General features: G+C 47.0%; 3 protein-coding genes across 7 annotated transcripts; 1 reads left to right on the top strand and 2 right to left on the bottom strand.

The window, feature by feature from the left end:
* Nucleotides 1-49,845: 49,845 nt before the first annotated feature.
* LOC122892052 (malignant T-cell-amplified sequence 1-like) lies at nt 49,846-50,615 on the bottom strand. Its single transcript, XM_044228183.1, has one exon. The coding sequence runs from the start codon at nt 50,499-50,501 to the stop codon at nt 49,956-49,958; it is 546 nt and encodes a 181-aa protein (XP_044084118.1). The 5' UTR covers nt 50,502-50,615; the 3' UTR covers nt 49,846-49,955.
* A 12,210-nt stretch (nt 50,616-62,825) lies between these two features.
* AKR1E2 (aldo-keto reductase family 1 member E2) lies at nt 62,826-76,167 on the top strand. 2 transcript variants are annotated; one of them, XM_044226735.1, is made up of 10 exons: nt 62,826-62,911; nt 65,485-65,652; nt 67,768-67,884; nt 68,021-68,098; nt 69,364-69,486; nt 71,039-71,136; nt 72,932-73,004; nt 73,467-73,550; nt 74,582-74,664; nt 74,929-76,167. In XM_044226735.1, the coding sequence occupies exons 1-10, from the start codon at nt 62,873-62,875 to the stop codon at nt 74,969-74,971; spliced, it is 906 nt and encodes a 301-aa protein (XP_044082670.1). In that variant the 5' UTR covers nt 62,826-62,872; the 3' UTR covers nt 74,972-76,167. The 2 variants fall into 2 exon arrangements, with proteins under 2 accessions (XP_044082670.1, XP_044082669.1); XM_044226734.1 differs by lacking the exon at nt 62,826-62,911 and adding an exon at nt 64,751-65,103.
* Nucleotides 76,168-80,817: 4,650 nt separating this feature from the next.
* AKR1C4 (aldo-keto reductase family 1 member C4) lies at nt 80,818-102,421 on the bottom strand. Of its 4 annotated transcripts, none has more exons than XM_044227690.1 (10): nt 102,248-102,334; nt 96,502-96,623; nt 94,104-94,271; nt 90,072-90,188; nt 89,296-89,373; nt 88,019-88,141; nt 85,086-85,195; nt 84,192-84,357; nt 83,347-83,426; nt 80,818-81,081 (listed from the first exon to the last, which is right to left on the bottom strand). In XM_044227690.1, the coding sequence occupies exons 2-10, from the start codon at nt 96,586-96,588 to the stop codon at nt 81,039-81,041; spliced, it is 972 nt and encodes a 323-aa protein (XP_044083625.1). In that variant the 5' UTR covers nt 96,589-96,623; nt 102,248-102,334; the 3' UTR covers nt 80,818-81,038. The 4 variants fall into 4 exon arrangements, with proteins under 4 accessions (XP_044083625.1, XP_044083624.1, XP_044083626.1 ...); XM_044227689.1 differs by lacking the exon at nt 102,248-102,334 and adding an exon at nt 100,143-100,210; XM_044227691.1 differs by lacking the exons at nt 90,072-90,188; nt 102,248-102,334 and adding an exon at nt 100,143-100,211.
* Nucleotides 102,422-143,290: the final 40,869 nt, after the last annotated feature.

Raw genomic sequence — 143,290 nt, 5'->3', positions numbered from 1 at the left:
AGCCTTCACCCAAAGATGCCCGGGGTAGTGGGGTTCTGACAGTCAGTGGGAGCACCCTCTGAAAATCAGCCATTGTCCTGCTGGGGTCTTTTTAGAGCCACGTGCTTGACCTGTGGAGGCCTTGGGAAGCTCTGACCTGCTACTCTCGTCCCAGAGTAGGTCACCTCCGACACAGGAACCCCTGCTTGTCCAGAGGAAATGGTCTCTTCAAGAACATTCACGCCCAGGTTCCCCCAGCATCGCCGCTTTCTACGAAAAAGCAGTCCCTGTGCTCTGGGCAGTGGGGAAAGCTTTTCTCATGGTAAAGCCAAGTTCCAGACTTACGGGGCCCTCGACCTGTACAGATTTCCCTGCAGGCCTTGTTTGCAGACCATGCACCCAACTTGAAACCGGAGGGCATGTCCTCTGAGCTGCGATGGCCGTTCCTGCTCAGCTCCCACTAAAGGGAAGGGACCGTGGGTGTGGTCACTGCACTCCATGGGCAGAACCCCAAGCCGTCCTCGTGGATCTGGCCAAAGCTCGTACTGACGCACTGTTTTCATCTCTCTGCAGGCTTTTGGGCTGTTGCCGGGGGCCCAGTCATTGGTCTCTGGGGGAGGGAGGCCGCTTGGCCTGGACTAATGCCCCCTGCTCCTGGCCGACGGAGCGCACCTCGTGTCCACTGGGCTGCTCCTCTAACCACACCCCTGGAGCCATGAACATAATCAGGGCCAGGTTCTCCGTTTGTGGTCCCACAATGGTGCGCCTTGTATAGCAGAAGCCACTCTACGGTGGCCTGACAGTTGAGATGGCCCTTCTCCACCGCCTACCAACCACCATCCTGATCCCCGGGTCCTGCTGGTAGAAGCCCAGGTTAAATGTCATAGGAGGCAAACTGGACGGGTTAGGCGCCTTCCTCTCTTGGTCAGGTTTCTCACAGTGGCCAATGGCGTGTATGCTCGTGGGAAAACTCACCGTATTTGGGGGGTCTCCTGACTTTTCTTACATCGCCCAAGTGGAGGGTTTCTCATCTTTTCAGGGTATCAATAGCAAACCACATAGAGGATACACTGTCTCTTTCTGGAGCAAAGAGAAGACCTGCTGTGTGCCCAGTACAACAGATGAGGCTTTCCAAATTCAGGGCTCCTCCGCTACAACCCCTCCATGGCTCATGCATACCTCTGTGTGGAGTGTGGACCTGATGGCCTCTTCCCTCGGGGGAGCAGTGATGCTGACTCAGCAAACACCACACTCAAGGTGCCTGCTGCACTGAGAGTCCTCAAGCCCTTTCCCTCTGACGTGAGGTCTCTGTCTGCTGGGCTCCGCCACAAAGCTGGGGCAGCCTCACTTGTTGGTTGCAAATTGGGCAAAATCTCTGACCCTTCAGGGGCCTAGATGTTTCTAGTCGGGAACGACACTGTCTGTGTCTTCCAGGCAATCCTTGGCTGGTTATAAAACAGACAGAAATCAATCACGGGCTTTGGATACCTCAGACGGGCGTCTCTATCCAAGTGTGAAATGACAATATGCACGGAGGTGCCACGTATGGGAGAAATTCTTCATTTTAAAAATCAGTATCTTCACGTTCGAAATGAAAAATCACTCTAATCAACCAAAAGGCACTTTGGGGAGTACTCAAAATATGGGAGTAATATTCACCTCATAATTTTGTTTTATTGTGATGTGTGAATTAATCCAATAGTCATTTGGGTATTAATAATCCGCGGACGGGAGAAGAGAGAAAATATATATATTCCGAGCGGAAGAGGTTGACAGAAGGGCAGGGGCAGGCCATTAACTCCAGTCGGAGCAGAGATTTTCCTTCCTTTCAATAACCCCGAATGCAGTTACTCTGCCATTTAATATCATTATTTTGGTTCTGAGAGGACCATTCATCTTATAAATCAATTAGTTTGAGGAATGGTTAATTTCCATAGTTAGTATTTGGTTTTGTTCAAGGGACTCAGAAGCCCGTCGGCCCCGCTCGCCCTGAAGGGGGTCCCTTCACCCGGCTTCCTAGCCATCACTTTTGCAGGCGCTTCCCTGGGGCCCGCGAAGCACAGTATTGGGTTAGTGGACCCCATGAGCGGAGTCTGGCACAGCACGGGAATGTTCGATTTAGGACCTGGAATTGGTGCCCATTCATTCTCAGAGCCTTTCTGCTGCTCAAATGTGTGAAGAAAGCAAACGTGAGCTGCTCAGTGAGAAGGGGGTAAACGCAGGGCAGGAGGACCCCCCCCCCCGCAGAGCTATTAGAAACGGGGAGAAGGGGCCCTCTAGAAGCGTCACCGTACCCAGCGCCACGGACGCCAGAGCCCCTCCAAATAAACAAATAACCCAGGTGAAGCTAGGGAGTTTCCTTTGCACACACAGCTCGCTAACAGGCCCCCTGACTCTCCAGCCACAAACCATTCCTTTAAGTCTCTCCTTCGTAGAGACGGTGGAACAACCACCGGCACATGATAACCTGGAGAGACCGTCTGGTCTGGAAAAGAACACAGCCAGACCATCTAAGACACAGAACTCTGGCCCCAACCTCCAAAGCAATTGTCCAGAAGGGTCAGGACCTGGGCACGAATGACCAGCTTCCCCCATTCTCGCCGCTCTCCCCACCCGCTAACTCAGAACCAACAGAGAAAGTCAGATGGGCTCCCCTAACCACCCATATCGGGTGCCCCACTTCCGCTCAGCCACCCCAGCTTCCATGCGCCAACGGCCTCTGTCGGGGTGCCCCCAGAGCCACGACAAAGCGTTTCGGTCCCTCCCAAAAGCACGTGGTGGTCGCCGAGTCCCGTGGCCAAGTCCTGTGGCCGAGTCCCGTGCTCCGGCAAGCTCCCCGTGAAGAGCCTTGCTTTTCTCATTCGGTTGGTCTTCATTTATTTCTACGCCAAGTAATAGGAGTCTGGGACTTGCTAGTGGTTCTGTAATAAAACCCTTCAATTCCTGAATTGCAAAACTAATAAAAGTTAGGGGGTTGGGGGCCAGTTAGTTTGTATGTTTGCATTGCCATAAAAGTGCACAAAGGGAAGATAGTGAAGATTAATGTGGGACCAACAAAGCCTCCTCCCTGTGCCCAACATCCACAGCCCATGTCCTCCCCGGGGCTTGCCCCTAGAATCCTCAGGGGGCTAGATTATGGGCAACTGTCCCAGCGCTCCACGGGATCCGATGGAACGCAGGCGTGGGCTTGTATTTCAATCCAAAAGGAAAACGTACACCTGAATTTTGAAACGTATTGGATCCAGTGTATTTTGGATACAGCCTTGGGGACCAAACCCACCGCTGATTTGTCCTGGGGTTATTGGCTGGACGCTGGGCTCAGGTGGGGTCACAGGGACAGACGTCACATTCATACACGGCAAAGAGCCAGGATCCCATTCAGCTGGACTCCTTCTGTTTTGAATGGGGAACCTGAGCCCCACAGGTTCCCAGGACAAAGCTTCACACATTCCAACAACACGATCCCTAGATTTGAAAATACGGCAACTGCTTAACAACAGTAGGTGCCACAAGAGAACGAAGGTCACTTTTAGCATCATGATTAGTAAACAACATTTTGTCATCGTTATCACCAGGTTCGGATTATTTTCCTGGTTCATATTATGAAAGTTATCAGATTTTCTACTTGTTTTGGCTTCTACTCGTTTCTTAAAATAAAAAAGCTAAGTTAAACAACCAAAGGAAAACCCGCGATATGCAAAACAGCTTACGCGTGGCTATAAAGATAAATGGTGAGACCTTTTAAATAATGTAGGATTGCTCCTCAGAGAATATTTTGCCAGGATATTTTCTAATGAAGTAACCATCAGGGAGGTCATGTTCCCTGGGAGATCATTTCCAATTCAAATTATTACAAGTAAGGTTTCTTTTACCAGATTCTCCCAGTTATGCAGGCAGAGGCCTCACAGTTAAATCAGAGCAGTTTCCTTGCTTCTTTATTTGGGATAAGGAGGAAAATCACCAAATGTTGACTCTCAGAAGGCTCCAAATGAACATCTGATTAGGCCATTTACTTTTATGAGTAAACCAAGACCCGGACGTTCAGTTCTTTGCTAAAGGTCTTTCTGTTCAAAGTAGCATATGTAGAAAATTGGATGGCCATTTTGCTGCTTGGTAATGGTAATAAAAACTAAGTTATTTGAACCTGGCAGTGGGCACCATGTTTTATCTGTGTTTATTCATTTAAATCTTGCTTCTAAGACACATAGCCCAATGGATAGTCTTTGTCAAACTAAAACTCAGTTAACTGTGTAATAATCTAGGCAGTTTGATTTCCAGACACTTTCAAAAGGAAACCACAGTTTAAAATAATATTTCGCAGCATTCTGAAAAGTAATCCACCTTTTTTTCTAACCAGACATTCGACAGTTCTGTTTACCTTGTATTCTCTAATTAAACCACACTGACAGTTATTTTGTTCTAATACTACTATCCCCATTTTTTGGTGGTTGAGTGAAAGCATTACCTGTTGATAAAAGGAAGCAAATAGAAACAATCTTGTAGGAAATCTTGGTTTTCCGGAAAAATTATCTTCCCTCAGTTTTGCAGCAAAAGCCTTTAATAGATTATGGCATAAATCATTTATGATTCCCTCAGACAGTTTCCAAGCCATTTGGCGACCATGAGTACAATGAAATAATGGAAGTTACAAAGTAAATTTTTTCTGTTTTTTCAAAGTCCCGTGATGGCCATATTAACTGCCTGTCCTTTTCATTTCCAGGTGAGATGCTTATTTTGGGCACACTGTGTTCTTTTTGACCATGAGCTTTCATCACCCTTTTTTTTTCCTGCGGTGTAATTACACAACGTCCTGTCACCTGCACTTTTGAAGGACAGCACTCAGTCTCATTTGCATTCTGGCCACACAACAGAAGGGAGGTCTCCTCCATCTTTCCTGTTAGTATGCTATTTGTTAACTCTATTGGAAACACCTTCCTAGAATAAGCCACATGTGTGGGCAATCCCTTTCCCTCTTTTGCAGAAAGAGCCAGGGGCTGGGAAGGCAGCATTTGGCAAAATGGTGTTGCCAGGTCACAGCTGAAAACAGATGCTTTCAGAAAATGGTAGAGAAGTGGCCGCGGGAGATCATGGTCTCCCGAAAAATGCCATTACTCTGCAAAGATGAATCCCCTTACAAGAGAACTGCAGAGTCCCTCTAGATAAGCATCAGCTGCAAAGTATCCACTGACTTTGATGATCCTATATAAACCCCAAATTGTGGTGATTGAGCAAAAATGATATTTGAATGAGAGAAGGCATTGCTGAGTCAAGGAATTCCAGAATCAGCAGTGTGAACAGGATTCTCATCACCTCCGCAGCCACTGTCATTAGTTCAAGGTCAAGGACCTCAGTCTCCTTGGTTATTAAATACAGGAATGGGACCAGAAAGCCAAGGTCCCTTTTGGTTCAGAGTCAGGCATTGTGTATAATGGTCTTATCATGACTCTAACACAATTAAAACATCTTTTTGTTATAGGTTTAGATGCAATTGCTAGTAAAGGCTTTATACATTTAGCGCGTGGAGAATTAATAAGCAAAAAGAAAGATTCCATGTTCGGTGATGTTCTGCTAATGAAAGGCTTCCTCCTCTCGGTAAAACGGGTTGTTTCGCCATCTGCTGGTCGCTCTGGGACTTGCAATAACTTTCAGGTTCCAAGGGCACAGTTCTTTTTCTTCTGTTGTCCCAAAAAGCTTTCTAAATGTTTTCTGAGCTTCACATAAGGTACACATAAATGCCAAGACAGTTGTCATAGTCTAAAAATAATTAAAATAATGGGCTTTTTACTATACATTTCCAAGTGTTTCTCCAAAGAGGGTCTGATACATAACATTTTTAAAATAAGATGTCTAGATTGAATTTGTTGACATAAATACGGGGATTCTGTGTACCTTAACTACATAGTATTTAAAATGGAGCCCCTTCTCACCTCTAGACTCCCTCCAGAACGCTAAAGGCTACAAAATAGCAGCTTTCATGGCTTCAGCCCCCTAACAGTTCCTTCCCAGATGCCCAGTAAGAGAACTTCCCCCAAAATATTGCCCCTGAGGTGTGAGGCATATGCTGGCATCACTGTTCAGGAGACAAAGGGCAGTGAGCAGCAGGGGGGCACGGACCACTGAACTCCAAGTTATGATAACTAAACATCTGCTAATGAACAAAGAACAAAGACAAATTCTTCTTAGCAGTGGGGGAATGAATTTTGGTGGAATTATCAAAGGAATAAGTAAAGGAATCCCCCATTATTCACTACATAAAGGTCCCTGAAATCATGTCTTGCAACATGAGATGCATTTGAAGATGTCCTAGTGACATTCCTCAAGACCATGGCACATCGGTCCCTTTTATAGTAAACAAAAAGGTAATATCGTTTCAGTGATTCCTTACAGTTCTAATATTGAAAACAATCGAACTCTTTTCCTTCGTAGCCCTTCACATAAGGCTGGCCTGCAGAGCTTCCTCCAGAAGAGTCAAGGGTCTGGGGATTCCAGACGCTGCCCAAATGTCCCCTGAGGCCACGTCAGGGGCACACACTGAGGGTGATAAGCAGGAGGCAGCCTTCATGCTGAGCTCTCTCTTTGAAGGAGGACAGTTTCTACAAAGGATACACAGTCCTGTCGTTATCTCTGGAAGCGACCAGGCAGCTACAGACCAGGATTGGTGACGAACGTCATTCACATCCATGGCTGAATCTGACAAGCCATTTGGGGGCCTCTCCTGGAGGCTCGCTCCGCTCTGGCTTGAGCCCCCTCCAATCTATGGCAGCCTGTGATTTAATCACAGGGCAGGGGAGGTAGCATAGACTCAGGAAATGCAGCCTGGTTTGTTCGACGCCTGGAAAACATCTCCAGCGTAGGTAAAGTTATGCAATTCAGATCGCCGCACCGTGATTCACCACAATTTGCTTTATCTCTTCCTGCATTCCCGTCCGCCTCACCCTCTACCGGGGGCCAGGAGGCAGCCTGCAGGAGGACTGGGCACTAATGGACAGGGCAGGAGGAGAGAGACATTCATTAAGGGGCTCCTTATGCTCAAGGCGGTGTCTTCCCAAGCCTCCCTCCCACGCTTCCTGAATTAATAAAAGACACTTCCAAGCCAGCACAGTCCAATGATATCTGCCCCTCCGTGTCTCAGTCTGTGATTGAATCCACAAGTCCGAATGTGTGCCTTCCTTGATTGTTTTTGGGGGGCCTTTCATAAGTCTTATGCGAAAATCTTTAATTGGCTTAGATATAGACAGGGGAGGGGCAGAGAAGGAAATATTTAAAGCCAATGAGCTCTGATACTTTCAAAGGAAAATTGTCCTGGCCCCAGACCTCATCTTGCTTAACATATTAGGGCTGGGCAATCAAATGAATGAAAATGTCAGGAAGGGACATAATCAAATCCAGAGAGCGACTGCACACGCCATGCCTTATTAAATAAGGCCACAGCCCAGAGGACCCTGGAAACCCATTGCCCTAACTCAGTTAGTTCCCTTTGCTTCCAGAGAGCCCCAAGCGAGGAGCGAATTGGAAATAGCAGATTTGAACATGGCCGACTTGAAAACACCAGGCCCATAAGACACTATATTCAAATTAAAGTTTTCCTTTCTTTTTTTTTTTTTTTTGTTTTAGAAATTCTCCCTTTTTTCCAGCTTTATTGAGATATAACTTAGGTGTGGCATTGTGGAATTTTAAGGTACAACTCAGCAATTTGATAAACTTGTATATTGCAAGATGATAACTACCTTAGTTAGCACTCACTATCACGATGTTACCACTTCTTTTTTTTTTTTTTTTTAAGATTTTATTTATTTATTTGACAGACAGAGATCACAAGCAGGCAGAGAGGCAGGCAGGCAGAGAGAGGAGGAAGCAGGCTCCCCGCTGAGCAGAGAGCCCGATGCGGGACTCGATCCCAGGACCCTGAGATCATGACCCGAGCCGAAGGCAGCGGCTCAACCCACTGAGCCACCCAGGCGTTACCACTTCTTTTTGTGGTGAGAACATTTAAGATTTTCTCTCTCAGCAACTTTCAAGAATATCAGGCAGTATTGCTAACCATAATCACCGTGATGTACATTCAGTCCCCCGAGGTATTTGTCTTACAACTGCCAGTCTACACCCTTTGGCCACCTTGACCCCATCTCCCCCACCCAAGAGCCCCCTCTCATTACCTGTGCAAAGAAAGCACTATCGATGATCTGAATAATCTTTGTCAGTTGGCATGCTTTAAGCATTCCGGGATCAGTCTAATGCTGACACGCTGAGAATCTTTCTCTAAACTTTGCAGTATATAAAATCAATTTAAATTTCCCCACCACAGAGAGTATTAGCTCTGATTTCTTAGTTCCAGCATTCTCATAGAAACACAGTGGCTAGTGGTTTGCTTTCTCCTTCTTCTTCTTTTGTAGAAAACAACACTACCACTCAAAGTTGTCATGATTTTTACTTCTTTTTTAATTAATAAATCATATATTTACTCCTGTAGAAGCCTAAGCAAACAGGCAAGTGTGTATCCACTACAATTCTCTTTCAACATTACGGAAATTGGCTTATTCCTGGATGTCTCAAAAGCTTCCTAAATACATAGAATTTAGATAATTACAAAAGGTTTTTGTAATGGAGTCCCTTTTGTAAATCAATATAAAATGACCTGAAATGGGGCACAAACCGGAAAGCCATTTGTCTTAATGGGGTCTTAAGAAAAAATGGGTAAAAAAGGATACAGCTTTACTGTCTTCTTAATAAATCAAAGCAAGGAACAGTTTGTATGATCGGAAATGTAACTCTGAGAAAAATTGAATTGCATTTTTAAAAATGGAATAATCCTGGATATTGTTTTGAGAGTCACAAATTTTGTGATGTATCGCTTTAGTATTAACACTTCTTTAATCCTTTGAACTCAAAAAGCAAATAGTAAATTACACATCTGAATGCAGACTCATATGTGAAATAGACTATTTCAGTATTTTGAGAAGCATTTGAAACATAAGTTTAAAACTCACATATTAATGAAATTACCCCAGTATGCAAATCCACATACTAATCCAAATATCCAACAATAGTTGATTATTGAAAACACCACAGTTTTAGAGAAGTAAAATGCATACAAGACGGCCCAAGTTTCTAATATGCAGCTTAGAAACATGGAGTATGAAATTTACTTTGCCGCCAGAATTTCTTCCTTCCTAAACCCCAAAATAATTCTGAAGTCTTTAGTTCAAGATAATATTTCAGGTTACACTTCAAATTGTTGGTTTGTTTGTATCCTGCCTGTGACCCGTACTAGCTACATAATTAATAGCTAATAGGAAAGAATAAAAAACACCTTCACTTTTGTAAGGGTTCTGTTTGTTTTCCTTCAAGAAGGAAAATGTACTCGCTACCCTGTTGGATAAATTAAAAAGCATGTAAGACACAGGAAATTTTACTTAATAATATTTCCTGTATTAATAGTGATCTCTAATGTCCTTGAAATATTATTTGGCTCTTTCTTTTCTTTTTCAAGTTTGAAATGTCTCTTTCCAGTTTTGGAATCAGTAAACGAATACAGTGCTACAGATACACAGGGAGGGATATGGGCACAATCGGATTCTTGAAAACATTTTCTTTTCTGTTTCTTTTTTTAGGTTTCCTGTTGGCCTGTCACACTGTGTCCTCCTGTGTCTTGGAAACCAGATGGGGAAGTAATAAAGTGCATCTCTCCGTCCACAGAGAAGCAGTGTTGATCAAACAACCCAGAGAAATGGTGAGAGCCAGTTACAACTGTCTCCATGTGCTTATTCGGTCATTCAGAGCAAAGGACAAGACCAGGACACAGGAAACACCCGTGACAACGAACAATGGATCATGGGCAGTGTAACGGCTTAATTTTTAACAAAACACGAAAGTCTGACCTGATCTTAGACAAAATAAAATGTAGCAACAGCATCCCTGTCAATTGCCGTCCGACTGGGAGGCGGCAGCAGGACTTTGCATCTCAAAAACGTGCCTTTCCTTAGCAGAATCCGGCCCGCTGCAGCGCTTCTCCCAGCAAGAAGGATCAAGAGCCTTCAGAAGTAGAAACTGATACTGTCTTCCAAGGAGGAGAAAGAAATCCAAGGATTTCCTCCCCGGGAACTTCGAAGAGGTGGAAACACATGCTTGAGGATGTAGCTCCATCTACAGGAAGCAGGAGAAACGACAAATTCGATGTAAACTAAGTCCACACCCTAACAGAAGAGAAGATGGTTTCTGCTTCTTGCAAATGATGCTTTGGGCTGAGAAAGTTCCAGACAAGAAAGGGAAGTGAAAGGTAGACAATATAGATGTGGTTCTTTCATTACTGAGGCTTTGGATCAACTTTAGAATTTTCTTCGTAAACTTAAAAAAAAAAAAAAAAAGAAAAAATTTCAATGTCGGGGCGCCTGGGTGGCTCAGCCGGTGAAGTGTCTGCCTTCAGCTCAGGTCGTGATCCCGGGGTCCTGGGATTGAGCCCCATGTCACGCTCCGGGCTCAGCAGGAAGCCTGCTTCTCCCTCTGCCCCTCCCCCTGCTTGTGTTCCCTCTCTCTGTGTGTCTCTGTCAAGTAAATAAATAAATAAAATCTTTAAAAAAAAAAAAAGTATCGATATAGATAGATTCATCCTTGGTTTAAAAAAATAAAATAAAAATGTTTCACTCTGGGGAAGGATGTCGGTAGCCGGGACCCGATGTAGGGGGCGGGAAACACGGCAGGGGGTATATGGGAAATCTCTGTACTTGCCTCTTAATTTTGTTGCAAACTTAAAACTGCTCAAAAAAAAAAAAAATAGTCTTTTTTTTTTAAACTCTCATATAGAGTCTTCCCAGAGCTCGAAGTATCTATATTCACCCCAGGCTCAGAAAAATATGGTTATTTCATTTTTTTAATTTTTTAAAGATTTTATTCATTTATTCAAGAAAGAGAGCACAAGCAGAGGAAGAGGGAGAAGCAGACGCCCTGCTGAGCAGGGAGCCCAACACAGGGCTCCATCCCAGGACCCCGCCTGAAGGCAGACACTTCATCGACTGAGCCACCCAGGCACCCTGAAATATTGTTACTTTAGATGTCCTCTCTCCTCTTTGCTCTGGGTCCTGCCCATCCCCTCCTGTGAGCAGAAGCAAGGGCTTCAGTTCTGCCTTCACTAAATCTGCTCCTTCTCAGACCACGTGCACTCCGAGGTCCCCAGGGCTACCTCCCTGCCCAAGACATACTTCTGTACAGGCAGGCTCAGGCTACCATGTCACCGGGTCTCCCACTCCTGGGACAGGAGGGATGGTCTGGAGGGGCTCAGCATTGCTATCCCTGGAGAACCTGTTCTCCAGGTCAATAACTAAGGTCCAGGAGCCAGGACCAAATCATTGGGCCAAACTTTCCCTTTTTATAACAAAATTTTCTTTTTCTTTCTTTCTTTCTTTCTTTCTTTCTTTCTTCCTTCCTTTCTTTCTAGATTTAGTTTTAAGTGATCTCTATGCCCAGCATGGGGCTCGAACTCACAGCCCCAAGATCGAGGGTCACATGCTTCACTGACTGAGCCAGGCAGGTGCCCCAAGATCTTCCTTCTTTCAAGGGCCGCCACTTGCCCGGTCTCATCTGCTCTCCTCAGTTACAGGAACCTGAGCTCTGCAGACTTGTATGATACGAAATTCAAAGACAGTATCTCTGGATGGGGAGGGGTCGGATCCGTGTTTTGTGGGGTCTGGTGCCGACATGATACCGGGAATACAAAAATATGTACGAGCGTTGAATATTTGTTTGAAATGAAAATAAACATCTCCATAAAGTACAACTTTTTAAAAAGCTGATAAATGCCACAAACATCACATCTAGAAAAAAAGGATTTTTTAAATTAATTAGTTGCCCACCATACCTGTATAATGCTTCTACCTGCATTTTTTTATCATATTCTCTTTGACCACCTCTTCATATGGAAAAGCTCTTGTAGGATAACTTTTATATTTTGAAAAACCGAAAAATAATAATTCAGGTTATTGTTTGTTTGTTTTCTATAGCTAGACTGCCTAAAATCTGAATGTTTGTTATTAACGGTTTTGAGAAGCTCATGTCACCTTCACAATTCATAGCTGATAACTTTGTGTGAATTTTTAGGATTCTAGTCAATTTTAAGAAAATCTTGGTCAAGGTTATTGCTCATCTGAGCTGCAGGATTTCAGAGCATTTCAAGAACCCTTGTGCAGTGACTAATCATAAACACTCAGCCTCAACAACCCTTTCCAACACATGTAACATTTGAGAACTCTGGGAAAAAAAGAAAAGAAAAGAAAAAAGATACAAAATGACGGCATCCATCAGAGGAAACCGATGTCCTCCCCAAGATTATATTGTGTAATCAGATTGCTCTTGGATTCACACAGTGTCATGGGGACACTTGTGACATTTTCTGCGAGTGGCCCTTGGTGTTACGGACAGAATGTGTCTCCTCAAAATTCATATGTTGAAGTCTGAATCCCAGTGATGGCCTTGGGAGCTGCAGGCCATATGATGGGGGCCAATTTTCCTTATGGGAAGAGACATGAGAGGATCAGCCACACACTGGAGGACACAAGGAGAAGGCGGCTCTCTGACACCCAGGGAGAGGACACATTGATCTCACACTCCCAGGGGGATTCCGTGATCATTGACATTTCAGGTAATTCTGTCTGTCGATGTGGGTTTCAATCCCCTTCTTCCCAGTAACATCAAACCCTCCGTGAAGATCTGCCCAGCCCACATAACGATGCTTCCTGAGCTGGATTCCAAATGTGAAGAGGGGAAGCTCGGTGAATGTCCTTTCTCAAAGCTCTGGCAAAGATCCCGGTCCTGCCTTCTGTCCTGCTGCAGGCTAATAGACAAAGACAGTAACTACACTCAAAGACTCTCAAAGATGTTCTGTCCACCAGAAACTGCAGATAACACATTCCACTTCCCCAAAGTCATATCTTATTCATTCTTAAATAACCCCTTGAAGAACTAATCATCAGAGATGTTCTCAGCCAAGCCAGGACCTTGCCACGGAATTCCCTCCAAAGAGCATGGAGCAGAGGTTACACAGACACATTCTTCTCCCAGTCGAACGACCTCCAAGTTTCTGAGAGCCCATGCCTAATTTTTCATCGTTAAGTAGTCTAACTCCAAAATTGGGTTTAAAATGCCTTTATTGGACAGGGATCCTGCCTTGTTTATGTATCCAGTCTCCATTTCCAAATGAAGGAACTGCATCCAGGATAATCCATTGGAAGAACAAAGGTGACGACCTACCAGCTTCGACTCCACATGAGTTTACATGGAAGTGACAACACGTCTGTGAAGTTCTACTCACACGTCATCTCCTCCAGGAGCCAGGTGAGGATCCGCCCAGAGAGGAATACCTGTCTCTACCCCAGGGATCCCAAGTTTCTCAAATTCGGTAAATGAGACACTTTCAGCCTCAGACCTTGAAGACTGAGTAGCCCCAGTTCTCCATTACTTATGCGTGATGATAAACTGGTAAAATTCTCAGTTCTGCTCTGTTCAGTAATGCATGGTGGTCACCATGCGATTTAGAAAAAAGTTTCCTAACATCCCTAACCAAATAAACTGCAGGAATTCTGGTTAAATGTCATGGATTAAGTACATGCGCATGTATGTCTGCTCCGTCCAGAAGTCCTACTAAAAGGACAGGCAAGTATTAAGCTCCCAGAAATAGTGAATGAAGAAAACACGGCGTTAACAAACCTTTGAAAGAAAGCAGGAGGATAGTGGGAATGGATTCAGAGAAGAAAAGAGAACCTGAATCCTGCGCAGATTTCTCATGAAGGACCTCGGAAAGATCGGGAATCAGAAGCACAAGGTACTGCATACAGGTGGAGGGGGTGGGGCGCTCAAAACCGGGGTGACTGGCAATGAGGTCTCCAGGATCCCTTCTGTCTCTGAGCCTAGTGGCTCTGCCCGTCTCCCCAGAGAGACTCAGCACCACACAGCAGGCCTCGTGCATGACGGCAGGCAGGACTTACCATAAAACTAAGGAATTAAATTGAAGTTTATGAACTTAACTGTGCAATCTTTCTCTTCTCCTCTGCCCAACTCCTCCAAATTGAAAACTGATCATATGGCCTTCAGGCAGAAGATAGGACAAAATTGGTCTCAGAGGAGAACGTTAATGGCCGACAATTTTTTGTATCCTAGGCTCTAGCAAGAAAATGAATAGGTCCACATCCAATCACCTGCCTAGCCCACTGTGAATACAGAGCTTTAAATTGGCTTTTTACGGATCCATTTTTTAACAGCAACAGACAGTTAAACATTACCAGTTACTTTAAAAAAAACTTCCTAGGGGAAAGAAAGAAGTAAAAAAGTTTTTTGAAGAAAAAACAATTCCGCAAAGTAGAAGAAAACATTCAAAAAGTACAATTAACATCATCAAGAGACTAAAAGAACACATTGAATCTTGATATTCAACAAGAATCTTGATATTGAATGCAAATAAATTAGGAATTTAAAACATCATGATTAATACAGAATAGTTTGTATGATATAATCAAAGCAGTGTTTCATAAATTGACATATACACTCAACCAAATGGAATTGCCACTTTGGTGATTAAAGAATGAATGAATACTTACAATGTCCTATGATTCATCTTAATAGGAGGGAAAATTAAGAATACAGAAGGTCAGTCATGGAGGTCCAATACTCAGCTAATAGTACCAGAAAGAGCAAAGACACACAAGCGTACACACACAGAGATACACACCCAGGAGAGGAAACATTATTAAAGAATTATCAAGATCTCAGAGAATTATATTGCAAGATTTTCTATCTTCAAAGGGACCAGCCAGCATCCAATGTATTGACTATGATATTAAGAAAAAACCCACACCAAGACAAATCAATACGAGTTTTAAAAACACCAAAATTATGAAGAAGATTCTAAAAGTTTCGAGAAAGAGAAAAACAGAGATGGGCAACTACAAAGAAGCAGGAATCAGGATGGCATCAGACATGTCAAAAGCAACCTACGGTGTAGAAGACAATGACATGATATCCTGAAAAAAATCACTTTCCCCTTCATGCTATGTTGGAGGAGATTAAAGACAAGTGAGACTGTATAAGTTCTCCAGTAATGTCCCTCCCTTATACATCCCTGCTCAGGTTGAGGACAGTGTCCATAAGATAACAAGGTAAGTGAAGAAGGAGGAAATTCTGAAACCCCTAAGACAGTCCGTCAAGGAGAAAGGGGCTGAAGATAACAGATGGGTATGAATCGGAGACACAGGGCGAGAGCGTCAGAGGAGTGGACGAGACACCAGCTGCAGACAGGGAGCCCCAGGGAACCGTGTGTGCAGAGCCATGGGGGGGTGGTTATAACAGGAAGATTTTGTTGAGGAGAAGAGAAATCAATGCATTTGGCCGTGGGAAGATAGTTCCCAGTAAGAAGCTGTTTTGCCATTTAATTGGAACATTTAAAGAAGTTATTTAAGGGTATATAAAAAATTAATCAAATGGTCAACAACGTCAAAATGAAAGAACAATCGAAAATTCCAAAACAGGGCGCCTGGGTGGCTCAGTGGGTTAAGCCTCTGCCTTCGGCTCAGGTCATGATCTCAGGGTCCTGGGATCGAGTCCCACATCGGGCTCTCTACTCTGCAGGGAGCCTGCTTCCTCCTCTCCCTCTCTCTGCCTGCCTCTCTGTCTGCTTGTGATATCTGTCTGTCAAATAAATAAATAAAATCTTTAAAAAAAAAAAAAAGAAAATTCCAAAACAAGTAAAAATCATAACAAGGAAGTAGGGGCTTTTTTTTTTTTTTTTTTTTTTTTTTTTTAGTAAAGCAGTGAACGGTAGTTACAGAGTCCTAATATTACAGACACTGACCCGTTATTAGTGCACAACGCTGATATAGCACATAGACTCCACGGAGGAGAGGAAGGAGGGGCTTTGAAAAATAACGTGAAAGCCATATTTTTTTTAATATATGGAAGTAGCTAACAAGAGTAAACACTTGAAAAATTACAAGCTGTCACCTCTTGGTGAATGTGACCAGGATGGTGAGATGTAGCTCAGACATTAGCTCCATTTGTCGTGAATCTTGTAATAAGATCTGATCTTTAAAAAAACATGTGCCCCGGGGTGCCTGGGTGACTCAGTGGGTTAAGCCTCTGCCTTCAGCTTGGGTCATGATCCCAGGGTCCTGGGGTCAAGCCCCACATCAGGCTCTCTGCTCGGCAGGGAGCCTGCTTCCTCCTCTCTCTCTGCCTGCCTTTCTGTCTACTTGTAATCTCTGTCTGTCAAATAAATAAATAATATCTAAAAATATAAAAATTAAAAAATTAAAAAACATGTGCTTCACCTTGATAAGGATCTCCTATAAATTTCCCCATTTGAATTCAAAACACATAGATGTAGTAAAGTCTAGTTCATAACATTTTTGGCATCTAAAATACTTTCCTTACAGCATATAAACTTTTCAATACAAAGATCACCAAATCCATGTTTGCTATTTAACCTTCTTTGAAAAAAGGCAATATGAGTACTGAGTACAGAGAATGATCTCCAAAGGATTTCTACATGGAGGAATATAGTCGGAGACTTTGGTCCGCTTAGCAAGTCCGTAAAGAGCTGGTTCCATGTTTCTATGGACCTCTTGAAATCTGATATGGAAAAAACATCCAGGAAATATGGGGATATGTTAATCAAGCTATCTGATGATAGAAAAATCATACTTAGAGGTTTCAATTAATCAATAATTAAACATAAGTGACTATCTTTGAGAAAGTCAAAGTAATGTTAATCTTCTTACTCAAGAATCTTGTGAATCCTTGGAAGACTGAGTATGGGTGAAGTCAGTTTAAGGGGTTAATATAATTATTGTTAGAAAAGAGGTCTGTGGTTAGAATTAATAGCAGTTTTTAAACATTAAGGAGAAGTCAGTTGAAGTAGTTGTGTCTGAAAGCCATTTCGTTTTCCAGTAGGAGGGCTTTGGTCTGTGCTTTTTGTTGTTGTCATACAAGTTTATGACCAAAATCAACAATATACAAAATCTTATACCAGCCTTTAACATTTTTGGCAAATAGGTCTTTTTCTCTAAAAAACTATTTATCCCACCATGGCCGCCATCTCCAAAAACTCAGGTGGGATGAGCAACAGCCCAATGACACAAACACAGGGCCACATGTCCCCTGGGCCATGGACTGCAGATCCTGGGAGACAAGCTCAAGGCTGGCAAATGGGGAACCTGTCAATCAGGAGAAAATGCTCTTAATCTCCCCAGTTTCCCCTGAAGCGTATTTAACACGACTTTCTGGTGTTCTGGACTGTCTACTAAATACATACTCGAGGTGCTCAGACCTTGAGCACCAGAAGGCCAGAACCTTCCCCATGGACAGTCCCAACCATCTATACATAATTGTGACTTTCCCTGTATCTGACAATCCCCCCCAAAGTGCTTGCATGGCTAATCTAGGGCCATAAAGCAAGAAGCCTTAATGCCCAAAAATGAAATATTGGCTTCAGAAGACAGGAAAAGCATCGAAGGAGAGATGAAAAGACGTAGAGGGCATTGGCAGTTCATGGGTGTAATCCTAACTGTGCGTGTTCCTAGCAGTGAGCAGCCCTAAGTTTGTCAACAAAGAGACTCAAACACTGGTAGGTAAGTCACAGGCTCACACCTGTGTGACATGATACACTCACCAGAGCAGGAAAACTAGGTGTGTACACTTAATCTTTGACATTCTAAATAAACGTGTGAAAGAAATACATCATTTTTTTTAAGATTTTATCTGTTTTATTTGACAGAGAGAGAAATCACAAGTAGGCAGAGAGGCAGGCAGAGAGAGAGAGGGAAGCAGGCTCCCCGCTGAGCAGAGAGCCCGATGCGGGGCTTGATCCCAGGACACTGAGATCATGACCTGAGCCAAAGGCAGCGGCTTAATCCACTGAGCCACCCAGGGGCTCCAAATACATCATTTTTTAAGAATCTGCTTGACACATCATTTTAATCTATTTATCACACCCAGCTGATTGCACCTTCACAAGGCAGCCCTTCAAATATTTGAGAACTTGTGGCATGTTTCAACACGTGAGTTTTCTGTTTAACTGGATAAACATCAGAAGGTCTTCTAACCATGAGTCACGTAAAATATGGTTGAGTATCTCCACTGGCCTGAAAATGTTCCTGGAGGCATTTACTGCATGGCCATGATCCCGTGTAAAGTTGTATTGTTTTCAAGGGAAATGAGACATTTTGGAGAAAACTTACCAAGAAACAAGTGCCTGGTTTCCAGTTTCCGCTTTGACGTGTGACAGGCATAGAAGCTACCACTCCCATTTTACACCAAGGAAAAGGCTAGACAAACTGAGCACAAATGACTTCTCTTGGACCCATCAGAGAAACAAGGCTGCAGGGACACCTGCCATCTTGCAATCTGGACACTGGGGAATCCAGAGGGCCACAGCCTCTGTTTACCCAGACCAGAAGCTTCTGGAGCCACAGACATGGGGTACCACTTAAATTGCAAGGTTCATGAATTTCTGAGATGGGTATTGAACAGTATGAGGTCACAGTCCTGTGGGTGGGAGCTCACCATTTCCTGACCACACTTCAATGTAACCCAGAAGATTCTCAAAGTAAAGACCCCAGAAAGATAGCCTTGTGGCTCTGGCAGGGAGAGAGGAAGAGTAATCCAAGTGAATCAGAACATTCTCTTTACCAAAGGCTCACCCTTCAGGAGAGAAGACTTAGCTAGCTTACCTCAGCTGGGGGAAGGTCTTTCTTCCACTCCAGCCCACCTAACATTTATGTCTTACCCAAGGGGGTAACACAAAAACAGCGTCAGAAGGTGAGGGCCTCAAGGAAACAGATGGGGAGCTCTACAGTCAAGAAAGGGAGAAAGGTGTCAGGGGAAGAAAAGCTATTCCATGGGGGGAGAAACACTCATGCAAGTCACAGCCCAGAGAGAAAGCACAAGGGATCTTCAGGGCAGTGAAACTCTTCTGGACAAGATGATAATGGTGAATCCATACCATTATGCTTTTGTCCAAACCCTCAGAACTTTAGAGCACAAAGAATAAACTTCAACATATGCAAATTTAAAATAACTCAGGCACCCAAGATGGTATGCAGACTTACACATGCATGAAGACAGCTCATGGGACAAAGAGGAAAGAGAGACTGGTCTATGTAATTTTGCAGTAAGCATGTCTGTAAGATTGGAGTCCCAAGAAAGTGCACATCAGTCCTGAAGTTTGGCCGGTAAAGGTACGCGTGCATGCTTTCCCACCAGGAAAACCACCACGCAGGTATACTTGAGTTGAGCAGTTAAGTAGACGGGTGGTACATGGTTTGAGCCAGGTTCTTGTTTTGGGGGCGAGAGGTTACAGAGAAGCACGGGAGAAGTCTCAAAGTGATGCCTGTGATACCATGAGTAGCAGACAGAAATATAAACTCATATTCAACTTGATCTAGATGTATAGGTTTACACATAAAAATATTAGAGATAGATGCACACACATGGGATAGTACACGCTCTGGCAACTAAGAACCAAGAAGCAGTGATTCCCACCAATGGCCACGGGTGCACCTAGCCCCCCATCCCAATGCCTGACACCATTCTCCAGCAAAAGGAATGAGGCTCCTCAAAGCAATGGCCCATCCCAGGACCGGTCAGTGGAGGTAAAGCACAAGTTGAGTCTGGGACATCTTTGTCGCGCCGAAGACCAGAGATATCAAGCAAACAACACTGGTGACTGAACACCCCGCAAGGAGTGGGTAAGCCGAAAGCACATGGGGGACACCTACAAGATAGCCAGTGGCCACAGCTGGAACAATGTGAGCAACAAAGTGAATTCCTCTCTGATCGTAATCCAAAATTTAAAAAAAATAAATCCATGAGTCCCTGCTAACAGGAATAATCAAGTAAACAAAGAGTAGGCGAATCTCCCATGCCTGAGTATTTCTCATCACTTGTGCTGATCCTCTGCCCTCAGAGCCAGAGCCTAACTCCCACTCTTTAGGTGCAGGCTAAGCTTGCTGAGTTCCCGCCCAAAAAGGTCATATGCAAATGTGGGCAGAGAGTAACTGTTTCGGATGATCCTGGAAAACTCCGCGTCAGCCCGGTGACCAAGGCTAACATCATTAGTGAGAGGTCATCATCAACCGTTAATAGTACCGAACTCAGTATGTGATGTGACGGAAAAGGCATGCTGCCCCTGTGATTGGACTCTGTAGAACTCTAACCCGAGTGTCATCGCAAGAGAAAAACATCAGACAAATCCCATCGGAGGTGGATTCTACAAGCTTCCTAACTAGTCCTCCTGGAAACTGTCAACGTCATCGAAATCAGTTAAGGTTGGGGAAGCCGTCCTGGCACAAAGGAACATAAAGAGTCATGACGGGGGGCACCTGGGTGGCTCAGTGGGTTAAGCCGCTGCCTTCGGCTCAGGTCATGATCCCGGGGTCCTGGGATCGAGTCCCACATGGGGCTCTCTGCTCAGCGGGGGCCCTGCTTCCCTCTCTCTCTCTCTGCCTGCCTCTCTGTCTACTTGTGATCTCTGTCTGTCAAATAAACAAAATCTTAAAAAAAAAAAAAAAAGAGTCATGACGACTGAAAGGAAGGTAACGCTCTGGCTGGGCTGGTGGAACAGGAAAAGAGGGCGGCAAGAACCCTGGGAATCTGAATAGAGCACGGGCTGTGTCAACCACGTATCAAAGTCATTTTGTTAATTGTGACGAATATTCCACAGTGAGGTGAGAGGCTGCCCGTAGGGGAAACGGGGCTTGGGGTATACGGAGTCCCTTCCATCTCCATGATGCTTGTATCAGTCTAAATCTACTCCGAAATTAAAAGTTTATTTTAAAAAAAACTAATGCTTATTTTTTAAATATGTACAAGTTTATTTGGTTTTGTGTGTTAGTCATTTGACATGGAATATGTGAAAATATTTTGCAATACGCATACAACAAAATATTTGCAACGAAAATATTTTCAATAGTCATGTAACATTAAAAGTCACTGATTTAGGGGCGCCTGGGTGGCTCAGTGGGTTAAAGCCCCTACCGTCAGCTCAGGTCACAATCCCAGAGTCCTGGGATTGAGCCCCGCATCAGGCTCTCTGCTCAGGAGGGAGCCTGCTTCCCTTCCTCTCTCTCTGCCTGCCTCTCTGCCTACTTGTGATCTCTGTCTGTCAAATGAATAAATAAAATCTTTAAAAAATAAAATAAAATAATAAAAAATAAAAGTCACTGATTTATAATTTTTCAGTGAGTGACATTAATGTTTATTTGAGCCACATCTCTCGATTTTGTCAGATTAGACAAGAACTCATGACCCAAATATATATTTCTCTTTTTTTAAAGATTTTATTTACTTATTTGAGAGAGAGAAAGAGCTTGAGCAGGGGAAGGAGCAGAGGGAGAAGCAGACTCCCTACTGAGCGGAGAGCCTGACATGGGGCTCGATCCCAGGACCCCGGGAACATGAACTGAGCCAAAGGCAGATGCTTAACCGACTGAGCCACCCAGGTGACCCAAGTATATATTTCTAAAATTAAATCCCAATAAATCAGACAAAAATAAGTTCAACTCTAATCGATCTTATTCTAGTCTTTCCAGTTAGGCTCTGATTCGTCTGCAAAATATTAAGTAGCTAAAGGGACGCCTCCTGTTCTCTGTTTTAAACTTTCTTTAAATGAAAGCCGGATCTGGGATGTCTCAGGATTTTGTGCCTCTCATCTCCATCCTGTAAATAAGGATAACAGTAGAATTGACATTTAACGAACAGTTTTATTCTAATAAATCTGTAAAAGAAATTTGTGAGGAAGCATTCAAATAACAAGTGAATGTGTAGTTTGATTGTAAGAATATTGCTTTTAATACAATCATTTGAGTCCAGGACAAAGGTGAAAGGTCAGTGCACCAGGATCAAAAAAAAAGTGCAGCGATAATAGCTAGGAGTTTAGTTTTCTAAATGTCTTAGCATTTGGCTTTGAGTTGTAACTTGGCGCGGACTTTGCTATTGCAACTGAATGTGCCCTTGTCCAATGAGCCTCTTCGTTGATGCTGAAGTGAAGAACAAATTGTTAGTAATATACTTAACATTCCAAACCTCACTGTGAATCTTCTTTGGTCAATATAAACTGTCCTGATTTCTTCCATCCAACAAATAAGCAAAATAAAAAAGAGATAACCTGAATAATTTTGACAGAGGGCTTTTCTTCTTAATTTATATTTTGTCTTTATTCCTCTCTCTCTCTCTCTCTCTCTCTCTCTTTAATCTGTGATAATAGATTTCAGTTAGGAATCCTTTCTGAGCCAAATCATAGGAGGTTAAGTAAATGCTGAAAACATGCAGCAGACAAACCATTTTAATTAGCTGGCTAATGCATCATGTTTTGAGAAAAAATACACCTACTGTTATTAGCTTCCGATTTTAGAAATGAAATTACACATTCAAACAAAATTAAAATATTTGTTTGTCAGATGTGGCCCACGAATCCACACCATGTGGGACTTTCTGGAAATGCAGTCTTATCCCCTACCTGAGATCTACTAAATCAGAATTTTCATTGAACAAGAATTCCAAGTGTTGCTCACGCACCCGAAATCCCGTACGACTACTAATATCGGGAACATGTTTGCACCAGAATGTGCTGTGCGAAATTCCACTTTGGGTTTATTTTTTAATTTGTTGCAAATGTTTTTGTCGTTCCTTTGTTGTATGTCCTCCATCCAAGATGGGAGTGCAAGGTAAGTGCTTACCAGCTAAAAGCACTAGATGAGAGCTCGTTCTTGCCTCTCATCTTCCAACCAAATAGCTCCAGATGAAGCAGCGCCCCCTCCACACCATCTTAGTCCTAGAATCTGCTGCTTCCAGCCTTTCAGAAGTCAGCATCTACTAACTGAGCTAAAGGGAAGAGCTTTGGTCTCAAATCTAGTTCTGACACCATGCAGTCTGATTCTTCCGGCTTTTACCAGTCAGAAGGGATGAAGTGATTCGTAAGCTATAGCAACGAATAACTCCAAATCTGAAAGGCTTAACATGGCAAGGTCTATCACTCATTCACCTGTGAGGGTGGGGTGTAGGTATGGGCGTCTTTCTCTTTTCTTTCTTTTTTTTTTTTTTTCTTTAATGGATCACTTTTGGGTGCTGTATGTAGACATGCATAACCAAACTGAAGGTCAGGAGATTTTACCCAAATATATTATCTTACATTTGGCAAAGTTAACAATCCAAAATAGTTCTCCCTGAGCTAAACTCAGGTACACAGGGCTGTGTTCCTTACTGGACATATTAAGAAGGATGCATACCCTTGCCTGTCCCAGCTTCTAGAAGCTGCCAGCATTCCCGGGCTCACGGCCCCTCCCTCTACCTTCAAAGACAGAATCCTCAAATCTGACTCTGCCCTTCCCATTTGCCTCCCTCTTCTACTTTCAAGTTACGGTGGGCTCACTTGGATAATCTAGGAGAATGTCCTTATTTTTTTTTAAAGATTTTATTTATTTATTTGACAGAGAGAGATTACAAGTAGGCAGAGAGGCAAGCAGAGAGAGAGAGGAGGAAGCAGGCTCCCTGCTGAGCAGAGAGCCCGATGCGGGACTCGATCCCAGGACCCTGAGATCATGACCTGAGCCGAAGGCAGCGGCTTAACCCACTGAGCCACCCAGGCGCCCGAGAATGTCCTTATTTTAAGATCAACGGATTAGTAAACTTATTTTCATCTACAACCTTAACTCCCGTTGCCAGGTAACATAACACACTAGCAGGTTCTGAGGATTTCCATGTGGATATCTTTGGGGGGTAGAGGGGGCATTATTCTGTCCCCCACATACCCATTAGGAAAAAGGAAGGATTGTCCTCACAAGTGAGAGTCAAGTTACACCATATCAATATATCACAAAACACAGGTTCTCAGTGATCTCGGGCCAATTTTTCTAACATGGTTTCTAGTATATATGAAATTTATGCTTGTTTCCAATTGTCTTGGAAGATGGAAATCCACTAGCATGTAGACTTTCAGACCAATATTTCTCCAAGAGCTAGTCATTAAAATATCTGAGATGTTGTTAAAATTGTAGGTTCTGAGGCACTGCATCCCAGACCCTCGGGTGAGAACGTAGAACCACGGTTTCACAAAGGAACACCATATTTACGAGTCCACGTGAGAGACCAGAGGACTCTGTGGAAGACACGGAAGCTTTCCGAAATAGGTTTCTGACCATGAGGGAAAGAAGGCTTGCGCGTACAGAGCCGATTCTGCGTGGGAGGGTGACAGGAAAAACCCCCATTAGTCAGACACTCCTGTGTTTTCCGGGACTCCAAGTACTTGTCTGTGTTCTGACAAATGATTTCACCAAATAGGAAACTGGCTTTACCCACATGTATGGGCAGCCCCGGGGCAGGATGACTTTAACGACCAAAGGCAGCTTTAAGATAAAGGTGATGACTCGGAGTGCTTGCGTTAGCCCAACTTCTGAACGAGGGATGCGTGGTAACATCCCCATCCGCTGAGAACGAAGTCAGAGAAGAGCTAGGATTACCCCCCATTTTACGTATGAAATCACATAGGCATGTAGAGATCAAGTTGCTTTCTCAAAGTCACACATCCGCCGAGGTGTCGAGACAGGATTCCACCCCAGGAAACGTATTCCAGAGCCCATGACTGCAAACCCACTCATGTATCTATGGCCTCTGAGCAAACATCATGTAGGGTTTCAGTGCTGCAAACCAAACCAGTCTGGGATCCAAAACCTGAGTTGCCAGTCTGTGGATCTAGGATGACCCAGATGGAGTGAAGACAATAGTCTTCTCAAGAAATGACTGTCAAGCATTCCATTGAAGAATTCAGTCGTCATAAGAGCAAACTGGGGAACCTCCAATTAAAGTCCAATCATCAAGTAAAGCCCAAATTATCGAATTTGCAGGAAGGTATTATGGAAACAGCAGGCATTACGCTTACACAAAGCAAACGTAAGCTCGCAAATAGTACAATATGGGTTATTAAAAACACAGCGATTATGAAATAACGCCACATTTCTCATATGCAAAGTACCCAGCAAAATGAGAGTTTATCTTGAACACCTATAAAAATACAGGAATGCAGAAATGGAAAACAGTTGGCCAGAGAGCAGGTCACAGTCTGGTCTTAATGGTCCCAGATACGCAGATACTATTAAGCGACTCTTACAATTACTCGAACATTGCCAGGCTCTCTTACTCAGGTAACGTCGCAGTCTGGACACAGGTGCCGGGAAACTAAGGAGCCTAAACCGTAGAGCACGTTAGGAAAGGATTGCCAGCACTGAATGGCCCCTCCAGAGCCAGGGAGGTGGGATCGAGATTGGGAAGCAACGGAAAATGTCACACTGAGAGGAAGCGCCTTATGCAAACTTTGGTCAAGATGCGCCTCTCAGAGCTGGGCGTAAGCCACGTGCGTGGTTCCCCGGGCATCGGCTCATCTGTGACAGATCCCGAGATCAGGTGATCTTGACTCAATCTTTGTCCTGTATTTTTTCCCCAACCCCCAAATGACCAAAGACGCTATAATGTTCAGATACCAGTCATCTTTTTTCTCCCTTGCCTCCCTCCATCTCTCCTCCCTTCCATAGTTTTCTCTTTTTTAATTCCCTTGGCATTTTCGTCTGGGAAGTTCCACTTGCCCTACCCTCTCCTCCAGTGAGGAGCCCGTGAAACAGGTTCCCCTCCCAGCTGACTCACCTGTCTCTGTATGTTGTCACTTTTTCCTGACATGTTAATCACAGTTACTTTAAACAATCCCCAAATCTGTGTCGACTCGAAATGATGACATCGGTTGCTACTGTTGTCTTTCCAGACTGCACATTTTCTCACCTTTTAGCTTGCCTTGTGATTTCTTTTTTAATTGAAAGCCAGACATGACCTACTGCGCAGCAGGAACTGGAGGTAAAGAGACATTTCATGGGAGATCTGGGCAGTGTTTAATGCTTATTGTAGCTGAATGTGTCAGAGGCTTCAGGGTTTTCTAGTACCATCTCCCGTGACATCTTTGGGGTTTCCCCCAGAGGGCCTCCCTAGAGTCTGAGTCCCACAGCCCTCCCCATTACACAGTACTGTTATTAGACATGGTAGCGAGCATGGGAGAGAGGAAGCACTCTGTTACCGCGTGATTAGGTCACAGTGTCTTAGCCTGTGTCCCTGGGCTGCAACCTTAATGGGAATCTGCATCCATAACTGTCCTCTGACCTCTCTCTGTTGCATCAAAGCCCCAAGAAGACACTGTTATTGAGGAAGAGTGGGAGGTAGAGCCCTACACCATGAACATGTGTATCACTTCAGTAAAGAGCTAACAAGGGATCTTTATGTCTTTCTAAAGAACCAAACCTTAGCCAACAACTCTAACAAGGTTTCCAGAACAATCATTGAGAAGGTAAATGAACGGAACTCAAGTATAAGGGGTACTCGAAGCCACCAGATAAAAAGGTCTGAAAGATGTTCTCAAAAGTTCACCTTTTCTGAAATACAACGCAAAATAATTTGTATTTTGACATTGAGCTCCACGAAGGGAGCTTATGCGTGTAAATATGCATGTATATTTTAAAAACCCTTATTAAGATTTTAATTTGCTGTCAAGGGCAACTTGTCATGTGAAGAGGAAACTATTTTCTGATTCATTTGCCAAGCGTGACTATACAGCTGAGATTAATTTAATCTGAGCTCTCACGCATTCGTATTCAAAAGGCGTCTCACATGGAGAAGAGCCCTTGGTTTTGATTTCTGTTTACAATGAAGGGAATGTTCTTACGTGTTCTCTGTGCTGGTGATGACCATGAGCTGCTGGATTAAACAGTTTTGGAGTTCGGCACAAATACAGATTAGGAATGAGAGCGATTTCCGAGATGTCTCGTTGTCCCGCAGGCACGGGCTTGAACGACACACGGTCGCGACAGGAGGAGGCTGTCACACTCACCCTGGAGAAGAAATGTTCACCTCGAGCAGCAATTGACATTTCCAGATTCTTGCGAGAATGTCAAGCACCGTTTCAAACAACTTTCCCGCCTCAGCCCACTGCTTTCTTGGCGTTGGGCCCCAAGCCAGTATCAGATTGGTCAGTCCGGACCTGGCTCATCTTCACTTCCTAGAAATTCCTCCTCGTGTCCGTAAACACCGTCCCCACAGTCAGAATGAGCCAGGCGTGTTCAGAGCCAAACTGTGCCTCAGGGACCGTGGGAACAGGGACGGGCTGCAGTTGTGGATAGGTCCCTTCATTCTGAGGTCAGTGAGTGGGTTCTAAAGCCATCCCACTGAACTCCTGAGGCCCCCGGACCAGCCAGGTGCTGTTCCGTCTCCCGCCTCCACCCTGACCTCTGACCCCTGAGTGCACGAGGTCAGTGTTGCTGCTGATGGCACAGCCCAAGGGACAGCAGCCGACGCGCACTGCCCAGCTCTCCCCTCCCGACCCCGGCTATCCTTCCTCCTGCCTCCTCTCCTTCTGCCCCCTGCACCTCACCCCCACCAGGACAAGCAACAGCCCTCAGCCTCTCCCTCTCCTCCACTGCAGTGATGGAAAGTTCCAGGGTGCCTCTTGCCTCTTGCACCAGTGGCTCCAGAAAATCTTCCTTCCGATGTTCCCACCATTCCCTTTCCCGGTCCTCCCACCAAGCCTGCGGAGTCCGAAGACCAGGCACGAGTGCTCACAGACATGCTTTTTACCACCGTAATTAATTATTATTACCGGCAGCTTCTCATGTGCTGGACAGTCCATGGGCTCCAGGAATGTCTTGCTCTGGACGGCTCCAGCCACGCTCGGGTGGTCTGGAAGCTCTCGCGTTGTGCCGTCGATTTGCAAATTTAGGTGACATTTTAGCATCATCCTTACACGTTCGTACATCCGGACTGCTCCCAGACTGCAAATCTCTTGGAGTTAACGACTGCGTGTAACTGTCTACATCAGGCACAGAATAAGTACAATATGTATTTTGAGCCCCCACAATGATCCAGAAAAGGAAAACTGAGAAGGCCTGTGGGGTAATACCAGCAAATGCTGCATTTCCCGCGGTGACCTGGGCTTACAGTGGTTCACAAGAGTAAGTGGGTGGGCGTCACAGGAGTAGGGAGGGCAGGGTGGGCCCGTCGTGGGCCTTATTCACGCGGCTAGAGAATGTTCTGGTATCCCGAAACTCACACGGCAAGCATTACGGTCAAAACCTCAGCTCAGGGTCCAAAGTGAAAGTCCACATATAGTAACAGATATATTTAACTAGAATACAAATAACTCTTATGGTACAATAAAGATTATTTTCAGATTTTATTTATTTGAGAGAGAGAGCATGGGGGGAGCAGCAGGCAGAGGGAGAAGCAGACTCCCCAGTGAGCGGGGAGCCTGATGCGGGGCTCGATCCCAGGACCCTGGAACCATGACCTGAGCTGAAGGCAGGCGCGTAACCGACTGAGCCCCCCAGATGCCCCTTACAACAAATACACCAAAGTCAAGCGAGCCACTAGGAAATGGGCAAAGGGCCTGAAGAGTACTTCACCACAGAACGGCCAAGAACGATACGAAAATGTGCTCAGCGTCCTCAGTAACCAGAAACACGCAAACTAGAACCGTAATTAGGTATCACTTCATAACCAACAACCCCACCGACGTGGCCGCGAAGGTGCGCACAGGCACCGGACAGCTCGAGCGCGGCTGCTGGGAATTTAAAATTAGGGCCCAGCAGCTCCACACAGAGGCGTCTACCCAAAAGAAATAAAGCAAACCTCCGGGAGGAAACTTGGCTACGGCGAGACTTGCAATGGCCGTGCACTGAGAACAGCCCAGCGAGCCGTCCCTGCAGACGGATGGACAGATGCCAGCCAACACGTACGGCCACGGGCTATCATCGAAGAAGGAGCAGGGGACGCGGAGTCACCCCAACACCTAGATAGACACTGAGAAAAGTGGGTCGGAAATAAAAGAGGGGACATGTGTGAGCCGCTCTGTTGTTCTGGGTCCGCAGATCCCCTGGCCTGAGCCGTGGCGACAGAGAGTGGGTAACGGGGTCCCGGAGCACAGACAGAGAAACCCGGAGAAAGCTGCAGGCGTTGGGGAGGGTGCTCAGGCGCTAGGGGGGGGGGTGCTCGGGGAGCTGTGCACCCCCACTGTGCGTGTCCCGTGCATTGTCGGTCCACAGCAGACCTCCCAGAGCTGGCCAGCGTTTGATAAACGTCGTTTACCTGTTCCCTTCTGTCTGAGGGACAGCGGCAAGCTCGCCCAGTTTCTCGGAGACATTTTTCTGAACCGTGAGTTCATCGCGCTCTACACGCAGAGTCTGCATGGGTGACCCGGAGGGGTGATGACAGCTGTTCATAGAGCCTGTCCCGGGCTGGGCTCCTACTGACGGCGCGGGACTCACAGCCGTGCAGAAACTCGAGCTTCCCACCCACGGCGACTTCGGGGAAGGTAGGAACTCTTGAAACTGGCCAGCAGGGCTTTAAAAGGCCAAAGGAAATAAAATGTTCTGTCAGACGCCACTAAAAAATTTGAGAACATGGTAGTTTCAGAGCCGACTGGCCATGTGCTACCAGGTCTGACGTTGCGCCGTGATCGGTTAACCACAAATACCGTGGAAATACTATCTGAAGGAGGCCAGAGAACCTATGCATAAGGCACCCCTTGCTTTCTATGAAAAAGCATATCCAGTAAGGACTTTAAATTATCAAGAACATCACAGTGGAGCTCGGACTGTGTATTCAAAGGATCCACAGAAAACTGGAAAAGAGAGACCCCTGTTATTTCTCCCCCAACCACACGAAGAGAACCCGTGACATAATTTGGCAAATATATGTATATAACAAGAAAAAAATGTCATTGGAATAAATGGGTCTTGGTTATACCAAGAATGGGATGTTTAAATAGTCAAATGATCAAGCTCGCTCTGTAGGAAAGACAGCTTCTGCTGTAATAAAAATTTTTGAAGAGGGAAATCTTTTGTTTCTGCAGGGACCCAGATGAACCAAGGATCGTTCACGGGAATTTTGTTCAGTTACACATTCCCTCTTTCTACACCCAACACTGCCTTGCGCCACGTGAAAGGAAAGCCACCTGCCGTGCTTCTGTACGCAAACACCGAAAACATGATCACTTGGAATGCTGCTCAGCCTATGGGCTTAGAGGTTTTTAAAGGTTCGTTGCCTTGAAAATGATTCTTCACATCGCAAAATCACTCTCCAGATTAAACCTGGAGACTCTGTCTTCTGCAAGGAAGGGCTCACGGGTGTGGTCTTGCTGGCTGGCTGGGCTCCCGGGCCCCACCTGTGCCTGCTTCTGTCTCTGCTGGGGACCCGGCTCCTCTCCTGCGAAAGTGGAAGGGCAGCTGACCGGCCTCTGTCTCCCTCCTTTCCTTCTGTGTCTGCACTTGCTGTTCAAGCGACCACAAGCGACAGAGCCGCTTCATGGTGGGGGGGAGGGGGGAGGATGGGGGGCGGGGGGGAGGATGGGAGCCGACGTTGCTCATTCCCTGCTCATTTTGTGTCTGACTTCTCTTTGGTAGCGATATCTGCATGAACCCCGTTCCAAGCCAGCTGCCCGATCCTTACACCAAGTCCTAGGCAGCATTCTGATGGGGACGAAGGGGAATACTTGCTCAGATCCCTAAAACAATCCATTTGCCCCGGGGGCTGGAGGCAGGGCAGGGCTGAGCCCAAACCTGCCGGAACAAAAATCTCGGGGCTTTTATTGAAAAGAGAGAACTAGAGAGTAAGTGAGCCCCCACAAGTAGGTCATGGCAGGTAAGCCTTGGAAGGCTTTTAAAATGGAGGAATAGTGAGTGGGCGTTGACCACACGCAAAGCTGTGCCTCAGCCTCTAACACCTGTCTTCACAGTCACACAGCCGTCTGCAACGGAAGGCGGGTTTCTCCCCACATCGCTGTCCCCTTCACCCCTCAACTCAGCACATCTACAGAAGAGCACACCGTACCCCCTGCAGGCACTGGCTTGCAGAATACTCGGTCCCCGGCAAAGCCTCAGGGGACCCGATGACATGGGATTGACTTGGGTTGACTCAGTTTGAGCTGAGTCCTTACACAGGCCATAGTTAAGCTCTGTGGGTTCTGCCTTCAACCCGGAAACGTGCAAACAAGTCCCAGGCAAGAGTCAGGCAAGTCAAAACTATTCATCCAGCTTTCTCTGAGGTATGTCCATCTTGAGGGCAGAAGCTTATATGACACTCTCTAGAACCTACTTCAGTGATGTGACCTCAGTAATAAGGTTTTGATGATGATGATGATGATGATGGTGGTGGTGGTGATCTTGATGGTGACAGCATACTTTTCCATTTCTGATAGTTTTGTTCCATCCTGCATCCCTACAGTTCTCTCCAGATGGCTGGCTACAGTTGAGATCGTCTAAATTACATCCCAAGTTCTAAGAGGAATGTCATAACTTTACACTTTGCTGCCCAAGTGAGGTAAGAAGGCCAAGTTCAAGTCACCATTCTTCACTGTTCAGGGATCTCTTATAAGCTTCTTTTTCCAGCCCATATGCTGGTAAGCTATAAACCCTAACTAACCAAAGCAGAAATTTAAAAAATTCAAGAACATACATTTCAAAAATACAAAAACAAGATCCGAGGACAGGAAAGTGATTTTATTTTTAAACAACAATTTCTTTTTTGGCTATCTTCATGAAAGTCAGTAGGAAATAACCTAAATAAAGTGGTGTTTTGTTTTGGTTATTTTTTTTTTTAAGGAGCCAAGGGATAGTTTTGCTTATATTTTTTAAAGTTTTTATTTATTTATTCGACAGACAGAGACCACAAGGAGGCAGAGAGGCAGGCAGAGAGAGGTGGGGGCGGGAGAAACAGGCTCCCCACTGAGCAGAGAACCTAATGCAGGGCTTGATACCAGGGTCCTGGGATCATGACCTGAGCCAAAGGCAGAGGCTGAACCCATTGAGCCACCCAGATACCCCTAAAATGGTGTTTTGAATGTTATGATTAGCTACTCTATTAGCTTCCTAGAGCTGCTGTATCAAATAACCACAAATGTGGCTTAAAATGACAAAAATATGTTCTCTAACAGTTTGAGAAGCTAGGAGTCCAAAATCAAGGTGTCAGCAGGGTTAGGTCCCTATAGAGGCTCTGAGGAAGGGTCTGGTCTATGCCTCTCCCCTAGTTTCTAAGGACTCAACAATGTATGGCTTTCCTTGTCTTGTGGCTGCCAATAGTTCAATGTTGTGTCTGCCCGTGTCTCCACATGGCCTTGTCCCCTGGTCTGTGGGTCTCTTCCTCCTACAAGACACACGTCATTGGATGTAGGAACCTTTTAATCCATGGTGATATCATCTTCAGATCCTTCTCTTAATCACATCTGTAAAGACCCTACTCCAAGCTCACATTCTGAGGTTCCTTGTGGACTTACCTTTGGGGACCACCATCCAAGAAAATTTTAAACAGATTTTTCTAAGTAAAATAGTCTTGGCTTTCATAAATAGAGAAAAAGAACTTCAAGGAAAATCACCGATAAATTGTACTTATATAATCATAATGAAGAGGGAGGAGAAATAAAGACCTACTTGGGACAAATTCTGTTTCATGTTTTTCATACGTAATAACGGCTCTTTACCTTATTTTTTACTTACCCTAATGTGCATGATGAAATTCTACCTAGAGAGAGTCATTCATTCTCAAGAACGAATGTAAGAAAGTCTTACTTAATGTAACAAAGTAGGAAAAGTCTTACTTCTGTAGCCATATACATGCAGACGCATGAATGTAGAAATACAAAATGCCAGTTGACTACAAGAATGTAAGTTTGGGGGTTAAAAGGAATCCCTGCCCAGAATGACAGCACTAAATCCAGAAAGAAGAACCCTCTCCAGCATCAATAATGAAGCAAGAATTCAGAATCCTGTGGCTTTGGGTTATTTGAGAACTAGCTCAGCTAAATAGCAACGTTCTGTATTGGATTTTGCACTGGATTTGAGGGTCACAGATCCAACAGGAAGGACGTGTCCTTCTACTTTCCTAGGCTGGATTTCAGCAGACACCTCCCTGTAGAAGCCCCTGGTGAAGAGTGTCTGGTTACAGCAGGATTTAGGTGCAATAACTTCCCGGGATTATTCTATTACTCAAGCAACAGGATATTGATAGAAGCTGTGAGATTCTGTAGGTATCTCGTGCGTATAAGTGATATACTCTCTGTATAAAAAGTACGTGGCTGGTTCTCCTTTTGGTGGATTTGGAAACCGTTCACCATAACGTCTCTGTCATTTAGTTGTGCATACTGTGTGCTCACGAAACCTACTGCTGGAGTTTGGTTTATTCATGGTTGAGAATCAGGATTCAAAGTTACTCATTCACTTCTTCCCATTCAAGAGCTGAAGGACGTGCGGTGGATAAGAAGGTCAAGCATCTTTCATACCCATGATTCTCTACAACACACCAGGTACCAAAGAGATGTTGGGCTTCTCCCTCACTCATGTGCTTTCTGAATTTCCCTCTTTCCACACTCACCGACGACAGGTTGGAATTTTTTTGTATTTGGACAAGGAAGAGGAGGAGGAGTTCTGAAGACACACGCTACCTCACTAGTCAGTAACCTGGAGCTCAGAATGAGCAAGAAAGGAGACAAAATGAGTGATGTAGACAGAAAGAGTGCTTCTAAGAACAATGAAAGATTTTCTAGCTCAGCAGATGCATTTAGGTCATATTCTGGAAAATCGAAAACAAACAATGAAATTCAAGCCAAATGAATTATCTTTATACAATATGATAAAATGATAAAACTAGGCAAAAAAAGATACTCAGACATATGGTTGACTGGAACATGGAAGAACAATGAGCAAATACACATAAAAGTATTCAAGTTTCAAATTTCTGGAATTATACATTTTTCACCGAAAGTATACACTGACAGAGGGAGCGAGCCCTGCTGCAAGGACCGTCCCCTCGTCAGGGCCTCTCGGTGTCCGAAGCTCCTAAATCATCATCTCAGAACCATTACTCTGTGTTGTTTCTGGGTTAGAGCTCAATCAAGAAGAGGTTCACATCATGTAAAAACACCTGGAATGTATTCACGTATTATCGATGTGGTTGACACACCCATGAACCCACAGGCCTGTATGTAGTTAGGGATGACGTTTACTTCTGTCTACACATAACGCAGTCAAGGTTCACACAAGAACGTATGACTTGAGCTAAGAAGTTTCCAAGTCTTGATTCCAAGAGTTGACCCTAAATTTTGTGGGTTTGTCATAGTATCAGTAAGAATGCCCACGACGAAGCCGATTTCTGACAGCGTCTGCAGTAATAAATATTCAGATCCCGTCGGCCCGACTTGTTGTCTGTCTCTCGACTGATTCCCGATGCAGAGGAGGAACGGGAAAACGTGTGTTGCGTGTCACCACACAGAGCGAGTGTGAGGCTGGCTGTCCTAACACGGGGATTCCAGGAAAAGAGCTCACACCTGAAGTGTAACGTAAATGTTGGTCTCCAAGTTACTCAGATACCCTTCGGACTTATAATACGATTCATGGATATCGATTTTTTTTTAGAAAAGCAATTGTGTGTTAGACTTTATACTATGTAAGGAGATCTCTTTACAGCTTCTAAAAACATATTTTATTTAAATTTTATAATAACCTGTAATGTTGGCAAGGCCGCTCTATTTTATGCTTGAGTAAGTGGACATAGGAAATTTGACTCATTTTGCACAATGAGTTAATGAAGAACCAGGATAAGACACCGTATTCTTCAAACGCCCACCACATTCAAGTTACCCCTCTGTTGTCTATACCCACCCTGTTTTCTTCGGAGTTAAAATCATCCATTTATTTCCCTTACACAACAGCCTTCCTCGACGGTTAGCCTAGTGTGGGGGGGAGGAGCAGTCAATACTAAGGTCCGCTTCCCTTCTTGGAATCTCCTTATCCTCCTGTGGAATCCATTTGTTTGAATACGTACCTAATTTAATCAATATTAATTGAGAAGCCAGTATGTCATAGGTGGAAAGAAGTTTTCATGGATTATAGAAACACAGAACCCAGAGAATCATTGGAACAAACTGGAGGATTAAAGGTAATTGTGCTCTAGGGGCACCTGGGTGGCTCAGTGGGTTAAAGCCTCTGCCTTTGGCTCGGGTTGTGGTCTCAGGGTCCTGGGATCGAGCCCCACATCAGGCTCTCTGCTCAGCAGGGAGCCCGCTTCCCTCTCTCTCTCTCTCTGCTGCCTCTCTGCCTGCTTATGATCTCCATCTGTCAAATAAATAAAATCTTTTTTTAAAAAAGTTATCTAAAGATAATTGTGCTCTAATATGACCGTCGATCTCTCCCATGCAGAAAGGCAGCAGATAGCATGTTTGTTCTAGGCTTCTCACAACACTTAGTGCTCTGTGAAACCCCAGTAAGATCACTGGGTGGGGAGGGACAGGGTGGTGGGGACATGAAGGCTGGTTTTGTACCTCTTGCATTTGATGTCCCTGTAGGACTGTCCGAGGACCATTTCAGCTGGCAGTAAGACAGTCTAGGAATTTCTAAGGAGAGATCTGGACCAAAGGTATAAATACTGGAACCATCAGCCTGGAGTTCATCCCGGTAGGTCTGAGAGAGGACGGACTATCCAAGGAGTGTGTGGAAGGAGAGGGGGAGAGATTTTAGGACTGAGCCCTGACGGTCACCAACACTAGAAAGAGGGGATCTGGGGAGACATTTCATGGATTTGGGCAGAGAAAGAGTAGGTCAAACACAATAAAGCCTGAACACCACCGATGTATTTAGGGAACTCATTGGTTTGAGAACCAAACGCAGATGAGAGATGGAATTTTAGGTTTGAACTCTTTCAAGAAATCTATTTCTAAGCCCTAAAATGGGAACAGTAACCTGGAATTCATGGAGAAGTTTCAGATTGTCACAGGGATTGTGGTGTTATTGGCACTTACTGGACAATGCCAGAGTCCTGGGATATCTTACGGCACACGGAGAAACTCCGACGTCACACAGAACGGCCACAACCTACCTCGACTTTAAATAAAGCACATACACATTTTCAAATAGTTCCAATACACCCTGAATTTTATAGGAATTCAGTTAATGTGCAAATTGAGAGAAGATTGTCCTTTCCTTCAGATATGTACCCCAAACTCCCCACCTTTCAGAAAAATCACATCACAGGAAGCGTTACTATTTCTGGTTAGAGTTGAGGATTCAGTGTAACTTGCCTGCGTTGAATTGCGTCTGTGCTGCCACAGTCACAGAGATTTTGTGTTTACTATGTAAGCATCTGAGTACCTACTCATGTCTTCAGGGTAGTTGTACAGGATATTTAAATATCCAAATCATACCATTTTATCTTAAATTACCTTCCTTTTATTTTCCTCTACATTATAACATAATTATAGTTATAATATGTTATAATTATAATATAGGGCAGTCTGTTAATTTTTGTAAGTCATCTTTCTGGTTGTATAATATTATCTGTGGATTTTCATATCAAACTCATAGAGGAGAGTGTTGGTGAAGATGCTGGAAACCGAAGGGCTCAGGGCCCCAGACCCCACCTCCCTTCCCACCGATGGGGTTAGGCTCCTGGGGCAGTGTTTACACTGAATGTAACTGATGAGAGCAAAGCATGGCTGGTTATATACATTTTTCCTGGAATTGGGATTTTAATTTCAGACCTTGGTCACCATCTCTGGGTGGTCTGGACTGGGGACCACGGCGATTCAGCAGAGTGGTCTGCGTACTTTTGACTCATGCACACCAAAATCGGAGCAAGTTGGTTTGCTAGGCGAGAACACAATGAAGCAGGGGAGAGATGGAGAGAACCTTGTCACCCCGGGTCGGGATGACAAGTGTGCAGGCACAGTCCCCTGTGAGAACCAGCACCCAGCACCCACCCCCCAGCCTGCGCCTTCCGTTAGGTCCTCAAACCTTTGAAATCACCCCACAGTGCTTCGCTTCCACTAGAGCAATGGGGCTTTGTTAATTGCAACAAAAAAGACGTACCTAAGTGTTTTAATTTCCATTTCATAGTGGATATTAATTAACAGATACTAAATGAATGAGAGTAAGAATAAATGAATGCATAAATTAAGCCAAGGACTGCAGATGAATCTTGAAAATTAACAATGTAAGACTTTCTATTATTTCTTCCAACTAATTATCTAAATCTGTTTATTACATTTTCTTTCCTAATTACATCCTCCTACCCCCTCAAAAGAAACAATATGTCTTTCATGCACTATTATGATTACCTTGTTCAAACTATTTGTTTTAAATGGAAAGCCTCAGGTATGCCTGAGTGGCTCAGTCGGTTAAGTGTCTGCCCTTGGGTCAGGTCATGATCTCAGGGTCCTGGGTTGGAGCCCTGAGCTCAGTGGAGAGTCTGCTTCTCCCTCTCCTTCTGCCCCTCCCCCAGCTTGAGCACTCTCTCAAATGAATGAATAAAATTTTTAAAATAAATGGAAAGACGGGCACCGGGGTGGCTCAGTGGGTTAAAGCCTCTGCCTTCGGCTCAGGTCATCTCAGGGTCCTGGGATCGAGTCCCGCATGGGGCTCTCTGCTCAGCAGGGAACCCGCTTCCTCCTCTCTCTCTCTGCCTGCTTCTCTGCCTACTTGTGATCTGTCAAATAAATAAATAAATAAAAATCTTCAAAATAAATGGAAAGACTCCCACCTGTGCAGTGTGTTGTGTTGGGGGCGAGGGATACTTTCCTGTTTAACTCTCTATGCGGGAACCACCCAACATGCTGTACTTAATAAAAATTGTATTTTCTAATGTTTAAAATAACTAATTCTTACTTAAAGATCTGACTGTAGGTGTAAAATAAAAGATTCTAAGTTTTAAAATCTGTAAGAAGTGCTGAGGGCCTCTCCATTATTGGACTGTTGCATTGTGTATTAAAATTGAAAAATGTCCTTTATAAAAATGCTTTATTATTAATAATTTAATGCATTATTAAATTCTAGTCTTGAAATATTCTAAGGGAATAAAGAAACTACATCCTCATTCTACCATAATTGCACATTTCAGCTCCTGTGCACATTTTATGTCCTATATTTCTTAATTTTTAGGTATTTAAATATATGAACAGAAGTATGATCATCTCTGAGCTGGAGTTTTATGGGGAAAACCCTGCACATCATATTGTATTCTTCTTTCGTGTTGTTTTTCACGGCCAGATTTCTGCACCAATCTCATTTTACCTGAATTCAACCACGTGTTTTAAATCATTCATGTTCTTAGTGCTAAAAGAATCTAGGCTTTTGTAGCTCACGTTGCCATTAAAAAAAGAAAAAGAACAAGCAGGCAAATTGTTCTCGAATCATAGAGGTCGTGTTCTTTCCTGTGTTTAGTATGGGAGGGTGTTAAAAAGACACCGTTCAGGGCCGCCTGGGTGGCTCAGTCGGTTCAGCTCAGGTCATGATCTCAGGGTCCTGGAATCAAGTCCCACATGGGGCTCCCTGCTCCATGGGAGTCTGCTTCTCCCTCTCCTTCGGTAAGCCCTCTCACTCTCATAAAATAAAATATAAAATAAATTAAATTAAATTAAAACCCCACTGCTCAGATACAAAGGCAATGCCAGTCAGGTAAGGGAGCAAAGAATGTCTGTCACAGAGTAGCTCTTGCTGGGAAAGATGATGTCAGATAACAGACTTCATTGTTCCTACTGAATTGGAAAAAAGCCCATGTCCAGTTGTCCAGTGCCATTCTTGGATATTTGCTGCTAAGGTTCGTGCACCCTCAGGCGTGTGCACACGCCCAAACACACACACACACACACACACACACGCACGCACACACACAGCCCCGGGTGGCTAACTCCTAGTCACAACCCCCCTTCCCTTTTCCTTCCCTGTCCCTCTCCCTCCGAGTGCAGGGCTCCAGCCCTCCCCGGTCCGGCCCTGTTTGGAGCCCTGGGAGTTTTCTCTCCCTCGTCTCTCCGGCTGGGTCCTCTCAAAATAAACATTCCACCGGAAGGACCGGAGGAGGGAGAGAGCCCTTGCCTTCAGCAAACTCCGTGACTGAGGACCCGAAGCCTTCTCCTGTGTGGTCCCAGTTCTCCTCTTCCATGCTCACCTTCCTCTTCTGCCCTCAGGGAGGAGAAGTGACGTTTTTCTGCCACCGGCGCTGTGTGGGTCCCCCCGACACGTCCTGCTAGACTGGGCAGACGGCAGTTACGCTCCCTCTTCTTCATGCGTGACGTGGTTTTCCCTCACACGCCCTCTGCGCAGCTCAGCTCCTCGGTCAGCATCTTAGCGTTCATACCTTTGGTTTCATTGAATAAAAAATCATATTTATATTCTGCCTTCACATGTATCAGTTCCGTGAATGCAAGAAGCCTGATCCTCCCACTTCGAGGTCCTGCTTGTACCCAGCACCGTGGTTTTGCAACTCGACCACAATCGGTGCAGCTTTCGTTCGATTCCTTGAGGCCAATGTGATAAAATGAGGTAGACAGACATTAAGTTCTGTTAAGATTTCAGAAGATTTGATTTGGGATGAGCGAAATAATCAAAGGGAATCTAATCGAGGAAATGTAGAACTTCTATTAAGTTTCTGAAGAAAGGCAACAATTAGGCCAGAAAGGAATAGCAAACATGAGATAAAAGAACAACTGGAATCAAAGACACCCCAAAATGTCCACACCAAGTCTGCCAGAGAGTGCGGAAGAGTTTGGCGGGAGTGGAGAGGGTTAGCTTTTCTGGAAGAGCATATTGAAAACTAAGAATCTCTAGGACTTTGTTTTCCCAGTAAGCAGTAAGAAACGACTGGAAGTGCCCGTGTGCCTGTGGGGCTGGGTTAACCAAGGAAAAGACCACGTGAATCAGAAAGGGTCAAGATGGCTGTACCTCCTGTGGACGAGCCCACGGATGTCGGAGACGACCCGCACACCCCATGGGTTCTGTGACCTTGGCTCATCGGCTGAGCCCCTCTGTGCCTCAAGTCTGTCATCTCCGAAGAGGTTGCAACCCTATCACAGAGGGGTTTTCTCATAAATCCCGATGTTTTCTTTACAAAAACCATGATAATGGGACTTTTCAAAACGGTATTGAGGTCGGGGTTCTGGTTCCTTCAGAGGAGTGGATGAGGTACATCAGGACACGCAGACTGGGGAAGTGGCGTATCTCGGGGCTCCTGCTCACAGAAAACACAAGGGCTTCTGGGGGCTTGGAGCGCTGGCCACGCGTCCTTCCCTAAGACAAGCAATGAAGCCCAGTGACCAGCATGGGGAAGCAGCTTGGTCCAAAGTTTCATTGACCAATTCCACTGTCCATGACCCTTTTTCATCTCACTGCTCCTTTTTCCCCAGCTTTACGGAGGTATAATTGACACATAAAATTGTAATGTACTGAAGGTGTACACCGTGATTTGATACGATTTGAAACAACCACCGTAATCAAGCTAGCATGCCCATCGCCTCAACATACCTTTTTATGCAACTGCTTGAAGTCGGCTCACTTAGCAAATTTCAAGAATGTGGTGCTGGATTATTCACTGAAGCCCTCACGCTGGACATGAGATCCCTAGAACTTCCTCATCATAGAACTGGAAGCTGGCTCCCCTTGACCCACCTTCCCATCCCCTCCACCACCAGCCCCTGGTGACTACCAGTCTACTTTCCCTTTCAGTGAGCTGCCGTTTTTGGCTTCCACGTGTACGGATGCCCTACAGTATTTGTGTTTCTCGAACACCACTCAGCGTGACCAAGGGCCGGGATCACGGATGTTGTTGCAAAAGGGGCAATTCCCACGCGGCCTTTTTGTTCTACTGTGCCCTCTTGTCGATTTTTAAGGCGATACAGGGGTCAATGCAAACTTAAGAGTATCAGTTGACATGTAACCTCAAAGGAATAGAGACATCATGGCCAACAGCCGGTGTGTCCACAAGCAGCCCTTGAAGGAGCTTTTGAAAGACACGGATCTCCTCTGGCATACACTCCACGACACACGGCGAGGGCATAGCTCACTTTGAAAAAGCCTCTATTTTGCCCTAAGAAAATCGTTTAATATAGCATTCACGGTTGTTAGGCTAAGCTTCTGACAGTATCATGACTTGCTTGCCCACATTTCTAAATCTCTCCGACTAAAAGGAAAAAGTCTTTGGATAGAAATAACCCCAAAACATGGGACCGAAAATTTGATATTTTGCATAGTCAGAAAGACTTTTCCTGCTTTGAAAATGTTTTCTCTGTAACACAGATGTGCTTTTCAAAGCCTTGGAATTTCCCCTTTTGAAAATATGTTGAGCCAACTGAATTTTTAAGGAAAATAATTATATCCTGAATTTAGCTCTGCTGAAAGAGCACAAGCAAGGATTGCAATCATGCTCTTTGTAAATGTTTCAAAGTTTTCCTGGGGTTTATCACGTGAGGATGAAATGAAGGCACGGGGGCCCCACAGTTAATGTAGACTTTGGTTTAAAAAAAAAAATGAGAAAGTGCATCAATGTAAAAGAAAAATGTGCCAACATGTATGTTACCGTTAATCCTCAGAATTTGAAAACCTTGAGTTGTAATATTCAGAATCGTCATTGGTCATTATTTGTAAAGTTCTCCACTACAAGATTTCTAGTAAAATACAGATTGAGAGCAGATACACGTGTGACAATGGGAGGGGATGTTCCTTTCTGTGCTTCTGGTTCAGGAAGATTACAAATAAATCCATTTGCACATTTCCTTTCCAATAGGACATACCATTTGCACCCCCACCAGCAACTCTGTATTTTCACCAACATGTGCATGGTTGGGGTTTGGTTGTGGCTGTTCATTCTAACAGATATGTAGTGGTGTCTCACGGTGGTTTATTCTGAAATGTCCCTCGTCGTTAAAGCTGCTGAGCGGTTTTCACGTGTATACATCCTATTTGCTGAAGCGTCTGTCCCAATCTTTTCTCCAGTTCTTAATGCTTCTTCTTTTCTGCCATTTGCAGAGTTTGCTATAGTCTGAATGCAAATTATTTATTAAGCATATGTTCTGCTAATATTTTCTTTCAGTATATGGCTTGTCTTTTCATTTTCTTAGCTCTCTTTCAGAACTCAGAAATTCTTGATTTCAATTAATTCTATTTTTTCATTTAAGGGTAGTGCTTTTAGTGTTATGTCTATGAAATCTTCGCTGAACTCAAGGTCAAAAAGGCATTCTCCTATGTTTACTTCTAGAAATTTAATACATTTTATTAACATTTAGGTCTTACGATCCATTTTGAGTTAACACCTGTTTACGTTGCAAGGCATGGCCTGAGGTCTGAAGTTTCTGTATGGGGACGTCCCCAGCACCATTTATGGCAAACACTATTTTTCCTCAATTGGATTACCTTTGCAGCTTTGTAAAAAGCCATTTGACAATGTTTAGTGCGTCTGTTTCTGGACTCTATTCTCAGTTCATTAATTCACAGGCCTGTCCTTTTGCTAACACTCTACTGACATATCTATCATCACGTTACAGTAAGCCTTGAGCCAGGTGCTGTGAGCCCTTTTTCTTCTTCTTTTCAAAATGGCTTCAGGTAATCTGTGCCCCTTATTTGCCACTGAAATTTTAGGAATAGCTTGTCAATTCTTATGAAAAATCTTGTGTGATTTTGACCCCAATAATATTAAATGTATCTTTTTATTTAGGAAGAACGGACATTCCTGATATGGAAATGTTAGGGTGTAGAGCGAACAGACCAGAAAGAATTCTTGACACATCTTTGGTGCAAAAAAGTAGTTTTATTAAAACACAAGGACAAGACCAGTGGGAGAAATAGCTGCACCGTGACAGGTGACTCTTCATATATTTCCAAGTTGGGAGGCGGTTAGGGACAGCCTAAGTCTCTAAGGAATTTGGAAGCAAGGTTTTCAGAATCTTGAGGGGCTAGCCTGAGGAGTTAGGAAAAGGTCATTTATTACTGTCTAGTAAAACCCTAGTCGTGAGACCCTTCAGATGTGTATCGGCAGGTCATACCCTTGGAGGATGATGGCCAACATATGTCTTGGGGGGTAGAGATAAAGGAAGTTTCCAGAGAAATTTTTATGTTAAAGTAGACACATAGGATGGGTGGTCAGTCTAAGATCAACATGGAGGCAGCTGAGTTCATAGAGGAAGGTCATTCGGCCTGTTTCAAGGACTTGTCAATGGGCTGTTAGCCAGAAAGATAACTGAGTTTTTTCCCTTTGCCAGTTTCCCACGCCAATTACCACCTGATTGATTCTTGCATTTGTGAACAGAGCAGACCTCTGGGCTTGCTAGGGTTCCCTTTAATCTGGGTTCCTAAATATTTTGTATGGTTTTGACATACAGATCCTACACGTACTCCATGAGATCGATACATAATTATTTCAAGTCTTCCACACAACGAAAATGGTCTATTTTTAAATTTCAATTTCTAATATTCATTGCTAACATATTAACATGCAACTGGTTTTTAAATAAGTTGATTTGTTAATCTCACACATCTGTTCTAGAAACCTTTTTATCGATTCTTTTGCATTTTCTACTTAGACAATCATACTGTTTTATTTTTTATTTGCAAGCTGTATGTATTTTTTTCCTTCCCCTATTGCACTATGTAGAATGACTGATGTAAGTGGTAATAGGGGACATCTCTGTCCTGCTTCTGATTTTAGGAAGAAAGTATTCACTCTTTCACCAATAAATATAATGTGAGCTGTTGGTGTTTTGCTGATCTATTTTAACAGATTGAGGAAATTTTCTTTTGCTGAATGGGTATTGAATTTTATCAATTTTTTTCTGCCGCTAGTAAAATAAGCATACGGTTTTTCTTTTTTTTTTTTTTAAGATTTTATTTATTTATTTGACAGAGAGCGATTACAAGTAGGCAGAGAGGCAGGCAGAGAGAGAGAGAGGAGGAAGCAGGCTCCCTGCAGAGCAGAGAGCCCGATGTGGGACTCGATCCCAGGACCCCGAGATCATGACCTGAGCCGAAGGCAGTGGCTTAACCCACTGAGCCACCCAGGCTTTAACCTATTAATACAATTCATTACATTCCTTAAGTTCAGAATAGTGAAGCAGTGTAGACAGCAAAATGGAGTCTCTCCCGTCAGGCAGGAGCCTGTATCAACGCCTCAAGCAGTTAAGGTACTGCAGCTAGGAGGAATCTCAGGGAACACCAGCTGACACCCCAGAACTGATAAGGACCAGAAGCAGAGGAGGTGTGCGATGACCCAAAACCCATTAAATCCCTATAAAGGGAAGCGTTTGGGCAGCAAACCATCAGACTCTCCGGACCCGACCCCTCTATGTCTGACCACTTAAGTACAACAGGCATCTGCTGCCAAAGGCTCAGCCCAACTGGTCTCTGACCAGAACCGAGATCCTTCACTGCTTGTGCACCGAGAGCTGACCCAGCCAGAGCGAGTGCTTGTCTGAACTGCTCACCCACAGACTGACCTGCCTTTGGTTCCATGACTTCCCGCACTCTTCTGTTCCCTTGTGTGTTGTGTGGTTTGTCATCGGTCCGCTTCATGGGCTGGATAAGAAGCCAAGGCCAGTCACGTCGGTGAGACTGGAACCCTGAACCTGCTTCACCATCATGAGTTCACCTGGCTTTGTGACTGAGTAAAGCGGACGCTGCGGAAAGACCACTCGTGGGTGCGACTTCATGGCAAGATGACAACCAGCCTTCCATTTCCAGAATAAACCCCATGTTTGCTAGTTCTCCCTATTTCTGGGTCACTTTGCTAAAATTTTCTAGCATATTTGTGTTTATGTTCATGGAGGATACTGGTCTGTGGTTTTATTCTCTTGCCGGGTCTTTGATTTGGATTTTTGAGTAATACTGGCTTCATAAAATGAACTGGGAAGCGAACCTCAAACTTCTTTATTAAAGAAGAAACTAAAATTTTCATTGATTTCTTCCTTGACTGTTTAGTGAATGGAATTCACCAGCAAGACTTTCTGGATCTGGAGTTTTCTTTGTTTGAAGAACCTTAACTATAAATTTAATTACTTTAACAGCTATTAAACTAGAGGTTTCAGGACAAGTCTCCCACATATATGCCACGTTGGCGTGAGGGGTATTTTGAGCTCAAGAATATCAAAACCCAGGGGATTCAGAAGCTCCTCACCTAACTGCCTACTACATTTACATGGGAAAGGGAGGTCTGGCCCCAGGAACACAGCTATTACCAAGGACAACCAGTTTACCCAAGAAACTCAGGAGGATAACAGGGAAACCTTTGTTCTCCAAACACCTCAGGCCTTCTTGGGAGCAGCCTTTCCCCTCTTTGTCTCCCCAGGCCCCACCCCCTTCCATCGCTCAGGATGTTCCGTAAGCTTCAACTGCCCAGCGGCCTTGTGAGTCTTCTTATCTTTATGGGGCTCCAGTACATAATTAAATTTGGTTTTCTCCTGTTAACCTGTCTTATGTCGTCGTAACTGAGCAGCCACAGAAGCTAGAAGGGTAGAAGTAAAACTGTTCCTGGACAACAGAACTCTTCTGGAAACCAGTTTGTTTTGTTGTGGTTTTTTTTTTTTTTTTTTTAAATACGCTTCACACCCAGCATGGAGCCCAACATGGCGCCTGAACCCGTGACCCCGAGATGGAGACTCAAGTTGAGATCAAGTGCCGGATGCTCAACCGACTGAGCCACCCAGGCACCCCCAGTCGCCTAGTTCTTAAGTGAGCTGGTTCTTACCATTCTTTCCTTCTGAATTTTCTGAGACCTCATCAGCTGAATTCAGATGCTGCTCCCCACAACCACCCCAAAATGACAACATAGATCACGGATTTAACCCCAAAATGACAACACAGATCACGGATTTTAGCATCAGGCGCTAACTCATTTGGCTTTGTTCCTAAAGCTGCTGGCCCAGGAGAGAGGGAGGGAGGCATGAGGGCCTCAGGGAAGAGTTTAAGAAGCAAGGAACAGGAAGGAGGGTTTTACATTTACTTTGGGCTTCCAGAGGCTGCTCGTTCAGCTCGATAAACAACCTTTTCCCTCTAAAACCCTCCGTCCCCTTGTGGACGTCATTTAATTCAGCACTGGAGAGCCCTTGGCTGTGCAATCAACACAAAACTGCATCAACTTTCAGTTAGAGTCCTGGGCCTGCCCTTGGTAAGGACAGCACCCTGCCCTTCTTTCATCCAGGAGAGAGTGACCGAGGTACCGCTGAAAAGGCTGGTTTCAATCTCGCCTCTTGCTGCTCGGCCTCTACACATCCCTGAACAGATGGGAGAGGGCAATGCCCTGCCTTCCCCTTCTCCCCTGCTGCCAGGAGCACAAGGGCCTCCGTTACGGGGTCCTCAGGGGTCTTCTCAAGTTCTCCTGCCTGGCCTTGTGCAGGGCCTCGTTTTTCTCATTTCTTCTCTTCCGGAAGCCATGTCTCGGTTAGCGTCCCATCCTTCCCCCACGAGACGACAGCGCTGTGCAGGGTCTCCGACTTTACCCAAGGTGCCCACCAGCCAGCTAGCTTGTTTCATGAACGCGGGCAGAGAGCACGAGAAAAGCAGCAGCCAGAGCTTCATGCTCGTTTGCATGGACACCCCATGACCTTCATGCTCCACAGATGACTGCAAACATGGGGGGGGGGGTCATGCTGCAGGAGGGGCATCTGAACTTGTTGCATCTGTGGCTTTTACGGGCAGAAGCAAGGCTGCTCCTTCTCCAGAGGAAGGGGTCACCTCATCCCTCACAGTTAACACCTGCCAATACAACACCGAAAGTGACTCTGCGTGGTCAGAGCCCTGCCTTCTTGCCAGGTCCTTGGCACCAGGGAGCACGGCCTGCCCAACACCACTCCTTCCCTGAGTCTTAAAGTTCCACAGGCTCTCAGGGTGGCTGGCCAGAGGCAGGAACACTAACTGTCCACACGGCAACCTAAGTCCAGTGGGATTGGCCAAGAATGGCGGCTGGGAATGCATGTCTCCCCCTTCCTGCTACCAGCAGGCACTGTGTACGTGGAGAGGACAAGCCTCTTTCTGGCCCGATGAGTCCCATTCAAAACTCCTTAGGATTCTTCCAGACTCTGTAAGTCATCAATTCTAGGTATTTACTTAGTCCTCTAGAGCTGAAGGAAACTGCCTTACTCTTCCCAGGAATTAGACAGTGGGTCACAGAGCCATGGCCCCGCTGACTCTTGTCCTCTTCGTTCTCCGTGTGGACAGATCTTCCTCCACTCACACGCTCCATCTCCAGCCTCATGTTAAAACTCACAAGCGTTTACTTTCCACCATTTTAACCACCACCTGCATACTAATGGCCCACAAATGTGCATCCAAGTCCTGGCACTGCCCACTCTCCAGACACTTACTACCTGTCCGTCTGCTGGGTAGTCCCTCTGGAGGCCCCACGGGAAATCTGTTACAAGTGGGTCTCTCCTGTAAGCCTGCGATTTCATCTCTTCTCATCTTTTCCTGGAAAATCATGACCTACAAACGGCAAGCTGCTTCAATTTCTGTGACTCTCCTGCACTGCTCACGCTATTTCTTTTCCTGGAATTTTTTTCACCATTTTCATTGTGAAAACATCTTTACTCATCTTGTTAACATTTCTACATTTCTATATTTCTACATTCTACATTTCTAACATTTCTACAGCCTGATTAAGAAATCCTCTTTGATTTTTCAAGGCAGAGACAACTTTCCCTCATTCATACCATATTATAAGTAATTCACAGTTACTAAATACAGCTGTATATACATACACATATATTTGAAATTAAATTATGCATCTGCATGTTGGCCTTCCTTTCAAAACTAAGCTCCCGGAAATGGGGTGGTATTTTATATTTCTGCATCTTACTTCCAGCCCCGTGTCTAGCCCCACAGTAAGTACCCAATAATGTTTGTTGAACTATTCTGGAAGAAACAGCACTGGAGTGAGTGGATTCTTGAGGTAAGATGTGACCAGCGCTTGTATCGAATTAGCCAAGAGTAAGCAGAGACAATCCTCTTCTACTTCAATTGTTCGTAAAACCTTCTGGCTCACAGATCACCTTAAACATGATGAATGCAGACAATGCTTTAACAAATACACGTCTCTCTGAATATACACACCAAATTCTGTATGAAATTCCAGGAAGGTCATGGAACTTCTGCCCTCCGTCCTTTCCAACGTGGATGCAGGTTGGCCACCGTGAGTTGGTCGGTAGCATTGGTATGAGCCGTACGAGGATCCGCGTCCAATAATGGAAGGTAGCATGCGTATCCGTGAACGAGGAGTCCTGAAGGAAGGCTTAAAACAGATGCAGAAGGTCCTCTTTCAGCTTTTGGTGGAGAGAGCTGGTGCGGACACCGTCAAAGAAGAACTGTAGGGTTCTTACCTTGAGTGTCTCCGTCCATGTCCCAGAGTCACTGGTGCTCCCCAGTATTATCATGAGATGCTCCCAGGGCCTCCACAGTGTCCACCAACGACCAGGGTGGTGCTGACTGGGGCAGACAATTAAACGGGGCAAAAGCCCTAATCCTTCGAGGAAAAAACAGTGTTCTAATGAGGAGAGTTTGAGTTGTTACGGGACAACTCTGTGGTGAGGACATAATCCAAGTGAGGGTGGGTCAGTCCCTTCTCTCCTTTTGGAGCCACTCCTTCCCGCTTTTCTAGCCCACAGATTCTACCCCCGTGGAGTATTCCCACCCTTGGTGCATCTTTTTCGTCCGCAAGTAGACACACTTACACATCCCATTAACAACCCACAACAATAAAAATAACAACGGTAAAATAATCTGGACTCCACAACTAAGTATCTTCACTAGAAGCTTCCTCCAATGTCTACCTGGTGTCTTTTAATCACACCCAAACTTCTTTTATTTTTTAAAAAAAAGGATTTTTATTTATTTATTTGACAGAGAGAAATCACAAGCAGAGGGAGAGGCAGGCAGAGAGAGAGAGGAGGAAGCAGGCTCCCTGCTGAGCAGAGAGCCCGACGCAGGACTCGATCCCAGGACCCTGAGATCATGACCTGAGCCGAAGGCAGCAGCTTAACCCACTGAGCCACCCAGGCGCCCCACACCCAAACTTCTGTAGGCAACAACATGAAATCTAAATGTCCGCCTTTTACCTTTTCACTCTCCATTCACCCCAAATCTACCCTAATTTATCTCTGATGAGTTACTCTGAGACCGATCACGGCGAAGTCACCCACGAGGCTTCAGCTGACCTGTGTTCCCTCCTTTACACAATTTTCCAGTTGGGCGTCTCTGACGCCGCTCTATAAAGACTGAGATAACTTTGAGTTTAAATTTCAGAAAACTCAAGTCAAGACGAAGTGATTTATGAGGAAACTTGTAGCTCACGTAACTTGAGCACGTCCTTTTGTAAGGGTCCCGGCATTCGGAGTCTGCACGGCGGGTCGTCCTCAGGTCACGTCGGCGAGGGCACACTGCTCTCCGCGCTCAGACCTCGCGCTCACCGAGGTTGTACGTGTGTGTCTGTGCGCGTGATGCGCGTGATGCGCGCGGCGACAGCGACACCGCACAGGCCCAAGTCCGCCCCGGGAGACTTGCTCCCGCACGCATCTCCCAGCGCCTGCACACCCCCCCCCGCCGTCTGCAAGCAGCCCCTCCCAACAGGTCACACGGCCGCCCGGAGAAATGCCTCAAAAGCACGGGAGGAAGCACCCGCGGATTCCCGGGGATTCCTAAACAGGAAGACCCCCCTGGGCCACGGGCCCCACGACCACCCCTAAATGACTGCATCTCCGTGGGAAACGGAGCGCGGGATGGACCGAGTCCCAACAGCAAGCGGGGAGGGGACGAGGCCTGCGGGGCACTCGGCGCCGATGTCCTGCTCGTCCCTGCGGCGCCGGTAACAGAGCCGCGCAGGCCCCCCTCGGGCATCTGCTTCCTCCCACCTCCGGGCGCCCAGGCGCGCGCTCCTCGCTCTGCAGAGTCCAGGCTCCCGGCGGCGCAGGCGTGCGCCTGGGCTGGAGCGGCCGCGGCCGGGGCGCGGGCTCGGCCTCCCCGGGGCGCCCCCGCCCCCGCCCCCGCACGCGCGCAAGGACACAGATACAGACAGCGCGGCTCCTTGCAAATCTTTACTTGGGTGTCGCTGCCCCGAGCATCCGCGCGTTCACGCCGCGACGCGGACGCAGCCCCGCGCCCCCGGCTCCGGCCCGGGGCGGCCCCGCGCGCTCACTTGTACGTCTTCATGTGCCACAGCCCGTCGTTCAGGTAGTGGATGTTCTCGATGCCGATGCCCTTGTTGACCTTCTCGATGTCCTCGGCGGACATCCGCATGACGCCGACGCACAGCGCGTGCTGCTTGCCCTCGGCCATGACGGCCACCACCGTGTCCACCGCGGCGGGGTACAGCTGCGCGCCCGGGGACGTCAGGCCGGGGCACATGATGTTGGCCCCGCTGAGCACGAACTTGATGGCGCCCTTGTCCACCTGCTGGTGCGGCAGGATGAAGGGGAACTTGTGCAGCAGCCGCAGCGTCGGGTAGAAGGGCCCCTCGCGCTGCCGGAAGAACAGCAGCTCCCCGTTGACCGTCAGGATCTCGATGTGCTCGTGGCAGCGCACGATCTTCACCGGGTCTTTCTTGGGCAGGATCTGGTTCAGCCACGGCTCGATGCCCGGAAACTGCTCTATCAGCTGGTTCTTGATCCCCTTGATAACGGAGGTTTTCAGCTGGATGCAGTTGGACACGTTCTCTTTCTCGTCAAACTTCTTGAACATGGTCCAAGGCGGAGGGGGCGCCGCCCGCGAAGCGCCCGAGCGGGGAAGACGTGTGGGGACGCCGAGGCTCCGGCGGAGGCGCTCACGGAGGGCCGGCAGGACGGGCGCGGCGGCTGTCGTTAACCGGAAGGGAGCGCGCTTTACGGCCGCGCGTGCGATCTACTTCCGCCCCCTCGGAGCGCCGCGCGCCTGCGCCGGCGGTTCCGGGGCCGCGGATTCGTGGCGGCCGGCGGGTGGGTAGAAGGGGCGGGACTTGAGGAAGAGGAGCGGGAGGCGGCGTTCCTCTTGCGGAAGAGACGAATGGAAGGAGCCTGTTACTTTTACTGTTGTTATTGGTAAGCCGAATCGTCGTCCCTGCGCTTACCTACGCGGGAAGCCGAGGGGAGCAGGTGCGGGGAGCAGGTGCAGGGAGCAGGGGAACAGGTGCCCCGAGCAGGTCCCGGAGAACAGGTGCGGGGAGCAGGCGCCAGGGAGCAAGAGTGGGGAGAAAGTACGGCGAGCAGATGCGGCAAGCAGGTGCCCGGGAGCAGGTCCTAGGAGCAGGTGGGGGGAGCAAGTGCGGGGAACAGGTGCCGGGAGCAGATGCGGGAAGCAGGTGCCTGGGAGTAGGTGCTGGGGAGCGGGTCCTGGGAGCAGGTGCCGGGAGCAGGTGCCAGGGAGCATGAGTGGGGAGAAAGTGCGGGGAGCAGGTGCGGGGAGCAGGGGAGCAGGTGCCCGAAGCAGTTGCGGAGAGCAGGTGCCCGGGAGCAGGTGCCAAGCAGGTGCCAGGGAACAGGTCCCAGGAGCAGTTGGGGGGAGCAAGTGCGGGGATCAGGTGCCGGGAGTAGATGCGGGAAGCAGGTGCCTGGGAGTAGGTGCAGGGAGGGGTCCCGGGGAGCAGGTGCCAGGATCGGGTCCCGGGGAGCAAGAGTGGGGAGAAGGTGCCAGGAGCAGATGCAGAGAGCAGGTGCCGGAAGCAGGTGCGGAGAACAGGTGCCAAGCAGGTGTGGAGAGCAGGTGCCAAGCAGGTGCCCGGGAGCAGGTGCCAGGGAGCAGGTCCCAGGAGCAGGTCGGGGGAGCAAGTGCGGGATCAGGTGCTGGGAGCAGATGCGGGAAGCAGGTGCCTGGGAGTAGGTGCTGGGGAGCAGGTCCTGGGAACAGGTGCTGGGGAGCAGGTGGAGGGAGCGGGTCCTGGGGAGCAGGTGCAGGAAGCAGGTCCCAGGGAGCAGGTCCAGGGGAGCAAGTGTTGGAAGTAGGTGCGGGGAGCAGGGAAGCAGGTGCCAGGAGCTGGTGCCGGGGAGCAGGTGCAGGGAGCAAATGCGGGGAGCAGGTGCCAGGGAGCAGGAGTGGGGAGAAAGTGCGGGGAGCAGGTGTGGGAAGCAGGTGCTGAAAGCAGATGCCAGGAGCAGGTGGGGGGAGCAGGAGGGGGGAGCACGTCCCAGTAGCAGGTGAGGGAAGCAAGTGCGGGAAGCAGGTGCCTGGAGCAGGTGTGGGGGTGCTGGTGCGGGGGAGCAGGTGCGGCTCTCCTGCTGCGCACAGGTGCCACCATGAGTCCAGACCCCATAGTTACCCCAGGTCTCCCTGGCTCACACCCTACGTCCCCCCCACATTCCCGACACATCTGGCTCAGGGACATGTCCTGGGAGCAGGTGCCGGGGAGCAGGTATCTGCCTGCCGTCTGTCACCCGTGGATGCAGCCTTCTCCCCTCTGGTTTCTCTCCGCCTGAACAAAGCAGGGAAAGGCTTCCCGACCTAGAAGAATGCAAATGCTGTAGGATTTCATCTGCCCTTTTCAAGACATCCAAGCCCAGGTTGCGGCCCAGAATATGGTTTCTCCTGGCGAGCCTCACGAGTGCTCCTGAAAGGAGTGTGCGGGCATTCTGCTTTGTTTGGGTTCAGTGCTCTGCACGTGGTGACTGTGCCCCAGTGGTAGATGGAGTCCTTTTCTGTCTACACGTTCTATCAGTTGCTGAGCGGAGTATTGAAATCTCCAGCTGTGATTGTGGATCTGCTTCCCTTTCCAGTTTTATCAGCTTTGGGTTCATATACTGTGAAACTCCAGTATTAGGTCTGTACCCACTTAAGATTAATATGGAAGTCACCCAGCTAATTAGATTTTATCCATGTAGATTTCTCACACTATCCTAAGGGTAAGTGTGAGACCCCTGAAGCCAGGAATTGTGGGTTTTGTTTTGTTCTTTTTAAGATTTTATTTATTTGTGAGAGAGAGAGCAGGAGTGGGGTGAGGCAGAAGGAGAAGCAGGCTCCCAGCTCAGCAGGCATGGAGCCTGATTCTGGTCTCCATCCATGGTCCCTGAGATCATGAGCTGAGCCAAAGGCAGACACTTAACCAACTGAGCCACCCAGGCTCCCCGGGAACTGTGTGTTTTATGTCTGTATTCTTTCACTTAGCACTTCTTTCCAGTGAGTACATGTGTAGTCTTGGGAAGCCTACCCCGCAGCAGAAATTGTAACAGGAGGTGAATATACAGTGGAAAGAACATTATTCCCACATTCTCGGGCGCTTACAGTACATCGTGGTGAAATAGATAGAGATAGAGATATACAGATATAGATGATAGAGAGATAGATATCTCCCCGTCCCCATTCTCAGAACAAAAATCTGGATTAGTCTGGGTTCTCAAGAGAAAGGATAGATACATAAAATCGTATTATAAAATTATTACATGTATTTATATGTGTAAGGTTATGGAATTACATATATGCATATAGATACAAGTAAATATAGGCTGCATGTGTAATATGTATCCATCATAGGGAATTGGCTCACACAATTATGGAGACCAAGAAGTCCCAACATCAGCGGTCAACAACAGCCTGGAGACCCAGGAGAGCCAATGTAGTAGGTCATTCTGAGCCCAATATGAAGGCAGGAGAAGACCAGCATCCTAGCTCAAAGGCAGTCAAGCAAGAAGAATTCCCTCTCCTCAGGGGAGAGTCCGCCTTTTTGTTCTGTTCAGGCCTTGGTTGAGGCCTGTCCGCATTAGAGAAGGTAATCCCGAGGGTAGACCATCTTAAATGCGGCAGCAGAGCAGTGTGCTGATGTCCTGACCGAGGACCCAGGGTGGGTCCTGCTCCCTCATTTACCAGATTGAAATCCTGAAAGTTACTGAACTTGTACGCATCCCTGTTTACTCATTACAAAAGTACAGTTGACAAGAATACCCATCTCCTGGGGATAGGGGTGGGAACTGCTTGAATTAGAACTTAAAATAATTAGGTTTTCAGTATTTCGTATAGCTATAATTATTAAATTAACATGAAACCAGTTACATGATTGTTTTAATACTCTTCTTCACACAGAACATAGCCCAAGCAGACTTAAGCTTTCCTGTTTATGGCCGAGTCTCCAATATGCCTCCCTGAGAGTTCACTCCAATTACTTTACTCCCATGAAGAGTCACACATTTCCAGTTAATATATGAGCAGCTCACCTCATCTATTATGGATAGATTTATGTGCTATCCTATCCCGATAGGATAGTTCCTTTTCTATGGGTCTTACGGATGGTTCTGTTGTTCTTTATTTGTGAAGTCAGTGCTGTATGAACAGCATAAACCAAATGTAGAAATTCAAGGGAGGAAGAGTCATTCCTGGCTCACATGATCTGGTGACATGTCTGTGGACGACTAGTAGCGTTATCAGAGCTGATTTGACCTGCAACTGTCTGATCAGAGGCCTGCCCAAAGGAATTTTTTTAAATTAAGTTATTTTACAGAAGGGACTCTAGGAAAGTTTACTCTGAAGTTCCAAAGCCATGGAAAACTTTTTTGAAGTTAATAATCATTTTTATCAGAAATATACCCAATCTGTACACTGTAACTCTTTCCTGGCATGCACTTGACTTTGGCCATCGAGCCCCTATTTGGCATCTATCAGGAAGAGGATGCTAAGCCCTAGTTTTCTCCTTAAATTCCTAAAAAAATTAAAAGAGTTAAAGTTAACAAATAAAAAACCTCTATTTTCATTGGAAAATGAAAATGGAGCCTGGTTCTTAAACTTTATAGAGGAGTCTAGGTCTTTGAGGTCTGTGAGGTGACTCACATCAGTGCGTGAAAAAACACGACACAGAACTGTTGCTTTGAACAAATGAGCATGTTAAAACACTGAAACACACTACCAACTTGTTCTCATTAAATAATTTACAATCAACTAGAAATTAATTAACTATATATGGATTTTAAAAAGAAGGAGCAAAGTTACAGTTACAAAGTTACAATCTCAAGTCAGATTGATTTTCAGGCCGGGGCTGTACGGCCTCCTAAGTTCTGTCAGCCTCCCCCGTGCTTCTCCCCCGTGCTTTGTTTCTGTGAAATCCGACGAGTACAGTGTATACTTCACAAGGCGTGTGGCATGGTTACGAGGAATTAAAAAATACAGTATACAAAGGACTTATATTGGCTCAGTGGATTAAGCTGCTGCCTTCGGCTCGGGTCGTGATCTCAGGGTCCTGGGATCGAGTCCCACATCGGGCTCTCTGCTCGGCAGGGAGCCTGCTTCCTCCTCTCTCTCTCTCTCTCTGCCTGCCTCTCTGCCTACTTGTGATCTCTATCAAATAAATAAATAAAATCTTAAAAAAAAAAGATGCAGAATAAGTACGTTTACTAGTGTTTCTTTATTCGCAAAACACCTTTTATGTAGTACTTATAAGGCCTAAGATTATCGTATAGATGTAAGACATTTTACAGAAAGTGTTTGTAGCTTTGGATAAAGCCAAAGTCAAATAGTCAAGAGATGCCCCGGCTCAGTATTGTATCAAGAATCTCAAGGGAGTGTGTAATCGAGACACAGTGATGACATGGCTAGATTAAAGTGTGGAACCTGAATGAGAAAATTTCTCAGGTTCCTCGAATCTGCAACACTGGGAGTGCAGTTCACACACCTGCGTTGAACCACCTTTCAAACCCTTCACCTGCGTACTACCGTGTCTGCATTTTGAGGCATGACCACCAGAGGGCAGGAGAGCCAAGCTGAAGTTCCCCTGCAGGTCCCTGTGATTGGTGATGGATTAGGCGTATAGGTAGCTGCTTTTTTTTTTTTTTTTTTTTTAACCATACAGTAATTTTTCTAAATAAATAAACCCATTTCTACCATTATAAGACATTTCCCAAGTTCAGGTGAACATTCTAAATAGTATCTATGTGATTTAAAATTTGAGTTTTCTCTGTAATTTTCTCTAAATAATCAACATTAAAGCATTTATTTCTAAAATGAATTCTAGGGGCACCTGGGTGGCTCAGTGGGTTAAGCATCTGCCTTCAGCTCAGGTCATGATCTCAGGGTCCTGGGATCGAGCCCCGCATCAGGCTTTCTGCTCAGTGGGGAGCCTGCTTCCCCCTTTCTGCCTGCTTGTGCTTGCTCTGTGTCAAATAAATAAAACCTTTTAAAAAAATAAAATAAAGTCTATTGAAAAATGCATGCTAGCTCTACATTATTGCCTTCTCAAAGAAATACAAACTTCCAGTTATAAAATAAGTCACAGAGATGGCAAGCAGCATAGGCAGTATAATCAACCATACTGTAATAAAGTTGGGGGACAATTGGGGACTATTCTTACCCTGAGGAATACCGAGTAACAGAATTGTGGACTCATGTTGTATACCTGAAGCTAATATAACACTGTATGTTAATTATACTTCAATTTATAAAATGCCTCTTTCCACATTGCTTCAATTTAGGAACGATTTTTAAAAATTAAGAAGTTACGTATATCATAAAAATAATCTCACGACAGCCCAAATGTTCTTCATTACATGTTCCACCTCATTGCTCCATTCCCCAGGTAACACCCCAGGTTTCTTGTAGGTTCCAGCCACGTTCTCTCCATGGCAGACATGCAGGTGAACGCGTAGGAGGGTGCTCCCATGGGCAAGGGCAGAGGAGAGGACCCCCACACCGGGGAGGTGAGCAGAGTTCCCTCAGAATCTTAGGGGCTCTCATTTCCAAAGCAAACCCCACAGGAGGGTTGAGCCCTGGCCTGGGGAGGCCAGAGCCCTCCCTACTTCTCTAAACTCTGGCCATCGGATGTGCCCCAGGCCAGTTCCTGCCTCTCTTGGCCCCAGTTTCCTGATGGTCTCAGGAGGGCTGGACACAGACCTTCGTGACCTCCCCCTTGGTAGTGTGGACGCGGTGTGGGCTCCCAGACCACGGATGGGCTTATTGGGCTGCACTGAGGGATGTGCACGGTCTCCTGCCCACGTGCAGACCGGAGGGGACCCCCTGGGGCGGCCGAGGCTCGTGCCCACCAGCAGCACCGACAGTGTGTGCGTTACACCCGGGCGTCAGACCCCGCCTTGCCGTGCTCCTGCGCATTCAGCACACCAGCGGCGGCCCGCCTGGCAGCCACGGCACTCCCCACGGGCCACTGCAGGGAGACCTCACAACCCTTAGCACCTGCAGGCTGCCCCAGCCCCGCCAGGCAGGCGGGAGTCCTGGAATACCTCCTGCCTGGCACGGCTGGTCCCCAGAGTCAAGCCCCCAGGGCCAGTTCTGCAACTCTGGGTCAGGGAAACCTGAGTCCAGGCAGGGAGAAGGTCAGGCGGCCCCTTCGGCCTCTTCTGCACCTCCTCCTGTTGTCTCCCTGGCAGGCCCTGGGAACACTGGTCCAGCCCGTCCCTCGCTGGGGTAAGAGGGGAAGGACAGGCGCACAAGTGCTGCGAGTACTTACTGGTATTAGCGGGTCCTTCCTGGGCACTCAGTGAGTTCACCCCATATAGATGCGCGGGGACACCAGCGCTTGTGGTCACTTGCTTTCGCGAGACCTGGCCTCAGGCGTTTGGACCCCACAGTTGTGCTGTGCCTGGGAGCCTCTCCCACCCCAACCCCCCCTCACCGAGCAGGTGGCCTCTGAGCCCAGCTTTGGCCATGGGTCTGTCATGGTTGGGGGGGTCACAGAGAGGGTCACTGCAGACAAGGGTTCCACGGGGCAAGGGCTTGGTGGGGCCCTAGGTAAGGAGGGCTCTAGGGAGGCCGGGGTGGGGTGTCTGGGACGCTGCGGTCTGTGAGTACTTGGGTACCTGACCTGCCAGGCCCCGTCCTGGCCAGCACTAGGGATCTGTGAGAAGGAATCCTTGGCAATTTTGAGCCCCCTCTGCTCCCTGTGAGGGAGAGTTGAGCTCCATGCCTCGTCTTTGCCCTTCTGGTGGAAGTTGGACTTTTAGGACAAAGGCACAGTTAGCAGTAGGGTTCTTGGTGCAGAACAGGTTCACGTTGTCAGGGGTCTTCAGCTCTGGTGAGACAGAGGAAGGGTCCGCTGTGCTCAGGAGGTGGCTGCAGGCCTGGGAGAAGGAAATGCCTAGAAACAGAAAGGAGATGGGGTGGGGGTTGTGGGCACTGGGACCCTTCCTGGTGCCCGTGTTCTCCGTTCTGCACGCACAGAGCCAAGTTCCCCCGGCTCCAGAGCAGAGCTCTGGAATCCCCCAGAGCTGGAAGGGGGCATGGGGAGACTGGTGGGGCCCAGGGGTCTGCATTAACGTATGCAGGATTTGCCTTGAGAAACATTCTAGAACTAGTGGTGGTGGGTTCACAGCATACTGAATATTTACCTAATGCCACCGAATTAGACAATTTAAAATGACTAAAAGGTAAATTTTCACTGTGTGTACATTTTAAACCATAAAATCTAATAAGCTGCAAAGAAGAAGATTTAAAAACCAAGTTGTCATCGTGAGGGAGGAAAGGACAGCTCTGGCGCGGGCGCTGGCATGCTCAAGGGCAGATGCCGGGAGATGGGGGCTCCACACGGCAGGGGACACCACAGCTGATGCCGAGACGCACCTGGTGGTGGCTCTGGAACTAGCCCAGGACCCAGCTCCGGGGCTGGCACTGGCTCTGTCGCTGGTGGTCTTGGGGAGGATGCTTCTAGAACAACTCTGGTTCCGTGGCTGACCCAGGATTCTGGCAGTGGTACCGGAACTGGGGAGAGAACTGGTGATGGGCATGCTTCGGGTCTGGATCTAGGACCAGAGGCGGCTCTGACTCTCGGCTGATGCTGGGAGCAGATGCTAGCAGAGCTTCCTCTCCCGCCAGAGCAGGGCAAGAGCTTGTGTAGAGGGGCAGCTCTGCAGCTGCCCCCCTTCCTGGCTGTGGGGCCCACGTCATCCCACCTGCTGAGCTGTGCGCTCGGAAAGTCAGGAGAGTTCCTGCCTGCACACTGAAGGGGCAGTACACGGGTGCTGAATACATGAAGGAAGGATGGATGGATGGATGGATGGATGGATGGATGGATGGATGGATGGATGGAAGGAAGGAGGGAAGGATAGATGAATGGATGGATGGATGGATGGGTGGATGGATGAGTCCATCAGCTCACCCAAGACTACTTTGTATCTCTGGTTTTTCCCATCTGTAACGTAAGAGCAGCCACCTCCTAGGACTGTTGGGAGGATGACCCTGATTCAGTACATGTGTAAGTGCCTACTGTGTGCAAGACACTATTCTGGAGACATGGGGCTAAAGTGCTTGCATGGAGCTGATTGGAGCGGGGTTGAAATGAGGGCAGTCAGGTCACAGACACGCTGTCCAATCTCATCTGGGACCCATTGCCAGGTTTAGCAGAATGTCCCTGCGTCCTGGTCCAGCAGCTCGAGACGAATCTGGGTGGGGCTGGAGGGATTATGGGGCTCGCCATCTTCACAAATCATCAGAAAGAAGCTTCACTCTTCACTTTTTCTTCCTCGTCTGGTCCCCGCTCCCCACACTGCGTTTCCTCTCATGGATGGCCGTCATTCATTTGACCAGACACTGATGAAGGCAGCCGGGTGGTTTCGAGTCTTCTGCTCATGTGAAGAACATTGCAGGGCATAACCGTGGAGGAAGGTCAGGTGTAGAAGCGTTTCCATGGGACAGATTGCCTGAGCTGGGGCCATTCAATCAAAACATGACTACAATTGTAAGTTTGATGCATGCGGCCAGACCGCCGCCCTGGGAGAGCAGCTGGGGTTCCCACCAACGATGAAGAAAGTTCCTCTTTCTACACAGCTTCCGGGGATCCTTGTGATCTTTTGGATTTAGTCATTTCGTCGTGACTGAGTATACATCATGTGTGTAAGGCTGTTTATATTTCTTTTTCGTGAAGTGTATTTTAATATCTTTGCCTGTTTTATATTGTGTGGCTGCTCTTTTTGCTTTTTAAGATTTTATTTATTGATTTGAAAGAGAGAGACAGAGGCGGATAGTGACAGAGAGCACAATAGCAGTCCTTTGGAAAACGGGTAGTTCTCCAAAAAGGAAAACATAGAGTTACCACGAATCCACAAAACCTTGCTTTTGGTTCTCTTGGGTACATACCTTCGAGTGCAGTTGCTGGATTCGTGGTAACTCTGTGTTTTCCTTTTTGGAGAACTACCTGTTTTCCAAAGGACTGCTATTTTATATTTCAATCAGCAATTTCTCTGTATCCTCACCAGAACTTCAAAACCTGTCTTTTTAATAATAGATGTCCTTTTGCATGTGAAGAGGTATCTCATTGTGGTTTTTATTTGCATTTCCCTAAAAAATAATTATGTTTATAATATGTGTAATATGTGTATACCTTCCTTATATGGCCATTTTTTTAAGGATTTATTTGAGAGCGAGTGCGGGGGTCTGGGGGGAGGCAGAGGGAGATAAAAAATTTCAAGCAGACTCCTGCTGAGCTCGGAGACTGACATGGGGCTTGACCTCATGACTCCACAAGCAGACCCGAGCTGAAACCAAGAGTCAGATGTTTTAACCAACGTCACCACCCAGCCACCCCTGTGTATTTTCTTTGGGGAATTTGTCATATACAGACCCTTCCCCCAATTGTTAAGTGGAATGTTTATATTATTATATTATAGAGGTGAAAGAGTTGTTTAATCTACAAATGCCCCTTATTAGAAATATTATTTGCAAGTATTTTATACCATTTAGTAGGTTGTCTTTCTCTTTATTGATACTATGTTTTGATCCAAAATGTTAAATTTTATGAAGCCAGTTTATATATTTTTTTATACTTGTGCTTTTGATGTCCCCTCTTGAGGACTGATGTTCTCTGCTCAGCAGACTCCCAAGTCTGTGCAGACACATTGCAGACCCTGGTCTCACCCAACAGCCTCAGACCAAGCAGACTCCACCCGACCCTGCCTTGAGGGAAAGGAGGGCTCCCTCCTTCCTTCCCACCGACCAGAGGCCAATGTAGAAGCTAAGCTTATTGGGTACATGGGTTGGGGCCACTCCTGGTGGAAACGTAGATGGGGTTTGAGCACTTTTTCCCATTCTAAAGCCCCCAGCCTGACACTCTGCCCTCCCAGCAGCTTTGCTGAGCCCCTTCTGTATACCTTGCAAAAGCCTCCTGCGTTCCCACGAGCTCAGGCAGTCCAGCCGCTGTACCTGGAACTTCCGCTGGATGGAGTGTGTCCACGGTCATCCCTGTGCCCGGCGGAGCTGCCCTAGATGTGCTGTGTTCACCGAGAGGGAGGGGGTCTGTGCCTGGAGGGAGCAGGAGGGGCCGGGCTACGGCCCTCCAGGGAATAGCCTATGGACACTGTAATGAGTCTGCTTCTAAACAGATCTTTGAAAAACTATGCAAGAACTTCTTTTGGATAAATTCCTAGGATCAGTACTGCTAGGCTAAGGTACGCACTGATGGGACTTTGGACGGGTTAAACCTTTCTCTGGCACTGGGTTCTGAGGAATGCTTTACTGCTTTCTAGTTTCAGCCTGCCTTTCCACCAGTGACATCTTCCAAATAAGTGGCTGGCCACAGACGAGTCCACCGTTCCCTTACAGCTCCTGGCTCTTGTAGGACACTGAGGAGTGATGGGATAGCACTTTCAAGATGCCTGACAGATGATTTACAAAAGGCTGTGACTTCTGTCCTGCTTGCTCTCTCCTGCGTTCCTTCCTTCCCTCTGTCCCTCCGTGTGTGTCTCTCTGGTTCCTATTGCTAAGAACCAAATGGGGGCTGAGATCAGATTAGCCGACTTCAAAGACCTGAAATCTTGGTCCAAACTGAATCTCCCCAATAACTTGCTTATGAGCTCAGAGGTGGACCCTGCTCCAACAGAGTCCCAGCCGCCTGGGAGCTCCCCGCCAGCACACTCGTCCCAGACTTGTGCAGGGCTGGCTCCTCTTGTCTTTCTGGTCACAGCATAAATGCCACTTTCGTGGCCTTTTAGGCCTACCGAGGGCCTCCTGGCTGGACCTCCAGCGCCCTGCTTCATCTCCCTATAGCATTTGCTCCTTTTCTTGTCTTTGTCCATCTCCCACTGTGGACAGGGAGCTCCTGGTGGGCAGGGGCCATGTGGGTCCTTTCATGTGGGTCACCCGGATGACTGCGGGGCACAGTGACCAAATGAGTCAATGAGAGGATCTTAGAGCGCCCTCCCGCTTCTGAGAAGTTCATTAGTGAAAGGTCATTGTTGGGTCAGAATGACCCCTGGGTGTCCCCTCCCTGCTCCTGTTGCTCCGTTGGCCAGTGAGCTGGTCGGGGCCAGCACTGCAGCCCCACGCAGGAAACCAGAAATTAAAACAGGGTTTTGGGGGCCATCAAGGCAGGGGGTTCCCAGGCCCCAGGGGACAAAGGATCAGGACGTGGGGGCTCCAATGGGGGGATGAGAAAAACCTCGGATCCTCCATGTCCCCAGTTTCCGACCAGTGTCCTGGGGTTTCTAGTTCAGTCACGAAGTCTCCTCACCCCAGCCCCGGCAATGATTCCGCCCACTTGCCCCTGAGGCTCCAGCAAGGACGGTCGGTCCTTGGACTCCGGAGGAGCAAGCAGTCCAGTGCTCTGCCACATTCTGCACTACCCAGGTCCTGCGTTCCCAGGCCTCTGTCCACTCCCAGGGACCCCAGGCAGTAGAAAGCATTTACTGGACTTAGCCAGGTGTGTCATCCATGGGGAACCGAGGCCGACAGACTCCTAGGAGCCTGCGGGACCCCCGGGCCCCTTCCCCAAGCACATCAAGTTGCTGTGGGGGAAGACCTTCCCTCCCTATTACGAAGCCCCCTCGCCATGAGGGTGGGTGCTAGGGGCGTACCCCGGTTCCAGGCGCCCCGAGCGCGGACACAGAGGCCCAGACCTGTCCTCTCCCTCCCGACCCTGGGATGGCCCAGCCCTGCCGACCCCGGGAACCTCGGAACACTAGCCCGCCAGCTAGGATTCTTGCCCCTCCCGACGCCGCGCGCCCGGGACCCCCGGCCGTGAGATCGCGGAGTCGTGCGCTTGCGCACAGCCACTCCCTGACGCCGGACTTTCGGGAGCCCGGGAATGTGGGCGTGTCGGGGCGCCGCCAGCCAATCAGAGCCGCTTCCCGCCGGCCCCGCCCTCCGCGCGCGCTAGGGCCCCTAGGAGCTACGAGCGCGGCGGCGCGCGCCAATAGTGTTCCCGCGGCCGCGGCGCCGTGCGGGGCATGGAGCGGATCCCGGCGCTGGGTCTGGGCACCTGGCAGGTGAGGGGGCCTGTGCCCCGGGGCGGGCGGGGCCTCTCCCCACCGCGGAGGGTCTCGCGGGGCCACCTGCCGCCCGCCCACCCCCTCCCGAGCTCCCGCCAGCAGATGTCGGCGAAGGACGGCACGCGCGGTGGTCAGGCCGGGGTCGGGGCGGGGGGACGGCGGCCACCGGCCCGCGGGCGCCGTGGGGGCAGGTGAACTGCATCCCGAAGGCTAGTGCGGTCGGGGACAGCGCCCGCGGCGAGGCACCGTGGGCCGTCCTGTGCGCGGACTGGGCCCCCGCGGGCCGGGACCCGGCAGCCGCAGGGGAGCGGGGGGGCGGACCGGGGTGAGCCCCGGCGACCCCCGGCGACCCCGCGCGTCCGAGGGCTGCTGAGGCGGTTTCCCGCTCGTCCTTTCCGGCTCTGCTGGGGCCCGGCTGTAACCTGACCCCTGACGGCCCCGGGGTCCGGCCCTGCGCCCACGTCCCTGCCGGTCGTCCCCGCGCCGCCCCTGCGCCGGGCCCGCGTGGGCGTCCGGTGGCGCACGGCGCGGGAGAACCTGCGGCAGGTGCTTCCCGGGCCGGAGCCTTCCTCTCTGGGGTCGTCGGGGCTCGGGTGCGCAGCCTTGGACCCGTCTTCCCGCGGGTCTCTGTGCGCGCTCGGCGGAGCCGGAGGGGGAGGGAGCGCGAGCGGACGGAGAGGGAGAGGGTGGAGGGCGGGACTCTTGATCTCGGGTCGAAGGTTCGAGCCCCGCGTTGGGTGCGGAGCCTAGTTAAAAGAAAAAAAAAAAAAAAAATCACATTCAACACATGTCCTGGCACGTCGCTAAGTCGCCCTCTTGTTCTCTTCATTTGCCTGAGATTCCTTTGGGTTTTCTACATACGTGGTCATACCATCTGCACATAGTGCTTCTTTCCTTTCCTTTTTTCTGATGCTTAAGTCTCAAATTCCTTTTTCCGTTTTGTTCCTGATCTTAAAGGTTGTGTTTCTGATACGTGCACGTTTGAGGATGATGTTTGCCTCTAGATTTTTGGGGTGGTTTTATTCTTGATTTTTGTATTATTATTGTTGTTTTAAATGTGGGTATTCTTTACCAAGTTAAAGAGTTTCCTTTTCCCCTAGTTTACTGAGACTTTAAATCAGGACTGGGTGTTCAAGCTTAAAGAACATTGATTGACATGATTTATTTTTTTAATCTGTTGATGTGAATTATCATGGATTTCCTAATACCAAGCCATCCTTGGCTTTCTCAGATAAACTCAGTGTGCATGTGGTTACGTTCTTTCTCCAGAATATATTGTTGCGTCCAATTTGCTGTTATTTTACTTAGGATTTTTGCAACGGTTATTCATGAATGAGACGAGTGTGTGACTGTTTTTTAATATTTTTGTCTGCTTTTGATTCCAGGGATATGCTGGTTTAGTAGGATGAAGTATTCTTTATTTTTCCCTTCTGTGTAAGATTGTGTGTTAAATTGGGACAATTTCGTCCTTGAAACTTTTGTAGAACTGTTGTGTGTCTGTTTAACTAATTGCTTCATTTAAAAAATAGTTATAGGACAAGTCAGCTTTTACTTCTTCTCAAGTTTTTCCAAGGATTTTTCCCATTCTTTTCATCTTTCCAAATTGTTGGCTTATGGTTATTGATAATATTTTCTGAGATTTGGGGTCTATGTTTAATGCGTATGACTGTTTTTCATTCAGATCATGTTAAAAAACAAAACAAAACAAAAAACCACCTTGGTCCCATCAGTCTCATCAGAAGCTTTTCCACCTTAGTAAGGTTTTTCAAAGAACTAGCCTCTGGCTTTGTTGATCTCTGTCCTGTCTTTATTGGATGTTCGCTCTTGTTTTCACATTTTCTCTTCCCTTCTAATTTCTTGGCGGTTCGTTTCCTGACTTGAGATGGATGCTTCGTTGGCTTTTGGCCCCTCCAAGTGTGCTGCTCGTTAAGCAAGGACCGTCGCAACAAAGCACAGGGGCTTCTGGGAAGGTCAAGTGAGCAGGTGCTTTGTGAGCCACGAAGCCCTTTGGGAAGGCTCAGTGCGCTGTGTTGTGAGCCCTCCCGGGCTTCGTCCCTGTTCCTGCCCCTTCGCTTGCTTGAGCAGCCCCGTTCACAGTGAGCGTTTTCTGAGCTTCCACATTCTTGATGGAATCCGCACCGTTCCTGTGGGTTTGGGGAGATGGTTCTCCGGTGGCGCAGTCTCTCCATGTGAGTTCGCTCCTGTTCACTTTTGCCCTTGGACTTCTGCTCTTGTCGGGTAGAGGGTGAGTCTAACCTGCTTCTCTCTCAGTTGCTATTAGGATTCCTCCTCCATTTCTTTATTACTCTGTTCGCTCAGGAGGCTCAGCGTCCGGCCCCGTTATTTGCAGGCACTAAAAGTACCCATAGACTTTTCCCCAGATAAGTCAAGGAGCGGCAATTCAGATTGTGTCTAAATCCTTTCTGACTCTGACAGCGTCCCTCATTTTGGTGCTCACTGACACCGTGACCTCCTTCCTCACTTATGCCCTGTCTGAGTCTTCATTTTAGAGTGAAACGCTGGGATGTCCTGAGCGTGGGTGGATTGCTTCTGTCGTGTTCACTCTGCAGGCGGCTCCAGGGGAGGTGACAGAGGCAGTGAAACTGGCCATCGACGCCGGATATCGGCACTTCGACTGCGCCTACTTATACCACAACGAGAGTGAGATTGGAACCGGGATCCAGTGCAAGATCAAGGAGGGCGTGGTGAAGCGGGAGGACCTGTTTATCGTGAGTAAGGTAGGACTTCACACGCGGGCCGAGCAGGGCCACCCCCCGGGGGCTCCTTTAGCAAGACAGCTGACCCAGTGTGGGGAGGGTTCTTGGTCTCCCAGCAGCTGGCAGCTCAGTTCGTCCTGGAACCAGACCTGCCTAGACTTCCTCAGCTTCGTACACATGCTGGGAGTGGTGCAGGTGAAGATGTCCGGGGCCGGGTGACAAGCGGAGGGGACAGCTTGCGCAGAGGCACGGGCGTGGGACAGCGCCTTGGGTACACGGACCTAGAAGAAGCGTGGAGTTCCTGGATCGGAGAATGGTAGGCAGAGGAGTGCTGAGAAACAAGGCTGGAGCAGGGGAAAGGCCAGACCACAGAGGCCTGGCTGCCTTTTAAGGGCCTTATTCTTTTTCCCGTCCACAAAGGAGCGCCGCTGAAGGATTTTAAGTAGGGAGCTTCTCTTCCGCGGCGGAGAGACTCGTGTCCTACCTAGGCAGTTGCAGCTACTGAAAGGAGCGTGTGTTTTTTTTTTGGTTTTTTTTTTTTGTTTTTTTTTTTAAGATTTTATTTATTTATTTATTTGACAGAGAGAGATCACAAGTAGGCAGAGAGGCAGACAGAGAGAGAGAGAGGAGGAAGCAGGCTCCCCGCTGAGCAGAGAGCCCAACTCGGGACTCGATCCCAGGACCCTGAGATCATGACCTGAGCCGAAGGCAGCGGCTTAACCCACTGAGCCACCCAGGCGCCCCTAGGAGCGTGTGTTTGAGCAGAAGGCAGGGGACATTGAGGGCAGGGTGGCTGGGAGCGAGGGCGGGCCAGACTTGGACAGGGAGAGACGGTGGGGGAGGGAAACAGGCGTGCGGGCCTAGTGAAGGGAGGACCCGTTCAGCAGAGTTCAAGAACCCCTTTGCTTTTGACTTTGAGGCAGAACCTTAAGACCGTGAGGTCAGTAGCCACAGGCCCTCACTCCAGCGGTCTCTCACGAGCACCGAGAGACTGGGTCAGTCACCCGATGGCACAGGGTCACAGCGTCGTTGTGTGTAAAGCAGGACTCAGATTTGATCATCGCCTGAGCAGTTTCCAGGTCCGATGTCCATAATTGCACAAGTCCCCTCTGCTTCTGTGGCAGATTTGCTCTTCTGTCTCACTCTCCGATGATTTCTGTAATTCATCGGTGCTTCTAAAGCTGGAGCAAAGGGAGGGTGAGGGATGGGCCGGGCCTGCACCTGGCGGAGGGGCAGAGTCTCCCCTGCCACTCCAGGAAGGGAGGGGTGCCTGGTCTGCCCAGGCCAGCCCCGAAGTCGGGACATTCGCGCCTGAGTGTATCACAGCCGCAGGACAGGTGTGCCCCTTACTCCTGACGTTTGGGAAAGTCATAGAAATAGATACATATGTGTTAAAAAATCTATATATATTCGCCATCTAGAGAGTCCTGTTGCTGACAACATATTTTTAGGGTTTTTTGTTTTTCTTCTTTTCTGTCCGCACGCCGTGTTGACGGTGTGTTTTTCTGTTTCTGTTCTCACTCTTGTACTCCTTGTGTTTTCTCTTGCTGCGTCGGAGCCTTCAAGTGGCTTCCGTCACAGTTAATACTAAACAGCGAGACGGGAATCACAAGAGGAAGCACCCGTCACGGATTTCGTGCTTATGGGTTGGGGGGAGGCAGGGGGGGCGGGGCGTGTCCAGGTCCCCGCAGGCCGGTGGCGTTCACTCACCCACCAGCTTTACTGCAGGAGTATGACGCCTTCGTCCCCGGGGACCTTCAACATGGCACAGACTGAAGTGGGAAACGCAATGTAGACTTTCTTCTGAGTTTTCCTCCTCTCCTTTCTGTCCACACGCACTGAGTTTGTTTGGCTCTGGCGTGGGTTTTCTTTTGGTCCCAGTGGGTCCGGATAACTGGCAGTCCCCCACCATATAGTTCACGGGGCCGCCGATGTCCCTTTAGTAGGACTCGGGCCGCAGAGCCCAGTTTGGGGGATCCCTCCCCGAGGGAGCCCCGGAACCATCGGAGGCTAATGTCACAGCCATGTTGCATTTATAGCCACAGGGCTTGGATGTCGTCTGTCTCCCTGATACTGGATTGTGGGACCAAGGGGCAGACGTTGTGTTAACCCTGGCTTCCCTCCTGCCCTCGGCAGCTCTGGTGCACCAGCCATGAGACGTCCCTGGTGAAAGCAGCGTGCACCGAGAGTCTGAGGGCCTTGAAGCTGGACTACCTGGACCTCTACCTCATACACTGGCCCATGGGTTTCAAGGTACGAAAGACACTAGCAGCGCCTTCCTTCCTGCTCATGCCCGCCGGGGGAAAGCGGGGAGTGAGGGCCCCCGCTCAGCAGAGGCCTGGGCTCGAGGCCCCTGCGGGCCACTATAGCAACCTCCTCTGCCTCACAGCCCGGGGTGGAAGACATGCCTTTGGACCCCAGCGGCATGGTGATACCCAGTGACACCGACTTCCTGGACACGTGGGAGGTGAGCCACAGGCTGGTGGCCTCTGGGCAGGGTGCTGGGCCCTCGGGAGCTGGCTGTGCTCGCCAGGAGCGCACACCGGGGTAAGCAGGGCAGACCTCCCTGTGAGCCTCAGTGTCTGCTCGGTTGCTTATGAGAAACAGCAGGTGGTCGTCACAGAAATTCAGAAGAGAATAAAAAGAAAAGGTAGAATCTGTGTCTCCCTCCTGCAGTGGTGACCGCCACTCCTGTCCTGTAGCTGCCAACGGCTTGTCCGTGAGCTTCGTCGGAGCGATGCCTGGCAGCACGGCGAGGTTTGGGGCGCTGGGAGGAGCTGGGGGGTGGGGCACGGGCTCAGCCCGCGGCTGGAGTCCGGACAGGAAGGGAGGAAGAGGCGTTGAGCAAAGCCCCAAGCACGGGAGTCGAGGGGAGGGGTGCCAGTGTGGAAGGGGGGCAGGTTCCCGCTGCCCCCCGCTGTGCACACCCATGTGGGGCAGAGGAGGGCAGGGGTGAGGCATGGGAAGCAGGTGAGGTCACACTGAGCTCAGGGACAGGCATGGGAGCCTACAAGTACCAGGCAGAACGAGGGGGACGCACACCAGCCAGGCCACGCCCTCCCCCTTCCTCTTAAATGGGGGTGGGCTACAGATTAGCCGAGGGCCCCGGCCTGGGAGAGCCAGGGTCCGGGGGCCCTAGCCCTTTCTGCCCTGCGACACTGCTTCTCCAGAAAGCGTGGGTTAAACTCTGGGCTGTGCGGGCAGCACCAGCGGGTTCTGGATGGTGCCACAGGGACCATAGCTGTTGTACTTGCCCATGGCCGCATCGTACTACTGCTGATGGTGTGGCCGCCCCGGGCCACGCTCCTGCTGGAGCTGCCAGCCCCTTCCTGTGCTCAGGAAGCATCTAATCGGAGTCGAAGGGGTGAGTGGACAGCAACAGACGTCCCTGCCCCAGACCTTACCGGCAGGTATGGAGAGTGAGAGGAGCCGTAACAGCGGCCGTGTGGCACGGCTCACCGCTTTCCAGCCCCGCGCCACATGCTTGCGTGTGTTGTCTGAAGGGATGTTTAAAACAATCCTGTGGCATGGACAGGCTTGTCCCCACTTTGCAGTGACAACATTGAGTTTAGTGCAGCCCTATAAACGTGCCCAAGCTCCCCCAGCCAGGGGCATGGAAGCAGCTTGGGCCCTGCGCGCAGAAGGCCTGTGGGGCATTGGGCGGGCTCACGCGGCCTGCAGAGGAGTGAGGCCGTGGGTTCTCGGGCGCGGAACGACTCTCTGTTCTCTTAGGCTATGGAGGACCTGGTGGTCATGGGGCTGGTCAAAGCCATCGGGGTGTCCAACTTCAACCACGAGCAGCTGGAGAGACTTTTGAACAAACCCAGCTTGAGATTCAGGCCAGTGACTAACCAGGTGAGGCTTCCACAGGTGGAGCTGGCTTTTCAGGTCACTTCATGTGGCTGGACTGGAGAGGAATGGGGGGGCACACCGTGGGCATTTGTCTCCGGTGGCTGCAGATGGGCGACTTGGGGAGCAGGTAGGCAAGCAGCTGGGGCCAAGGCAGGAGAGCTGCCCCAGAGGCTTGTGCGGACGGCGGTGCCCTCGGAAGGCAGGGTGAGGGCTGGGCTGGGTTTTCCCTGCACAGAGGCGATGAGGGGTCCCACTCACAGCCATGTGGGCCTCGTCGGAAAGCTCTTCTCTGTGGACCAGCCCCCGCAGAGGGCAGCCGCCGTGCGATTACTAAAGCAGAGGGCAGCTTTCATCGTGCAGATAACGTGACACGTTATGTGCTTGTTTATGTCCGGCTTCCTTCAGCCCCGTCCGTATCTGTTGGATGCCTCCATGCCCAGTATGACTGTCCCTCGTTCTGCTCTCTGCGTGCTGGTCCGTTCTGTCCGTAATGGGCGCTGACTCATTCTAGCACTGAGGGGCCCTTGGGTAGTTTCTGGTCTGGGGACATGAAAATAAAGCATCACATTCCATTTTTTATTTAAAAAAAAAAAATCCTTCCTAGCTAAAGCATTACAGGGAGACTGGAAAGGGCGATGCTCCGTGAGTCTCCCCAGATGAGCGAGCTCAGGTGGTCGCACCTGGGGCAGGGAACAGAACAGCCGCTGCCTTCTGGAAGCTCTTCTAGCCACTGCCCCCTCGCGAGGACCACTCAGTGTTGCTACTTGACAACCTCACAAGACTAGGTCTGTCCAAGTGCGTCATAGCCCCTGTCCCATAAGGGTGCGCGGTGGCACTTTAAATCCCGGGAAGGGCTGGTGCCTCATCTGTGGGGTGCAGAGGGGCTGGAGGGTATGTCCCCTAATTAGGGTTCTGAGCCCCCCAGGAACGTGGGTTCAGAAGGGTTTTCAGAGAGCCCACAAGTCACTGCAGAAGCTCTTCATTCTCCCTAAACAAGCATCTGTTGCCAGCCCGCTGAGGACCTGGGATCGTACGTGAGAATTCAGAGGATGTAGAGACAGGGATCCCGCCCTCCAGTTTCTTCCAGCGCCCACTGGCGTCCCCCGGAGCCTGTGTTTGCCCCGTGACTCTCCAGCCCTGCTCGCTGTCCTCACAAGTGTTGACGAGCACATTCCGCTAGCTCATTCTGGGTGTTGGCAGATGTCTGCGCACGCAGCACAGTCTGACCAAACCCGCGCCGTCGTGGAGCCTGCGTCACATGGCGGGAGACAGACCGTGGCAAATGAGTACAACATCGGAGATGTCCGTGATGCGGGCTAGAGTGGAGAGTAGAGGACAGAGCGGGCCTCACCGAGCAGGGGCCATCTGAGCGTCCAGGGAATGCAGGTGTCCCTTCTGCCTGTTCTCAAGGGCTTGTCACTTCACAGCGGTAGACGCTTGAGCCTCAGGATGGGTCACGCAGCTCCTCAGTGACAGCCAAGACAGTCATGCATGGCCTGTTTCCTGACATCCTGTTGCTCTGAATTTTCTTGGTAAGCTGGGACTCTCTTCGTAGATTGAGTGCCACCCGTATCTGACCCAGAAGGACCTGATCCGTTTCTGCCAGTCCAGAGACGTGTCCGTGACTGCGTACCGGCCCCTCGGCGGTTCCAGGTAGGACTGCGTCGCTGGCGGTGAGTCTAGGCTCTAGCAGGAGCTGCAGGAGATGCACCGTCTGACCGAACGTGGGTGGTTAGCGGAGGGATCTTGGGAAGCAGGGTGTGGGCAGGGTGCACACAGACCTGCGGGGCTGGTGCCGGGCAGGGAGCTGGTGCCGGGAGCCAGAGGAGAGTCACTGTGGGGGACAGAAGCGGCTGGCGAAGCCTCTTCAGAGCCCGCCTAGCACGAGGCTCCTCTGCTCAGCCTCTTCGTCGGGCTGGTTCACAGACATCCCCGTCTCCGCAGAACAGAGACTCCTCCCATCCCTCCCCAGACGAGCCCGACTCTGGCAGCCCTCCGACTAGACACCTGAAAATCCGGCCTTCCCAGTCCATCAGCAGCGTCCTCTGATCATTCTGGCCGGCGATCCCAGGCTCTGTCTCTTGGTCTCTTGTTCTCGCCATCGCTGCCTTGGCTAAGGGGGAGTCCCTGAAATTCTGCAGCCTCTTCACTCCGGCCGTGTTTGACCCGTTCCAGTTCATTGTCTACACCGCACATGTAGCCAAAGGGAGTGTCTTAAAATGATCAGGCCACTTTCTTAAAAACTCTTCAGTTCTTGCGATGGCCTAGGAGTCCCAGCTGGTCTGGCTGCTGCCTATTTCTGGCCTCATTTCTTCCTGCAGGAAGTGTGCACACCGACCCCTTGAAACTACGCGGGTCTCCCGGAATGGAGCGCGTTCTTGCCAGTCTCTGTGCCTCTGAACGCAGTGTTCTCTTAACCTAGAGATCTTGCTTTTATCCTTTTTTTTCTCTTTTTTTTTTAATTTGGCTAACTCTGATTTCTAATATATGGTTTAACAGCGTCGCCTCCTCCAGGAAGCTCTCCAGACTCCTCATAGTCAGGTTTTGTCCATCGCCCTCATCATACTGTCCTGACATCAATTCCTTTTCCCACTTGTCAGAGCTGCTTCAGTGCAGGGACAGTGTGTGATTTGTGACTTCCTGCCAGCCCCTGGTTTAGTGTCTGGGACAGAGCAGGTGCCCTGGGAAGGCTGGAAGTATTTGTGATTACCTGTGTAATCACAGGGGAAGCAGGCACAGGTGTTGGAACTTGGTAGCAGCAAGGGAGTTGCCGGAAGGCCAGGTCCGGTTGTGCAGCTGAGCGCAGGGTTGGGGGGGTGGGCACAGTGGGTGCTGGGAGCCGCCCAGGAAGGGGAACCAGCCGAGTGCTGGGCCTGCAGCAAATGTAATCAGCCGTTTAGTTCCTTCAGGAGACTCTGAGCACTGTTTCTAGAGCAGTGCTTGGAATCTAGGAGCCGCGTAAAGAATGGTCCTTGCAGACAGGTGTCTCCAGAGTGGTAGGGCCTGTGCCTGCGGGACCACGCGGGGGCCTGGCGCCATTCTTTGCATTGGGGCTTGCACCCGTTCCCAGTGTCAGGCTTGTTCTGGTATTTGAGCTGGACTTTTCTGAAATGACCATCACCAACACCAATGATTTAGGAACAGAGCCGCGGGCGCTAGGTCCGGTCTGGCCATGTCAGAGGGACACACACCAGAGCGTGAGCAGACATTGTCACCTTGTTCTCAAGAAAACACCGAATGTACATCAAAGCAGCGCATCCAGCTGTCTCCACGTAGCATTAGCCGTGGCTGTGGCTAGACGGTGGGGTTTGGGGGATGAGCTCGTCCCCGCAGCAAGCAGGAATCGCGATGAGACGAAAGCAAATCCTGGAGGAAGCGGTGTGTGTTTTGAAGCAAGAAGCACACACGTTTGACCCCCTAACCCCCTTCCCGGTCCTGCTCTCTCTAGTGAGGGGGTGAACCTGATGAATGACCCCGTGATTCAGAGGGTGGCCCAGAAGTACAACAAGTCTCCGGCCCAGGTAGGAGGGGGCTGCCGGGGCTGGGGGCGCTGCTCCCGCTTCCTCGGAGAGCCAGGCTCTGGGTGGAGGAAGGGCTCGCTCACGCTGGCCCCGCTGGCCCCGCTGCCCCCGGCCCAAGCTCCCTCGGTTCCCCAGCGCACAGGGCCATGCGCCCGCCCACTCGGGGAGGGGCTTTGCCTCCGTGTTCCGCTCTCATGTTGCACATCTAAGGGTTGGGCACCTCAGTGAATTCTCTTTCATTCACGGAATTCTCCATGGGCGCTCATTACACACACATTGGAGGAACCGTCCAGAAAACACCGGTTTGGTTCCTGGAGGACTCTGGAGAAGACGACCTTGTAATAAAAGCTCCAGCTGCCCCTGACTTTGGGACTTCATAGTACCATATGATGTAAACTGTGCGGGAAATGGCTGACTGCCGGGGGATTCCCCTTTGGCTGATGTTGGACTTTTTTCCTGTAGATTTTGCTCCGATTTCAGATCCAGAGGAATGTGATCGTGATCCCCAAATCAGTCAACCCAAAGCGGATTCTTGAGAATATCCAGGAAAGTACATTTCTTCTTTTACTCGGAGGGTTGGGGATCATCGCTTAGTAGGTAGCTAGGGGTGTGACCCCCGCAACAAACAGGTGCCCTGTGGCTTTGACACAACAGAGGGCCGGATGCAGCTGCAGCCGGGACACAGAATCCGAGAGGGTGACCGCGTCGGCCTAGGAGCCGGCCAGCAGGCCAAAATGGGGGACAGAGAGAGGACGAACACCCAAGGTGTCGCCCAGAGGCGCCCTGGGCTGCCTGCCTAGCCAGGCACCTGCTCTCCAACCCTCGGGACCGCTGTCCCCGGGCTGCCCTGAGCCCTCCAGAACTGAACCCAGCCTCCCCCCCGGGCCCTGGCCCACCCTCTAGTCAGCACTGCTGTGGACTCCGAGTCGCTGGTTTCTCCTGGACTGCGGGGGCGTGGGGGGGGCCTCGGGCACTGCACCTTCTCTCCCAGCTCCTCAGCAGCGACCAGGGTTGGCTCTCCCGGGAGAAAAGCTCCCATTTTAGGAATGGATCATAGTCCTCAAGTGTGTTAAGAGCAAAAGGGCGGGCAGGGTGCCGGGGGGCAGCTTAGAATTCTGCTTGAGAAGGAACGGGCACAAAAATCATGCTGTGTTACGGCTACTGTTAGACTTAATGGTCCCGGGGCCCAGCGCTCTCCCAGGTGGTAGGGTGTGCGGCATAATGGATTTGGGTTTTGGTTTTTCGTTTTTTCGTTTTTTTGAGCAGTGAGGGAAAGATGCTTTGCTGTGCCTCTTAACGACCCCGGGTGTCCCTGACTCCCACTGGGTGGACACAGCACCCGGCTGGTCGTCGCAGGGGCTCCCACGGAGCCCCGGGCCGCCGGCGTCCAGCATCCGCTCGCAGCCCGTGTGTGGGTGTGAAGGCTGGCGCTCCGGGGAAATGGCCGATGCCACACGCCGTGTTTCCTCTACAGCGTCGCGTCCCCGACTGGCCTGGCCCAGCGCCCTGCAGGTAACGTGTGCGCAGCGAAATGTTCACCAAACTGAATTTGATGTGAACGTCTGTTTGGGCTGCAGGTGTTTGACTTTGAACTATCAGAACAGGATATGAACGACATCCTCGGCCTGGACAGGAACTTCCGAATGTGCCGGCTACCCATGTAAGTGCGGCTCCTTGACTGGCTCTCGCGACAGAGGCTCTCATAGGCAGACGGAGGGGTTGGTCCCTGAGGAGGTGTTGACTGTATACGTGTGAGGTTAGCGAAGCCTTCTCACAAGTCTCTCCTGTTTGAGGCTGGGCCACCGAGTGAATCCAAAGACTGATTTAACACATCGGGGAGCTTGTGTACACGAATGTAGCTTTTAGAATGTTTCTCTTGGAAAGAGTATACATCTCTATTTTTTATTTGTTTCCTGTTTCTCAGGGCTGTGAACCACAAGGACTATCCTTTCAACATAGACTACTGAGCCTGGCTTCCCCCTTCCCCCTCCTGCTGCCTGGACAGACACCCCCAGCTCCCAGCCGGCCCGCCTCGGCACCGGGCGGCCAGGGAGGGGAGGGATGGGGTTTGATTTGGTGGATTCCCGCCTGGAACAGAAGCTGAGCTCCCTGAGAAATTCACACAGTTCAGCTGGTCTCTGTGACAGAGACAACCACCACGGGAGCGATGATTACTCTCTGTGGAGAACCTCCGTCCTCAGAATCCTTTGAGCACAGTGTGATGGGGTTTTTACGAGACAAGCCAAGTGGCCTGTACTCTCGAAGAAAAGATTGTGTGGTGGAAATACTCAAATGCAAGAGTTGAGATCATCGCGTGGTGAGCCCCCTCACCAACCCTGGGCCGGCCCCGCGTCATCTGTGCGCCTCTGTCCCTGCCAATTCCCCAAAATCCTTACCTTCACACAACCAGGGAACACCTGAGATGCCTCAGTTCAACAGAGAGGCTTTTTTTCTTAAACTCGTGGAAACCCCAGGTCAGAGAGGACATGTGGACCATTCCCATCAGGCAGGCAGGGTCCACCCGGTCCCAGGGCTCCGTCAGGAAGGGCATGAGGGCTCATGTCCACACAGGCTCATTCAGGGCAGTGTGTGACTTGTCTCACTGGGTGGCGCTTGGGCACCAAGCCTGGGGCCATTTTTTATTTTGAGCTGCTGTAAATGATGTTAGATTAAAAAGGGTCATTTTCTTGAATGAATTCCCAGATGTTTTCCCTCTTTCTGTTAAGTGTAAGGCTAATAGGGCTTTTTATTAGTATTTACAGAATTTTTCTATTTAACAAAGTAATTCTATCAGATTCAGACTGCAAAGAAAATGGAGAAGAAAGAGCTCAGTTACAGAGAGCGGCAATAACATCTAAGAATCATCTTTCTGGTGGGTCCTTCAACTCTCTGCCCATGCCCACGACATACGTAGATAAATTACACAGAATATATAACAGGGGTGCCTGGGTGGTTCCGTCTGCGGAGCATGGGACTCCTGGTCTCAACCCGGGTGATGATCTCAGGGTGGGGAGATTGAGCCCCAGGTGGGGCTGCGGGCTCAGCAAGGAGTTGCTTCTCCTGTTCCCTCTGCCTCTCCCCCACTGCGAATGCACTCCCCCCTCAAATCTTAAAAAATTTGTAATACATGTAATACACATCTAATAAATGGGCATAAACTTCACAAAACTATGTTTGTAACTTTTTAAAAAGACATAAATGTATACACTAGAGGTACAGTTCACACAACTGTCCACTTAGTATTTTGACAAACAGTTTTAACAGATCATCCGAGCTTCCTGCCTAGTGTAAATGAATTCCACATCTTACAATGAATCCTCATCGCCGCAAGTCCAGCCTTACTAAGGCACTGCTTGCCGGGGTGGGGGGCGGTGTTCTCACCCCTACATGCTAAACTCGTGTGCTGGCAAACGGCAGTGCACAGGTAAGCCTTGAGGGACCGCAAGGTACTGTAAGCTCCATCGCTGTGTTCCGCAGGGAAAAAAAAAGGGATTACACGCTTGTAAGTGGTTTTTTTGACTAGGGTCACCTGGAATAGCAACACCACGGCAGGTACCGTGCGGGTAAGAAGCCCTCGGCCCTGCAGAGCTGGGGTCGGGGACAGCTGCACGCGGTGAGCACTGCGCCTGCGCGGGCGGCCCGGGCTCTGTCGCACTGCGCGTGGCAGAGGCCGCGGCCTGTGGGCGACGAGGCCAGCACCGCCGCAGAGGCCGCGGCTGGGACCCCGGGCGGCGGGGGAGCGCTGCGAAGCGGGTCCGCGCACGGCGCCGGCGCACGCGCGGCTCTGACGGCGGGGGGCGCCGCGGCCCCGCCTGTGTCCTGGGGGCTTTACCGGGGTCGTCCGGGGGTGGGGGACGGGGGAGCCGGGCTCGAGGCCGGGAGCGGAGCGCCTGGGCTGGGGACACTGGCGCCCGGGCGGTCCCCTCTCGGTGGGCCAGCGGGAGCGCAGGGGCCAGCCCCGGGGAGGCGGCTGGGCTTCGTTCCCGAGCCTGGACCGACATCGGGGGCCACTGGCCCGAAGGCCCCCCGGGGGGCCCAAGCAGCCGGCGCTGTTTGCTTACCCCGCTCCCGAGGTCCGACCTCTCCCCGGGGGCCGCCCCCGACCTGGTCCGGACGCGCGGCGCCCGCGGCTGTGACGCCTGCCCCCGTCTGCAGTGGCCCCGTCCCGCCGGGAGCGCAGGAGACGGACGCCGGCTCGGACGGCTGCGGGGGCCGCTGTCTCCGTGCGGGGCACAGCCCTCGTGAAAAAGGCCACCTCGTGCGCACAAGGGCAGCTTGGGGTCTCTGGACAGCGGGGTCCGTCTTTTTTGAGGGAACTTCTATGATTACCAACAGTGTTTGAACTTGAGCCCCAATACATACATATTTTTTATGTATTACACAAATGCACTCTTTACTAATCCGTTGTGTACATTATAAAATACACCTCAAACTAGAAAAAAAAATTAAACTGAGCCAGAGATGAATAAAAAATGGAAAAACAAGTACTTTAATCATGGTCCAAACCCTATTCTCACGAATTTATTGTGATTACTAACAAATTCTTTTCGAAGCAACAGTTGGTCTATGTTTATATATATATATATATTCGATCTTGATTCAATACTTTGTGGTATAGAAATTTGAAATTCTGATTCTAAACTAAGTTTCACTTGAAACATGGTCTTTATGCGTGCAGCTGGGGCCGGGAGTTCCTCACAAGGCATTGATGCAAACGGAGAAAGCACATCTTTGGAATCTCTTAATAAATCATGGCGCTCATTCCTCAGTCTCTTTGGCCAATTATACCATTTTTGAAATTTGGACTCTCCGATATATGTGAAGTTTTTTGAAAAATTACACGTTCAGTAACTTTTACAAGAACTCTAAATTTATAAAGATCTCCTGGTGGAAAGTTGGGATTATATTTCAAAGTCCTTAAAATGTGTCTATGAATTGATAGCAATTGAGCCTTTAGATATCAAAGTTTAGGAAAAAAGAGACCCTCCACCCCCATTCTTAAGTTGGACAGTGGGTGTTGCTAAAGAAAACTATTTATGGTTAACCATTTGAATGGGGGGGGGGCGGCTAAAATTTGAATTTAACAATTTCCGGAAAGGATTGTTCTTTCCCCTGGGGTTCATTTGGACTTCAAACTCCTCACCCCAAATTCTGAATTATCCCACCACTTGGTAACTAGCAATGCCAAGTCCTAGGACTGGCTTGAAATCCCCATTATTCAAGGTCAGAGAAGGGGGTATGTATCGAGCCACTGGGTTCACCACCTGGGCTAAATCACTCCTGTTTTTAATTTCACTTCCCCCGGGTTGTGCTCTGACAGGACTGTTCTTGGAATTACTCAAGCACTGGTAGCAGGGCCCGTGGCTAGAGCCTCACCCAAATTCTTTTGACTGTGGGTAGGAAAGATTCCAAAAGGAGAGGGAACATATGTGTGGAGATTCCTCGAGAAATTAAAAACAGAGCTTCCCTATGACCCTACAATTGCACTCCTGGGTATTTACCCCAAAGATACAGATGTCGTGAAAAGAAGGGCCATCTGTACCCCAATGTTCATAGCAGCAATGGCCACGGTCGCCAAACTGTGGAAAGAACCAAGATGCCCTTCAACGGACGAATGGATAAGGAAGATGTGGTCCATATACACTATGGAGTATTATGCCTCCATCAGAAAGGACGAATACCCAACTTTTGTAGCAACATGGACGGGACTGGAGATTCTGCTGAGGGAAATAAGTCAAGCAGAGAGAGTCAATTATCATATGGTTTCACTTATTTGTGAAGCATAACAAATAGCATGGAGGACATGGGGAGTTAGAGAGGAAAAGGGAGTTGGGGGAAATTGGAAGGGGAGGTGAACCATGAGAGACTATGGACTCTGAAAAACAATCTGAGGGTTTTGAAGGTGGGGGGGGCGGGAGGTTGGGGGAACCAAGTGGTGGGTATTGGAGAAGGCACGGATTGCACGGAGCACTGGGTGTGGTGCAAGAACAATACTGTTACACTGAAAAGAAATTAAAAAAAATAAAAAAGAGAGGGAACATACGGAGCTGGAACCAATTTTCTGGTTTCTTATTTTATCAAGCACTTTTTTTTTTTTTTTAATTGTGCTCTATTATTTTTTTTTTCCCAATTTATTTATTTTCAGAAAAACAGTATTCATTATTTTTTCACCACACCCAGTGCTCCATGCAAGCTGTGCCCTCTATAATACCCACCACCTGGTACCCCAACCTCCCACCCCCCCGCCACTTCAAACCCCTCAGACTGTTTTTCAGAGTCCATAGTCTCTCATGGTTCACCTCCCCTTCCAATTTACCCAAATTCCCTACTACTCTCTTTTTTATTTTGAAATAATTATAAATACACAGTAAGGTGTAAGAAATAGTACAGAATATCCCATGTACCCTTTACTCAGTTTCCCCTCATGGTACCATCCTGAAAAACGATAGCACAGAATCACAAAAACCAGGGTTTTGACATTGAAGCAATCCACTGATCTTATTCAGACTTTCCCAGGTTTATGCCGATCTGTGTCCGTGATTTTTTTCCACATGTGTGTGTTCAGGAATACTTCACCACAATCTAGACACAGAACATACTCTCCTCTCTCTTTTGTTCTTACTCTCTCCTTTTTCCCCAGCTTGACTGTGTCGTAGTCGACAGATAGACTGTATGTATTTAAAGTGTACCAACACAATGATCTGGCCAATATGTTCATTATGAAATGATCCCCACGATCAGGTTAATTAATACACCCATCACCCCAGATGGTTAACAATTTGTGTGTGTGTGAGAGAGAGAGAACACTTAAGATCCAATCTTTAAGCAAATACCAATTTTACAATATAGTATTATTAACTCTAATTACCCTGCTGAATGTTAGGTCCGTGGAACTTGTAACAAAAGTTGTGCCTTTGACCAACATCTCTGCATGCCCCCCGCCATGACGACACGAATGTTAGAATTTTTTGTTATTACTCCGGGCCCACGAGGCTCTGTTCATTTTCTCTCTCTCTTGTTCCCATTAGGTGATTTATGTTGTTTTACCTTCCACTACACTAATTATTTCTTCTGTACCTTAATGGCTGTCGAGTCTATCCTTTGAGATTCTTATTTCGTTTATTGTTTTTTTCAGTTCTAAAATTTCCATTTTGTGTCTTCTATTTCTTTATTGAAATTTTCTGTCTTTTCATTTGTTCCCATTTGTTTGCCATTGCTTGTTGAAACATTTTCATGATGGCTGCTTTAAAATTTTTCTCAGATAATTTTCATATCTTGTTCTTCTTGGTGTAGGGCATCTGTCGCTTGTCCTTTTTCACTGGGTTTGATAATATTGTCCTTGGTATTATGAGTAATTTTTAATTGAAATATGGCCTTTTTGTATTGTGTTTTATTTTTAAAAATTTTTTTAAATTTTATTTATTTATTTGACAGAGAGAGAGATCACAAGTAGGCAGAGAGGCAGGCAGAGGGAGAGGGGGAAGCAGACTCCCTGCTGGGCAGAGAGCCCAATGTGGGCCTTGATCCCAGGACCCTGGGATCATGACCTGAGCCGAAGGCAGAGGCTTAACCCACTGAGCCACCCAGGTGCCCTTTGTATTGTGTTTTAATTAAGTTTTAGATTCTTTTAAAAGATCTGCTAAATTTGTATAGTGTGGTAAACTCACAGAACAAAAGAAAAAAAAAGATTCTTATGGACAAGTAAAAAGCTTGAAAGTATACTAAATGGTTAGCTTTTTGGGGGAGGGGACTATGATCAAAGGATTAACATTTCAACCTCAGTGACAGAAAAAAGCAAAACAAACTAAAAAGCTAAGGTATTAAAAGGTTAGGTTGTTTGATATGTATTTTCATTGACTTTGGGGAGGGTAAAGACAGGGTTTAGAGACTTTTATTTCCAGATCCAGGGACTCAAGCCACATTTCAGCCTGTCAGGCTAAGCAACGTGGGATAAACCAGATACCGTCTCATCCGTGAGCTGTTCGCCCATCATCAACCAGAGTCCAAGAAATCCAGGGCAACCAGACACTGCTGTCAATTCTCATCAAAGAATGGATAATCTGTATGATTAACAAATCTAGAATGTAAAGGGAGAGACTTAGTCAAGTTTGTTTCCGGCCTGGGTAAAGAGGGGTTTCTTTTAAACTGGTTTAAGTATGAAAATTAATGGAACCTTCTTTTTGGATAGGTACAAAGGCACCCAGTTTTACAATAACCATGTCCCACTGCCTGACACTGTAAGGGATACAATGTAGAGAATAGACTTACCTGCTCATGATCACAGGTATAGAAACAAACCGAAATGTCGCCTTTTTGCAGGTATTGTACTAGCCTACAACCTAAGGAGATTAGCTCTTTGTGTGGCTATTTTAAACTCCCAAGAGGGCAGAAATGAATTCCGGCTCTTTTAAAACCATGACAACCTAGCTGAATCCATCAAGTTAACAAATATTTCAAGGCAATGACAAGGAGAGTGACAAAACTGTCACTGTGGTTCAGCTTCTTGCGAGCACTTGGAAGTAATTCATCTACGTCTTGGTGAGAAAGTACTTTTTAGACATGGGGTGGATACAGTGGTTATAAGATACTTCATCGGGGGTTTTCATTTTAGCAAGGGAGGTAGACCCCCCATATATAGTAATAATTTTGAGATAAGAAGTGCTAAATCACTAAACAATTAATCACTAATTAAAATGACCAGTGTTAATTGCCAGGGAATACTGCCCGTGTCTCCACTCTCCGCCCCTCTTCCCGCCCTATCATTTGATGGTATTATTCATTAAACAAGCTTTTATTAATGACTGGGGGAGACGGTAGGTATTTAAATCCTGCCCTAGGAATCTAACACTTCGAAGGAGGTCAATGGGAAATCAACAACATAAATCAATAAACGGCATGGGATGCTAATTAGGAACGTATGCCAAAGGAAAAACGAAGTTGAGTAGAGACAAAGGCGTTGCTGGACAGAGTTGCGTTCCTAGGTAAGGTGACAGAGAAAGCACCATGGAGGTGACCCTGAGGGAGGACGTGAAGGAGGTGAAGGAGTGGGCATCCAGCCATGGGGAGGAAGAGCATTCTAGGCAGAGAGAACAGTCAGTGCAAAGGCCCTGGGATGGGCCTGGTGTCTGTGCAGAACAGCCAGGCCTTAGGGCTGCACTGGTGTCAGCAGGCCGAGAGCAGAAGGACATGGAGGCGGACAGTGAGGCCCCTGCAGGTGTCGTAAGGAACTTGGCTTTCACTCTGAGTGAGAAGGCAGGCTACCAGATGCCAAGAAGAGGAGTGCCTGTCCACTCTGGCCTCCAGGTGTGGACAGGAAGTGCCAGCTCTGGGAGACGGAGCAGACGGCAGCCGGCTACCTGAGCAGGAAGACTTTGGGCTGTGTGTGTGCGTGTGGGTGTGCAGCGGGGGGTGTCTGCACATCCCATAGGAGCCCAATTGTAGACATGGCGGGTTTGAGGTTCATATTCCACACCCAGGTGCTGCTGAGTAAACAGATACACAAATCCTCATAGGTCTGGGATGGATCTAATTTGGGGAGTGTGTATTTATTTAGATGGTGTTTAAAGCATGAAACTGGATGAAATCGCTGATGAGGTCAGTGCAGATAGGAAAGAGAAGAGGTCCAAGGACTGAGTGTCTCCAAAGTTAAGAGGTCAAGTGGATGGAGAGGAGCCTGCAAAGAACATGAGAAGGACCAGCTAGGGAGACCAAGGGAACACAGACAGGATCTGGGGAAGGAAAGCCAGGAGCACGTTTCTAGGAGGGGAGAGCGATCCACCAGCTCAGACAAGATGAATGGGGAGAGGAGGTCATGGTGGACCATGAGGAAAGAGTTTTGGTGAAGTGGAGAGCAGGTGCCTGCTTTGTGTAGGTTCAGAAGAGGATGAGAAGGGAAAGCCTGGAGGCAGCAAGTATAGGCTTCTTCCAGAAGTTTCCCTGTGAAAGGAGAAATGGTGTGCGACTCCAGAGTTGGCTCAAGAGAAGATTTTTGGTTTTGGTTTTAAAGATGGGAGCATGTTTGAATGCATCTTGGAATCATCCCAAAGGAAGGAAAAAGATGGTGGTGGAGGCAGACTATGGGATTTCCCCAGGCTTCCTAAAGGCAACTGAATAAAGCAGAGAGAAGGACAGAAGTCAAATGTATCTGCAGGGAACACCAGCCCCTGGAATGCAAGTGGGGCGGGGACAGAGGACGGGAGAGAAGAGGGAACATGGGATCGGAAGGTGGGAAGGAAAAATGTTTCCCAGCCACTTCCTAAAAGATGAGCCCCCCCACCCCCTTGTGGATTGTGACCAATGGAGTCCCTGCTGCCCAGTGTCTACAGCTCACCGAGCTACTTACTCATATGGAAAATAGCGAATGTTTTTGTTTAGGCCATCCAGACTTTCCATGTCCTCTGGTGTCAACTGGAAATTGAAAACCTGTCAGAAACATGAGAAGATGGATTCCTTTTCCCTGCATCTATGACTGCCCCCGTCCCTCTGGCGACACACATATTTATGTAGAGATGGATGCAGGTTTTGTGAGAGGATGGTCATGAACCTGGGGTTCATTCCCCTGTAGGAGTGTGGCAGTGTATCCGCTGAAACCACGGGCCCCTCGGGGGCACTGGGTGGGTGTGGGGTGGCCAGAGCAAAGGAATCCTAGACAGGGTCAAGCCCAAATCACATCTCATCTAACTCCCTCATTTCACAGCTCAAGAAATCAAGGCCAGGGGTGCCTGGGTGGCTCAGTGGGTTGGGCCTCTGCCTTCAGCTCAGGTCATAATCTCAGGGTTCTGGGATTGAGTCCTGCATTGAGCTCTCTGCTCCACAGGGAGCCTGCTTCCTCCTCTCTCTCTCTCTCTCTGCTTGCCTCTCTGCCTACTTGTGATCTCTCTCTGTCAAATAAATAAAATTTAAAAAAAAAGAAAAGAAAAAAAAGAAAAGAAATCAACGCCATACTGTGGGGTTAAAAAAAAAAAAAATGTGATCGGGACCCAAACCTGACCCTCTGGAGTCCTTTCCCAACACAGCTCCCCTCCTTGTAGCAGCCGGAGGAGAGAGCAGTTACGTAAGGCCCTCAGACACATACAGAACACACGCAGCTAAGCTTTGTCCAAGCAGAGCTCAGGAGCCCCACAGATAACCCAGACCACAGGGAAGTGAGGTGCCTCCATCAGTCCCCAGCTGCCCACACCCACATACCTGGAAGTTCTCCCGAATTCTCTTCTCGTTGAAGCTCTTGACCAAGGCCACCAGGCCCCGCTGCAGCTGGAAACGCAGGGCCACCTGGGCGGGAGTGCGCCCATGCTTTGCGGCGATGGCGTTGAGCACCGGATCCTTCAGGAGAACGGGGCAGTTCTTGTTCACCCTGCAAGGGAGGCAGAGGAGCTGTGTGCCTGGGCTGTGTGGCCGCTTGCTCTAGGGGTGCTTCTGCCTCTGAAATCTGCCTCGTTACCCTCTGGCTGTCTCCACCCCTGTTTCCGCTTCTTTTGGTAAATCCAGACAAGGACCAGAGAAAGGAAGACAGAAAAGGACTCTCAGGTATTCTTTCTTTCTTTTTTTTTTTTTTTTAACATTTCTGAGAAATGTGGTAGAAGATTGGATAAGTCAAGAAGATAAAAATGTCCAAAGTAGGACCCAATAACCTCCCTGATTCTTTAAGATTTATTTTAGAAGAATTTCAAAAATGCTTTCAATGAATGACCTGTTTTATCGAGGGCTAAAAGGTGCATTCTTACATTGCTCTTCAAGAGATAAACTGAGACTTACAGAAGTTGTTAGTTGCCTCCTCTCACTCAACCATACCCAACTATCAACCGCCAGAATCGTGGTATGGGCTCCCTTTGTCACTCTTGAAGGCCAGAACTTTCGAATTGTGTGAACATTCTCATCAGTGATTTTATTGCCTAATAAAATATTTTACTGGCAATATTTTATTGCCTAATAGTGTTATTGAGTCATGACAACGTAGGCTGGTTAAAGGGTTTCCAGAATGGATTACTCCTGCTGTCTACCGTCAACCTTCCCCCAAGGGCTGAGCAATAACTCCAGCACCTATGGTGTCTATGGTTAGAATAAGAGCACAGAGGTCATTACCACTCCTTCCTAAAGTCAGTCCCTAAGGCACCGTATGCAGTCAGGATGATGTCCTTGGACTTGCAGAACTCCTGGAGTTTGCTCTGGTTGAGGTAAGGGTGACACTCCACCTGCAGAACGCCAGGCACAATGGTTGAGCACAGGACCACAGCCACCAGATGGGTGAGGAACAGACAGGGCTGCACCACGTGGTGGCAAGTGCATTTTGCGCACACGATTGTCACCCACAGCCGTACCAGTGGAGCGGCCTGAGGCTGACCCCTGATTACCGCCCAGAGACAGCACAGCAGCGCTGAGAAACGTGCTCGGTGCTCAGAGGAGACAAGCTTAGGGTGAGTGGTTGCCTGACAGGCTCAGTCTCTCTGACTGGAGAGCACAAGGCAGGCTTGGGTCGGTCTCATGCACTGCTCGTGTCTACAGAGGAGCAGCTCTGCCTTTCCTAGTTATCCTCAGCCTCACACTGACCCCTTCTCTTCGCAGCTGCCGCACCTGGAAAGCAGTCACTCATCCTCCACTTCTGAGCCACCTTCGTTAGGCCAGTTTGGCTCCACAAGCCAGAGTGCTTTCCTCTTTCCCACCACACCGTACTGCAAGGTCTCCGCGTGATCCTAGAAGCCTCCAAATGCCGGCCCTGCTCTGCACCCCCACACCCGTTCCCTTCCCCAGGCTCAGTCTTGTCCCAGGTGTAGAGGGATTTGGGACTTCTGGCCCCTTTGCCATCACGTGGAAAGAAATGGCTGGTTGTTATTCTTCAGAAGCTGTTACCAGTGTCGTGACACGCACACACTGCTAGTAGAGAGGCTTCTGTGCCGTAGATGGTGATCAGTGGTGTGTCACCTGACTTTCCATCTGACTTTCTGTCTTCCTTCCATGCACCTGGAGAGCAGGAAATCCAGAACCTTTACCCAGAACGCTAACGGCCTTTTCTATGCTTTCTAGTCCAGATCTAGGTGGGCCAAGACTATTGCCCCAGGCATGGGACAGGTGGGCTGGGGACCAGCTCAGCTCAGCTGGGGACTCTTGGGCTGGCCTTGGCTAGATTCCCTTCCATCAGATCCTCAGATCAATTAGGCTTGAGTTAAACCCCAAGTGGTTAGGCTGCAGGGTAGTAGTTTCCACTGTGGGGTGGGCCTGAACAGAAACAGAATGTTCTGGCCATTTTTCAAGCTGGCCACTTCCCCTTCCCCCTGATAGAAGCATGAGTGTTCACTGGGAAATCCTGGTAGGGCTTCTGGAAGTACAAGCCATGAAAGTCTGGGGACCGTCCCATAGATGAGCCCCCTGGAGTCTTCAGCTCCGGGACTCGTCCACTCTGAGCCTCCAGCAAGTGAGCAGCTCTGTTTGACACTTTCCTGCCCCATGGGGACCCTCGCAGTGGTTGTGTTCCTGGGAAGCCGCAATTCTCTGCATCTGTCTGTCTGCCTCTCCAATTTTCGGGGCCACAACTTGCCCTGTGACCTCAATCCTCTGATGGATTGAGAGAGCAGCTGGTTCTCCATTGGTCCAGCTTTTTCATTATTGTACAGATGCAAAGGACAACCCCGTCGCTTCTTATAAGCCCGATCCCAGACCAGAGGTGTGCCAGAAGCACTTTCTACTGCACACCTTTCTCGTTGCTTTTCCCCTGATTCTGGTGGTCAGATCAAAAGGAGCAAAGATCCAGAATGAGATGGCTTGCTGGGCCAGATTAACTCTCTGGGTCACAGCCGCACGTGTTTGCGGCTCAGTCAGCACCACACACAGGGAGGAAGGGGGACGGATTGTACGCAGGTCCACAAGCCACACCAGGACCCGGGTCCTCCTGACCTCACCCACCGTCCACAACGGTCTTTGCCTCACAGGTCACAAGGAACTACACTCTGCCCTAGCTCTTCGGGCCCGTGTAGACTCCCCACTACCCAATGGCCTCCACTTGGCCACGTTCTGTTGGCCCCGTAGAGCTCAGGGTCCCTGCAGAGGTCGCGACCCCTCAGCTTCTTAATTTGTCACCACGACGCAGGTCAAAACCAGTTTCTTTACTTTCTCCAAACCCATGATGCCCAAAGTAGAGCTAAACCTCCTAAGCAACGCAGAACACAACTTTTTAGAACTCCCATTTGTGTTTTTCATCTAAAAATAAGCCTCGCAAGTATTGAATACATAAACTGCCTCTCCCTCTCTGTCAGCCGGCCCGTGAGAGGTTTGGTTTTTTTTTGTTTTTTTTCCTATTTATTTATTTTCAGAAAAACAGTATTCATTATTTTTTCACCACACCCAGTGCTCCATGCAAGCTGTGTCGTGAGAGGTTTTAAAGGAGATGATGTAAACGGGGAGAGTGTGGGCCCTGCCGAGTGCAGACGGCCGGCCGCTCACCTCCCTGCTCATCGGACTTCTTACCTTATTTTCTGAGACGAGCAAGTCGTTCGTGTGGCTTATTAAAGCAGGTTTATCTTGACAAGAAGATTTCTTAATTTTTTTTTTTACTTGTAAATGTGTTTTTGTGTTAAAATACACAAAACATAAATTTACCATTTTAAAAAAAAAACAAGTTTACCATTTTGGCCATTGCTAAGTGACGGTTCAGTGGCGTTCACGTATTCACGGTGTGGTGGGCTGATGTTGCACCATCGGGTCTCGGTGGTTACCTCCTGACACAGAGCTCAAAAGAGTCCCCCCGTTTTCCTTTACACGGGAGTGCTCCAACTTTGCTGACCAGAGATGAGAAAGCTCAGCGGTGGGTTAGCTTTCATCTTCTAGGACCAACCACCGTAACACCTAGTCCATTACACTTCAACCTGACCCTTGGATGTTTTTTTATGAAGCGATGTGGCCTTCGGACCTGTCTCAACAACTTGCAATGCAGGAGAGGGGGAGGCTGCTGGGGAGCTTGCAGAAAGGAGGGAAGAGGAAGCTGAGGAGGGAGAAGAGGTTGGGGGCGGATGGGTCCGGCTCACCTGGTTACAGACTGGCTTGTACTTGAGCCCTGGCTTGTTCAGGATCCTCTCCAGATGCCTGCGGCTGAAGTTGGACACGCCGATGGACTTGGTCAGCCCTAAATCCTTACACTTCTCCATGGCCTGAGGAGGAAGGGGTGGGAGGAGCGACCTGTGTAACTCGCTGGGGAAGCGTGATGAACGGGGGTGGGCTCGGCCTGGGGGCTGGGGCTGGGAGAGAACCCGAGACAGAGCAGGAAAGACAAAGCCTCCAAAGGTGCCAGGGTCAATAAAGGGGAACGGATTAACTGTGTGGGAGAATGACGAAGAAAATGACAGGAGGAAAAAAATGAGTCAGAAGATAGAGTAAGTAAAGAAGGCAAGGCGTTCAAGACGGAGCCAAAAGGGCCAGGGTGATTTTTAGCTGACACCTAGAAACCCAGAAAACCCTGAGCGACGGCAAAATGGGCCCCAGGAGAACAGGAGGTGCAGCCCAGGAAGCACAGGAAGCAGGAAGGAGGCCATACCTGTCCCCCAGACCACTGGCTCCCTCTTTTCCCTTTGACCTCATTTCCTACTAAGGTTACCGAAGTCACTCTGGTCCAGTCACAGGCCCCCTTGCTGCTCTTGAACATGACAGGTTCTCTCTCTCCTTAAAAACCAGGCCTTGGGAGCTTTGCAGTGGCTCAGTTGAGCGTCTGCCTTTGGCTCAGGTCATGACCCCGGGGTGCTGGTATTGAGTTCCCCATCAGGCTCCCTGCTCAGCAGAGAGTCTGCTTCTCTCTCTCCCTCTGTGCTCCCTCTCTCTTGCTCTCACTCTTTCTCAGGTAAAAACAACCGCACGGGACCTTGGCCTTCCTTATACCTGCGTCACCCTCCCTCCAGGCACCCACACGATCAGTTCCTTGCCCACTGTCGGCTGGCCCAGGAGGGCCTACCCTGCCCATCTGCATCCTGTAGCTGCCCTGGCGTTCTCAGTCCCCTTAGCCAGCTATCCCTTCCCATTCTTCCCCGTGCCAAGCACCTTCCTATCCATGAGGCCGGAGATCTTGATTTGCCCCCGAAGCAGCCCGAGAACTTAAAAATACTCAGCACTGAGTACACCATAGGCACTCAAAAAGTACTTGCTGAGGTATTGAATGGGGGAGACGTGAAGCCAAGGCAGAGGGACATCCAAGGACTCATCCAAGGCTACATGGGAGCAGAACTGGACAAGACACACATCTCCCGAGTTCCTTGTCCACCCTCTGTCTCCCAGCACGCAGGGACATAGGTAGCATCTTTGGGGATGTACTCACCTCCCATGTGGCACAGAGATCTACTGTGTCAAAAATGACTTCTCCATCTTTGTCCTTTGGGATAAATTCCTCCCCAGGCTGGGACACAGAAAAGAATGAGAGGTTGTATAAAGCTATCTTTGGCCTCATCCAAGCCATCTAGAGCCTACAGACCTTGAAGCTCATGCAACAATCTATTCTCATTCTTGAAAGAAATGGAAAGATTAGGGTAAAGGGAAAGAAAGTACCTGGAGGAATTATCCTTCCTAGAAAGTATGTTTTTAACTGCTAAGGGTTTAATAAATATTATTTGTGTCAAGGGCAACTTGAGACACTCAAGGGCCATCCTTGGGAGAAGTGAGAGTGATGCCAGTTGGGAGCTCTTTGGCCCCCAACCCTGTGGGACAGGAGGCTCCCACCCCTGCTTTCCTCCTGGAGGGGCCTTACAAGAGCGTGACTCATCCGCATCTCCAGGCCTGAGTTCCAGACTCACTACATCTCTTGTACGCCAACTGGTCTCCACACTGGGACATTCCCCAGACAGGAAAGGACAGAGGCTGAGATTCAGGAACATGGGATCTTGAAAATACAGGCAATGCAGTCACAAGATTGAAGCAAAGCCATGGAAACCAGTGAACTCTCTTCACTCTGGGGCTGGAAGGGAATATTATAGCAGAAAAGAAGGGGAATCTCAAAGTATTATGCATCTTTCCTCCTCATCCTTATTAACTGTATCCTCTGTTGCATTCACTACTAGTTGTTACGTTGATTATCAATGTAAAATAACTTTTGCTAACCTTCAAAGCTACTGGGAAATGAATAAGATAAAGATTCACATAGCTCAACCCAAGCTTCCTCAGAGATGTGTCCAGGCTGGTTCGAACCAATTCTGGGCGGAGGAAGGTTCCCCACACCTGCAGCGTTGGAAGAGACGTGGTATGAGATGGGTTTTTTTAAGAGTCTTTAGGAGAAATAAAGTACAAAATTCACTATTTGCGATGCAGACATGATACTATATAAAGACTATTAGAACTGATAAATTCAGAATCCAGTAAAGTGGCAGGAGACAAAATTAATATATAGAATTCTGTTGCATTTCTATACAATAGGATGCAGTAGAAAAAGAAGTTAAGAAAAGCAATCCCGGGCGCCTGGGTGGCTCAGTGGGTTAAGCCGCTGCCTTCGGCTCAGGTCATGATCTCAGGGTCCTGGGATCGAGTCCCGCATCGGGCTCTCTGCTCTGCAGGGAGCCTGCTTCCTCCTCTCCCTCTCTCTGCCTGCCTCTCTGTCTGCTTGTGATCTCTGTCTGTCAAATAAATAAATAAAATCTTAAAAAAAAAAAAAAGAAAAGAAAAGCAATCCCATTGACAATTGCACAAAAAAGAATAAAATTCCTAGGAATAAATTTAATCCAGAAGATAAAAGACCTGGTTTCTGAAAATTATAAGACCTTGATGAAAGAAATCAAAGATGACACAAAGAAAGGTAAAGATATACCATGCTTGCAGATTGGGAGAATTAATATTGTTAAAATGTCCATACTACCTAAAGCAGTGTACAGATCCAATGCAATCAGGCTCAAAATACCAACAGCATTTTTCACAGAACTAGAACAAACAATCCCAAAATGTGTCCATCGTATGGACAAGTCTCCTCACATGTCTCTAAAATGTGTCCATACTTATGGACATGTCTCCCGAGGCATGGGAAACAAAAGCAAAAGGAAACTACTGAGACTACACCAAAGTAAAAAGCTTCTGCACAGCAAAGGAAACAATCAACAAAACCAAAAAAGCAACCTACAGAATGGGAAAAGATATTTGCAAATCACATAGCTGATAAGTGGTTAATATCAAAAATACATGAAGAACTTATACAACTCAACACCAAAAGAAAAAATAATCTGATTAAAAATGGCAGAAGACCCGCATGGACATTTTTCCAAAGAAGACATGCAGATGGCCAACAGGCACATAAAAAGATTCTCAACACCAGAGAAACCCAAATCAAAACCACAATGAGATACCACCTTGCGTCTGTAAGAACAGCTAAAATCAACAACATGAGAAACAAAAGGTGTTGGCGGGGACTCAGAGAAAGGGGACCCTCCTGCACTGCTGGTGGGAGGGCAAACTGGCACAGCTGCTGGGGAAAGCAGTATGGAGGGAGCTTCCTCAAAAACTAAAACTAGAAATGCCATATGATCCACTACTCTAATTCCACTTCCGGGTATTTACCCAAAGAAAATGAAAACACTAATTCAAAAAAGATACATGCATCCCTGTTTATTGCAACATTGTTTACAACAACCAAGATATAGAAACAATTCAAATGTCCATTGATAGATGAAAGGACTTAAAAAAATGGGATATATAGGTATATATGTAAAATGGAATATTGTCCATAAAAAGTGAAATCTTGCCATTTGTGACAACATGGATGGACCTAGAGGATATTATGCTAAGTGAAATACCTCAGACAGAAAAAGAAAAATGCTATATGATTTCACGTATATGTGAAATCTGAAAAGCAAAACGAATGAACAAATGAACGGAAACAGATTCATAAATACAGAGGAGAAAATGGTAGTTGGTAGTTGCCAGAAGGGAGGGGAGGCAGGGAACGGGTGAAACAGGTGAAGGGGAACCAGGGAGTATGGGCTTCCAGTCATACAGTAAATAGATCATGAAGAATGGGGAGTATATACAGTCAATAATGCTGCAACAGTGTTGTATGGTACCGGACGGGGGCTACACTTATCGTGGTGAATGTTGCGTAATGGAAACCTGTCAAAACACTCTGTTGTATTCCTGGAGCTAATAAATACTGTATTTCAACTCTACTTCCATAACAAAAATGCTCTATCTTTTAACTCCATGTCAATAAAAAAATTGTTTTATTTTAATATGGCTTAGTTGATTGACGCATCTGGGACTTGCTGCCTCCTTCTAGCCTGAGTGGAACCAAATAAAACTATTTGATTCAGCTTTAAAAGAAAAAAAAAAAAAGAACCTTTAGAAGGAATTAATCAAATGGCAAATAAACAACCACAGATCCACATGCCGTCATTGGGAAGTGACAAATCATCCCGCCAAGCTTCTACGTTCTGTATCCTTGTAGCTTCCTTTTCATACAGAATGAAGACAATGAGGTAGAAATGGACAAGTATGGCCCTACACAGAGGGTGTCAAACTCTAGAACGTAAAGGAATTACTTGGTCTGCCTGTACAGAACGCATCCCTGGGTCCTACCTCAAACACAATAAATCGCAGTACCTGGAGACTGAGCTGGGAAGTTGCATTTTTTTTTTAATTTTTTATTTATTTGACAGACAGAGATCACAAGTAGGCAGAGAGGCAGGCAGAGACAGAGAGAGGGTGAAGCAGGCTCCCCGCCGAGCAGAGAGCCCGATGTGGGGCTCGATCCCAGGACTCTGAGATCACGACCCGAGCCGAAGGCAGAGGCCTTAACCCACTGAGCCACCCAGGTGCCCCGGGAAGTTGCATTTTAAACAAGAACCTCAAGAAGCTGTGATTCAGAAAATTGCACCTTGACTGTATTAAATGATCCAGTGTTCCAGAGATAATTGGACCCTATAGGGATGCGGGGGGAGGAGGGCACTTTAGTCAGCTTATTTTAGGAAGTAATAGTGTAAGGAAAATCAACCAAATTTGCTAAAGCCAAGGAAACAAAAGGAGACAAGGAGATGAGAGTAAGACGGTGACACCATGTCTAACACGGTCATAAAGGAAGCTTCATCTGCTGGAGTGAAAAGGGAGAGATACCTGTTCACAGACCTGCCTAGGATTCACTTGTGTGGACTTCAACCCTCTCTTCATGGACTATTTCACCTCACATTTAAATATTTGGTTCCAGGGCGCCTGGGTGGCTCAATTGTTAATCACCTGCCTTCGGCTCAGGTCATGATCCCAGAGTCCCAGGATTGAGTCTCACATTGGGCTCCCTGCTCAGTGGGGAATCTGCTTCTCCCTCTGACCCCCACCCCAATTGTTCTTTCTCTCTCTCAAATAAAATAAAATCTTTTAAAAAGCTATTTCTAGCAGTAATCGGCTCAATGAACACTACTAGAATAATGCCTCTTGGATTCCCTTTCCAGTCTGAATGAAGCACGTAAGTTCTTCTATTTGTTTCAGATATGATATCCATGGATATGAGGAACAGTAGGAGAAAATGGCTCAAAAGTTTAAATATATATATGTGTGTGTGTGTGGACGTCTGGGTGGCTCACTTGCTTAAGTGTCTTAAGTTTTTTTTTTCTTTTTCTTTTCTTACCTTATTATGTTATGTTAGTCACCATATAGTACATCATTAGTTTTTGATGTAGTGTTCCAAGAGTCACTGTTCATGTCCAAGTCTTGATTTTGGCTCAGGTTAAGATCTCAGGTCATGAGACTGAGGACAGAGCAGGCTCTGTGCTCAGCAGGGAGTTTGCTTGAGAGTCTCCCCCTGCTGCCGTGCACGTACACACTCTCACTCTCTAAAATAAATCAATTTTTGTTAAAAAGTTAACAACAGGGGCGCCTGGGTAGGTCAGTGGGTTAAAGCCTCTGCCTTCGGCTCAGATCATGATCTCAGGGTCCTGCTGAGCAGGGAGCCTGCTTCCCCCTCTCTCTCTCTGCCTGCCTCTCTGCCTACTTGTGACCTCTGTCAAATAAATCAATAAAATCTTTTTTAAAAAAGTTAACAACGTACATAAGTACTTTCACAAACATTAATTTCATCCTTGTGGCAGTTCTCTTTTCCAACATCATAGAAAAGAGAACTTCCACGTCATTATTCACAGATACCGAGGGACCTGTACCCAGCACCTTCGTAGTGTAGAATATGTCCTCTCTCTGCACGGTGCCATCAGCGATCTTCTTCCAGATGGCCCTCCCGATCTCTTCCTCATTTTGATACAAATAAGCCGAGTCAATATGGCGGTAGCCTACATCAATTGCTGTCTTGACGGCCTCTTCTACCTTACTCTTCGGGACCTAGAAGACCACAAAGACAAGGACCCACTGGATTCTGGAATGGCCAGTTCCACAAGGGACTGGTTCTGCTAAGGGCTGAGAGCTAGAGGTGACAGAGGTAAATATTTAGAACCTTGGCAGTAAATGTTTAACAACGGATTCTCTGAAGAGAAGAAGTCCTGATTTATGGCATTTGCTAGTTTCTGTGGTGTAAATCCTACCACCACGACTAACTTCAAGCTATGAACATTAGGAAAAGGTGCTCACCATCGGATCTCGGGAGCCCATGAGCTGGCCCAACTTGCCACTGGTTTTAACCCCCCTGCCTCTGGATTTACATGATCTGTGGGTTTAGCCAATCTATAGAATTATAGTCCAAGTTATTTCAGTCTGTAAGAGATTATTACACTGATGGCAATTCAGGAGTCTAAGATGCAAATGATCTCTCAATTCAATGAAAGTGCAACTGTACACAGAATAAATTAATGATTTACCTATGGCAACTTGGAAAAACACTTCAAACATCCTTTGAGGAAGGACAGAGATGTAAAAGAAAGTAAACTATTCTTTGATGCAAAAATACCTCGTCATTAAGTGTGTTGTTATGGTGGTCTGTAGGTGATACTTTCTCCTATAACCAGGAAACGACTTGGTTATTGTTCTTAGCTGCCTACGGTTCTGCTGTACTGCCAGGATGGGCTTTTCAAGTTATCTGTAATTTCCCCTCTCTCTGATCCTCCTCTCCCTCACCTAAAAGGTCTCCCGGGGATATTTTTTCATTCATAACTCCCAGTGACACAGACTTAAGAGCCCAGTTCGAGGAAAAGCAGCGCTCTGTGCTAGCGTTCTTTCTGGGTCCTCAGCATGACGTCCCATGTGACTCTCGTGCTGGAGAATGAACCCTACAACTTTCTTCTAAATAATTATAACCTCCTCCACCAAGAACCGCTGACAATGCGCTCTTATAAATTTGCAATGTTCAAATGCAAGACATGCATGGCATTCAGTGTTTCAAGCAGAGAGAGAATTTCCAAGGGCCACTTGGCTCTCCCCATGGCACAATCTTTTTTTTTTTCCAATTTATTTATTTTCAGAAAAACAGTATTCATTATTTTTTCACCACACTCAGTGCTCCATGCAAGTCGTGCCCTCTATAATACCCACCACCTGGTACCCCAACCTCCCACCCCCCCGCCACTTCAAACGCCTCAGATTGTTTTTCAGAGTCCATAGTCTCTCATGGTTCACCTCCCCTTCCGATTTACCCAAAAGCACATACCCTCCCCAATGTCCATAACCCTACCCCCCTTCTCCCAACCCCCCTCCTCCCAGCAACCCACAGTTTGTTTCGTGAGATTAAGAGTCACTTATGGTTTGTCTCCCTCCCTATCCCATCTCGTTTCATGGATTCTTCTCCTACCCACTTAAGCCCCCATGTTGCATCACCACTTCCTCATATCAGGGAGATCATATGATAGTTGTCTTTCTCCGCTTGACTTATTTCGCTAAGCATGATACGCTCTAGTTCCATCCATGTTGTCGCAAATGGCAAGATTTCGTTTCTTTTGATGGCTGCCTAGTATTCCATTGTGTATATATTTTAACAACCTGGCCTCTAAGAGCATATTTCCATTCCAGACCACCAACACGCTCTCTGACATGAATCTTGTCTCTCTCCAGGTCCTTCAGCGGCTGAGATTTCTCTAGATATTCTGACTGCTGAGGGACAGAGAGCTCTTGGACCCTGGGCGTTACAGAGAAACTTCATGACAAGCAAGCTTGCTGTTAAGTCCCTGCCTCCTGGGTCTCATCGATTCTAATGGACTGTGAATGGCTACACAGGACAGCAAGTGAAAGGAACAGAAACAACCTTGCCCGCTCCCGGACTGCTGACAGATGACACACTTCCATGTCCCTTGATAGAGCGCCACTCCAACTGTGATCCTTGGACAAGGAGCATCAGTCACTGGGTAGCTTGTTAGACATGTGGACTTTTGAGCTCTAGCCCAGATCTACTCATTCAGAACCTTTGTGGGTGCAGCCCCCCAATCTGCACTTTTCACAAGATCCTCGGGTGTTTTATGCCTATTAATATTTTAAAAGCACTGACTTAATGCAGTAAATAACCTAACCTGGAAGGAAGGTTAGGTTATTACCAATGGAGAAAATGAGGCCCTAGTGCATTTCCTGAATTATGATTCTGGTAAGGACCCTTGTCTGCTACTCTCCATCTCCAATGTCATTTGACTACCTGACTAGGAGCAGAAGTGCCAAGTCCCAGCATAGGCATGAGGTGTCCGTCATTCAGCGTAACAGAGCAAACTTTCATTGGATTCATCTCTTTGAACTCTTCTGGTTTTAATTAAAAGAAATCTGCCAAGGGGAGAAAATAATAAAATTGCTACTTTTTAAACAGCTTTAATGAGGTATAAGTCACATACCATAAAACCATCCCTTTAAATTACCCAAGTCAGCAGTTTTTAATCCATTCACGGATTTGTGACTGATATACCATTTTAGAACATGTTTCTACCCCTTCTAAGACCCAATACTCATAGAAACAACTCCCCATTCCCCTCTCCCTTCAGCCCCTGGAGACCTCTTTCTGACTCTTTGGATCTGCCTATTCGGGAAATTTTATGTAAATGCATTCATACCCTATGTGGCATTTTGTGACTACTTGCATTCACTTAGCATAATGTTTTCAAGGCCAAGCCACGTCATACTGTGTAATGTACTCCATTCTTTCTAATGGCTAACTAGCATCCCTTAGTACAGATGTACCACATGCTTTTTATCCATTCATCAGTTGACAAACATTTGGGGGTTTTTTTCTGCTTTTTGCCTACTGGGAATAATGCTTGAGTAAACATACATGCACATGTTTTTGTGTAGACATACATTTCCAGTTCTCTTGGGTCTATACGTAAGCCTGGAACCACTGAGTCATACAGCAAACCCAGGTTTAATGTTCCGAGAATCTGCCAAGTGTTTTCCAAAATGGCTGTATCATTGACACTCCACTTCTTGAGAATTCCAGTTTCTCTACATCTTCTCCAACACTTGTTGCCCACTGTCTGTTGTTATCCTGACGGTATGAAGTGATGCTGTGATTTTTGACCTGCATTTCCCTGATGATGCGCGATGTGGAGCATCTTTTCATGTAACCCTAAGCTATTTGCTTATCTTCTTTGGAGAAATGTCTACACGAGACCTTGCCTGTTTTTGAATTGGTTATTAGTTTCCTTTACTAACAGGTTGTAGGAGTTCCTTATATATTCTGGAAAGGAACTTCTAATCAAATATATGGTTAGCAAATTCCAAATACTTCCATTCCATTCTCTCTATTGATGGTTTCCTTTGCTGTACACAGGTTTTTGATTTGATGTAGTCCCACGTGTTTATTTTTGTCTCATTGCTTGTACTTCTGGTGTCTTATTTATGAAATCCTGATCAATGTCATTGAGATTTCCTCCTATGTTTTCCTCCATAGTCTTAAAGTTCTAGGTCTACTTTTAAGTCTTTCAACCATTTTGAGTTGAATTTGACGACCCCAATCCATTTGTATTATTCTAACATGGACTTAGAATGATTAATCTCTGATCAATTTTGTTCTTAAACTATTTAATGAAGCTCTAACCCTGGGCCTACCTCCATTTCTAAGTTTGAATTGATGAATTAAAAGAACAGTTGAGGGGCAAGTGGGTGGCTCGGTTGGTTAAGCGTCTGCCTTCAGCTCAGATCATGATCCCAAGGGCCTGGTATGGAGCCCTGTGTAGGGCGCCCTGCTCAGCAGGGAGTCTGCTTCTCCCTCTTCCTCTGCCCCTCCCCCAGCTGTGCTTACTCTCTCTTTCAAATAAATAAAATCTTTAAAACTAAATAAATAAATAAGCAATTGAAACCCAGGCATTATCTGCTTCATGATATGTTAACAAGACAAAATGCACAGGCCGCCTAAACAGTAGTTTTGGAAAAAAAAAAAAGGATGTTTATTCAGATTTTATGATGCTATGGAAAATTATTAAATACATATGTTTTGAAGTCTTATCTGATGTTTCCAAGCCAGTTTCTCAAAAGGCTGTGCCACATCGGTGTTTACACACTGCTCAACAGAGCATGAAAATTCCTAGCTCCTTGACCCTGTGGCAGTATTGTGATACCTCAGCGAAAAATTTCCAAACAGACTCTTGGGCTGTCACCCTCCTTTTCTAAGATGTACTATCCACAGTACAAGAGGCTGACTAACGCTGTCAGGTTAATTTCTGGATTCCGACTCTGTTAATCTTTTCCTCTCCTCTCCTGCCTAAATCGGGTGCATTAAAGCATTTCCTTCCTCTCGCCTCTCCAAAAGGCAGACTCCCAGGAAGTCTATTCTGCCTTCCACCTTGCTTACACATCAGAGATGGGCATGACATGTTTGCTAACTACACACACTGTGGCTATCTGTGCAATCCATCCCAATATCAAATCAACATGCTGCACATCTGAAACATGCAGCCTTATATGCCAATGATACCGCAATACAAATTGTGTTTCTGTTTCATTTATTCTTTTATTCTTCTCCTACCCCCTTAACCCCCCATGTTGCATCTCCACTTCCTCATATCAGGGAGATCATATGATAGTTGTCTTTCTCCGCTTGACTTATTTCGCTAACCATGATACCCTCTAGTTCCATCCACATCGTCGCAAATGAAACAAGATGGGATTGGGAGGGAGACAAACCATAAGTGACTCAATCTCACAAAACAAACTGAGGGTTGCTGGGGGGAGGGGGATTGGGAGAGTGGGGTGGGGTTATGGACATTGAGGAGGGTATGTGCTATGGTGAGTGCTGTGAAGTGTGTAAACCTGGTGATTCACAGACTGTACCCCTGGGGATAAAAATATATTATATGTTTATAAAAAATAAGAAATTATTTTTAAAAAGATATTTTATACTTTAAAAAAATTACGCTTCTGTGGGGCAAGAAAGAAAATGCACATTAAAAATGAAATACCACTTTCATGAGTCTGTTTAAATTGTATATTCCCTAAAAATATCAGCTACAGAGATGGTGATGTGAACGTAGTGAATGAAGATTTCACTGCAGAAACAATGCACACACAGGGTATGAAACTCCGAATGTTGACGATTACTGTGACAGTTATTATTTTATTGTGATTTTGGTCTCTGTTCTGGAGTACCCAATTTTTAAGATCCCTAAATGCTAATGTATTATTTTTGAAGAAACAGATTAAAATTTATTTTAAAAGTCCCTGGGTTTGTAGATTTTATTGCGTAATTGGTCACAGTGAACTTGCCAGCAGGTGCCCAGCCTGACCAGATTTGGAGTCCCCAAACGCTTTCTCAGCCTGTCCCCTCCTGGCCTCCTCCGCTCAGACCTCGCCTGTCATTACCCTCCGACTCCTTGCCTTGGCCCCACCACCTAGAATTGCTCCATCTCTGCTTGATGAGTTTAGAAATTCTTCCAAGACCTTTGAGCTTGCCCAAAGCCAGCTCAGCAACTAGCACCTTCTCCTTGGGTTGCATAGTTCATATCAGGGATTGTTCAATTATGAAACACTTGTGGGTATTTTCTGGACTTTGATATGGACTGCTGCCTTGATTCGGGACCTGAAATTCCTAGGGGTACTGATTCTCAAAGCTCTCAAACCTCAGTTTCTATTTGCCTGATTTCTCCCTATTATTTAAATTTCCTTTAGCCAACTGCTTTAATAAAGTAACTGTCAACATAGTATAAGATATTAGTGGTTGACAATACCTCACCCTGTAAGAAACGTTCAATTGGAAACATGACGAGCTCATACTTCTAAAATTTTTTAAGATACTGTTTCTGGTCCTGTCTCTCCTAAGGGAGGCAAACAGGATCCAGGAGCATCTCCACCTACCCCCAATTCTCATGCGTGATACCAGTGACCAGAGTTTACTCGCTAGCTCTGTTTCCTCTGAAAGTAAATCTGCCTTCTGAGAGAGTAGATATTTGTATCTTGCATCCTGAAAATTCAGCACAGAACTGAAACCAGAACCGAGGCGATCGAGAACTGGAAATCGAGGCTAACCACACCAGCAACAAGCCTGATAAAACAAGGTATCCAAGGAAGGAAGCCTGTCAGACCACCTGTGACACTTTGAAAATGAAAATAACATTAACATCATTATTTAGAAGAAACTGATTCTATGAAAGGCCATGAGTTCTCAATTAGAGTGAAAAAGAGGAAATTAGTATAAAGGTTAGGAAAAGGCAGTTGAAATATTAAAGTAGGACGAACACAGATAAAATATGTTGAATTTGCCACTGATTTTACTGAGTGAGGGCCCTAACCAAAGATAAATGTGTCATCCAAATCTCTCCATTTAGGCTAATTTTTTGGTTTCAAAACGCTTTACTTCTGAATACTAAAAGTTGGAAGTCACATAATTTTCAAGTATCTTGAAATATTATCCATCTTTTGGATTTTTCAGCCATTAGAAAACATGTCTAAGTCATTTTTAGCTTGTGGGCAAGACACACACAGGCAGTGAGCCCTGCCACTTTGTGGATCTCTGCTCCATATCATTAGTAGACATTTATAATATCTACGATTATCTTTCTATCAATTAGGTCTTAACTGTGATAAAATTTGCATAGCAATGATTATCATTTTGACGGTCCAGTGCCGTTAAAGGGATTCACAACATTCTGCAACCATTAGCACTAACTCTAAGCAGACATCTCTGTCATGCCCAACAGAATTCTGAGCCTGTCCAAAAATTTCCTTCTGGCCAGTTCACTACCGAAGTGTAGAAACACAACTGGTCCCATCCTCACAGTAATTGACATCAAGCACTGTGTAGCATTTCCCACCGCTTTTCTTTCCTTTTCTTATATCCCTTATATGCACCATAACACACCTGCTAATTTCAAATATTGAAGAGCTCTGATGGCCAAGGACCAAAGGAAAGCTGGTTTCCTGTGAACTCCAAAGCCGTGGTTCTCGAAGCGGAGTCACAAGACCCACGGAGGCCCCTGCGGTCCCTTTCTGAGGCACAAGAAAAAGACTATCTTCATGATACTAAGGTGCTCTTTTCCTTTTTTATCCTCATTATCTCATAGGTCTACAGTGGAGTTTTCCAGCGCTTTACATGCTGTGGGTTGTTGTACCAGACGGAGTGCAGAAGCGGACTGGATATTCCAGCTGTCTTCTGTTTGGCCCCTCACTCAACTTTCAAGAAATATCGTACAATATCACTCCTGATCCCTAATGGGCTTAGGAAATAAGCTTATGAAACTTATGAAAGAAGAAATAAACGTTGTTGCACATATAAACGTCAAAACTTTGCATGGCAAAGTTCACTTTCATCAGAGTTAACAGGCAAACAATAAATCTGGAAAATATTTATCAACTGGATGAAGGGGAGCTTATCTATATAACCTCAAAGAGCTCTTAGAAATTGGCCAGAGGGGCACCTGGGTGGCTCAGTGGGTTAAAGCCTCTGCTTTCAGCTCAGGTCATGATCCCAGGGTCCTGGGATCGAGTCCCTCATCGGGCTCTCTGCTCAGCAGGGAGCCTGCTTCCTCCTCTCTCTCTCTCTACCTGCTTCTCTGCCTACTTGTGATCTCTGTCTGTCACATAAATAAATAAAATCTTAAAAAAAAAAAGAAAGAAAGAAATTGGCCAGAAAAAGACAAATAGTTTTCAAACATGCTGAAGAGGACAGATGGCACAGAAGAGCGAGCCAAACGTCCCCAGAGATCAAGGACATTCTGATTCACCGGCCGTTAGGGAGAAGCTGCACCGAGTCATGACAGACGTCAGCTTGAAGCCAACCGAGGAGCAGAAATGAAAGCGCCTCGTGCTGTCCATCCTGGGTGGGAGCAAGGAGATCGCGATCTCATCTGCTTCGACAAGGTACTGAACACTGCCTTTGCAAAGGAGCCCAGCAGCACCGACTGAAACTGAAAGTCAAGAGGGGGAGAGAGAGAAGGAAAGTTTAAAGGTCATTTCATACTCACCGCGGCCAAGGGGTGCACAGCCGGCCACTCGGGGCACTCGGCGGGAGCCCTGGGGTTGCAACCAGGCAGAGCTATGGACACCAAGAGCTTATATTGTGGCTCTCCAGAAAGGATCAGGCAAGGTGAGCAGGCTTGGGATTGGCTGGCTCCACTGAACATTATACAGTGTTCCCTGTGACCAGCAGGGCACTGTGACCAGCCTGGAGCGATCTGGTACCTCGACGCACTTCTGGATGGGCCAAGGTTTACCAAGGAACACCAAGTTCCCATTTTGTGGGTGTTAAAATGTCAGCTTACCAAAATTTAAAGTCTGTCTGGGGTGCCTGGAGGGCTCAGTCGGTGGAACGGGCGACTCTTGATCTCAGGGCCATGAGTTCGAGCCGCACATTGGGCGTAGAGACTACTTTTAAGAGAATAATGATAAAGTAGAATAAAGTACGTTTACATAGTTGGCCCCATTATACTGTAGCATCCCATGGCCATTAGGTGCACTCGGGGAATGGGGTGGAGATCGCCAGGGAGATTTCGGTAGTCGAGACCTCAGTGACAGAAGACACCTGGAGGGTATAGGGTGAGATCTGGCCACCGCGCATCCACAGCAGGGAAGAAAATCACAGCAAGGTCTCTTCCTAGGACGGTGATTACGAGCCCTGGACGCACATCGCAGAGCTGGGCAGCCCCCTGGGCGAGTATGAAAATAAATCAATGACACACTGGGAAATGTTCAGGGCCTAGAGTGACACAGAAGGAAGGGAAAGTATGTGAAACTTGCTTTAGGGACAGCAAGTCCCTCACAGGGTGACTCTGCCCACATCATTCCTGTGGGCAGATGTAACAGGAGGTTCTGACAATTTTCCAGATACCCCATGGTCAGTCTGGGCGAAGCCAAGAGCTACATCATTTCAGCAAGTGAGCCTTGTCCTTGATTTAAGAGGCCAGTGGCTGGTGGTTGTCTCCATGATTCGAGTGATTAAAGCCTCAGACATTTGCCCTTTGGGCTCTGCAAGTTTTGGCTGCCATGCTCTCCTCTTTGGAACAGGCAACACCACTTCCTGAGGAAGCTACCTTCACTGGGTGAACCATCCTTCCTCCCTGGATGAGTCCTGCACCTGGCGCTGGCAGAAGGATGCTGGCCGGATGTGGGTGGAGATCCCGGAGTGATGAGGGAACCAGGGAATGGCAGCGGATCCATGAGAAAAGGGGTCACAATATGGAGGCATGGAGGGCGAGGGGAGGCATGAGTTCCACAGGACAACCCAATCGGCTGGTGTCTGCAGTGATTATGGGAGAGGCTGACGTTAAGGGAAGTCCATGATAGAGTCAGGAATGGAGAAGGACAGTAGGTGGGAGACCACAGACACAGGCTGACCAGCGGGGACAGTCCTCTGGGGGCATGGGAGTGATCAGTGGGAGCCTGGACGGGACAGAGAGCTCCGTGGGAGGAGAGCAGGTGAGCCTCCACAGGGGCTGCCACAGCCACGTAAGTGCCATCCCCCGTCACGACATCGGTGGGCTAATGAGTGCAGGGCAGGGTCGGTAAAGTCTGCTGGGACCATTGGTGGTACCTGCTGGTATTGCTGGGCTCGAGATCTGGACTTGGAAACATCGGGGAGATCTCCAGGATGGCAGAAGTCTGACCTGCTTCTGGAGCTGTTTCCGAGTCTGACAACACAGCTTTTTACAGGAAGCACTCAGGAGGCTGCTGTACACGGTGCCCGTGTACCAAGGACAGTTGGTAAACCGCACACAGTTTGCTCAGACAGGTGTGCTGGGTGTGTACCGGCCCGTGTCATTAAGAGTGCGGGTGAGTCCACTGTAGGCGCTGTGGGCTCCTCTGCAGTCACCACCCGCCTAGGGACCTGGAGCCATCCGAGGCATCCATCTTCTGCCTCACATCCTGTGTTTTGGGTGGGGGTGGTCCCTCTGAGCGGTCCCAGGCCACACACAGCAGCAAGCAGGTCTGCAAACGCTGGGGAGGCCACGCCATCCGTTGCCAGGAGCCTCAGGGCCAGGGTCCATCTCCTCGCGAGAAGGGTCTCTTCCCCCGGAAAGCCTGTTCCATATCGAGGCCTCACGCACACACAAAATACCTTCCACATAATGCCAAAATGCTGTGTTGGTTAATTGTGCCAGTCCTGTGGCAGAGGTCACATGCCACAGCGGGGAACCACCCCCAGGAAACCAGGTGACTGTCAGCTGAGCGCCTCAAACGGGAACGTAATGGGGTGTGAGACAGGACACCCCAAAATACGCCACTTTAGTATATTGATTAATACCTCATGATAAAAATGATTTCAAAGTGACTTTGAACTCAAAGTGACTTTGGATTAAAGTCACTTGAGAAATGGCCTGTGTAAAAACACTCTGTCCCTCCTCTATCCCCTGCAGGAAATAAATCCCACTTGTCAGGGGTACCCTCCCAGCCCTTGGAGGATAAAAGGCATCCTTCCTGCCAGAGAGGAAATTCAGGGCTGAGCCTGTTGTAGAAACAGGGTGACTTTTTCAGTAATTTGAAAGCCCAAGCCCAAATTCCTTTGTCTGTTAAGTCTTCACAAATCTACTGTTTTCTTGTCTTAAGGATATAAAAGCTGCCTACTTCAGTCACTTCTTTGAGTCCCATATCTCCAGGAGCTCCTGTATGTATGAAATTAAGTTTGTTTTCCACCTGTTAATCCATCTTAGGTCAATTTGATTCTTAGAGCAGCCAAGGAACCCAGGAAGGAGGAAGGGAAAAGTCTTCCTTCCCCACAAGCGCAAGCCGGGCTGGGCAGCTGGGAACATGGGTATCTAGTAAAACGTGCTAGCCGTGGGCACCTGCGGGGTCAAGCGTCTGCCTTCAGCTCAGGTCATGGTCTTGGGGTCCTGGGATGGGGTCCCACATCGGGCTCTCTGCTCGGCAGGGGGTCTGCTTTTCCCTCACCCTCTGCCTGCTGCTCCTGCTGCTTGCGCACACTCTCCATGAAATAAATAAATAAAATCTTAAAAAAAAAAAAAAAAGAACAAAAACATGCTAGCCGGATGGATGCCAGGAGAGGAGCTGCTGCAGTGAGCTCTGTACGCTGTGTGCCCGGGACGGGACATAGGATGGGATGACACATTCGAGCTATGACAGTCACCTGTACATCACCACTCAGTTCTGTCTACCTTTAACACTGGACATAGGGAGCTGTCACATACAGACTGGGTTGCAATACTTTGAGTTAGGGGATCTTTAATAATTGTGCCGCAGTACCTCGTCCCAGAAGATATGGAGCAATTTTGACCCATTTTAATGACGAACGAAATTCCACAGCCTTCCACTTTGTGGGTCCCAACAGCAGTGCCCACGATGGGACCGGACTACAGGCGAGAACATGCACTACTATGGGGTCCATTCCTACAAGAGGTCGATGGAGAGGAGGAGGAACCACCACCCCAGAGGCTTGGAAGGTTTAACAACACTAAGTGACACTGAGGGGTGTCAGGGCTCCAGTCAGGAGTTCTCTGGCGATGCATGCCCTTGAAGGGGAATCCACGCCGGAACCCTGGATGGTGCTGGTACCACTGGGACCCGGGCATGCCAATCTCGGAGGGCCACAAATACCGGTTATTACGCAGACCCCATGGCACCAGCAGCGTCATATCCGGACGGCTGTGCCTGGATTGTAGGATGGACAGCAAGAGCCAGGGGATCTCTGTGGGAGCTTTAGGGGGGTGCCATGGACCAAGATCCCAGAGGGGGCTGTGGCCTGGCCTCTTCTGCAATGGGAATGTCGTGGCCATGAAAGACACCAAGAAGCAGGGGGCTTGTCCTGATGAACTAAACACACGGTGACAAAGAAATGCAATGGCAACATTGTATCTGGGTGGAGGAACTTTTGCCAGGACTGAGGCAGCTGTGCTGACCCTCCCCACCTGTGCCACCATTTCACAGATGCAGGACGGACCTGCAGCTGCCACGTCCACATTTCTCTGCCTCGGGGCTTTCTCTGCTCACTGGCACCGCAGCCTGTGACTGTGGGTGGGAAGAGCCAGGACATTAGCCCCGCCACCACCACCACAGGCAAACCTCAAACGACAGGTAGATGCTGGTGTGGGGTTCCTCCAGCTGCTCCCCGTTTGGAAGGGCTCTGGGGCTAGAGGCTCCCTAATGCTTCCCAGAGTTCCCGGTGGGATTACCTTTCAGGGGTCCCTCCTCTCACTCTCTCACTTCCTCAGCCCTTTTCCGAGGTTTTTGTACGACCTTTTGAATGGGCCATTTTCACTTGACACCTTTCATTCTAGTTCAGGGAGATCCAAACGGAGGCAGACCTTCCCAGGACAGCTGGAGATATCCGAGTGCGGGCTGCAGGCCCGGTGGAAATACTCTGTCCCGGGCCTGGCTGTGGAATAGAGGTGGCACTGGAAAATGCCCTCGTTCTTGGGAGAGTCAGTCTGAACAGAAGCATGCTGTTTCTAACTTATTTTTAAGAGTTTCCACAGGGGAAACAAAAATGGAGAGAGAAAGATGTAGCCAACTATTAATAAACGGCGAATGACGGTGAAGAGCATAGGCACACTCATTACACTGTGCTTTCAAACTTTTAGTACGTTCGACGTCATTCAAAATAAAAACTGGGGGAAGATGCAGATGTTTCTCTCTGGTTCTGCAGGAAAACAAAAGGGATCCACGAGGAAGCACAGAAGAGATGTGGGGTGCCATTATCTTCCCGACTGAACAAAAGAGCCGCCATGAGCAAGCCGGAAGGGATGGAATCACTGGATTTATCTGGTGAAATCTGTGTTGGCCTGATTTGGTGTTCCCTGTAGAGCAGAAGCAAGGCTCCCCAAGAAGGTCAGACAGAAGGAAGAGCCCCCGCCATGCAGCCGTACATATAAGGAATGGACTTGAACTTGAAAGCACTTATAGAAACAGTAAGGTTGGTAAATGCGGTTTAAGGATTAAATTCAAATACAGGACCTCCTCCATCCAAACGTGGAGCCTTCCTCCTCAACCTTTCCTAATGGCCCAAAGTAAAGAAGCAATTCCCGTCAATGTAGGCTAATCAGCTTAACAATTTCCGAGCATCGCTGATGCAAAAATATCACCTGTGTTGGGCTTTCTGAGACTCAGGGCACATCTCACCAAGGGAGGCCCAGAAGAGCTGGAACTCCAAACCAGAGGCTCCCAGACCAGCTCAGGGCTCAGGGGCTTCCAGACCAGCTCAGGGCTCCAGCGGCGGATGCAGACGCCGCGTGCAGTTCCCTCGGCCGGCGCTGGGTGGCGACAGTGGCGCCGCCTCCCCTGGCTGGCTGCAAAACCAGGTTCAGGGCTGTGTTTTCCCCTTTTCTCCCAAAAGCAAGCAAGAAAAAAAAAAAAATCTTCAACTCTCTTTCAGCTAACGAAAACGGGGTACTAATGTACGTCTTTCATAAAAGCGAAACAGTGCAAGGTGAACTTTTGAGAAGCAGGGGATACCTGTGACCCAAAAAAAAAAAAAAAAAAAAGCGATCAAGACAAAATGATCTTTATTGGGAAAGTTACACTGATTAACCTCTTTTACATGGAACTCATCAAAATAGACTCTTTTGTCACTGGCTTTGGCAGATAAAAAGACATCAGGTATGTTCTAAAAGTAGTCACTTCATTTAAGTAAAATTAACAGCTGTTTATTGCATCTAGTGAAGGTGGTTCTTTTTTAAAGATTTTTACTTATTCATTTGAGAGAGAGAGAGAGAGCACAAGCGAGGGGGATGGGAGAAGGAGAAGCAGGCTCCCCACTGAGCAGGGAGCCCAGAGGGGGCCAGGACCCAGGGATTGTGACCGGAGCCTCATGCAGGTGCTTACCCAACTGAGCCACTCAGGTGTGCTGGGTTTTCTCTCTTATTCAAACACTTTAAAGTCTTTCCCCCATCTGTCTTTTCTTACTTATTTTCCTTCTTCCATAAATGTTTGTCCCTTCTTAATTTCTTTGAATGTGCCAAACCAAATTATTTTTAAGTTCCTCCACCATTTTTATTTCTTCTCGTGTGGTTGGGGCCTGCTGGTCATGTTTCATGGTGAGAGAGCATCTTGTTTGCTCTGTTATTTTTGACGTGAGAAAACAGTCATGTTCTCGCATGCCCCAAAATTCTGTGATAAGTCTTGTGGTACCAGGCCTCATGCTAGGATCCAGGATTATCACACTCTTTCTCCTCGATACCAGATTCCTGAGACTGTTTCCCAGTGGACCAATATTGGCATACCACTGGCCTTTGACTCATAGGGTCTTAGCCAAATCTCGGAAAGGATTCCATGATTTCTCATCCCCTTTGTGTTTGGAACTGCAACGTCCATAGGGTGTTCCTGGCCAAGGACCCTTTCTGACATCTTCAGTTCCACAGAGTGTAATGCAAAGGTTACTGCCAAGCTAGGAGCCTTGCCTACTTGGCTGCGTTCTAGACCTGCAGGATTCTTCTCTGCACGCCGTCTTGGATGCAGGGGCCATTCATCTCAGAACCTTCTTAGAGGCTCAGAAAAGAACTGTTCTTTACTTCTGTGGGACTGAAAACTAGGCTGAAATGAAACAGTTACTTCCCTATGCAAGTAACTTCAAAAACAATTTCCCCCAGATGACTCCACGTGGCTTTGTGCAATGCAGTCTGGCAACCTGCTCTTCTAGTTCAGATGGCCTCATTTCCCATTTGAGTTCACCTTCATAGACCTTGAAACTGTCAAAAACACTGACATCTAGGCTAGACTGGTTTCAGACCCTTTTAACAGTTGTGTCATAAAAGAGTCACAATATCTCACTCTTACCAGATGCTCAAAAAGTTTTTTTTTTAAATTAATGGGCATAAGTTGTGAGAAGGAGTAGGAATTGGACTGTATGGTTTTTTGTTCTTATTAATAGATGATATTTTTTAGAATAGTTTTGGATATATGAAAAAAAATGTACATAAAGTACAGAGAATTCCAATTTCCTCTCCCCCGCTCCTCCCTGCCCCCAGCTAAGTTTTCCCTATTATTAGTGTCTTGCCTGACTGTGGGACATTTGTTACAATTGATGAGCCAATATTGATTCACTATTATTACTGAAGGTCGGAAGTTTGCCATAGGATTGACTCTGTGGTTAAACTGCTCTTTGAACACTGAAAAATGCATAAAGACAGCTATCCACCATCACTGTATACATCACTCTGAATAGTTTCACTGCTCTACTGCCCTAAATCTCCCCTGTGCTCTACCCATCCATCCTCCCCTTTCTCTATTCCTTCTAATCCCTGGAAACTAGGGATTGATCCTTTTACTATTTCAACAGTTTTGCCCTTTTCCAAGTGTCATACAGTTGGAATTATATAGCATTGCAGCCTTGTAAGACTGGCTTTTTTTACTCAGCAATATGCATTTAGGGTTCTTTTCACATCCCGAGACTTCATTTCTTCTTATTACTGAATAAAATTCTACAGTATGAATGTAATTATTGTATCCAGATCCTCTCTACGTACTTTGGCAATTAAGAAAAGCTGCTACAAGCATCTGTGTGAAGTTTTCTGTGTGGACTTAAGTTTTCATCTGATTTGGGTAAATGCCAAGGAGTGCAATTGGCAGATCCTATGGTGAGAGTATATTTAGTTCTATAAGAAACAGCCAAAGTGTCTTCCAAAGTGGCCACACCATTTGCATTCCCACCCGCAGGGAATGAGAGTTCCTGTTGCTCCCCAGCCTCATCAGCATTTGATGTTGTCAGCATTCCAGATTTGGGCCATTCTAACAGGTGTGTAATAGTAGCTCATTTTTCTTTAATTTGCAATTCTATAAAGACAAATGATGTTGAGCAACTTTCCATAAACTTATCTGTGTATCTCCTTTGGGGATGTGTCTGTCTGGATCTTATGCCCATTTTAAAACTGGGTTGTTTGTTTTCTTACTGTTGAGGCTTTAAACAGCTTTGCATATTTTGAACACTGATCCTTTTTTTTTTTAAGTTTTGTTTTTTAAAGATTTTGTTTATTTATTTGACACAGAGAGAGAGATCACAAGTAGGCAGAGAGGCAGGCAGAGAGAGAGGAGGAAGCAGGCTCCCCACTGAGCAGAGAGCCTGAAGCGGGGCTCGATCCCAGGACCCTGAGATCATGACCCGAGCTGAAGGCAGAGGCTTAACCCACTGAGCCACCCAGGCACCCCCACCGATCCTTTATTAAATAAATGTTTTACAAATATTTTCTTTTAGTCTATGGCTTGTCTTTTCATTCTCTTTATGGTGCCTTTCATGGAGCAGGTATTTTTTTTTAATTTTATTTTAATGAATGCTAACATTGATTTTTTTTTTTCTTACAGGGATTGTGCACTTGGTGTGATGCCTAAAAAGTGATCACTGTGCCCAAGATCATCTGGATTTTCACCTGTTATCTTCTAGGGTTATATAATTTTACTTTTGCAAGTAGGTCTGCAATCCATTTTGAGTTAATTTTTGTGAAACTTCTAAGGTCTGAGTCTAGATTCACTTTTTACATGTGGATTTGTTGAAAAGATTAATCTTTCTCCATTGGATTATCTTTGCTCTTTTGTCAAAGACCAGTTAACTATATTTTTGTGGGTCTGCTTTGTTCCACTAATGGACTTGTCTATGTTCACCACTACCATACCATCTTGATTGCTGGAACTTTTATAGTAAGTTTTAACCTTCATTAATGTCAGTCCACCTGCCTGTGTTACTCTCCTGCTTCTGGTGTGTCATGATGCTCTATGTCCACCTGTCTCTCCAATTTGGGGATCTTCCATTTGTCCCGTGACTTCAATTTTCTGGTGGATCTAACGGCTGAAGAATTTTAGTTTACCTTTCTGTTTGTTACGAGGATGGGAGTAATGACTTCCAAGTTTGCAACCTGTAAGACTGGAGACCAGAAGCCCAGCTTTTTCTATATTATTAAAATTTGGCCTCCCTCCGTAAACAGTTCTGAATTCATTAGACAATGTAGTTTCTTAACTTTTTGCATCTTCTCCTTATCTCTTTACTGCCTGAAGTAGGCCTAGGGAGTTTCTCTAGCTGCCTTCCTCATATACACTGATCTTTCCAGGGGAGCAACTTTTAAAGATGGAGTTCATTAAACTGACAAAAAAAAAAAAAAGCCCAATGAGACATTATAAAAAATAAGAGAGAATCAATCTCGGCCTATGTAAAGAATTTGATTCCAATAATTATGTGCTATATTTTAAAGACACAAGATTATGTCATAGTCCTACCCATACAAACTAACATGTGAGAACAAACATGGCGTCCTCTAATTTTAAAAGGTGGAGTCATTGTAGGAAATACTGGGGGCTGCATAGCTTGTTGGTTAGGTCCCAGCTAAAGAGCATGGCTTTAGAAAACTCAGTGGTTACGACAGACAAATGTGTTTACGAGAGGAAGCAGGAGATGAGGTACTGGCACTGGACAGTACACCTGGGTCTTGAACGACTATCCATCTCAAAGTTCTTTCATTGTCCCTGACTGTCCCAAGTTTCAACAAAGTTATCTGACATAAAAATCTGGTTCCTTATGATGATATGATTAAGTCTGTATTCTTTAATATTATAGAAATTACAGAGCACCGGTGTGGCTCAGTCAGTTAAGCATCTGCCTTCAGCTCAGGTCATGATCCCAGGGTCCTGGGATGGAGTTCTCCTTCCAGCTCCCTGCTCAGTGGAGAGTTTCCTTCTCCATCTCCCTCTGCCCCTCCCCCTTGCTCCTGCCCTCTCTCTCTCTCTCAAATAAATAAATAAAAAATCTTTAAAAAATAAATACTATAGAAAGTAATGTATATTTTTTGTAAAAGATGTTCCTAAAAGTTAACATAGTCTTAAAAATCATAGAAAATAAATGTACATTTTTTGTAAAAGCTGTTACTAAAAATTAACACTTGTTGGAAGCAGTGTGCTAGTTAGCATGCACACATTTTCAAATGCTGCTTTAAAATTTAGGAGAACCAAAGTTATTAAATGTATTAGCCATAGAAATATTACCTTTATCAAAAATATTTAATGGCTTAGGAATAGTTTGTATTTGCAGGTGTGCCTGATTTAGTGTTTGAAATGTTTAAAGGGATCAAGTATATCAAGTTAATATTTTTTGGACCTAAGAAAATTAGATAAATGTGGAATTAATGGGCACAGTAATAAATCCACAGGGCATCACGGAGTCACTTGGGTTAGGCCCCAAGTCAGTAAATCAAGACTTACTACCCTACCTAACCGCAGTTTCAACCCCTCAGGAATGTGATCTCTAGCTGGTCAATGTGGGAACTGCCCGGTCACTAGACCCTTCCATTCCTGTCAGGAGGGTTACCTTGCCTAAAACAATTGGTTCTTTGCTAAGAATTCCCTTTCTCTGTGCCCTCTCTACATTGAAAAACTCTCGCTTTTCTGCAGCTTGCTGGAGCTCCTTTCTATTTGCTCGAGGGGATGCTGCCTGATTTATGAGTAATTTAATTAAGCCAGTTAGATCTCTAAAATGCACTCAGTTACATTTTTGTTCTTAGCAAGCACAACGTGACCAGTGAATGAGTGGTTCCCTTGACTTCCCCGCCAAACTACCCTAGCAAGTTACTGCTGTTACCTACATTCACATGACAGTCTAGCCCCTACTGCCCACTCTGGTTCTTTGATAAAACACTGTGGACAGTTGCCCTTTTTCTGCAGAGTCGAAATATCAAGAGGCATTTGCCACCATTTCCCAACAGACATGCGCTCAACTCCTTCCTCAGCCTTCTGTCCACCCGAGTCCTACGCATCCTCTGGGGTGGGTTCCCCTCCCATATCTGGGTTGCTGGGGCCATGGGATGTGTCTCATTCTCTCGGCTCTGTGCACTGCTGGAAGGAGCCCACGGGCTGCTTGTTGTCCTTTCAGTGTGCCTCTGTCTGGACCAAATGCCATTCATCACCCTGTTCCTGGAAGGGCCTGGGGGGACACTGACTATTGAGTACCTGCCAGCTGCTGCTTCCTGGAGGTTGAAAACTCCCCACCCCAGGAACACCCGGGTCACTGTGCCATCTTACGTACCTTCTTCTGCACCCCAAGCCCAAACTCTGGGCAAACCAGTTTGGGGCTCTAATTAGTTAGAAAGAAACAAAACAGACAAGACAGAGGCTGGAGTTGATAAGAGTCTTTAGGGAAAACAGTTCTTTGATATTTACCAAAAGTGACAAAGGCTTAGTGCCCTTCCCTCCTGACCTCTGGATTTCCCTCTGAGTGTGCACTAAACAGCATGGACTGATCCCGAGCTGGTGTGTCTGCTCACCGACAGCTGAGATGTTCCCACACCGCTCACCACACACACACACAGGGCGAAGGTCGGAGTCCAAGGCCCCAGTGTTGATATTCATTAGGCGAGGATGGTTATGGGGCCAGCTGCACCAAACGGGAGAGAACATCGTGTGTTACTGGCTCAATGACTCTCTTTCTCTCTCTCGAATAAATCAATGAAGTTTCCAAAAAAAAAAGGTAAAAGTTAAAGATTTCATTACGTGGCTCATTGTGAAGTCTGTCTTTCTTCCTTTCACACACATGACTTTATAAGAAATGTGGCTTTTAAAAAGTAATAATGAAATTATTCAACTCCTATTCCCTGCCCAGAACGGAATACAGAGAACATGCAGAGTCAAATATTCAATCATATTCCTCACCTGAGTGACATCTGTCAGCAGAGCAATGGCAGAGAGCCTGTCCCTTTTTATTTCAAATACTCAGCGTAAGAAGAGGCTGATTCTGCTTTGTTTTGAATAGGACAAGTCCAGCCACTTGCTTGGCACTAATACCTACTTTAGGGTGATAAGTGTTACTGATAGCAACTTTACTTCCCATTTTTAAAATTCATTCATTACTTATCCACTGCCCACCATTGGCAACATATCAGAAATGGAAAGAATGTCACATAAGAGTCAGGTCCCATGTCGAAACGACTTACTGTAGAGTAAGGAGATCTTTATACAGAATAGTGACCCAGAATAAAATGTGATAGAAAAATGATGGCCTATTATTGAAATATCTACTTTTTTATAGCAGTTACCAATTGATCACCATTCTCTCTTTCTCTTTGCGTTATTTCCTTATCGTTGTCTTCATTCTCTTCTATATTAATAAAATATTAGCAAGAATATTTACCAACTTCTGCATGTCACAATGTGCTATTAAGCTAAGTCCTTTCCAGATGTTTTTGCATTTATTACTAAACGGGAGGCTGTTTTAGGATTGCCTTATAAATAATGAGTATTCATGAGCTATCTGCAAGAATTAGCATAGAATAGTACTGGGTAGAATTTCCAAAAGAACAGGATAGGTAGAATTTCTGATTACAGCTTTAATGAAGATAGAGAAGTAAGTTCAGTGTCCTGGACCACAAGCCCCCAAAAGAGAACACATGTAGCTTTGGAGGATGGGGCCCAGGCTGAACATCCCCCTATTCATCCGGCAACCAGTCAGAATCCTCAAGCTCCCAGGGCCCCTGGAGAAACTGGCAGATCTGTACCGGCATTTGCTTGACCAGTCTGGGTTAATGGAACTGGTGTGGATTCCAACTTTCCCCAGCTATATACAATCAGGCTGAACGGGTGAATTGTCAAGAGACCTGAGCATTTCCTAGTCCCCTAGGAGAGGGCTGAGACAGGGGCGTGAGGAAAGGAGGAGAGAGGAAGTAGGAAGGCAGGAAAGAAAGAAGGAGATAACAGGGGGCCTCTGAGTCATAAATAAGTAATGCAGGTTTGCCACAAAAAAATCATTGCTTTCAGTTTCTCCTCACTCACTCCCTAGGTGAGAACTTTCAGTGTACAGAGACGGCAAATGTTTGTCCAGCAAAGGGTAGGGTGACACGGTTTAAAAAATAAATAAAATTATGTGGCTAGTAGTACTTGTCCCTACGAAGGGACCTGTTCCATTTAATGAGTTCTGGGCACACAAAAGTTTGCAGTTGAACTGGACAAAGATGCATGGTAGGAGAGTGCAGGCCAAAGGCCAGGTACACACTGCTTTGGAAAATGGGGAGCTGTGTGTGCAGAAGGGTAAGAAAGAGAGGTCGGGCACAGAGAGGATGTGAGGCCCTGCTATTGGCCTGCGGGGAATTTGGAGAGAAAAAAACAGAGAAACTTTACGAAATGTTAGGTATGGTGTTTGATGAAATCCAGAACCCATGGAATTTTAAGTAAAATCCACTTCACTCACTGTTGCGTCATGCAGTGGGTTCCATAGGAAAAACAAAAGGCATCCCAAATGCAACCTCAAGATAAGTGAAGGAGAAATCCAAGGCTTTTGGGGGGACCACTGCATCTTCTGCATAATTATTTAGTTTAATATCACCCAATACTATTGTCAAAAACTTCGAATCCCCTGGGGTCCAAGCTCTCCAAGGATGACTCAGCAACTTTTGCAATTCCGAACTGCCGGCAAGGTGCACCGTGCAGGGAAGTTATCAATAGAAGTTGTTAACTTCAATGTCTGTTTTGGTTAGGATACAGCCAGGTCAAGAAAACCAGCCTCCTCCCACGGCTTAAACCCCAGGAAAATGCGTTACCTCTGTAACAAGAAGTCCAGGGGTGAGGCAAGTGCTGGGTGTCATCCGTGGGGGTCCAGGTCTTGTCTGATATTCTCTGATCTCTTTCCTTCTCTGGGCATCGGCATCATCCTTGAGCTGGGTGTGGGCAGGGCAGCAGACCCAGATATCACATCTCAACAGGACCAGCCAGCATCAGGAGAGGGTCAACTGTTTTAAGAAGAGGGAACAAGGAGGGAAGGGAAAGGGGGTAACAGGGTGATGAGTATTAAGGAGGACATGTGTGGTGATGAGCACTGGGTGTTATAAGCAACTAATGAATCACTGAACAGTACATCAAGAACTGATGATATACTATATAGTGGCCAAATGAGCATAATAAATAAAATAAAATAAACCAGTTTAAAAAAATAAAAAGAAATGGCAACAAGTCCTTAAAAGCCCCCAACACAGTTCCTGTCATCTGTCATTGGCCAGTGCTCTTCCCAAAGCCTTTATGTGTCAAGGGAGTTGGAATCAACGAGAGTGACCTAACTCAATCATTTAAGGTAAAATGGGTCTTAGGAAGGCAAACTGAGAACATGATCATTAGACTAGCAGTTTCCAACCTTAGCCTCACATGGAACTGTGTACTGAGTTTTCACAACGTACTGACACCGAGGCTTCACTACAGAGCAGAAGATTAAGAGTCTCTGGTGGGGTTGGCGTCTCAGCTTTAGATAAAATGAAAGCAGAGCAATTGTCTTGGCTGTAGGCAGACTTGCCTTGTATGGTTGATACAAGGACAGATACATGAACGAGCCAGGAGGCAGAAATGTAGAAAGAATGTATGACATCTGATAAATTTTAACTTAGGGTAGCCCTTTAGCCTAATCTGAATATGTAATCTCCTATGGGAGCCGAAGGATGGAAAGGGAAGGGACTCACAGGCTGCTCCTGTGAGTCATCAGAACTTGATGGATGGAGGTGCAGGGGAGACCACAGGGTAAGAGAAGGGACCGGTGTGGATCACGTCAGCGTGAGGGCTTCACAGATGCCATAGGTAAAGCAGTCATCATGGGGGTAGTGACCAGTGGGGTCTCAGTACAAGAAAAGACACTCTTGAGTTGAGAACATCAAGAAAAGTGAGAAGCTTGCATCATCTGTATGAACAAGGATGATGTCAACACATCCTGGGAAGGAATTATAAACTAAGAGAACAAAGGGAGTGTTGCCAAGAAGTAGGTAAGATAATGGGGTCGAAATGATGCTAACCTTAAAAGAGAAAGTTTATTATTATTATCATTAATATTAATGCAGCTTTCCACTTGATATTGGGGCAAAATTCTAGAGCTTCAGAACTTGGAACCTGATGGTATAATTATTTTATTGGAAGGATTAGGAAATTAGGGCTTAGTTGCCTCAAATTAAGCACAGAGGTAATGCAGTAGACTGAATAGTGGCCTCAAAAATGTCCATGCCCCAATCCCTGCAGCCCGTGAATATGCCACCGCGTGTGGCAAAAGGAACTTTTAAAATGTGATTAAGGATCATGGGATGAGGGGATTTTCCTGGAATATCTGGGGAGGCCGAATGTCAGTGGGACAGGGCAGGGTTACCGTCAGACGTGGGTACAGAAGCATAAATAGGAGATTCAAAGATGCTATGAGGCTGGCATTGCAGAATGGAGGAAGAGCCCACGAGAAAAGGGAAGATGGTGTCTTTGAGAAGCTGGACAAGGCAAAGAAATGGATTCTCCCCTACAACCTCAAGACGGAATGAAGCCACACCAGCACTTTGATTTTAGCCCACTGAACCCAGTTTTGAACTTCTGAACTCCAGAAGTGTGAGACAATACATCTATGTCATTTCAAGTCTGGAGTTTGTGGTGATTTGTTATAGCAGCAACAGGAAACTGATACGGACATGATTCCAGCAGATCTGCTCCTCTCCTGGGTCGTCAATGTTCACTCTTTACTAGATTGCGCCTATGAGCATCAGGCGCCCTGCTCAGTGGGGAGTCTGCTTCTCCCTCTCCCTCTGCCCCTCCTCCTATCAGTGCTCTCTCAGACTAATTAATAAAATCTTTAAAAGAAAAAAAAACAAAACAAAACTGCTCTTGACCTTGAATAAGGTCAATTGCCAAATCCAGTGGTCCATTTTCAGTCCTTGTCTTATCTACACTGTTAGTAGTATCTGACTCTTCTTAAAACTCTTCCTTCTTTGCTTCCAGAACAGAAAAATCTCCTCCTTTCCGCCCCCCCACCTCAAGGCCCATCCTTCTCAGCCTGCTATCCCATCTCCTCCACTTTTTCCTTACATATCTCTTAATGGGATCCCTCCTTGTGTTTCTATTTACACTCACTCACGTGATCTAGTCTCTGACCAGCTCCTTCCATGGCTTTTAGCAGCAAATGTATTTTGGTGAATCCCAAATATATATTTTTGGTTTAGATCTCTCCCTTAATTGTAGACTTGTATGTTCAACTGTCTGCATGGTTTCTTCACTTGGATATCTTATAGGCATCTCAAACACACATGTCTAAAATTGAGCTTGTCTTCTTCCCACAAAAATCTGCCGCTCCTACATCATCTTCCTTTGAGAAGAAAGCAACTCCTTCTGCCCAGTTCCTTAACTGAAAATGTCTGGAGTCAACTTTGACTCTTCTGTCCCTTCACCATATGTCCAATATGTTAGACAGACTTGTTGACTCTACCCATAAAATATATCCATATTCTAACAACTTCTGACCACATTTACTGTTCATGTTATGGTCTAAGCCAACATTATTTCTTAATTTTTTAACTTTTAAAAAGATTTTATTTATTTATTTATCAGAGTGAGAGCACAAGCAGGGGGAGTAGAGGCAGAGGGTGAAGCTTGTCCCCTGCTAAGCAAGGAGACCAATTCAGGACTCGATCCCAGGACTCTGGGATCATGACCTGAGCTGAAGGCAAACACTTAACCAACCAAGCCACCCAGGCTTCCCTCTTATCTCAATTTTTCCATGGAGCCCTTAAATAGGATCTTCTTCCTCCTTGACATTCCAGTCCATTTACTGTCACTTAAATATTGCAGGGATACTCTTTCTTATTGGCCTTAGCACTTTTTGGTTCATGTCCAGGCATCCTCTCACACATTCCCACAGAGCTCACTCTCTTGCCTTAATTTTTGCTCTAGAGTCCCCTCTTCAGTCCAATCTTTTCTAACCATATTGTAGTAGCACCAAACACTCCCTCTCTCCACCACTACAATTTTCCTTCCCTACTTCATTCTTCTTCAAATCCCTATCAAGGCCGTCAAGGATGGATTTGCAAGCTAACAAATTAGCTTGCCCTGGTTTCATGGATGTTGGTTGAAGAAGTACAGCTTATCACTCCCAGTAAAAGCTATAAGCTAAAGTAACAGCATCTTTTCCAGCTTTGTTGAGACACGGTTCACATATAACATTGTATAAGCATAAGGTTTACCATATGAGGATTTGCAAAAAATCTTTACCACAGTAAGATTTGTTGTGCTGAGCCCGCATTTCCACAAGGTGAAGTGAAGGGGACCAGGTGATACGTAAACACATAGTGGGTAGAATTATGGGAGAAAAATCTTGAGTCTAGGGAACCTGGATCAGGAACAGTAGGCACTAAACATTCCTGCCCTTTCTCTGGAGGGAAATTTTTTTTAGTATTATTAGGCAGTAATAATTTCCATTTCCATTTCTCTGGTGGGGTTCACAATCTCTATACTCCCAAGACCATTTGCTGTACGAACTTCTTGAAAAAAATACTGTGGAATGAAAGGCAGTCAGTGCCTCTGTTTCTGAGGAGTACACAAACGTGAGAGACTGCAGAATTATCTCCCACTTACCCATTTCTAACAACCAAATACGTCTTAGTTCACTCAAGTAATTCTTCCTCCACTAGACTATAAACTCAAGACATTTCTCACTTTAATTTCATTCTCATCCATCTTACTTATGGATAAAACAATAAATAAAGGATGTTCAATAAGGTGTGCTGCATGAGTAAACAGATGAAAGGCAAAAATACACAAGAACTTATCATGATGCCAAAACACAGGCAGACGATTGAGAAATTAAACAAATTACTGAAATGTATCACCTTACCACAAGCCAAATACAATAGTGGAACTTTGAAAATAATATTTTAATATCTTAGAAAAAGACTTAGGCTAACTAAAAAAAATTATACAGTATGTATGTTGAGGATTACTTTAATTTTGTAAATAAACACATACATGTATAGGAAAATCATGAAGGAAAATGCATCAAAAGTTAAATTTCTTTTTTTACTTTTTTAAAAGTTAAGTGTTTTTAAATAGGATAATTATAGGTTATCTGTATTCTCTATCCTTTGTCTTTAATTCCCCAATTTTCTGTAATTTTTATGGATCATTTTAATTATCTGGAAAAAATGCTTGTTTTGAAGTCTTTATTATTTCATTTAAAAGAAAGAAAGAAAGACCGACAGAGAAGCAGCCTGAAGCCACAGGCACTGCTTTTAATCACCTCCACCATGAACAGAAGTCCTCTCTGAGCCCTGGAAGTGAGAAATTCTGGTAGAGTCAATGGTGATCGGTCATGGTCAGTATTCTTCAGAAAATGTGTTATGAGGATAATCGACAACACTGAAAGAGATGGAGGGACATGAACTTGTCAATTCTGCCTCCCAAGCTCCCAGAGAGTTTCTCTGGGTAGGCAGGAACGCCGGGCTAAAATCTCCCAAGTCTGCAGCCACATTTCCCCCCATCCCTCCCACCTTGTCCCCCAGCGCTCATGTGCACTGAAGCTCCCGAGCCCCGAGCAGAGTTCACCTGCGTGCCCAGTGCCCGCGCACCTGCAGTACAAACTCCAAAGTGACGCAGATCCTGTTCTAGGTTGCATTTTACAAGAGAGATAAGTATTGGAGCTCAACTATTGTGATCACTTCATCCCCAGGTGGAACCGGCCCCTAGGTGGTGAGAACAGTCACAGGGAGGATTTTGCTGCCTTTTGAAATTTTTTTTATGCATGCATTCAGCAAACATATAAGGAGCTCCTTTGACAGCACAGGGTCCCTTTATTAAGGAACTCCCAGTATACTGAGGAGATAATATGTACACCTAAATTATCATACCTACAAAATGTGATTACTGTACTCTTAATTTATAACTTAAGAGAATACTTGTTCAGTAATCAGTATTATGCTATTTCTTTCAAAACTAAATTCTTATTCTGTAACTAAAATCTTTTCCCCCTTATCTTTAAACTGCCTTGTGAACTCCCTCATTAGACACAGAAGGCACAGCTCCCACAGTCCACTCTACTTCTGGGGGGCCTGTGAAAATGGTTTGTCTTTCATTCTTTTCAAAATCAGGAGAAGAAAGGATTCTACTAATAATGAGTCCATCCTGGATTCTATTTATTTTTATCCTAACACAATTGTAAACTGTGATGTTAGTATTGTTGGAGGAACATGGCATTCTTCACCCCATGTGGAGCCCAATACAGGACTTGAATTCACAACCCTGAGATCAAGACTGAGTTGAGATCAAGAATGGGCTTAGCTGACTGGCCCACCCAGGTGCCCCACTTCTTATTTTTTTTAATTAGTGTTTAAGATGATGACAGACCATTATGCTCAGGTTGTGGCCTCTACATGCCCTCTCCTACTAAAAGTAACCAAGATTTCTTAGAAAGCTGGATGATTCCTGGTCTGAACCAAAAACTACAAACGGATCCTAGAACATCCACAGTACTGAGAGTAAAGAAGATGGGGAAGACGAAGAGAAGGAGGATGCTTCTGCTGACCAAAATGGTGACCATTTGCTCATGGGTAAGAACAGCAACTGCACTGGGTGGGAAAACATCCAATCTGTTAACACCCATGAATTACTGATGACATGTGTGTGATTATGGCTTTAGACCTAACCTCCAGTTTACAGGAAGCACAAAAGACAGAGCAACATGTCAAATTGTAACAGGGATCAGTCAGTAAAATCAATTCTGTAGAAAAATTTAAAATGAAAAAAGTCTTAGTTTATTTCACAGATAAATTGAGAGAGAGAGAAGGAGGAGGAGGAAGACAATGGGAAGGAAGGAAGGGCAGGAGGACATATTTTAACACATTTTTAATTATTTTCTGCAAATAGATTCCTCGAAGATGAAGAATATAAATATGTGAATGGTTTCTTGCTTCATTTTCAAGCTCTTACACAAAAGGGCTATAAAACTTCACAATATCATAGTGTTTGAAAATTGGCAGCATATGGAATTTTTAAAAATTCAATTAGCCAACATACAGTACCTTATTAGTTTCAGATGTAGTGTTCAGTAATTCACCAGTTGCATATAACACGCAGTGCTCATCACATCACATGCCCTCCTTAATGCCCACCACCCGGTACCCCATCTCCCCACCGACCTCCCCTCCAGCAACCTCCTCATGTTTAGAGTCTCTCATGGTTTGTCTTCCTCTCTGATTTCTTCCCAGTCTTCCCTCCCTTCTGCTATGATTCCCTGCACTATTTCTTATGTTCCACATATGAGTGAAACCATATGATAATTGTCTTTCTCTGACTGACTTACTTCACTCAGCGTAATACCCTCTAATTCTATTCACATTAATGTAAATGGTAGGTATTCAACCTTCCTGATGGCTGAGTAGTATTCCATTTTATATATATACCACATCTTCTTTATCCGTTCATCTGTCAAAGGACATCTCAGCTCCTTCCACAGTTTGGATATTGTGGACATTGCTGTTATGAACATTGGGGTGCATGTGCTTCTTCAGATCACTACATCTGTATCTTTTGGGTAAATATGAAGTAGTGCAATTGCTGGGTTGTAGGGTAGTTCTATTTTTAACTTTTTGAGGAACCACCATACTGTTCTCCAGAGTGGCTGTACTCTGGGAATGTTGCGTTCCCATCAACAGTATAAGTAGGTTCCCCTTTCTCTGCATCCTTGCCAACATTTGTTGTTTCCTGTCTTGTTAATTTTAGCCATTCTGACAGGTGTAGGTGGTATTTCATTATGGTTTTGTTTGTATTTCCCTGTTGGCAAGTGGTGTTGAGCATTTTTCACGTGTCCATTGGCCATTGCAATGTCTTCTTTGGAGAAATGTTTGTTCATGTCTTCTGCCCATTTCTTGACTGGATCATCTGTTTTTTGGGTGTTGGACATTATTCTAAAATGTCTTTTACTTATGACTTATTCCTCTCCTCACTCTCCACTTCTTTGCTTCTCCTCTCAGGTCCTCTCTCACTGCTTTGCCACTGCTCCTGTGGGCTTTCCCAAGCAGCCCACATCATGAAGTCCAGTGGCTTTTTTCATCCCTATTTGGACTGGCAGCTCCTCACCAAGACCACCCCCACCCCTGTGCCCCATGACACACTCAAACATTTTCAACCCTCCACTTTGGCTTCTACCATGTTCTCTCTCCCTACTTGGCAACTCATACTCAGTCTCCTAACCAATGCATTTTTGCCTGATCCTTAAGTAACTGTTGACTTTTCTGTCCTCTCCAGTTCATCCTTCCCAAAATTAACTGGAAATTTGTCCCCAGAAATGCTAACCCATTTCTGTGAGTTTAATTATCACCCATAAAGCAAGGACTCCAAAATCTTCACCTCCAGCCCTGACTGACTTCCTGAACTCCAAATCAGCACTGCTATTTGCCAAATTCAGCATCTCCCACTTTTGTGAATTTCACCTCAGTAAAGCTGACAAAAAAAAAAAATCAATCCATATACCAGTTGGATTACAAAGGAAATAATGGGTGATTTTCAGGGAGATAGAGAGAATTAAAGGATAAATATACTGCATGATGCCCCTCACAGAAATGCAGTTGTTATTCTGTGAGCTTGCACTAACCCCATCCATGTGCACTTATCCAGAGTCTTCCAATGGGAAGCACCCACAGCTCTGCCTGAGGAGAGGCTCTCAGTAATCAGGTAAAGAAGGTGTGTTGAGATGTAGTGAAAAGAAGGGCCATCTGTGCCCCAATGTTTATAGCAGCAATGGCCACAGTTGCCAAACTGTGGAAAGAACCAAGATGCCCTTCAACGGACGAATGGATAAGGAAGATGTGGTCCGTATACACTATGGAGTAATATGCCGCCATCAGAAAGGTTGAATACCCAACTTTTGTAGCAACATGGACGGGACTGGAAGAGATTATGCTGAGTGAAATAAGTCAAGCAGAGAGAGTCAATTATCATATGGTTTCACTTATTTGTGGAGCATAACAAATAACACGGAGGACAAGGGGAGATGGAAAGGAGAAGGGAGTTGAGGGAAATTGGAAGGGGAGGTGAACCATGAGAGACTATGGACTCTGAAAAACAACCTGAGGGTTTTGGAGGGGTGGGGGGGTGGGAGGTTGGGGGCACCAGGTGGTGGGTATTACGGAGGGCATGGATTGCATGGAGCACTGGGTGCGGTGCAGAAACAATGAATACTGTTAAGCTGAAAAGAAATAAAAAATTTTTAAAAAAAAAAAAAAGGTGTGTTGAGGGGAGGAGTCAAGATGGTGGAGAAGTAGTAGGCTGAAAGGACATCAGGCAGCAGGAGATCAGCTAGACAGCTTATCAAAGCATTGCGAACACCTACAAATCCAACAGGATATCGAAGAGAAGAGGAGCAACAATTCTAGAAACAGAAAATCGACCACTTTCTGAAAGATAGGACTGGCGGAGAAGTGAATCCAAAGCGACAGAAAGATAGACTGTGGGGGGAAGGGCCGACTCCCAGCAAGCAGCAGAGCAACGGAGCACAAAATCAGGACTTTTAAAAGTCTGCTCCACTGAGGGACGTCGCTCCAGAGGCTAAACTGGGGTGAAGCCCACGCGGGGTCAGCGTGGCCTCAGGTGCCGCAGGGTCACCGAAGGATCAGGGGTGTCTGGGTGTGGCGGAGCTCGCAGGTATTAGAGCGGGGAAGCGGGCTACAGAGACAGAGCCGAGGGGTGAGCTCTCTCCTTGGGGCTACCTTAAACTGTGATCCGTGGCACAGGCCACTGCTCTGTGAGTGGGGTCCCACAAGATCTGAGGAGACCCCCCTGAAGAGTGCAGGGATCTGCAGGGTTTCAAAGACTCCAGGTGGAGCTGTGTGCCACAGACAGAGATGCTTGGTCCCAGGCTGGGTGAGCTCGGAGCGCGGCAGGGGGCCAGGGAGAAGGGAGTGATTGGGCGCTGTTCTCTGAGGACGCACTGAGGAGTGGGGCCCTGAGCTCTCGGCTCCTCTGGGCTGGGGATGGGGAGGCCGCCATTTTCACTTCCGTCCTCCAGAACTCTACAGAGAGCATTCAGGGAACAAAAACTCCCAAAAGCAAACCCGCGGATTACTCAGTCCGGGCCCCTGGTAAGGGCGGTGCAATTCCGCCTCAGGCAAAGACACTTGAGAATCACTACACCAGGCCCCTCCCCCAGAAGTTCAACAAGAAATAGAGCCAAGACCAAGTTCACTTATCAAGGAGAACAGTGGAATTCCAGAGGAGGAGAAAGCAAATCACGGAACTCATGGCTTTCTCCCCATGATTCTTTAGTCTTGCAAAGCTAATTAATTTTTTTAAATTTTACTTTTTTTTCTTCTCCTAAATTTTTTTTAACTTTTACCCTTTCCTCTTTTAACATTTTTTAACTAGTTTATCTTAACAATACCTTTCATAAAAAAAAAAATCTTTTTTGAACCTTCATTATTATAGTCCTATTTTATCCTTCATTGTATCTAACTTTATTTTTTATATACACATAGGGTTTTTTCTTCTAAAAAATTTGGGCTACAACTTCTTCTAATAGATCAAAATACACCCCAAATCTAATACCGAGCTTGTTCTAGTCTCCAGCCTGAGCAAATTCTCCCCACTTTCTTTTTCTTTATTCTCCAAACCAACTTACTTATCAACTCCTTTTTTAGAAATTAAAAAAAATTTTTTTTCATCTTTATAGTCATATTCCATCCCTTCATTTTGTTTACCCTTATATATGTTTTTCATTCTTTAAGATTTTGGGAGGTAGCTTCTTCTAAGAGACCAAAATACTCCCAAAATTAAGTGGATGACCCTGTTCTAGTCACCAGTCACACACACACACACACATATATACACACATATGTGTGTGTGTGTGTGACTCTGTGTGTGTGTATACACACATATGTATATTTTTTTATATATTTTTTCTTTATTTGTTTTCTTTTTTTATTTTTTTTTCTGAACTTCTTTTTACCCCTTTCTCCCCCCGACCTTGATTTGAGATCTCTTCTGATTTGGTTAAAGCACATTTTCCTGGGATCTTTGCCACCCTTTTAGTATTTTATTTGCTCCTTCATGTATTCTTAGCTGGACAAAATGACAAGGCGGAAAAACTCACCACAAAAAAAAGTACAAGAGGCAGTACCGAAGGCTAGGGACCTAATCAATACAGACATTGGTAATATGTCAGATCTAGAGTTAAGAATGACGATTCTCAAGGTGCTAGCCGGGCTCGAAAAAGGCACGGAAGATATTAGAGAAACCCTCTCTGGAGAAATAAGAGCTCTTTCTGGAGAAATAAAGAACTAAAATCTAACCAAGTTGAAATAAAAAAAGCGATTAATGAGGTGCAATCAAAAATGGAGGCTCTTACTGCTAGGATAAATGAGGCAGAAGAAAGAATTAGTGATATAGAAGACCACATGATGGAGAATAAAGAAGCTGAGCAAAAGAGGGACAAACAGCTACCGGACAATGAGGGGAGAATTCGAGAGATAAGTGACACCATAAGATGAAACAACATTAGAATAATTGGGATTCCAGAAGAAGAAGAAAGAGAGAGGGGAGCAGAAGGTATATTGGAGAGAATTATTGTAGAGAACTTCCCTAACATGGCAAGGGAAACAAGCATCAAAATCCAGGAGGTGCAGAGAACACCCCCAAAACCAATAAGAATAGATCGACACTGTCATCTAGTAGTAAAACTTACAAGTCTCAGCGACAAAGAGAAAATCCTGAAAGCAGACTGGAACAAGAAGTCTGTAACATACAATGGTAAAAATATTAGATTGGAAGCAGACTTATCCACAGAGACCTGGCAGGTCAGAAAAAACTGGCAATGATATATTCAGAGCATTAAACGAGGAAAACATGCAGCCAAGAATACTATATCCAGCTAGGCTATCATTGAAAATAGAAGAAGAGATAAAAAGTTTCCAGAACAAACAAAAACTGAAATAATTTGCAAACACTAAACCAGCTCTACAGGAAATATTGAAAGGGGTCCTCTAAGCAAAGAGAGAGCCTAAAAGTAGTAGATCAGAAAGGGACAGAGACAATATACAGTAACAGTCACCTTACAGACAATACAATGGCACTAAATTCATATCTCTCAACAGTTACCCTGAATGTAAATGGGCTAAATGCCCCAATCAAAAGACACAGGGTATCAGAATGGATAAAAAAAACAAAACCTATCAATATACTGCATACAAGAAACTCATTTTAGACCCTAAGGACACCTCCAGATTTAAAGTGAGGGGGTAGAAAACAATAAGACTAGGAGGGCTTCCAAAGTGAGGTAAGAGCAAGCCGTGCTCAAGAAGTAGGTGGGACAGAGCCCGGGGATGAAGGTTCGGGGAATGGGATGAGCTGGGAGTCTGGGGCCCTTTGGACGACAGACACAAGCCAGCATGAGGAGCAGACACCTGACGAAGGAGATGTGGTGGCCCAGGGAGCAGAGGGCTAACCTTAGTCGGAGATACCCCCTCCACTGAATCCAGACATCTTGAGAATTGATAAAGCAGAGAACTTTTTCCCTGATGGTCAACCATCACGTTCCTGCCAGGTGAAAAAGAAACCATCATGCACCAAGGAGGGGATGCCTGCTTCTCTCTCAAAACTCAGGGAGATGATACTGGAAGGAAAAACTGACAGAGGGAAACAAGAAATGAAGAAAGGATATTGTCTTCTTCCCCACTGGAGGGCAAGGCTCGGAGGCGTGACTCAAGGGTACAGGGCAGGAGCTGCCAATGTCCAGAAGGGAGACCCACGCAGCCCACACGAAATCAAGCTGTGTGGGAAAGCCTCAGGGGAAGGGGCGGGAAGGAGTGGTCCTCTCTTTGACTCAGTCCCTCAGGAAAAGAGGCAGAGTCGAGATTAGTGAACGACACACAGCTGGATAGCTTTCTGGAAGTCATAGGAAAGGGCTGGGCCTGAGGCGGTTAAAAGATGTGCTGAGAGAAACAGTCTTCTCTGGAGTCAACAAGAGGTTTGTTTTACCACGAAATGTATTTCTTCTTTACTCTGCCCATTTCCCAAGAGACCTTGTGATCTAGTGCTTATGATGGAGGGGAGTTTCAGTTCAATGCAAGCACGTTAGTCCATCATGGTGGCCAAGGGCCAGCACAGCCCACCTGTCGCAGGAACAAGTGTGTTTGTTCACTGGAAGAGGCTGCTTGCTGTGAGGGTCCAGTGGGTAACTAACCTAGCTCCAAGGACAAGAATGAGATGTGGATATCCCTTTACAGGACCACAGTGTATTTGCAACTACAGGCCCTGAGAAATCTTGCAATTAAAAGAAAAAGATTGTACAGATGTATTTTCTTGAGGAAGGATTTTGCTCAACACAACTCTTAACTTGCTTACATGCATATTCACACACAAGTCATTTCCAGTCTGCTCTCTGCTGTGGCTCTAGGTCTTTGCCTCTGTGCAGCCCTGCACACCGGGGGATGGGAGAGATGAGGGTTTCCCCAGCTCCGGCCCTCAATTATCCAAGTATCTGCAGGGGATTCACCCCTTCCCTGTGCCATTTCCAGAGTACTTCTAGAACTTCCATTTATGCTTTTTCTGTACCTTCTCTGGTCCCTGTGTCAAATGCAAACATACTAAACCATAAGCCCTAAAAACTCATGTACCCAGAGATCCTTGGACAGTCACCCATTTCCTGTCTCCTGGAAAAGTGGACACCAGCTTCAGAAGCATTATAAAGCAACTGCAAAAACAAAACAAAACAAACAAACAAACAAAAAACAGAATGATTTAAAAAAGAATGGCCCTCATTTTAGGAGCTTCTTTCCAAAGAGCTGGTATTGAAAGAGAGAACCCGTGTGGCTCCAAATGAGCACAGACAGGCTAGGTTTGTGTTTTCAGCGGGTTCTAACATGCCATCAAAAGTCTCTGGTCACTGTGAGTCAGCAGAATTTTTGGAAGGGGAGTAGGTGGTATTTCTGAGAGCAGCAAAGCAGAAATTCCTGAAACCAAATATAGAGGTAGGTCAAAGTCTCAACTCCTCTTGGGTTTCCTACAAAATGCAATGCCCGGTACTAATGAGATATGCCATGCATTGCCTTTTAGCCTTCTATAGGAAGGAGAGGTTTCTCAACTCTCCAAATGGTTCTGGAAGCCAACACTGGCATTGCTCATTCAGATGAGGGTAGGAAAGAGAACAAAGGGGTACAATGTGTCCATGTCCCTGGGCGTTACTGGATAGTCCCCAGTGAGGACTCTGGAAGAGGAAGGTAGCTCTATGTCATTTATTATATACACTGAAGGTAGAAATGATGGGCCTGTGGTTACACCATATGGCAATCTTCCTTTACCTTCTTTGGGACATGGACTGTCAAGATTCTCTTCAGTAATATTCAGGGAAAAATTAAAAGAAAAATCTCCTGCCAACACAGAAAACTCCTCTCTATGCACGCAGAAAAGAGAGCAAATGGTTTTATTATTGGATTTATTGGATTATTGGATGAATATTATTATTGGATTTTATTATTGGATAAACCGGAATGCAGTAAACTTCACAGGTAATCTGCTAATGAGATTACAAAAATAGAAATCTCATCCTTTTATATAAACAAGCAGATATATCTTCAAGATAAATGATAGCTTGTCCTCAGGTAAAAGGGGTTATACCACCATTTGCAATGCATTATTGTATAGTTCAATTCTAAATTTGTGTAGTAACTGGGACAACCATATGGGCTAGTTCATTGACTTTTTCTAAAGGAAAAATGAAAGCTCTATGACAACAGGCAATTATAGCTCGGAGCAAGGTGCCCAGAGAGACAGAAACCTGTCTGCTCTGATATTTTCATTTCAAAGAGATGGGGTCCCAGCCCTTTAAGAGTTATGTTAACAAAATTGACAAAACTTTAAGTAAACTAACCAATAAAAAGGAGAACCTACTTAAGTAAAATTATAAATGAAAAAGATACCACAGAAATACAAAGGATCGTAAGAGACCATTATGAACAACTCCACATCAACACACTGGACACTCTGGGAGAAACAGATAAATTCCTGGAAAAGTGCAAGCTCCTGAGGCCGAGTCATGAAGGAATAGAAAACCTGATCAGATGAATAATGAGGATAAAGATCAAATCAGTAATCAAAAACCTCCCAACAAAAGCTTAGGAATAGACGGCTTCATAGGCAAATTCCATCAAACATGTAAAGACGAATTTACACCAGTTCTTCTCAAACTCTTCCCCAAAATTGAAAAGGACAGAACACCCCCAAACTCATTTTATGAGGCCAGCCTGACCCTGATACTAAAGCCACATAAGGACACAATAAGGAAAGAAAACTATAGGTCAGTGTCTCTGATGAACATGGACACAAAAATTCACAAGGATATATTAGCAAACCAAATTCACAACTCATTAAAGGGATACTCCATGATCAAGAGAGATTCATCCCTGGGAGGCAAGATAGGTTTGATATACATAAACTAGTAAATGTGATACATCACATTAGTAGATGAAAGATAAAAATCACATGACCATTTTACTAAATGCAGAAAAAGCATGTGATGAAATTCAGCATCCATTCATGATAAAAATTCTCAACGAATTAGGTATAGGAGGAACATATCTCAACATAAAAGGGCCATATATGACCAGCCCACAGCTCACATCATACTCAATGGCGAAAAGTCAAAAGCTTGTCCTCTGAGATCAGGAAAAAGACAGGGTACTAATCTCACCACTCCTACTCAGTACAGTCCTGGAAATCCCAGCCAGAGCTATTGGGCAAGAAAAAAGAAATTAAAGGCGTCTAAATCAGAAAAAAAGGAAGTAAAGTTGTCTCTGTTTGCAGATGACATGATCTCATATATGAAAATTCGTAAAGACTCCAAAAAACTGTTAGAAGTAATCAACAAATTCAGTACAGTTGAAGATACAAACACGAATGTGCAAAATCAGTTGCATTTCTATACATTAAAAATGAATTATCCCAAAAATGAATAAATAAAATAATCACATTTACAACAGCATCAAAAACAATCTTATATTTATGAAATAATTTACTCAAGGAGGTGAAAGATCTGTACTCAGAAAACCACAAGACATAATGTAAAAAAAAAAAATTGAATGAGATACAAATAAAAGCAAACATATCCTGTGTTCATGGATTGGAGGAATTACTATTGGTAAAATGTCCACAGCACCCAACGTACAAATCTACCAAAGTAGATTCTAGGCAATCTCTATCAAGATTACAATGTTATTTCTTAGAGAAATAGAAAAAACAATTGTAAAATTTGTATGGACCCATGAGAACGAAAACAAACAACCCCCCCCCCAAAGAAACAAAAAACCCAAAACAAAGAAAAGAACAAAGCTGGAGACATTGCACTTCCTGATTTCAAACTATATTACCAAGTTATAATAATCCAAAGAGTATGGTACTGGAATAAAAACAAACACATAGACCGATGGAAAGGAATCAAGAGCCCAGAAATAAACCCACACATATATAGACAACTAAATTCGACAAGGGACCCAAGAATTCTCAATGGAGAGAAGACAGTCTCTTCGATGAATTGTTCTGGGAAAACTGGATACCAGAAGCCAAAAAAAAATATTTAAACTGGACCCTTGTCTCACAATGCTCACAAAAATTAACTCAAAACGGATTAAAGACTTAAGTATAGGGCTTGAAACCGTAAAACTCCTAGAAGAAAACATAAGGAAAAAGTTTTCTTGACCTTGGTCTTGGCAGTTGCCTTATGGATATGACATCCAGAGCACAAGCCACTAAATAAATAAATAAACAAACAAACCAGTGGGACCACACTGGACTAAAAGCTTCCCCGCATGATAGAGGAAACCGTTGACAAATTCGATACAGGGTTAATATCCAAAATATAAAAAGAACTCATTTATCCTCACATGTCATCCTTGTGCAGCACCAGAAAGCGAACTCTGGTGTGTCTCTTGTCACGAGCCCACCAGCCAGAATGGGGGACTTACAGAGCAGAGTGAGGACAGGTCTAGGATCCCACCTTCTCCAGCACAGTTCTCCTAAGAGCCTACTTCATGGAGTTTGTGCTGGTTTCTGGAGGATAAGCCACAGATGAAGACACTCAGACTTCAGATGGGGGAGTTGACCATTTAATACCAAAATGCAAGCTGATTTCAGCACCCTTGAGCTCTCTTCTTTCCCAGGCCTTGTTACAATTCCACGAGATGAGAAAGGAGAGGAGGCCCCCAGTGTCCACGAAAGAGTAACCACGAGACATTCTCGTAAGGAGAGCAAGTCTCTTGCCCCAAACCCAAGAGTGGGGTCTGCAAGGCAGGTGCTTGTACGTGGGACCATTGTCGTTCCTGATTTTCCTGCCACAGGAAGCTTAGCTCAATCCCAGAACGACAGAAATAGTGGTACCAATAGCTCGAGCAGCTTTATTGAGGTATAATTTACGCATCTTGAAATTCATCCATTCTAAATGTATTTCCAAGGAGCTTCGGTAAATATAGAGTTTTGCCATCATCACCACTGTCTTGTTTCTGAACCCTTCCATCACCGCCCCAAATCCCCCTGTGCCCCCTGGAAGGCAAGTCTCTCTCCCATACCCCAGCTCAACACAACCTCTAACCTCCCTCCTGCTTGCCGAGGTTGGCCTCTCCCACAAATACTATATAAATACGTAGCCTTTTATGGTGGGCTTCTTTCACTCACCAAAATATTTGTGAGATTTCTTCATCGACATTGAGAAGTGTCCCATGATAACATGGACCACACTGTGTCTCTCCGTTCACCTGTTAATGGTGTTTGGATCGCTTCTACTTTGGGGCTGTTATAAATAACCATTCTGCGATGCACACTTGCGTCCAACTCTGTCTTAAACATAAGTTTTCGTTTGTTTTGGGGAGATGCCTCCAATATATAAGGACAGAATTCCTCTATGATAAATACATGTTTAACTCGTCAAGAAACTGCCAAACAATTTTCTGGGTGCCGTCCGTTCCTAGTCCCCAGGCTGGAGAAAGGAGCTTTCTTCTCTGCTTCATTTCCTGATTTGTTGTCTGTGCCCACGGGTGAGTCCGCAGGGCTGGGTCCCACACGGTCGGCTTCCTTTTAGCTGCCCCTGCTTTTCAGTGGCATAAGCAGGGCAGAACAGAAATGTGACGGGCTACCTTTCCCGGAACCAGAAGCTGGTGAGCCACACGGCCTGGGGGTACATCCTGGCTCTGTCACCTCCTACCTGTGTGACCTGCTCTCGGCTCCCTGATTCATAAAGGAGGCATGTTCGAGGATGTATTAGTGCCTGCAAGATCCTTGAGATGGTTTTGTGTGGTAGACATTAGAAGGCGGTGTTTTTGTTATCTTCTGGATTTAAAAACAATGTGCATGTCCATGACACTGTCCTGCCTCTTCGCCGATGACAATTCCCAGAGCCATAGATATGCTTAGGACCGTGGTGGAGGTCCTGTGCTGTAGACAGTAACTGTGAGTACAGACTTGGGCGCTAGCTTTGCGATTCACAGCCCGTGTCTCACGTGAGGCAGATTTCATACCCCTTGAGCATTCATTCACCATTCGAGATTTCATCCTTACTGCTGAGCTCAGCGCAAGGCACCGACCAGGAGCCCGGAAGATGTTTGCTAGATAAATACAGGGGTGTGTCACATTGCTCATTCCTGATGACTGGACACCTCCTGGTCATCTTCTAACAACAGAGCATGAGTGTTTCGAAGAGCTGAATATTCAGCCATAATCGAAATGCTTTAAAAATAGTGGCGATGTTCGCTAACATGGACAGAATGTGTGTGTCGTGGCGGGGGTATTGTTGTAACTTTTTCTCTTCACCCTTGTAAAGTCTCTGGGACATCGTCCACCTGGTGGAACTCAGGAATGAGTAACCGGAAGGTTGGTTAGAACTCAAGCTTAGAAAGCATTTTAGCAGAAGAACAGTACATTTCATAAAGAAGGGACAAGACCGAGACAAGGGAGGGAGGGAAATAGAGGGGAACCTCTGGGGAACCAAGGGGAGGTAAACGCTGGTCAGAGGGGTTATGTGTTCACTCCCGGCCTCCAGGCTGATGAGGGTCTGGAAGTGTCTCTGGGGATTAGCCTGCTGTCCTTCCTGGTGGGGCTGGGCTGGCAGAGAGCCACTCTTGCGTCTGCTTCTCGGCTCCAAACAATCCTTATGCCGAAGCGGTGTGCGTCGGGGAGACGTCATCAGAGACCCTCCAGATGTGTTATCCGGGCTACAACAACGTGGTTAAGTGTTAACTGTAATCACCATCATCCCAAAGTATGTCACATTCACGCCAGCTCCAAGAGCACCTTCAAGCCCGGATCGGCGTCCGGTGGCTGGGCTTTCTCAGTTTTAGGGCTCGTTCAGAGTTGGGGAATGAAAAAATGTATCGCGCTGTTAAAAACAGAAACGAAAACCAACCACAGGTCCAAAACGGTGTCATGTAGAGGGGTTCCCAGACTGGGCTTCATACAGAACCTATTAGCGGTCCCCCAACAAGGGGCTCCCTCGGGGACTTTTCTGTCTGAGGCCGTGGGTCCGCCACCCTAGGTCGTCTTTGCGGGGTGGAGTCATCCGCGGGCTAGGATCGCTTCTCCTCCTTCTCCTCCTGGGAAGGGCCTCACCCGGACCGATCCTTTTCTTCTGCCAGTCACTTTCTTTCCCCCAGCCTCCTTCTACAAAATCCTTCCATTATGTGCCAGTCTCTACGGACTGGCTGGGGCACTGCCCGATTTACGAATCCGGTAATAAAGCCGTTTGGATGTTTGAATTTACTGTTGAATTTTGTTATTTAGCAGTGTCACTGAGCGTGTTATACGATGTGGGGTCATTGAGCACGACGGTCACGCAGGAGTTCTGGAGACGTTTTCAGTGCAAGAAGCTGTATTGATTAAAGCACGGGGACAGGACCTGTAACAGAAAGGGCTGCACTGGGGGTGCGTGGGGTGACTGATCGTATAGGGTTTTCTGTCTTTTGAAGGCAAAGGTAACATTAGGGCTCCAGGAAATTAAGTCTATAGGTTCCAGGAGGTCTGACTAGAAGGTTGTGTTTCTCTTGTCAGTCATTAAGACAGTGACAAACCACAGTGGAGTTCATGCCCTACAGGACTGGGATCTTTATCAGCTGACCATTTGTTTTCCCCTGGCCTTTGTTCTTGCACAGTCAGGAGCACCCAAGTGCCCCCTTAAGCACACCTTAAGGGGGCCCTTTGTGGGGTGTCAGCTCCGCGTTGCCCTCAGCTTGCCTTCTGCTCCCTCGTCATTATATACGACTCTACCCATCCGGATGAGTCCCTGGCTGTCCAAAGCAGAGCCCTGATGAAGACTGAATTTGAGAAGGTGTTTAGTCCCAGGAACCTGGACGGGGGTCACTTGCACCTAGCCTTCAATTCCTCTCCCAGACACACACGGGGGGACGTCTCACTGCAGTGAAGGCAAAGAACAAGGCCCACAGCATGAAGGACCCCACTCACTCAGGATGCCCGGCTTTGGACTCTCAGCCCTTGGCCAGACTCTAGGTTCCCTCAGGAGGTTGGGGGAGTCCCTGGGGCTCCTTCCGTGCTGTAGCCAGGAACCCTGGAAATGGGTGAGTGGGCTGGAGAAGCCCGGGGCCTGTATGCCTGGATGTCCTGGCATCGCCTGATCGGATCGGCCACGTGTTAGGGGAAAAGGAGAAACTTTATAAAACAGAGCTCATACGAGCCAAATTCCCTAATGAAACAAAATCACAGGCCAAAAAAAAAAAAAAAAAAAAAAAAGCTAACTGCCCAGCAAGCCAACGAACACAAAAAGAAAAACAAACAACAGAAGGGGGGTTCAGAAAGGATCACAACACAAATTTAGAGACAGGAGAAGAAAGAAGGAAGAATGAACGAGGATTAAAGCAGAGTAATGAAACAGGAAAGAGAAGCAGCGTGGATTTGTCCCGGTAACTTAGGCTGGAGTCTTGGAAAGACAGCATACTGAGAAAGCCTGACTAAGGGACGCAGAAGGAGTATCTGCAGAAACAATATCTAGGACAACACGTGCAAGTTGAGCACGTTGCACAGACGTCTCTGGCCGTCGTTGGAAGGGCCAAGTTGTGACCATGGCGTTAAGGGCAGTGTGAGACGGGAACTGAAGTCTGCGGTGCTCCCTTCCTTTGACCGAGCGATCTCACGTCTGTAAGATCCATCTCGCAGAAATACCTACACATTGTCCAAAGAGAGGCACAGATATGCTTCGCTGCATTGTGTGTAAAAACAGTCACAAAAAAGTGAATACAAACATATCAGTAAAGTGCAGTTTAAGTAAATCGTGGCTCAAACCGTACAGGGGAGCCGTGAAATGAAGGCGATAGGCCCGTGTGGGAAGGGCACACTCGGAGTAATGGCTCTGTACAGACATGCGGGCTTTGTATGCACGTGTTGGGTACACACAGGCACACAGGGTGTCCGTGCTACGTAAACACACGTAAGATGTGCAAGGCTGCCCACCACGTGAGCAGTGGACAGTGGTATAAAGTAGGGAGGCTTTTTTAACCCTAAGTATTTGGGTCTTACTTTTGTTAATTTTAAAGCCTGGAAAGGAGACGCGACTTATATTTTCTTCCTGTGCACCAGAGGGAAGGGAATCAGGGGACAGACAGCCCAGCACACACACTCTCAAGTGTGTCCGTGTCTCTGCAGCCTCAGGACCCTGCCTCACCCATGAGCTCAAATTCCATCCTAGCCAAGTTCCGAGCCAGACACGGAAACTTTTGTGTGCATTCTGGGCAGAAATGATGCAAACAATCGGGTGCTCAGAAAAAGCACCAGCAGGGCCAGCAAGTGGGATCTCGACTTGATCTGTAGAAATGGCCCCAAGAACGGATGTTCCCCGGGGGGGAACCCAGTCAGAGAACCGGCCTTCGGGAGGTGGACTTGGCAGCTCTGGAGTTCAAGAACACAGCTCCGCAGCTGTGCCAGCCAGGGGTGGGGAACCCACTGCCACCGGCCGCAGGGCCCCAGACACCAGAGCCAACACACCCACCAGTGAGTCGATCCTCACAGCACAGAAAGGCTGCAGGGAGGTACCCCGGATGCAGCCTCTGCATCACAAAGGCCCGTGGTCACCTCGGAAGCCAGAGGCTGCAGCCTGACACCTGCGACTTTACCTCCCAGCACATGACCCAAAGCCATTGGACAATAGCTTCTGCCTTCCAAATCACCCACGAGGGATTCTAACGGGCAGAATCCATCCTGGGAACCTTTTTTGTTAGAGTCCACTTCCCCACCGGTGGGTGAAACAGTCTTCCTGGTCACTGTACACCGGACACAGGAAATGAGTCCAAGGACCAATAACAAACAAGGGGGGAGCGGAGGGTTTAAAACGCACGGTCTCAAGTGCCTTCCCAGACGCTGCCAGCCTCCCTCTGCCATGGAGCACTTCATCGTTTGGGCCATCCGCGAGTGACCCGCGCGAGGACGACGAAAGATCTTTCTCTGCAAAGGGAGCCGACCTGGAGAGAAGTCCCGCAGTTACTACTCCTGAGGGTCCCCATTTACACTGGATAGAGCCCTGCATACCACCCCGTAGGGCGGATTACCAGTCCTTAAAGGAAATGCTATAGCTTGAGAGACAGGAAAGAAAAAAAAAAAGAGGAAAATAACTTAGGAAAAAAAAAAAGCATAGAGACTGGCAGACAACAGAATTTTTTAAAACAAAGACTGCATAGGAGGCCCCTCAGCTGTCTGACCAAACACTGAGATGTGAAACTCCACAAAAGCACTCAAACACAGTGGGTAGCAAAGGGCTGAATAATTCCAAGATGGCACCGAGTGAGGGTATGTTTGGGTTCTAACCAGCAGAGTAGGGAATCTTTGTTGAACACCCGTGGAATTCAGCAGAGACTCTAGAAGAGTAGAATCTTAAATTCCGGAGGAACCACCCAAAAAAAAAAAAAAAGTGTAAGCTAATCAGACAATAATGAATCTCAACATAACTAATGGAGTGTTGATACAAAAGAAAGCAGAACAGGGGGGGAAAAAAGGAGCAAAGAACAGATAAAACAAATAGGAAACAAAGAGCAAGACAGTGAATTAAACTCCAAGCCCATGGACAATTATGTTAGATATACATGGTTTAAACACGCCATTCAAAAGGCCCTGACACTCAGACTGGATAAAAAGCAAAATCTTTTTATATACTATCTGCATCAAACAGAGAACACTCTCTCTGTGCACAGATAGCATGATTATTCATAGTGGATATTCCAAAAACAATCCGTAAACTAGTAGAACTAATATGTGAGTTCAGAAGAACACAGAATACAAAGTTACTATCCAAAAGGTCGATGGTATTTTTATATACTAAAAAATAAAACAGAAATTGATATAGTTTTAAGCAGTATCATTTACTGTTATGTGGGAAACACGATATTTTAGGGACAGATCTAGAAATATGTGTAAGATTTGTATGCTAAAATATATAGAATATTGACAAGGGAAATTAAGAACACCTAAATAAATGAAGAGAAATACTGTGTGCATGGACTGGAAGACTTCACATCTTAGGAATGTCAATTCTTCCCAAAATGTTTCTCATTTGTTTCAACAAATGAAACGACAACATTTCAACACAATCCTGCTAAAAATGATCAGCACTTTTTTTTTTTCTAGAAATCCCCAAACCAACCCTCAAATTTCCATGGATAAGTGAAAGAGTTACAGTAGCAACAGCAGAGAAAGGACCAGTTTGGAGGACTCACACGCCCTTCTTTCAAGACTTCCTATGAAGGGAAGTCAAGACAGTGTGCTAGAAGGAAAAGAAAGACACGCAGACTAAAGGGGCAGCAGGGAGGCCAGGAAGAGATGGGCGCTGGGACAGTCCATTGGTTTTCTACAAAGGGGTCCAGGTAACTCAGGAGAAGGGAAGGTTTTCTCAACAAAAGGTGCCCAACGACGTGGACACCTCTGTATCCAAGGGCAGAAGCTTTCCAGCTAGGGGCGTACCCTCCCCAGTCTATACCTACAGAGCAGCTGAGTTGTCCTTCCCAAAGAAGACATTCCTGTTTGTCCCTCACGACTTCTCTCACGATGGCCCTCAAGAGGAACGACCTACTCCTTAGGACGCAGCCTCTTTATGATGGACCTCATGAGCCCCATGCCTTGCCCTTCCTCCCCTTGTGCTCTATATTCTACCTTCCTGAACTACTTACAGTCCCAGAATATGCCATTCTACGACCTCTTCCTTAGAAGGCTTCCTCTGCCCGGCCTGCCAGTCTTCACCCGTCCTCCGTATGCTTCAGTGTTATCTCCTCCCAGAAGCTCACTAGGACAATCCCCAACTAGACAGGGAGCCCCTTCATGTGTCCTTAGCTAACTACACTCCCACTTACCTGTAGTACTTGTCGTACGACCCCATGATTGTCGGTCTGTCTGCACCTGCATCTCTCACAGACAGTGAGATCTAGGAGGGCAGGGGCTACGGCCTCCCGACAGTGGCATCCCGGGCCTCCAGCATGGAGCTGGACACATGCAGGGCTCTTTGTATCCCACGAGTAAAGAGAAGAGTCTTTCCCTAAGAGTCAGCTGCTCGGAGGGATGCAACCAGCTTTGAGCGTTGCTTGGTAAAATGTTCATCCAGCCTTGCGCATCTCGGATTCATTGGCAGAACAAGCCTCGCCTATTAGCACGTTCTAGTTCACCAGCCCCGGGGCAGAATTCACAGAGAACCCCATGAGGAAGAAAAGAGTTGGGCAAACTGAAATATGTCAGCCTGACGTAAACAACGCTGAAGTATTGGCAAGTAATCATTTTAAACAGTCAAGGTTGTCGTGTAGGATCTCCCCATCTGTGATTGATCCCCCTCAGGACAGGATAAGAAGAGTTTCTTCAGTCAGAAGGCTTTCAGATGGGGGGAAGGGAAGTGGTCCGGCCAAAGGAGGGTAAGAAGGGCGCTGCCCTCCCCGGTGGGCTGGATAGGTCGGTGGGCTCCCTCCCGCTCACCCGCACGTCTGCAGAACGCTCACGGAGCATTCCTGCCTACACCGATGACGACAGTTAGCAGCCTGACTGCTCTGAACTGGGAGGTCCTGAGTCCACTCTACCAAGATCTCCAAACCAGTGTTTGCGGAAACTCCCGACAGCTCAACTTCGGAGACAGGATCCCGCGTCCTTCTCAGTACATTTGAGTCAATGCTTCCCTCTAGTGTGTGGCTTTGGCATTGCACCAGCCAGGGCTGGGACCGCAGAGACCTCGAGTTTGACAAAACCTAGAGACTTTTCCCAAATTCCCATCAGCTAGCGTATTTCACACATAAGGACACGGAAATGCCAGGTGTGCTGCCCCAGGTCACACAGCCGGGGGCCGGCAGAGGGAACTAGCTTACAGGACCCCCAGTCTCCCACCTTTGGCCGCCCCCAGCTGAAAGGCACCACACACAGCAAAGTAACAAAGGTGGGGATCAGGGAGCCTGTCTCCTGCGAGGCTTCCCAACTCCAGCCAGCCATGAAGGGCAGCCTTAGAGGTGTGCAACCCAAACCCACAAGATGATGACATAGCTCAACTGAAAAACAATCCAAATTCCTGCAAGTCAGAGATCACTGGGATTCGTTTATCGGAATGTTGGAATTTCAGTGTGGAGAAACAGAACGGAGCAAAATTGACGGGAGGATGGAAGAGAAGTCCAGGGTGGGGAACAGTCCATGTGCATCATAAACACGGCTTCCTTTTCTCCTATCCAGGCTGGCTATATGGAAAGCTTGTTCCAATACCTTCCAACTGTGCGAATTCCTTTCTTAAGATTTTTTATTTATTTGTTCGAGAGAGGCAGAGAAAGGGCAGAGGGAGAGGGAGAAGAATTCCCGCTAAGCAGAGAACCCGAAGACATGGGGTTCAATCCCAGGACCCCAGGATCATGACCTAAGCCTAAGGCAGATACTTAACCGACTGAGCCCGCCAGGTGCTCCCCTCTCCACCCCTCACCCCCACCCACTGTGCTGATTTACACCTCAGATTAATTTCTGAGCCACTAACCATTCCACAGTCCCAGTGTCCCTTGGGAAGATCCTTGAAATAAAGTAAATGAAATGATCCCTTCTCTATTGCTCACCAGGGGAAATATGATTTACCAAGGGGAAATGAGGGACAGGCCATTAACACGTTAAGAAAAATACCTGAACACACAAACGTCTCTATAGAACTTGGAAGTAAGAGCGTCCCTAAGCATGGGATCTCTCCGCTCCTCAGTGAGGCTGTCCGTGGGCTTTCCCTCTCTCCTCTAAGTAGCTATCAGTGAAATTCAGTCAACCGGGGAAGTCCTCCCAACTTTGGCCACCACTACACCAAACAGCGACACCTTTTCCTCTCCCCTTCCTCCTCCTACGAGAGTTGGAGCTGAAAGGGCAAGGACACCCATTAGCACTCAATGTCCGTACAAGGTCGTCAAGAGAACCGTAAGAGCCAAGCAGTAAGAGAGCACAGTGGCCCTCACGACCCCACAGAGAAGCACAAGGATGGACATGCCCGCAGAGATGCCTGCCCCGTGGGGCTCTGTGTGTTAGCAGCAGAAGAGACTGGGAACGTGTGGAAGACCATCCATCGAGGCCTGACTCCCATGGGGTCAGAAGAATGTTCTCCCAAGGATGTCCACATCCTAATTCCAGAAACCTGGAATACATTTCCTTACACAGGAAAAGAAGTCTGAAGATGTGAGCAAGTCAGCGATCTGGAGCTGGGAAGAGTATCCCGGGTTCTTCGGGTGAGTCCGAAATAATCGCAAAGCTTCCTATGAGAGGGAGGCGGGCGGTCAGAGCCAGAGGGAAACACCTGCTGGCCTTCCAGTTCCTCTTCCAGGAAGAGGCAAGAGCCAAGGAACGTGGAAGTCCTCCGGAAACTGAGAAAGGCAAGGAAACAGGTTGTCCCCGAAACTCCAGAGCAATGCAGCCCTGCTGACCCAGTTTGGATCTCTGATCTCCAAAACTATAAGATAGACTTGTGTTACTTCAAGGCCCCGTGTCTGTAGTGACTTCTTATAGCGCAGGAAGAAACCAACGCCCCTGCATTTCACTACCGTTTGTTTCTTTTGTGATCCTATGCATTTACTTTATTTTCTGGCCTTTAAATCCTCACTATGGTAACGGCCCATGGCTTCGCCCTCACTCAGAAAAGTAAAGAATGGATGAGATTCGGGGATGGGACAAAGCCCGAGATGGGGCCACAGTCAGAAATACAGCAAGAATTTAAGTTGTACGGTGTCATAGGCCTTTAACGTTCAGGGCGTCCTAATATAAACAGCACTCCAGTGTCAACTTTGCTATTATTGTCTCTCTGAGACCTTCAAGTCCCAGAGTTACAATGAGTCTACTTGCAAAGAGCTGGGAATTGCTAATGGAAAAATAAAATCTTTGGAAAATCACATGCTCCTGACTGTGGAGCAGCAAACAAAAGGTACACCAGCCAGATAATGATTATTCCTTACTGTAGGGCACTGGTGGCTCTCAAGGGTCCCTCCAGAAGTCTGGGCAGGCCTAGGTTCTGTCTCTGGGGTTATCATGAGCTCACTGAGCTCACATGAACCGGATTGCCCACCAGCCTGCCCCTCTAGGCCTATGAGAACTCAGGCAGCCTGATCTGATGCTTCACCTGAGTATAATTGCCCAGAAGGACTTCTATTGCCTCATTAGACTCGACCATTAACAGTTAGAAAAACAAATACACAGCGGGGCAGGGCAAATACACTCTGGCCATTTGCAAGGTTGAAGACAGAGCCCTGGTGGCCCACAGGCGTGTGCACCCGGGCAGCAGGTTGTCCGCTAATCCTACCCAAGGAGCATAGTGGACAGGCAGGCCCTCTGTGTCCTCAAGCAGGACTCCGAAAGCAGAGCCAGAAGATTAACCTGTTTAAATAGCTAAGCCTCTCTGTGGCAGCCACCAGGTTCCCTTTCTTTGCTCTGCAGAGGAGACCAGTCTGGAAATATCAGGTTCAAGCGTATTATGCCACATGCAGTCATCATATCCCTGAGTGGGGTGGCAGGGAGGGGTGCCGGTGAAGACGGGGGCGGGAAGAGAGGATTGTTTTACTATGACCTCCACGTTGATTAGCAGAGTAACTGACGTGGGTCACTGAGCTGTTGTATGAAACAGCAGAAGTTAGAAGGGAAGGTGGGGTTCATCTCCTCCGCTCCTTCATTTCATGAGGGATAAAAACTAAAACTCAGAGGGGAAGGATGACTTGCCCAAGGTCACACAGCAAGCTCATGCCCATGGGAGCACGCATTCGGACATGGCCTTCCTGACTGCCATTCAGGACTTCTATCCACCTCCCTGAAGGAAGTCGAGGAAAAGGAGAAAAGTAGGTGACAAAGATCAGACCAGGGGAAGGGTGTCAGATTGAACTGGGAAA

The sequence above is a fragment of the Neovison vison genome, chromosome 12 (genome assembly GCF_020171115.1).
Source record: "Neovison vison isolate M4711 chromosome 12, ASM_NN_V1, whole genome shotgun sequence".
In the NCBI taxonomy this organism is placed as follows: domain Eukaryota; kingdom Metazoa; phylum Chordata; class Mammalia; order Carnivora; family Mustelidae; genus Neogale; species Neogale vison.
Note: the sequence above shows the minus strand (reverse complement) of the source record. Positions and strands in the feature narration are given on the sequence as shown.

Coding starts and splice junctions, on each gene's coding strand:
- AKR1E2 (XM_044226734.1), top strand. CDS start 65,041: ATGGAATCCGCACCGTTCCTGTGGGTTTGGGGAGATGGTTCTCCGGTG. Junction 68,099..69,363: donor ACTTCCTGGACACGTGGGAG/GTGAGCCACAGG, acceptor CTGTTCTCTTAG/GCTATGGAGGACCTGGTGGT. Junction 73,005..73,466: donor ACAACAAGTCTCCGGCCCAG/GTAGGAGGGGGC, acceptor TTTTTCCTGTAG/ATTTTGCTCCGATTTCAGAT.
- AKR1C4 (XM_044227690.1), bottom strand. CDS start 96,588: ATGAATCCAATGAAAGTTTGCTCTGTTACGCTGAATGACGGACACCTC. Junction 94,272..96,501: donor GCACTTCTGCTCCTAGTCAG/GTAGTCAAATGA, acceptor GTGGTCTTCTAG/GTCCCGAAGAGTAAGGTAGA. Junction 81,082..83,346: donor ATTCGCTATTTTCCATATGA/GTAAGTAGCTCG, acceptor TTTACATTCTAG/ATTTGTTAATCATACAGATT.
- LOC122892052 (XM_044228183.1), bottom strand. CDS start 50,501: ATGTTCAAGAAGTTTGACGAGAAAGAGAACGTGTCCAACTGCATCCAG.